The sequence below is a fragment of the Tasmannia lanceolata genome, unplaced genomic scaffold (genome assembly GCF_043159265.1).
Source record: "Tasmannia lanceolata isolate RefF3 unplaced genomic scaffold, GAP_Taslan_0.1 ptg000003l, whole genome shotgun sequence".
NCBI classification, from domain to species: domain Eukaryota; kingdom Viridiplantae; phylum Streptophyta; class Magnoliopsida; order Canellales; family Winteraceae; genus Tasmannia; species Tasmannia lanceolata.
This window is the reverse complement of record NW_027518680.1, coordinates 19,288,941-19,433,119: the sequence shown is the minus strand read 5'-3', so window position 1 is coordinate 19,433,119 and position 144,179 is coordinate 19,288,941. Positions and strand designations below refer to the sequence as shown.

The 144,179-nt window shown below is 38.8% G+C and overlaps 2 protein-coding genes and 1 pseudogene across 2 annotated transcripts; all 3 read right to left on the bottom strand.

Moving 5' to 3' along the window:
- Positions 1-34,069: 34,069 nt before the first annotated feature.
- Positions 34,070-34,662, bottom strand: LOC143866710 (DEAD-box ATP-dependent RNA helicase 35 pseudogene; annotated as a pseudogene).
- Positions 34,663-48,717: 14,055 nt separating this feature from the next.
- LOC143853428 (alpha/beta-Hydrolases superfamily protein) lies at positions 48,718-84,235 on the bottom strand. Its single transcript, XM_077363190.1, has 13 exons — positions 83,934-84,235; positions 76,422-76,492; positions 76,214-76,294; positions 54,827-54,955; positions 54,657-54,743; positions 54,383-54,436; positions 54,183-54,273; positions 53,885-53,955; positions 53,722-53,791; positions 50,787-50,839; positions 50,476-50,569; positions 50,035-50,132; positions 48,718-48,951 (listed from the first exon to the last, which is right to left on the bottom strand). The coding sequence occupies exons 1-13, from the start codon at positions 84,160-84,162 to the stop codon at positions 48,853-48,855; spliced, it is 1,227 nt and encodes a 408-aa protein (XP_077219305.1). The 5' UTR covers positions 84,163-84,235; the 3' UTR covers positions 48,718-48,852.
- A 2,476-nt stretch (positions 84,236-86,711) lies between these two features.
- Positions 86,712-122,773, bottom strand: LOC143861804 (protein tesmin/TSO1-like CXC 5). Its single transcript, XM_077372741.1, has 8 exons — positions 122,301-122,773; positions 120,232-120,339; positions 118,926-119,103; positions 91,866-92,210; positions 90,790-90,893; positions 90,570-90,664; positions 88,507-88,929; positions 86,712-87,064 (listed from the first exon to the last, which is right to left on the bottom strand). Exons 1-8 carry the CDS (start codon positions 122,411-122,413, stop codon positions 86,883-86,885), a joined length of 1,548 nt encoding a protein of 515 aa, XP_077228856.1. The 5' UTR covers positions 122,414-122,773; the 3' UTR covers positions 86,712-86,882.
- Between the last annotated feature and the right edge of the window lie 21,406 nt (positions 122,774-144,179).

Here is a 144,179-nt window from a genome sequence, read left to right as displayed (position 1 = left end):
AGGATCGGGGTCCACAATCCTCTACTATCAAAGTGGGTAAAGTTTAGTTGTGTCGATGTCAACTATAGCCTGATGTTTCTGTCAGTCTTTCTCATTGAGTCAAAGTCCAGTTCTTCGTCGAGTCCTTGTAGACCATATTGAGGCACGTCCAAAATTCATCAATGTACTTGAAATTTTTGTTGAAATAAATACTTGATTCCAGCGTTATCTGTATTCTTATGATTCACTCTTGGATCTAATATTTAAACAAATTAAGCCACCCTTCTCAGATGAGAATGCAGACAAAATTTCTCTTGAGATCTGAAAAGGTCAAACGAGAGGAAGAGTGTCGAGCATAGCCACTCAAAGAAGAAATCGAAGTTGTTGTAGTGGTATCAAAACCTGAAACTCGGGAAAGATGGATTGGCAAAACTTTATCTCCCGAGGAGCGCGAAGAATTGATAAACCTATTTAGAGGGGTTTTAGGTAGTCATGGTTGATTCTATAAAGATAAACCGAGTGAATGCCCTATTGTGATGAAAATTAAGACTCCATCAGCTTTACACATTCAGTAAAAAGGCAAAATTCGAGAGAGATATGAACATCAAGCATTAAGTGAAGCTGATGAAGGCATTGAGAGAAGACTTTCAGAAAATGAAGTCATAGATTTGATCCCCAAGAAGAACATTTGGGTTGTATCTCTTGGTGGGATTTCAAGTCATTGCACTAAAAGAGTAGGGACAATTCTCATGTCCAAAGGAAAGAGAATATCCAAAAGGAAGAAAAGTGTGAAAGAAAACAAAAGGAGAAGAGAATGTGTCCCTAAGACAACTCCTTAGGAAAAGACCTAGATGATGGAGTCAATGACTTGAATATGAGAATTGTCTTCGGCATTTGGAAACTTATAAGAGTTGTAGAATCTTGAGTACCAATTCAAGATCTCCAAGATTCGAAAGTGGAGCATTGTGGTTGAAGTCTTGCTAGAAAAACCGCTAGACTCCTGGACAAAAATATTCAAAGCCGTTGAGCCTTATTTCACAAAAAGCTTGTCCGTCAAAATACCAGGAGGCCATCGTTGGATGCCTGAGCCTTTACAGCCAAAATCCTAACATCAGAAAAACTGCTTGCAAACCTTTGAGCCGCAAAGTCAAAGCCAACATTTCTTCTAAACACATTGCAAACCAGGGGCATTTATGCACCCGAACTACGCGGACTTGATCCCCACTTCTTCAGGGGTACGTAGGCAACCTGATCAACTCAGGTTCGGTCAACCTTTTGGATAAAAGCAAAATTATTTCCTTACAATCCTTTGACGCTGAAAAGCTAAACCATTCTTTGACAAACCCCAATAAGCGAACTACGCGGACCTGATCCTCCATTTTTGGGGTACGTAGGCAATCTGGTAAGACCAGATTCGGTCGAAATCATTTGAACCTAAGAGATATCCTATCCTTTTGAACCCAAGCCTACCTAGAAAGTCCTTCTGGTAAAACAAGCAAAGGTTCAAGGCAAACAAAAGCCAAAAATAGAAAGAAAAGAAAAGAACGAAAGTCTGAAAACCCACTAGGTTGAAAACCCGAAAGGGCTGCCTAGACAAAAGTGAGAGTTAGGTACTTGCTAAGCCAACAACCAAAGGGATTGGCCTATGCAAAATAAGGGTAGCAGTTTCCTGGATTGAAAATTTTGAAAAGGCGATCCAATCAGGGGCAAGGACTTCTCATAAAGATGGAGTTCATGAGATGTAGAAGGAGTTCCTCATCTGGGAAGAATTCCAAACTACAAGTGGTCGAGTTTGGATGTAGCGATGATGTTGTCTTTCGGCCTACTGTGTTCGGCCATTTTGGATATGGGATAGCAACAACACACAACAATTGGGGTTGCGGCCCTTGTGGTACAGATAATCCAAGCAGAAGTTGAGATGAGTGGTCTGCTGGACTGAAAACCTGAAAAGACAAAAGTCATGAGAGTTGCGATTTTTTGAAGAAGAGAATTGATAAGATGAAGAAGCAGTCTTCTACATAGGGAAAGATCTCAGAATCTGAGTCGTGTCGGTGAGACTTACTTTGATACCTCTCTAAACTAGGGGCATCGAAACTGAGCAATCCGAAGGGGATAATAACCATGATAGAATTCCTGATGGAGGAAATTAGAACCTCTTGACATGGTCTTCGAGATTACTCTGAGAGCGGCTAGCCTTACCATAAAAAATAATAAAACATCGGATCTGAGAGTGAATCAAAAGTTAGTTGAGTTCTTAAAATAAATCTTGAATCTCTTCAATGTGAGTCAAGTTTGTTGAAAAATCTGAATCCTCCTTGATCAAGAACTTGGAAGTCCGTTCCTCATTCATATTCGTTTTCAAGGTCCAAAGTTATCTTGCACTAGAAAGAACAGGTGTATACCTTCTGAAATGAAAAGAAAAACTCAGAGTGGATCCTGGTTTAGGAATTAAAGAAGGGTAAGAGACATTTTGTTCAGACCCGTCAGAGACAACAAAGCCTCAATCAGTGAGCAGTTAAAGAGGGAATTCTCAGACTTAGCCATTGTGGAGACAGTCCTACCACTAAACCAAAGAAAGAACCCATACAAACTCAGATTTTTTCTACTTATCCTGGTTCTGCTTTCTTAAGACTTTTGTCATGGAAGTACATCACACTAGGGGCATCTTTTATGACCTATTAGGTCATAAAAGATACTAAGCACGCAATGATAACTGGGATAGCAATTCTCAGCAGATAGAGACAAGAGAAGCTTGAGTACATTACTTTGAGCCAAATTCCTCAATTGAAATCATCCTCAGCAAAGACAATGTTCAGAAAATTAATTTTCCCAACGGAGTCTAGAATTAGCTCTCACAGTCTCTAAAACGTAAGCAGAATGCTGTTCACTTTTTGAAAAGAGTCAATACCTGAAAAACCCGTCAAGTTACATGAATTCTGTTCTCAGCACATATCATGCACTCCCAATTATTCTTTGCAAGAGATAGCTATTTCATTGAGAGTCTGTCTCAACATCCCATTGAGAATCTGTCTCATCATTCCATTGAGAGTCTGTCTCAACATCCCATTGAGAGTTTGTCTCACCATTCCATTGAGAGTCTGTCTCATCATTCCATTGAGCGTCTGTCTCATCATTCTTACCAAATTCTCCCTGAGAACATCCGTCCCGAGCGAAGAACCAAAGTCTTCCTGAGAGCACCCACCCCGAGCGAAGAACCAAAGTCTCCCTGAGAGCACCCGCCCCGAGCGAAGAACAAAGTTCTCCCTGAAAGCATCCGCCCCGAGCGAAGAACTGAATTCTCCCTGAGAGCACCCAATCGAAGTCTCCCTAAGAGCATCCGCCCCGAGCGAAGAACCAAATTCTCCCTGAGAGCATCTGCCCCGAGCGAAGAACCAAAGTCTTCTTGAGATCACCTGCCCTAAGGAAGAACCAAATTCTCCTTGACAGCAACCGCCCCGAGCAAAGAACCAAATTCTCCCTGAGAGCATTTGCCCCGAGCATAAAATCAAATTCTCCCTCAGAGCATTCGCCCCGAGCGTAAAATCAAATTCTCCTTGAGAGCATTCGCCCCGAGCGTAGAAAGAATCAAATTCTCCTTGAGAGCATTCGCCCCGAGCGTAGAAAGAACCAAATTCTCCCTCAGAGCATCCGTCTCGAGCGTAGAACCATACTCTCCCTGAAAGCATTCGCCCCGAGCGTAGAACCAAAACTTCCCTGACCATTCGCCCCGAGCGTAGAAAGAACCAAAGTCTCTGAGAGTACAGAGTAAACAACCAAAATCATCCATTCCATTTGAAGACCCCTGAGGCAATCCTTCTGTTTGAAGACCTCTGAGGCATCCAATCTTATCCAATCCTAATGAGACCCTTGAGGCATTTGATCCTTCCAAGAGTTTAACCTCCGTAAAATTATTATTTTTATTCTTTTCTTCCTTAACCAATCTTGGGCCAGTCAAAATGTGTTGTATGTTCAGCTTTGGCATTCGCGTGACAAGCACACTCTACCAAAGGGGGGCATCTGTAGACACCCCATTTTGACCGGGCCCTAAACCTCTCTGTGAAAATGAATAACCCCATCAAATCATTGAATTGGAACCTCAAATTCCACCCTAGGGCAGCTTAGGGTCTCATCTAGGTCCCTGCAAAATTTCATTGAAATCCAAGCACGTTTGACTAGCAAACGAATCGTTGAAAGCATCGTGGTATAAAGCAGAAGGGGGTGAATTTATCCTGAAGGGGGGTGAATGTATCTTGGAAAGGTCGCGGCCTGGGGCAGAAAAGACATGATTGTGTCGTGCGCCCATCAATTTTTCCGTGCAACCACGCACCCATCCATTTTGGTAGTGCCAATATCAATACCTTGCTTTGCCTGTAAATAGTCACTTAGCCCTCATTTTTCAGGGAACTAAGGTTTCTAAACCAAATTAGAGAGGAGAGAGAGAGAGAGAGAGGAAAAATTAGGGGTTTCTTTGCAAGTTTAGAGAGCAGAGAGAGAGAGAGAGAGAGAGAGAGAGAGAGAGAGAGATCCGGCAGATCATATTCTCCGGCAAGCTTCTTTCCAGAATTCGGCTATCGTCTCGGAATCCGGTCGCACATCTCCCATTGCCGGTGATCATCGTCATCTTCTTCCCTTTTCTCATTTCCTTACATCATTCTAGAGAGATCCACGGCCAAAACCCATTTCCACCGGCTGAGCACCATTATTTCCGGCCGGATTTATCTTTCTTGAATCACCTGAGAGTTCTTTTTCTTAGTACTGTCTTATGACTATTAAAACCTGTTCTTCATACTTCTAAAACCCTAAATCTCTTATCTGAACCCTAAGCCAAGTAATTTCCTTTCTAAATCTTAGATCCACCTGTTAGAAACCCTAACTCAATATTATAGTTACTAATACTTTAGATCTGAACCTATGGCTATCACTTGAAACCCTCGATTTATTGTTTTACCCAAATTCAAACCCTAAATTCTTACTTCGAAAACTCAGATTTGGCCTAAAGGACCTCTGATCTTGAAGATTTTAAAGAAGAAGTACAAAGATCAATTAGGAAAATTGAGACATAGAGGGAGTGAGCACTTTATTCTCAAGCCAAATATCTTCCCTCCAGCAGATTCGAGCTTCGGAAATCTCCTCGACTTTGGTGGTTCGTTGAGTTCCGGCTATTAATTTGCCATCTCGGGCAACTTAAATTCGATCTTTATAACCGGTAAAAGAAATTCCAACGGAGAAGGTAAGACCTATTTCATTTTAGGATTTTCATTTTAAGGTCTTTAATTACATGATATATCTTGAGGCATATTACCTGTCTATTGTTCTGCACATAGAGTTTCTACAAATTTTGCTTGATTTCATCCATTCTATAAATGCAGATTTTGCTTGATCATAAACCAAAACCTCATTTTCCTCATTTCTTAATCTCAAGCTTAATCAAGTAAATGATTTTCAGTGGTAGAGTTGGGGGTGAAGGTAAATTTTGATAAAAAATGAATGAGAATTCTCATAAATCTGATCACTTTAATTGGTATCTTGGAATTTCTAAACAGAATTACTTCTAGAATAAGCCTTGTGGATCAGGTTATGCCATTAGCTTGGGAAAATCATGTGTTTGATGTTTTAAGGGTTTTAGAGCAACGGACTGTATAATTATCTTTCTCTTTCATTTCATTTTCCATATGTTTCTATCATTTGATCAGAGCATTAGATTATTTTGATATGATATTCATGTAGTGAGTATATGGGAATGGATAAGTTGAGTTGAAAGCTAGCATAAGTGCATTAAAATACCTGGTCTTTTATGAGCTTTACTACAAAGCTAATGGGGGGTTTAAAAATATTGCCTATCAAGGTATGGCAAGGGCATTGGTAATGGTCTTTAAGTATGTTACCATTTCAACAGAAGTGTTGGGTATGATGTTCATCCAATTAAGTCTCTTGATGATTGCCCAATTCCAGCTCAGTTTCTGTTCTAAATGAGCTTGATACTTTTTTCAGAAATTGTAGTAAACTCTTTAATAATTTTAACAGTTCCTTGTACATTGCTTTGATAGAATTATTTGAATAATGCTATGTTGATGTTATACTATATACTTCAGCCTATTTAACCCAATAGAGGAAAAAGTGAATTAATGCTATCATCAAGGTAAAAAGGGTGTGGTTTGGGATACCCTCTCTAATCAGTTTTCTTTTGAGTTCATTATGTGAATTAGAAGGATAATTGATATAGCATTCAATTTGAATTCATGTTTGCTTCAATTTACTAATATTCCATATATGGTTGAAAAGGAAGATAAATATGGTATGGCTGTGGTGACCCTTTTATTGGAATAATAAAGAGAAACTCGTTTCTGGGTTTGAAAGATAGAATTGCAATCTCTTTCGTTTTGGAATTCCCATTTCTATTGTATGCCCAGTAGCTTAAATCATATCCTTTAGAAGGAAAATATTTCGATCACTGGGTTATAGCTTAGGGCCCTCATGTCAGTTGTATATGGAGTTTTAACTTTGCACAAACTTTCATTCCTTCCACCTCCTTGAGTAATTCAGAAGAGTAGTCTGGGTTGCTCAACCACTAAGCTCGTTCAATGACAAGACTTGATGTTTGAGTTTTATTCGTTCTTGTTAGTTGTTCCTTTGAATCTGGATAATGCTCTTGGCCTTACTTTAGCTCATAATTCACATATAATTCATATCAATTTGCGAAGGGTGGGGGCTTATAATTTCCATTTTCATTGGATTGTGCACATTCTTAAAGAGTAAATTACAAGACGTGTTATGGTGGATAAACATTTTCTTGTTTAAGGAATTTTAAATGTTCAGGAAGAAGTTGATCTCAGGAGACCTTCATCTAGTCATGTTTTGTTTCAATTTTTTTTATTTTTTTTGAATGGTATGTTTTGTTTCAATTCTTTAACTATATCGCTAATGACCAGATTAGGAGAAGGATACTTAGTACTAAAGAGGTTTGTCTTAGGTAATTGTTCCAAGTGTTAGCATGTGCGTTATATGTTGGATAACCCAAATGAAAAGATCAGATTCTTGCCCTATTTTGGTTCTAGGCTATTCATAAGTCCTTGCCTCTGTTCTTCTTAGGTAATGAAATCTCTAGATCTCAGGCTTTCCCCATTTATATTACCCACGTCAAATACCATTCAGTTTTCATTATAGGGCGTATTTTAGTTTATTCCATTGGTATTTCTTTACACTTGGTTTATTTTCATTGGACATGCTGAAATACTTCTATAGAGTGGATTCACAGTTTTTGGTCTAATGCTTGAGCATCGTGTTTCTCTTTATTTTGATCCTCATTCTTTGCTTCTAGTGATGTATTCATCATTGTCGACCTTCTCTTTTTGATTGGGGTTTTCTCATCTCATGGGTTTAAAGGTAAAATTTCTCAGTATTCTTTGGTTAACCGTATCATTTTTTGCACTACATTAATCTTGGACTTGAGAAAAGAATAAATAAATAAGAATAAAAGAAAAATGGTGTTTCAGGGCGATGAAGGCGTTAGCCCAAGCCCATCATTAGGGGACTTGCTTAGTCTGAGTTGCACTCCTCTCTCTTTACTTAAAAGACTTGCCCAGTCTTAGATATGCTTACCTTAAGCCATTAGATTTTTTTTAGCTCCCTCATTTGAAGGGCAATTAAAGAGTCATCTAGAGCCCCCATTCAGGGAGACAAGCTATGTCTCGTGTAAACAAAGTCACACCCATTTAGAGAGACATGCTCTGTCTCATAGAAAAACTTACCCTCAGGGAGACAGGCTATGTCTCATGCAGAGAAAATCATATCTTATGGGAGACAAGCTATGTCTCATATAGAAAGTCATACCCTTTTGAGACAGGCTATGTCTCATTAGTAGTTTAACCCTTTAGGAGACTAGCCAAGGCTCACAAGTCGCGATCCTTATTAGTTGAAGACTGACTTGGTCTAGTAGATACTCTATCCTTTCATCATTGCAAGGGCAATGATAAGGTTACTTGGAGCCCATTTTAGAGTTTAGGAGACTTGCCTAGTCTCGCTGGAACCCTTATTTGTCATCTCTTCTATAGGAAACAGGCCACGTCTCATAACCATCAGTTGTCATTTCTCTTTTAGGAGACTAGCCTAGTCTCACCAGCATCACTCTCCCCTTTTATAGAGCTACTAGTTATGAATCTAGTCACTAGCTTTAGGAGTCTGTCATTTAGTGTTAGGAGTCAGTCCTTCAGTTTCAGAAGTCAGTCATATCATCATAGGGGTTAGGATTATGTCCAACCTTTTCATAAGTCGTGTGATTATGTCCAATCCTTGCAAGGCATAGGATTCTGTCCAACCCTTGCAGAGTCGAGATTTTGCTTTTCCTCTCACAAAGTATAGGATTCTGTCCAACCTTTGCGAGATATCAGGAGTCTGTCCTACCCTTATGATGATAGGAATCTGTCCTCTTGAGTAAAAAAGAACAAAAATACTTGAAAAACATCTGAAAAACTCCAAAAATACTTGAAAAACATTTCAAAAGTCATGAGTCATTAGGAGTGTAGTTAGGAAAGTCGGTTTACGAACTACGTTGGCTTGATTCTCTTCCACGAGGTACGTAGGCAGCTTGGGATCCTTATCCCAAGTCCAGTCAAACCTTTCAAAATAAATATTTCAAAACCCTAAAAAAATGAAAAACTCTTCAAAACTGTTTTCAAAAAGATCTTCCCCTAGAGTTAGGAGTCTGTCCTAGATGTTTGGGATGTCTTAGAGTTAGGAGTCTGTCCTGTATATGTTGATGCTTTGTATGTTTCGTGTGAGTGTCCCTAGAGTTAGGAGGCCTCGAGTCATGGTCGGTTAGACACTTAGTCGAGCCGATGGCTAGACTAGGAAGCACTTAGTTAGCCCATTGTTTTCCTTAGGACATACAACCTAGTTACACATAGGATGTAGGGCCCACCTGCATTAGTTTAGGGCTAATTTTTATTAGTTAGGGCATATAAGGAGTCCTCAAAATTACAATTCACTTGAACTTAAGCAATAGCACAAGAAGCTTTAAAAACTAGTCGAGTATAGTTGATCGAGTCTAGGATAGCGGTTCTAGATGGTTAGGCATCGTAGCTTAGAATAGGCCAACGAACTACGTTGACTCTGATTCTTCCTAAGGCCGGGATACATAGAGCAGCCGGGATGGATGGCCATCTTGGTCCGAGTCAAGTATCACATTAGAGTCTAGGGTTTGTTGTGTCGAGTCGTGTGTGGAGTCAAGTTGTGCTGTGTGTTTTGTTGTATTTTCTTAGTTTCATGTACAGACCTTATACCTTTAGTTGTAGCATGCATGTGTTTGTCCACCATAACTTAGACACCAATTAAGCATGCCACTCATAACTTAGCTATGCTTAGGTGACACTTTTATCTTTTATTTTGTGTGTGCTTGTTATTCCCATCCCTGGGTCATGCATGCTTAGGTAGATGTTATCTCGGGGATATTCGTTCCCATTTCACATGATTTTTGTCCAAAACTCTTCAAAATCAATAAATAAATGGCATAAGAAACCAGGTGCTTGCACTTGGGCGGATGAGGTGCTCTTCAGACCTTCCAAATTTGTAACCAGGCACGAACCTTTTGTATCTCTGGTTATCCATTGCAATAGAGCATAGTATGGGTTCTAGGGCCGACTTTCCTGCATGGCGACTCTTCTTTGTTTAAGGTACGTCTCGAATCCAGGCTAGTCCCCGAATCAAAAGGTATATCATTTTACATCGCCACTCTTGCTGTGAGGGGCACTCTTTCGAGAGTTCCTTGGTAGAGCTCTCCTTCACGTGTGGAGGTTTCAGAGGATCGACGTTGATCTTGTATCCACGCCACCTTCCTCGGGATTGGGGTCCACAGAGGCTAGCGAAGTTCCCCTTGTGTCGTTGCACAAAGTTGCCCATAATTCACCCTCAATTTGGCAAGATGGTATTGTAGGGATTCCCTTATTCAAGTAAGGTTAGTGGGAGAATCCCATCTAAGATGCCAAATTGGGTTTCATGGATGGTGTTTTTTTTTTCATGGTCTGATAGTTTGCTTTTCATGTGATGGATGCCATGGTTTGTTTGTTTGTTTGCTTTTCATGTGATGTATGGCATGGTTTGGTTTGCGATGTATGTTTTTTCTTTTATGCAATGAATGCCTAAATCAAACATACACAATGATGATTATAACTCCCACATTAAATAACCCTCTTAAAATATTAAGTTGATAAACGGGGTTAAGTCAAAATGACGACCTCGTGGCCTTCCATAGCCATCTAACCGTTTGCTAGTCTAGGAAATAGGACGGTCACATGCCAAAGTAGAAGCCGATCTTGTTTCTTGACTAGAGTAAACTGTTAGATTCTTACAAGGATAGGGAGAATATGCAAGATATATTGGTCACATGGCAAAGCAGAAGCCATTGTAGATTGCATAGTTTTCCCAGGCCGTGGGTATAACTTAACCAAGCAAAGGGTATTGACACCCAAAGGATGTACACACTACAATGGCTGGAGGTCGAATATAAATCGGATCTCATAGGATTAGATGAATCTACTTATTCAAAGTTGCTGAATAAGTTTCTGATGCCCATTGGAGAAATTATACATTTCTCTTGATTCACGAGATTGAGGGGCCCGTGAATGAGACGTGCAATGGGCGGTTCCATCATAGATCAAAATCTCAGATCCGAAGGACATGTCATGAAATTAACTAAAAAGGTAGTTTTGCTAATTATGCCTCTTTCCTTTTCGCGTGGATACCATGGCTTCATTCAACCCATTAGTTAAGATCCTAGACGAAAATAAGTTAACTGCTCCAAATTACCTCGACTAGAAAAGGAACCTAATGCTAGTGCCCACGGACGCTAAAGTTTATTGGGTTCTTACCACTGAGGAGCCAGAACTACCTGATCCCGATTCACATCAACCAAACCACGATAGAAAGTCTAAGTGGCTTGAGGACAGTGAGATGGAAAAGTATTACATCCTTGGCTCCATGTCCAATGTGCTGCAGTAGCATCATATTGGAATGGCAATGGCCTCGGATATAATGTTAAATATTAAAGAAATGTTTGGAGAGCAATATCGCACAGCTAGGCTATTGGCGATTAAAGGCTAATATCCACCAAGATGGTAGAGGGAACCCCAGTTAGGGACCATATACTAACGATGATGGGCTATCTAAACGAGCTCGACATCTTGGGGCCCATCATGGATGCTGAGACACAGATCAACATTGTCTTGTCTTCCCTATGTGGGTCATTCAAAGAGTTGGTTATGACTTACCACATGAATAAAATGATAATGACCCTGACAGAGCTAATGAATCAACTTTAGACAACCGACGATCAGCAAAAGAGTAATAAGAAAAGTGCATTCCTTGCGGAGGGTAATGTACCATTAGCACCTAAGCCGAAAGGTAAAGGAAAAGGAAGAGCAAAAGGTGAAGGCTATAAGAAGAACAAGCCAGTGGTAAAGAACAAGAAGAACTTTAAAAATAAGAAGTCAACTAAGGGCAACGACGGTTGCTTTCATTGTGCAAAGACTAGACATTGGAAGTGGAATGCAGGAGCTATCTAACTACCCAACAGGGCAATAAGCCTACCTCAAGCATGTAGCAAGTGTTTGTTGCTTAAACCAATATGATTGGACCTATATTTTCCTGGTGTGTTGACACAGGTGCGACCTCACACATCTACAATGTGTTGCAGGGGTTCAGGAAAATCAAAAGCTTGACTGAAGGTGAGCTCACCTTACAGGATAGAACTGAAGCAACAATTGTTGTCCAAGCTGTAGGAGATTACGTTTTGACATTCTTAAGCAGTTATCTAATATTAAAGGATTGTCTTTATGTACCTTCAATAAGAAGGAATTTAATTTCAGTTTCAAAATTATTAGATGATGGATATTCTACTAGTTTTAATAAAACTTCTGTTTTTATTAAAAAGGAAAATTCCTTAATTGTTGAAGGTACAATGAGTCATGGCCTATACTGAATAAACGCCTTAGAGAATGTGAGCAATATTGAGAATATTCCGAGTATTGATGTTCCAAACCTCAAAAGGGCAAGGGACACGGTAATTCCAACACATATTTGGAACCCTTTCCAACTTTTGAGCCATGTATCTAAGGCAAAATGACTAAAATTCCCTCCAAGGGCAAGAGTGAAAGAAGCGAAAGTGTATTGGAATTGATACATACGGATGTATGTGGTCCTCTTTCTCATCCTGCGAGAGGAGGGTTTATCTACTTCGTGACTTTCACGGATGACCATTCAAGGTATGGCTACCTGTATCTAATGCGACGTAAGTCTGAGACATTTGAAAAGTTCAAAGAGTTCAAGAATGAAGTAGAAAACCAGCTAAATAAGAAGATTAAGACACTTCGCTCCGATAGGGGACGAGAGTACCTCTCGGATGAGTTTAAAGAATACTTAAAAGAAAAAGGAATAGTTTCTCAATGGACTCCACCTGCAACACCAGAGTTAAACGGTGTGTCAAAGAGGAGAGATCGAACACTGTTAGACATGGTTCGATCTATGATGAGCTTTGCACAAGCACCTTTGTTTCTATGGGGATACACCTTAGAAACAGCACTCTACATCCTTAATCGAGTACCAACTAAATCAGTACCAAGGACTCCATATGAGATATGGACGGGCAGAAAACCCGCATTGAATCATATGAGGATATGGGGTTGTCTTGCCCATGTTAAAAAGATAGGTGTTGACAAATTGGAGGCACAAACCAATAGGTGTCTCTTATTGGATATACTAAGGAAATAAAGGGTTACATGTTTTATAACCCTGATGAGCAAAACTATTTTGTGAGCCGGAATGCCGCATTCTTAGAAGAAGAGTTCATTCAAGATGCGAGTGAAAATGATAGGATTGCCTTAGAAGAGGAACCCAAAAATCCAATAGAGAGATATGAGAAAGTTGAGCAAGTACCCCCTAAACCTATTTCAACACTCTGACGTAGTAGTAGGAAGGTCAGACACCCCGATAAACTTGTCTAGGTGAAGCAAACACATAAGATACAGATCTCCTTAAATACAAAGAGGCGATGTTAGACATCGATGCGGAAAAATTGATGGATGCTATGAAATTCGAAATGGACTCTATGTATTCCAATAAGGTTTGGACTCTCATTGATTCACCTGAGGGTATTAAACCCATTGGATGCAAATGGATCTTCAAGAGGAAGAAGGTCCCTGATGGAAAGGTGGTTACCTATATGGATAGGCTAGTTGCGAAGGCATATAGTCAAAAGGCTGGTATTGACTATGAGGAAACCTTCTCACCAGTAACCATGCTAAAGTCCATTAGGATTTCACTAGCTATCTCTGCACATTATGATTACGAAATCTAGCAAATGAACGTCAAAACCACCTTCTTAAATGGAAACATTCAGGAAGATATTTATATGGTCAAGCCGGAGGGTTTTGAGGCTGCTGAAGAGGGTAATCAAAAGGTGTGCAAGTTGCAGAGATCCATTTATGGATTGAAGCAAGCTTCCCGTAGTTGGAACCTTCGTTTTGATCAAGCAATCAAAGAGTTTGGCTTCTGTCAAAAAGTAAACGAGGCTTGTGTTTACAAGAAGGTCAGTGGGAGCGCAGTTACATTCTTGGTTCTTTATGTAGATTACATTCTACTCATTGAGTTGTAGCTTTCAAGCATGTTTGCTATGAAAGATCTAGGAGAAGCTTCATACATTCTAAGACTTAATTTTTTTTAGGGACCGTAAGAATAGGAAGCTTGTGCTATCACAAGAAACTTACATGGATAAGATATTGACAAGGTACAACATTGAAGATTGTAAGAAGGGATTAGTTCATTTAAGGCATGGAATCAGATTATCCAAGAAGATGTCTCCCAAGACACCTGAGGATAAGCAGATTATGAACAACATTCCCTATGCCTCGGCTCTGGGAAGTCTTATGTATGCTATGTTATGTACATGGCCAGATATCTGTCACTCTGTAAGTGTGGTTAGCAAATATTAGTCGGACCTAAGAATAGAGCATTGAACAGCAGGTAAACATATTTTCAAGTATCATAGGAGAATTAAATATTATTGTTTAGTAGTCGTTTTTGGTTTTACCGACACAGACTTTCAGTCTGACGTTGATAACATGAAATCATCATCTGGTTTTGTGTTCACCTTAGCAAATGGGATCAGGAAAAGAGGCGGTATGGCTATGAAAGTTTTTGGACGACCTTCGTGTCGTGCCCTCTGTTGAGAGACCCATTATGCTATACTGTGATAACATCAGAGCGATTGCTCAAGCAAAGGAACCGAGGTCTCATCAGAAGTCCAAGGATGTACTTCGAAAGTATCATGTGATACGGGAGATCATTGATAGTGGGGATGTGGTTATTGCAAAGGTTGCCTCAACAGATAATGTGACAGACCCTTTTACCAAACCCCTTAGTCAAAAGGTGTTTGACCAACATGTTAAGGGGATGGGTCTAAGATATATGCATAACTAGCTATGAGGGCAAGTGGGATACTGTTAGAGTAGGTGCCCTAAAACCCAGTATAATTTGCATCTTAATCAATAAAAGTTTCTTTTCATGACGATTAATGAGTAACTATAAGTTAAATATGTGTGACATGCTACTTATTATTGACACGTATTTGTCCTTAGGTAGCAAACTAGGAAACTCATGCTCATGGATTCACAGATCCTAGGGAGCAAGGAGATATGGGATTCTGGTTCTTTGCAGGACTTAATAGTTCCTAGTTTGGGTTGAGGTTGGACACCTGTTTCTATATACACCTAGCATCTATCTTGCCAGCATGCATGAGATGTGGAGTGACTTATCTCAATCACTCGAGTTGTGGACCTTAAGCAAGATAGAATGGGTATGACAATGTGATTGCGTACTGAACGGGATAACATTAGAATAACTTGTGGAGAGGAGATAGTTGAGCTATTTGTAGACACCCCATTTTGTTTTGTTTTAATCAACAAATAAATTAGTGTGTTAAATCCATGTGAGAACCCCCTCTATCATTGATTTATATGTTTTAGGTCATTAATATCTTGATCTGACTTTACGGATCATCAATCGGGACAAAATAAGCTAGGGTCACTTCATAGCCCGGACCCTGATTCCATTCCGAGACCCGATTTCCGTAAATCGTTAGATCAATGGCAGATCATGACCTGGGTCTAACCATCCAAAACCACCTAACCTCTCCTCTCATCCTAACCATTCAAACCTCACCTAACCTCACCTAACCTCTCCTCCCATCATAACCATCCAAACCTCACCTAACCTCACCTAACCTCACCTAACATCACCTAACCTCACCTAACCTTACCTAACCTCACCTAACCTCACCTAACCTCCTATCCCATTCTCCTATAAATACCCTCTCATCTCACCAAAGAAAAGGAGGAAAAAAAAGAGAAGAAAAAAGAACCCCTCTCTTAGAAAATTCATCCCTCTCCCTCATCTCTTCAAGGGTTCGGCCATCCTTGCCGGATCGGGTGATTTTATACGTTGGGTGATATATATCAAAAGCAGTCATTATCAAGCAAGGAATCATCTTCAAAGAATTAACATCAAAGAAAAATCAAACACAAAGTGGGTTTCCAAAGAGGTAGGCATTTATTTCAATTCTATGTAGGGTCTGTTTTCATACATATCTTTTACTTTAAAAGAAAAACCATGTTAGGAAGCATGTAGGGTCTGTTTTCCCCCTGGTTAGCCTCTGGTTAGATCCTGGTTGCACCCAGGTTCGCTGCTGGTTGCACCCAGGTTCGATACTGGTTGCACCCTGGTTCCCTGCTGGTTCGCACCCTGGTTCCCTGCTGGTTCGCACTCTGGTTCCCTACTAATTCGCACCCTGGTTCGCACCCTGGCCAGCCCCTGGTTGTACTCTGGTTCGTACCCTGGTTCACACCCTGGTTCCCTACTGGTTCGCACCCTGGTTCGATATTGGTTCGCACCCTGGTTCCCTGCTGGTTCGCACTCTGGTTAGACCCTGGTTGCACCCAGGTTCGCTGCTGGTTGCACCCAGGTTCCCTGCTGGTTGCACCCTGGTTCCCCTGCTGGTTCGCACCCTGGTTCCCTGCTGGTTCGCACCCTGGTTCCCTGCTGGTTCGCACCCTGGTGCACCCTGGTCCGCACCCTGGTTTGTACCCTGCTTCCTCCTAGTTAGACCATGGCTAGTCTCGGGTTTGCTCCTAACTTAGACCCGACTCACTTGACCCTAACCATTAACCCAATCCAACCAAGTCATATCCCAACACAATCCGAGTCGCATGTCTGAATCCATTTGGCCGAATCTCATAAGCCCGCCCACTTTGAATTCCGAAAATTCAAACCCTTGATGATTCCAATATGCTCAATTCTTTGATGCAAATTCCCAATTCCAAAATCCCATTGCTATATCAATGTTTTTGAATCTCAAGTCCAATGCTCAAATACAAACCCGATTCCTGATCCAAATACCAAACCTGTTTTCCAAAATCCAAGCAACCTCCCCAGTGGAACTACGTGTGGCTTGATCCCCATCACGGGGTACGTAGGCAATTTGGCACTCCCAAGTTCAGTCGCACCTTTCTCTATCTTTCCCATTCCCTCACACTATTCATCATCTCGATTCATCTCGTGTCTCTCGGAACCATTGGATTATGATTTCCGTCGTAAGGACCCTTAGAGCCCAATTTAGGAACACCGGTGTCGTGTCGTGTCCTAAGTTTTAGGGAGTCTTAGGTTTTAGGGAGTCCTAGAGTTAGGAGTCCAGCCTCATCACGGACGTTTGCTATGTATAGCAACCGTGCCATAGGTCTAGTTACACTAGTCACCCAATCTTTCCCTAGGACAAGCCTAGTAAACTAGGATGTAGGCAAACCTGCATTAGTCTAAGGGACCATTTGCATTTAGATGAGAATCATATAGCATCTTAGATGAAATCCTAAGATAATAAAATCCTCAACTTGAATTAAATAACTTCTCCTAAAACTGTTGAAACAGTCAATCCCGTCTAGGTCGGTGTCCTAGTTGAGTTAGGCATAAGTAGCTTAGCTTAGGTGCACCGAACTACGTCGACTCTGATCCCAGTGAGGCTTGGGTACGTAGGCAGCTTGGATGTCTGATGGCATACCACCCGCGAGTCGGCACCACAACAAATTGTGGTGTTTTGTATATTAATTTTCTTGTAAATGCTTAATCAAATCATTTAGGGCTTTCCATGAAATTAGAATTCTAGGAGAACTTTCACTTAGAATGAATCCAGACAAATTAATAAATCAAGATACACATCTAGGATTCACATTGAAATTAGATCATAGGATGCATATCACTTAGTTCGCACATTAACATAGAGTTGAATGAGCCATTTAAAATAAATTTAAAAGAGTTAGCTTTTGGAATCGAAGACCGATTATCGGACAAGAATGGTGCATGTGGTGGATAACTCCCCATACCTTCCATTCTCGTAACCAGGTAGCGAGTCTAGATTTCTGGTTAATTATGGGTCCTAGATCCCACATCTAGGTGGCGACTCTGTCAGTCTCTTTCGTGTGGAATTCGGATTGCCTTAGTGATCCCAAGTCCACAGGAAAGACAAATACGAATCAATATTAAAATGCACACGCCAATCGCGTGGGTACGAGAGACCAAGAGAGAGAGTGCGGCGGCTCGCGCCCCACGCCCCTCTCGCGGGATCATGTCCCACAGTCTGGCGACTCTGCTGGGGACCACCTAACTTCATTAAAATTTCAAAAGATAATTCATTTGAATTTAATTTAACTGGCTCATAAAAACTCTATACTTGTTAGATTAGTTTGTCTTGTTTTATTTTCTCTCATCACATTTTACTCGAACTTAATTTAACAAAACCTGAAGGCATCATAGATTGCGCGAACTTATTGCACACACTTACATCACTTGCATCTAAACCCTTGCATCTCACGTGCACACACGTCCTATTTTAGGAACCCGGAGTGTTATCTAGCATGGTTGACTGGGATTTCATCACCTGGTGCCTCTGTGCTAGAGAAACATTTCACCCTTAGCCTAGTACCTTTATGGTACGTAAACGGATCTCTTGTTCACGTACTGATACGCCGGACACTGGTACAGTATATCGAACAGGGATTCGCGCTAAGGGAACTCTTGGCCTTACCCCTAGATTAACCCACACATGCATGTAGTATACGAACACATGTGTATCACGTGTGTGAGCCTAGTTTAGGATATCCTACCTATTTGTGTCTAGATTAGGCCGTAGTCCATCTTCCAATGGCTACGATCGGTCCTTAGATACACGAACAAAGGCATGAGTCGAGATTCTCTCTCCACTCCGATAGATTAGGATTAGGGTTGATGCCTTCAGGTAACACTGATAAAATGTGAAAAAAAAAAAAAAAATTTCCCTTTGGGTTAGGATATAAATCCCATCATTTCCAAAAATCTCATAGGATTAGTCATTCATGATCTATCCGTTGAAAGCAATCTTATGCTATCTCATCTAATCTTTTGATCGTGCGTCTTTCGTTCTTCTGTCATACGATTCGATCGTATCTTCATGCCATCCCCTAACTGGCAGATGCAGAATCTCACAATCTTTCTATTATGCATTCTCATGATCTGATCATGCCTGGTCCAGATAATCCAATCTTGCTTGTACCCCTGGTCTCTTCCTCCTCTAGGGGCTACCTTTTCAAGATTATTTTGCTAAGTCCTTCAGAGTTCACTCTCAGAATCCTTGAGCTAGGGGCATTCCCCTATGCGAATCAGTCATCATTGTCCAAAATTGAAAGTATCAGCCATGATGATGTTCAGAACGAACCAGCCTTCGCCGAGCCTTCAACGCCAAACAGTTGCAGCAGTTAAAGTTTTAGTCACTTACTATTTTATGTTGAGTCAGTCATCATGGTCAGTATAATTGTTGAGTCCGGTCTTACAGTTAAAGGTCAATGCCTAGTCCAGGCAAGTTATCTTCTGTTTCCCTTTCTTATTTAGAGTTGTGAATCCTGAGCATGTTCAGGATAGGTCGTCTGATGTAATAGCTTTTCTTTAAATAAAATTTCAGTCAGTTCCAAAAAGTTCACTTGTGTCTGTTTCTTAAGTGTGCTTCTGATCTTAAAATAAGACTCCCTCCTCAAATGAGGACAAAATTGACGAAACTCCACTTGAGTCACAGCAATTACTTGAACGAGAGGAGGAGCGCCAATCCCAACCTTTCAAAGATGAAATTGAAATGATAAACACTGGCACTGAAACTTTGATTCAGTGAATGCCGATTGAAAATACATTACCCTCTAAAGAGTGTGAAGAATTGATAAAATTATTTCAAGAATAAGAAGATTGTCTAGAAAAGCTACAACCGATACCAAGGGCAAGACATAGATGGAAAGCTCAAAGAAAATGAAGAAAGTGAGAAGATATATGCTATACAAGGGGCATAGAGTGGAAACAACTTTCATATTTCTAATCAATGACCTTGGTTCTCAAATTCATAACATAAAGCCAACAAATTCAAGATGAAAAGTTCAAGAGCAAACAATGAAAAGTGATCATCAGATATCGAGAGTACGAATCCATAGATGGAGGATGTCAAAGAACAAGTTTCGCTCTATGAAAGTCAAAAGCACGTATTAGAATCTTGAAAGAAGAAGATCCATTATCTCTTACCTGGAAATGCCGTCAAACTCCGCGAAAAAAAAAAAAAAAAAGAGAAAAATAATAATAAATAAATAATCAGTACCAGAGGGACTCTAGTAACCTGGATCGATTCCCAATTTGAACATCAGAAGGCCTCCTTTGGCCGAATAAATCCCAAAATCAGAACCCAACGTCAAAAGAATACCGATTGCAAACCCTTCGAGCCTGAGTAAAATTTTCTTGAAAACCCATCAAACTCGGGGCATTCGCCCCCGAACTACGCGAGACCTGATCCCTACACTGGGGTACGTAGGCAGCTCGGTTAAACCGAATTCGGTCGATTCAAAAAAAAGAAAAGAAAAAGAAAAATCAATCGTTCCAAAAAAAAAAAAAAGAGGGACAAGTTCCAAAAGAAGAGAAGTTAATTATTCCAGAAAGAAAAGAAAAAAGAAAAATCAATTAACCTTCAAACAATTTATCTTCAAACTAGGGGCATTCGCCTTGACCTACACACGACCTGATTCCTACCTTGGGATATGTAGGCAACCTGTTCACAGGTTCGGTCGAAATCTTTGTTGAGCCTTAAGCCATTCTTTGAAAAACCCTATCCTACCTATAAAGTCCTTCCGGTGTTCAGAACTAATGAGCTAGATCCCGAGACACAATAAAAAAAAATGATGAATAAGAAAAAGAACGGAGTTTGAAGATCTGCTAGACTGAAAACCTGAAAGGGCGGTCTAGGCAAAATTTAAGATCATTCCCCTGCTAAGTTGAAAACCCAAAAGGGAGGCTTAGGCAAAAGCTAAGGGGATAGCCTGCTGGATCGAAAACCTAGAAAGGTGGTTCAGGCAAAAGTTAAGGTTAGCGCGGTCCGCCAAGTTAAAAACCCCGAAGAGGTGACTTGGTCACGGTAAGAGAATCATTACAAGAAGGCTACAGCCGGTATCAAGACTGAAGATCAACTGAAGTTCAAGCAAATTCAAGTGATATCCTCAAAACTGGGGGCATTGAAGCTAAGCAATCTTAGGGGTCGTAATTAAATTCTTGAGGCATTACTGTTTCAAGGAAGAAGTCCAGTGTTTATTATTTCAAAAAAAAAAAAAAAGCATTCCTCGAAAGGATAGACTTACCAAATAAAACGTTAACTAAGTCAGAAGCATTACTGTGTCTGTCAGTGTAGTTAGTCAATCTTTGTCATTCTAAGTTCACTCCTTCAGGGCTGCTCAATCCTTTGAGTAGTGCCTTTCATCTAAGTTTTCTCTTTAGAAAGAGTCAATCGTCGTTCCTATGTCCAAATGATGTAACTGTCTTGGTGAAGGAGGCCCGGCCTAGACAGCTCCCTGCAATTATACCTGAAAGGGTTCAAGAATCTAGTCAAACAGCTACATTTCAAAGAAGATCAACTCAGAAGAGTTCAGAAGTAGAAACATCAGAAAGCCCAGCTTCCGTAAAAAGATCATACCCCAGGAAGGCACCTTAAGCTTGGAAGAACCTCAGATGCAATGGTGGTTGAGCCAATTTCTCAGAAAGATGAACCATTCAAATTCATAATTCCCTTCCGGTTAGTTATCCTGGTCAAGAAATGTTTATCTAAACACCTGTCAAGAAGCAGATCCCGCTTTTCCATGTTAATATCCAAGAGAGTCGTTGTTCTAAATTACCAATCTCAAATGTCTTGTTCAAGGTTTCAGTTATCAAAATCCCCAGAAGACAAGACCAGCAGTCTCTTTGAGAAAAATCTTGTTGAAGTTTCATAAAAATGTTCCTAATCCATTCTTGCTAGTAATGGTTCTTCGTTCCAAAGGTTTGCCGTTTCATCATTCGTCAAAGTCCTAGTTTCCAACATCTTTGTCGGGCACGATCCATAATATCCCCGATTTCATTGAGTTCAAAAAAATAAAAAATTCATCAAATCCAATCTTACGTCAAATTCAAGTTCATGGAAAATCTCTAAATTCTTCGAGCCCGTTTGTGAACGGTACCTCTTTTCTCGAGCCCATTTGCAAATGGCCTCGTCTTCTCCTTGAGCCCGTTTGTGAACGGTGCCTCATCTCTCGAGTCCATTTGTGAATGGTTTCGTCTTCTCCTTGAGCCCATTTGTGAACGGTGCCTCATTTTCTGAGTTCATTTATGAATGGTCTCATGTCCTCCTTGAGCCCGTTTGTGGACGGTGCCTCATTTCTCAAAAAATCAAAAATTCATCAAATCCAATCCCCAATTCAAAAAATCCAATCCTACGTCAAATTCAAATTCATAAAAATCTCTAAATTTTTCATTGTTGAATTCATCAATCAAAGCTATCTTGTGTCGTCGAGCCCGTTTGTGAACGGTGCCTCATTTCTCGAGCCCATTTGTGAATGGTCTCGTCTTCCCCTTGAGCCCGTTTGCGGACGGTACATCATTTCCCAAAAATAAAAAATTCATCAAATCCAATCCCCGATTCAAACAAATCCAATCTTACGTCAAATTCAAGTTCATGAAAAATCTCATGTCCTCTTTGAGCCCTTTTGTGAAAGGTGCCTCATTTCTTGAGTCCATTTGTGAATGGTCTCGTCTTCTCCTTGAACCCGTTTGTGAACAGGTTTCTCATTCTCTGAGTCCATTTGTGAATGGTCTCATGTCCTCTTTGAGCCCGTTTGTGAACGGTGCCTCTTTTCTCGAGGCCATTTGTGAATGGTCTCATCTTCTCCTTGAGCCCATTTGCGGACGGTACCTCATTTTCCAAAAATAAAAAAAAATTATCAAATCCAAATCCTTAATTAAATAAAAAATAAAAAATCCAATCCTACGTCAAATTCAAGTTCATAAAAAATCTCTAAATTCTTCGAGCCCGTTTGTGAACGGGGCCGCCTCATTTCTCGAGTCCATTTGTGAATGGTCTCGTCTTCTTCTTGAACCCGTTTGTGAACGGTGTCTCATTTTTTGAGTCCATTTGTGAATGGTCTCATGTCCTCCTTGAGCCCGTTTGTGAATGGTGCCTCATTTCTCTAGTCCATTGGTGAATGGTCTCGTCTTCTCCTTGAACCCGTTTGTGAACGGTGTCTCATTTTCTGAGTCCATTTGTGAATGGTCTCATGTCCTCTTTGAGCCCTCTTGTGAAAGGTGCCTCATTTCTCGAGTCCATTTGTGAATGGTCTCGTCTTCTCCTTGAACCCGTTTGTGAACGGTGCCTCATTTCTCGAATCCATTTGTGAATGGTCTCGTCTTCTCCTTGAGCCCGTTTGTGAACGGTGCCTCATTTCTCGAGTCCATTTGTGAATGGTCTCGTCTTCTCCTTGAGCCCGTTTGTGAATGGTGCCCCATTTCTCGAGTCCATTTGTGAATGGTCTTGTCTTATCCTTGAGTTCGTTTGTGAATGGTGCCTCTTTTCTCGAATCCATTTGTGAATGGTATCGTCCTCCTTGAGCCCGTTTGTGAACGGTGCCTCATTTCTCGAGTCCATTTGTGAATGGTCTTGTCTTCTCCTTGAGCCCGTTTGTGAACGGTGCCTCATTTCTTGAGTCCATTTGTGAATGGTCTTGTCTTCTCCTTGAGCCCGTTTGTGAACGGTGCCTCATTTCTCGAGTCCATCTGTGAATGGTTTTCTATCCTCCTTGAGGCCGTTTGTGAACGGTGCCTCATTATCCAAGTCCATTTGGGAATGCTTCTTATCCTCGTTGAACCCGCTTGTGAGCGGCGTCTCATCTCCTTCTAAAAACTGTTTGAGAGCGATCTTTGTCCTTTCCCTTCAGAATCCATTCGAAAATGATATCTCATTCTCTAATTGCCCGTTTGTGAACGGCGCCGCATCGAGTTTTTATTATTATTCAAGTTCTAGGGTTTCATCTAAGGTTTTGCATTATGTTAAGGTGCGTTGTATCTAGAGAGTCCTTTGTCGATTAAAACTACGCAAAATGGTTCTGTCATTTTTAACTTTGGTATTCAATGACTACGTCATCTCTACCAAAGAGGGGCATCTGTAGACACCCCATTTTGTTTTGTTTTAATCAACAAATAAATTAGTGTGTTAAATCCATGTGAGAACCCCCTCTATCATTGATTTATATGTTTTAGGTCATTAATATCTTGATCTGACTTTACGGATCATCAATCGGGACAAAATAAGCTAGGGTCACTTCATAGCCCGGACCCTGATTCCATTCCGAGACCCGATTTCCGTAAATCGTTAGATCAATGGCAGATCATGACCTGGGTCTAACCATCCAAAACCACCTAACCTCTCCTCTCATCCTAACCATTCAAACCTCACCTAACCTCACCTAACCTCTCCTCCCATCATAACCATCCAAACCTCACCTAACCTCACCTAACCTCACCTAACATCACCTAACCTCACCTAACCTTACCTAACCTCACCTAACCTCACCTAACCTCCTATCCCATTCTCCTATAAATACCCTCTCATCTCACCAAAGAAAAGGAGGAAAAAAAAGAGAAGAAAAAAGAACCCCTCTCTTAGAAAATTCATCCCTCTCCCTCATCTCTTCAAGGGTTCGGCCATCCTTGCCGGATCGGGTGATTTTATACGTTGGGTGATATATATCAAAAGCAGTCATTATCAAGCAAGGAATCATCTTCAAAGAATTAACATCAAAGAAAAATCAAACACAAAGTGGGTTTCCAAAGAGGTAGGCATTTATTTCAATTCTATGTAGGGTCTGTTTTCATACATATCTTTTACTTTAAAAGAAAAACCATGTTAGGAAGCATGTAGGGTCTGTTTTCCCCCTGGTTAGCCTCTGGTTAGATCCTGGTTGCACCCAGGTTCGCTGCTGGTTGCACCCAGGTTCGATACTGGTTGCACCCTGGTTCCCTGCTGGTTCGCACCCTGGTTCCCTGCTGGTTCGCACTCTGGTTCCCTACTAATTCGCACCCTGGTTCGCACCCTGGCCAGCCCCTGGTTGTACTCTGGTTCGTACCCTGGTTCACACCCTGGTTCCCTACTGGTTCGCACCCTGGTTCGATATTGGTTCGCACCCTGGTTCCCTGCTGGTTCGCACTCTGGTTAGACCCTGGTTGCACCCAGGTTCGCTGCTGGTTGCACCCAGGTTCCCTGCTGGTTGCACCCTGGTTCCCCTGCTGGTTCGCACCCTGGTTCCCTGCTGGTTCGCACCCTGGTTCCCTGCTGGTTCGCACCCTGGTGCACCCTGGTCCGCACCCTGGTTTGTACCCTGCTTCCTCCTAGTTAGACCATGGCTAGTCTCGGGTTTGCTCCTAACTTAGACCCGACTCACTTGACCCTAACCATTAACCCAATCCAACCAAGTCATATCCCAACACAATCCGAGTCGCATGTCTGAATCCATTTGGCCGAATCTCATAAGCCCGCCCACTTTGAATTCCGAAAATTCAAACCCTTGATGATTCCAATATGCTCAATTCTTTGATGCAAATTCCCAATTCCAAAATCCCATTGCTATATCAATGTTTTTGAATCTCAAGTCCAATGCTCAAATACAAACCCGATTCCTGATCCAAATACCAAACCTGTTTTCCAAAATCCAAGCAACCTCCCCAGTGGAACTACGTGTGGCTTGATCCCCATCACGGGGTACGTAGGCAATTTGGCACTCCCAAGTTCAGTCGCACCTTTCTCTATCTTTCCCATTCCCTCACACTATTCATCATCTCGATTCATCTCGTGTCTCTCGGAACCATTGGATTATGATTTCCGTTGTAAGGACCCTTAGAGCCCAATTTAGGAACACCGGTGTCGTGTCGTGTCCTAAGTTTTAGGGAGTCTTAGGTTTTAGGGAGTCCTAGAGTTAGGAGTCCAGCCTCATCACGGACGTTTGCTATGTATAGCAACCGTGCCATAGGTCTAGTTACACTAGTCACCCAATCTTTCCCTAGGACAAGCCTAGTAAACTAGGATGTAGGCAAACCTGCATTAGTCTAAGGGACCATTTGCATTTAGATGAGAATCATATAGCATCTTAGATGAAATCCTAAGATAATAAAATCCTCAACTTGAATTAAATAACTTCTCCTAAAACTGTTGAAACAGTCAATCCCGTCTAGGTCGGTGTCCTAGTTGAGTTAGGCATAAGTAGCTTAGCTTAGGTGCACCGAACTACGTCGACTCTGATCCCAGTGAGGCTTGGGTACGTAGGCAGCTTGGATGTCTGATGGCATACCACCCGCGAGTCGGCACCACAACAAATTGTGGTGTTTTGTATATTAATTTTCTTGTAAATGCTTAATCAAATCATTTAGGGCTTTCCATGAAATTAGAATTCTAGGAGAACTTTCACTTAGAATGAATCCAGACAAATTAATAAATCAAGATACACATCTAGGATTCACATTGAAATTAGATCATAGGATGCATATCACTTAGTTCGCACATTAACATAGAGTTGAATGAGCCATTTAAAATAAATTTAAAAGAGTTAGCTTTTGGAATCGAAGACCGATTATCGGACAAGAATGGTGCATGTGGTGGATAACTCCCCATACCTTCCATTCTCGTAACCAGGTAGCGAGTCTAGATTTCTGGTTAATTATGGGTCCTAGATCCCACATCTAGGTGGCGACTCTGTCAGTCTCTTTCGTGTGGAATTCGGATTGCCTTAGTGATCCCAAGTCCACAGGAAAGACAAATACGAATCAATATTAAAATGCACACGCCAATCGCGTGGGTACGAGAGACCAAGAGAGAGAGTGCGGCGGCTCGCGCCCCACGCCCCTCTCGCGGGATCATGTCCCACACTATTCTACCAGACAGGACCCTTTACATGTCCTTTGACCTAAGGGGTCATATTGGTCTGCTGGCAAGTCTCTCATTCGTGGTCTATATAACTGTGATTCTCTTGGAGTCACTAGAAGGTAGTATTGGAGTGTTGGACAAACCTTCGAGGTCAATAGTGATACCCGACATGGAATTCTCCACCTATTTCATAGGATAACATCTATAGTTTTGGTCAAAGCAGTAGGCCTAGAAAAATACCTGGCCAGGTGGATTTGATAAAATATTTATTAAAAGGATTTCACAAAATAAGTTTTGAAATATTTTCAGCAAATGGATTTGCGGGCCAACACTGCTTGACTGAAAGGTATACCATGAGTGAGCCCAGGGCGTAGTTGATGTCCACCCCCGTAGGACTCAACTCAGTAGATGTGGACTTGGAGAAAGGACTTGCACATTTGATGTGATTATGGGTATGATGATTTGACAGTTATCTTCAGGGTTACTTCTCGATGGAGGCCACTGACTCAATGCGATTGTAGCATTGGCTACAGAGCAATAATCGCAGTGGGGCCCACTTGTGGGTTCTGCAGGATCTATCGTTGAATTCCTGTTACCATCCCACTCACTACTCGATTGACCTATTATTATCTATTAGATAGAGGTCCCGCATTTATTTGGTTGCTTACACGAACTAGTTTCGTGGCATTGGATCCATTGAAAGGATATATACAATGTATATAGTGTATATGCACTATGGGATACATTGGGAATATCAAAATGGTTAAGTATAAACCATAAGAGTATTTTAGAAATTATAGAAAAATATGGGTGGAGCTTTTAATCCCATTGGATGGGAGGAAATATGTTTATTTAATTAAAAGAATTAAATAAATAATTGTAAGTTTAACTTATAGACTGGTTTTACTAAAACAGTCATAACATACTCATCTCTGGTCAAAAATTAATCTGTAAGTACTCATTTCGAAGGATTTTTAAAGATCTACAACTTTGTAGTTTATAATTTTTTTTCTACTTCGGCCATTTACTTGTCTAAAAATGAGGTTGAAATTTTACTTACACGCTTATAGCGGGAATGTTGAAAAAGGAAACAATGCATGAGATTTTTGGGATTGTTTTTATCTAATAAAGCAACCACAATTTTTAGTTGGAAAAAACTCACTTTAGGGATTTCTAAAAGTCCAAGAATTTCTAAAAACACTCATACATTATTTGGTTTCTATTTTGAGAAAGCCAACTAGCTTGTTTCCAAATTGGAGCTTCTAATTGTGGCTAGTTTCCATATTTTGTGAGTTTTCTCTAGAAGCTTTGGGTTGTGTATATGGAAATTGAGAACTCTATAAATACAAGACAACGGAATAGAGTTTGCAAGAGCTCTTCCATAATTCCATGTGTTGGAAATTGGTAGACACATCCCAAAGTCTCTCTTCTTCTTCAATTCCATCAACTAGTTTTGTCTTTTCTAAGTCAAAGGCAAACACCCAACAAAGCTCAATTGATCTAAATACATATTCCCACATTATAATCTGATTTAGATCAGGTTATAAAGTAAACAAAAGGTTGTATACAAGATCCTTTGTGCAAAGAAAGGAATCCATCGGTTCAACTTGTGGCTTCGCATCGATTAGATCGTTGGCGGATTTTCGAGGAGTAGATCATACAGACGTTTTTTTCTCATCAGCAAAATAAGGTATATATATTTATGTTTATTAAATCACATTAAAATCAATTAATCCCTAGGAATCCTGGGTTAGAGGAAAATTTTTGTTCTACACGGTTTATTCTTCCGCAACTTGTAGCAATTTTGCTCGAAGTTTTACAACCATTCTAACAAGTTTCTTCACCATCAAAAGTTGTGGTACCTGCTGTAGACACCCCATTTTGACCGTGCCCTAAATCTCTCTTGTTTGAGCAAAACCCAACCAAATCAATCGACTAGGGTCTCAAACTTCACCCTCAGCTAGATTAGGGTTTCAACAAGATCCCTGCAAAATTTCGTCGAAATCCGAGCGCGTTTGCATAGCGAACGATTCAAGCGAGGTCGTAGTGTAAATACAGAAAAGAGGGGTGTGTTTATCCTAAGAGGGGGGCGAATTTATCCTGGAAAGGACGAATCTGGGCCGAAAAAGACGCGGATTGCGCGCGCGCGTTTATCAATTTTTATGCGCCCATCAAATAGTAGTGCCAATATCTGCACCCTATTTTGCTATAAATATCTGTTTAAGCTCATTTTTTTTTTTTAAAAGAAAAAAAATCCCTTTTAGAGAGAGAAAGCCAGTGAGAGAAAGTAGATCTGGTCGATCTTCGTCTTCTCCGATTGATCTCCGGCCAAGCTCCGACCATTGTTCTCCGTAAATCTTCTTCCATTTTCTTCTTTTCTTCACATCATATCTCAATTTCAGTTTGAGAGACCGATCCTAATCCTAACCTTTGCTCCGATAGATCTGTTTCCTCCGGTCATCTTCTCAGACAAACTTGCCTGAGTTCCGGTCTAGCTCTGATCCTTAGTTCTTCTTCATTTTCTTGTATGTGCTATTGTTTTTCTTTTCAAACCCTAATTCTAGCATCAAAGAAACCATAGATCTAGCTTTTGCAAACCTTTTATCCCTAATTCTTTCGCCTAAGACCTAGATCCCTCACCAAAACCTTAGATCCAAACCATCTTGTTGGATCTGTAGTTATTCTTTGAAGATCTACACCTAGTTCTCATTTTCCAGTTTTTTTTTAAGAGAGAGAGAGAGAAAATAGATCCGATCTTCTGCTCTTATTCGATCACAAATTCATCATCTCCGATCAGATTTCGATTGGATTCCGGTCATCTTTAACTTCTAACCATCAGATCTGCTTGCAATTAGTGGATCGCTACTCCACAGTAAAGTCAAGTTGTTTCTTCATTCTTCTTGTCAATTTCAAGCAGTGGAGTAGAAGATCAAGAACTGGAGATTCTCTTCTTGGATTTTTTTTACTTAATCAATAGCATAAGGAAAGGGATAAGGTAAGAAAAAAAAATTATTTTAATAGATATATTTTTTCTTTCACATTGTGATTAGAATTCTGCTTATTTGTGTTTTATTGTGGTGAAAAGAATTATCTAAGCTTTGTTGTTGTAGAATAAGAGATTTTAAGTGCTAATTGTAGGAAAATATTGGAGAAAATAGTATGATTCTTCTCAATTTGAAATTATTTGTGAAAAAAATTCCCTTAGGAATAATATTTGATTTTTATTTTATTTTATCAAGACTGTAAAGTCCTTGATCTATTTGTATTTTCGAAATTCATTGGTAACTAGGAGTCATTTTACGCTTAAAAGAATATTACTTATACAATAACTTGCTTGTAAAATACAAGTAGATTCACCCTTGAAACATGATAGATATTAATATTGCACATCCAGAATTAACATTAGTTCTTTCAGGTTTCCTAATTGAGTTTTCATTTGGTTTTGTCTATACATTTGGAGTTCAGGCAAATATTTGTGATCCTAAAAACTGGAAATGGTATTTATTTGACTGTTATTTTATACATACGTATGTGTGTTTGCAGATTTCACTTATCTATTTGAAAAATCAAATTTTGGATTGAGTGTATTATTTAAAAATCTAAGACATAGTTTATATTTTCCCTCAAAAGGAATTATAGGATACTAATATGGTTATGTTGAATGTTACAAGTATTTTGTTTGGATGAAATGACATGAAGGCTCATATGTAGTGTTGAAGTTTCAGAAGCTTTTGGATCAGGCCCTGTTTCTTGAACAAATTGATAGATTTTTTTTAGTCCCTGTTTTAGTTTTGTTTTGGAACAATCTTTATATCGTGATGAAATTTTTATAGTCTTTGTTTCAGCCCCTGATTTGGATTGACCCTTGTTTTGGATCTATATTTGAAAAGGAGTAATCTTTCTCTTACCCTTGGTGGATTGATATCAGCCCTATCATGCTTAATAGCCAGTCAAAATCGATTTTATTTCCTTTTGTTCTCATCGTTTTGTTTAATCTTGTATGGCTGATAATGACCTTGTTAAATCATTGCAATGATAAAATGAGTTAGGGCTGATTGAAAGAGAAAATGATGTTGGTTATATCATTACTGAGGTAGTAAAAGAAAAACTTACATTTCATCACCTTGATCAGATTTTACAAACTACTATAATCTTTTGGTCAACAGCACATACCTGTTTTGGTTAGGGTGTTATTGTCAACGTCCTGTGTTGCCACAAGAGTGATCCCTAGAATGTATGTTAATTGGAATTAAGAAAATGTGAAGTCTATATGAGGCATATTGAGAGTAGAAGTTAATGAACAATTGGAATTGGATTTAAGATAAGGTATTCTCACATAATCAGAAGAATGAACTTGGTGTAACAGGTCTTAATATGGGTGTTAGAAGGCTGAGAAGGTGGGGTTCTTAGGTGATTTTCAATTATGTTTTGATTATCATATATTGTTGGGAAGAGAGGAAAATGCCAGCCTTGGTTTTGTAGGGGCACAATCTTAAATATTTGCTCTTTTTTTTTTGTCATAACCTCATGCATTTTATAGCAACTCCCCCACACACCTGTCATAATAATAGCTTTTACTCTTTCTTGACATGGATATCCCTCATCTTGTTAGGTCTCTTATTTTGTCATCTATAATTTTTCTCATTATGGTAATATGGCTGAAGGAACTTTAAAGGAGTTGAATGGATAGTAGAACCTCGATAGCATATGTAGGGTGTTTTCACTTTTTTTTTTATAAAGCATCTCATTGATCCTACATGTCTAGATTTTAATTCATTTTTTTGTAGGGATTCTGTTTTTTATTACATACGTGCTATCTACTGAGCATATGTGTTGAACTGTATTGAATATCTCTATCTCGATCATATGGTAATAGTTGATACCTACCTTCTGTTCATTTTAATAATGGTACAATATTCTACTATGATAGGGTATGTCAATTTGAGTACAGTGAATAAATCATTAATCATTTTTTTTATTCCATATCCAATCTCAATTCAGCTTTGTCTTTATATACAATTTCAGCCCAGCTATGTCAGTATCATCATATGTGTAAATGATTTTAGTTCAGCTGAATATTGGCTATCATGTGCATGTTGTGTTTGATTTAATTTCATCTCAGTTATGTCTATAACAGCATAAGTATGTTCAGTTTTGTCTCCTTGTCCATGTATGTTCAGTTTTGTATCTATGATTGTATGTATGTTCAGGTCACGTCAATTTTATTTCAGCCATCCTCTTGGATGTTTACACCATGTAGATAATCAGCCCCTGTTTTTGCAATTTAGCCTGTGTTCTATGCGATGAAATCAGCCCTTACTGTCTTGATAATAGCAGCCCTCATTTATGTTGCAAAGGCGATGAAGGCGTTAGCCCAAGCCTATCCATAGGGGACTCTCTTAGTCCAAGTAGTCCTTCCCTCGTTTATTTAAGAAACTTGCCCAGTCTTTTAGAAGTGTACCATAAACATCTTGAGCCTGCCCTTTAAGGAGACAAGTATGTCTCAGTAGATAGTCAATGCCCTTTAAAGAGACAAGCTATGTCTCAGCAGATAGTCAATACACTTTTAGGAGACAGGCTATGTCTCATGTAAGAAAAGTGAAACTTTTTGGAGACAGGCTTTGTTTCATTAGTGAGTCAACCCATAGGAGACTACCTCTAGTCTCACAAGTTGCACCTCTACTAGTTAAAGACCAACTTGGTCTGGTAGTTGCCCATCATTTTTTTTATCATTGCAAGGACAATAATAAGGTTACTTGGAACCCTTCTAAGAGACATTCGATGTCTCATTAGGGATAGTTGTTCCCTTATAGGAGACAGGCTTTGTCTTATTGGTCATAGTTGTCCTCTCTGTTAGGAGACTTGCCTAGTCTCACCAACATCCCTATTTATCTTCTTTTCTTCTAGGAGACATACCTTGTCTCATTAGCACCTCTCTTAGAGTCACTAGTCTGAGAGCCAGTCCATTAGCATAAGAATCTCTCCTTAGCTGGAGAATCAGTCCTTCAGTTTCAGGAGTCAGTCCTATCATCATAGGGGTTAGATTTCTGTTCAACCTCTTATCAAGTCATGTGATTTTTATTCATTCTTGCAAGGTATAGGATGTTGTCCAACCCTTGCAGAGATGTGATTCCATACAGTCCTCCCCGCAAAGCATAGGATGCTGTCCAACCTTTGAAGGATATCAGGAGTTTGTTCCTCCTCTTATGATGATAGGATTCTGTCCTCTTGTGTCAAAAACAGCAAAAATACTTGGAAAACATCTGAAAAACCAAAAATCTCAAAAATCTCGAGTCTTAGGAGCGTACTAGGAAATCTGTTCCGAACTACGTTGGCTTAATCCCTTTCCACAGGGTACGTAGTGCAGCTTGGGATCCACATCTCAAGTCCAACTAAACCTTTAAAAATAAACATTTCAAACCTTCCAAAAATACAAAACCTTTTCAAAAAGATCTTCCCCTAAAGTTAGGAGTCTGTCCTAGATTTTTGGGATGTTTTAGAGTTAAAAGGCTGTCCTGATTTGTATTGATATGGTGTGTCCTGTCGCATAAGTGTCCCTAGAGTTAGGAGGCCTCGAGTTGATCGGTTAGACACTTAGTCGAACCGATAGCTAGACTAGGAAGCATATAGTCAGCCTATGGTTTTCTTTAGGATGCACAGCCTAGTTACACATAGGATGTAGGGCCCACCTGCATTAGCTTAAGGCTAATCAACTTGCATTAGTTAATGCATATAGAGAGTCCTAAAAATTACAATTCACTTGAATTTAAGCAATCGTACAAAAAGCTTTAAAAATCAGTCGAGTCTAGTGGATCGAGTCTAGGATAGCGGTTCTAGATGGTTAGGCATCGTAGTTTAGAATAGGTCATCGAACTACGTCGACTGTGATTCTTCCCGAGGCCGGGATACGTAGAGCAGCTGGGATGGACGGCCATCTTGGTCCGAGTCAAGTCTTGCATTAAAGTTTTAGGATTCTTCTTGTCCAGTCATGTATCGAATTGAATTATGTTGTATGTTTTGCTGTGTTTTCTTACTTTCATGTACAGATCCTATACTTTTTAGCTGTAGCATGCATGTGTTTGCACACCAAAACTTAGACACCAATTAGGTATGACACTCATAACCTAGCTATTCTTAGGTGACACTTATTTCATTTTTTTGTGTGCTTATTTCCATCTCCGAGGCATGCATGATTAGATAGACGTTTTCTCGGAGATATATGTTCCCATTTCATATGACTTTCGCCCAAAACTCTTCAAAATCAATAAGTAAATGGCATAAGAGATCAGGTGTTTGCACTTGGGTGGACGAGGTGCTCTTCGGACCTTCCAAATTCGTAACCAGGCACGAACCTTCTTTTTATATCTCTGATTATCCGTTGCAACAGAGCATAGTATGGGATCCAGGGCTCATTTCCTTGGATGGTGACTCTTCTTTGTTTAAGGTACGCCTCGAATTTGGGCTAGTCCCCAAATCGAGAGGTATCTCACCTTTTATCGCCACTCATGCTATGAGAGGCACTTCTTTCGAAAGTTCCTTGGTAGAGCTCTCCATTCACGTGGATGATCCTGAGACTCCGTGGGGGCACGTCCCCCGCCTCTCTCGGATCGGGGTCCACACCTGCATCTGAAGTAAAGCCAATCTCCCCGCAGCATCTTCCCGTCCGCCTAGTTTATCTCTAACTCGACGGTAATATTATGTGACCTATAAAGATACATTTGATAAAACTCAAGGGTATCATCTCTGAGAAAACTCCCTAAAAGTAGTTGAATGTAGCCATCATTAAACCACCACCATCATCTTCATCTCATCCAACAGGAATCCATCACAGAAGCAATAGGAATACGTCACAGCTAGGATGTCATTCAGGTTTTCAGATAAGATAACAAGGAGCCCCTGAACTTGAATTGGGGTGGGTTGAACAATCCCCTTACCCTTCAATTTCTTAAGAAATTGTTCAGGAAACCTCATATCCCTAAAATTCTTAATGGGTGATGGAATCTCATCCCCTTCTACTAAATTATGCCATTGTTTTCGAATCCCATCACATTGTCTTGTGGTCATATTGTGAATTGCGGTGGGGGGGGGGGGGGTTTCCAACCAATAGGGAGAGGGTCAGTGTAGGTGATTCCTTTGGCGAGTTCGCGAACATGCATTAGGGTTTTGCGATCAGAGAGGTGTTCAATCATATCTTTCTCTTGTTGGACTAGTTGTTCTATGGGGGTAATTTCGGGAAGATCACGCTTTAATTGGGAGGCTTTGACAAGGAGACTGGGTTTTGATTCGGAGAGTTTGAAGAGTTCGGGATCTTCATCGGTGCCAGGTAGGGTTGGGGAGGATATGCCCTTGCATTGGAGGATCTTCTGAGCTTCCATGGCTTGACGCTTCTTGATGGGGATGTATTCGACATAGTCTTCCTCATTTTCATCTTTAATTTGGGGTTTTGTGGGATTTGAGGAGTCCACTTTTGTTGTTTGATTGGAGTGGGGGCTAAGGAGGCGAGAGTGATTAGGGTTTTGATTGTATTGTTTTTTCTGCTGAAGGGATGGAGGAGGATAAAGTAATTAGGGTTTTTAGGGTTTGGGAAGCAAAAGTCAAGAAAAAAGGCCTTGAAGAAAAGGAGTTCTCACCGAAATCCCTGCATGGTTTTCACTGAGATAGCCGTTGAGATAGAGGACTTTAAACACCACTATGAAGTTATTATCTACAGTAATAAGCTAGAAGGAAATTCAGGCTTTTTTTATTTTTTTATTTACCACATGGAATTTTGTGGGCATTTTTTGTCGCTTCTTTCCAGCCAAAGCCTCAAAAGAACTTCAGATTTCCTTCTTTACACTCATTTATCACGAGCCAGAGATTTTTTTTTTAGCAGAAGTGAAAATCGAAATACCCGTTTTATCAGAAATATTTTTTGAGCAGAAGTGAAAATCGAACTCATGCAACAAAACAAAGTAATAATGATTCTGTTGCCATCTGTCGTAAGGTTAGCAGATTAGTGAATAAAATATTATTGTTAGATTTTTAAAAAAATTTATTTCCCACGTGGAATTTTGTGGGCTTTCTTGGTCGCTTCTTTCCTGTCAAACCCTCAAAACAAATTCTGATTTCCTTCTTTACACATTCATCACGAGTCAGAGATATTTTTTTGACCAGAAGTGAAAATCGAAATACCCGTTTTAGCCCCTTCTGCACGTCTCACTCTCTAAACTTCCAACGCATGCAACAAAAGAAAGTAATAATTATTATGTTAATGCAACAAAAGAAAGTAATAATGATTATCTTGCCAACTGTCGTAAGGTCAACAGATTAGTGAATAAAATATTATTGTTAGCTTTTTTAATTTTTTATTTCCCACGTGGAAATTTTTTAGCTTTTTTGGTCGCGTCTTTCCGATCGAACCATCAAAACAAATTCTGATTTCCTTCTTTACCCTCACTAATCACGAGTCAGAGATATTTTTTATCAGAAGTGAAAATCGAAATACCCGTTTTACCGCGTGCAACAAAAGAAAGTAATAATAATTCTGTTGCCATCTGCCGTAAGCTTAGAATATTAGTGAATAAAATATTATTGTTAACTTTTTTTTAATTTTTTTATTTCCCATGTGGAATTTTGTGGGCTTTTTTGGTCACTTCTTTCCGGTCGAAACCTCAAAACAATTTCTGATTTCCTTCTTTAACCACATTTATCACGAGTCATAGATATTTTTTTTGAGTAGAAGTGAAAATCGAAATACCCGTTTTAGCCCCTTCTACATGGCTCACTCTCTAAACTTCCAACGCATGCAACAAAAGAAAGTAATAATGATTCTGCAGCCATCTGTCATAAGGTTAGAAGATTAGTGAATAAAATATTATTGTTAGCTTTTTCTTTTCTTTTTTGTTTCCCATGTGGAATTTTGTGGCCATTTTTTGTCGCTTCTAACCGGTCGAACCCTGAAAACAATTCTGATTTCCTTCTTTACCCTCATTTATCACGATTCAGAGATATTTTTTTAGCAGAAGTTAAAATCGAAATACCCGTTTTTGCCCCTTCTACACATCTCACTATCTAAACTTTCAACGCTTGCAACAAAAGAAAATAATAATGATTTTGTTGCCATCGGTTGTAAGGTTAGGAGATTAGCAAATAAAATATTATTGTTAGCTTTTTTTGAATTATTTTACTTCCCACGTAGAATTTTGTGGGCTTTTTCGGTCGCTTCTTTATAGTTGAACCCTAAAAAAAATTCTGATTTCCTTCTTTACCCTCATTTATCACAAGTAAAAGATTTTTAGTAGGAGAAGTGAAAATTGAAATATCCATTTTATCCCCTTCTACACATCTCACTCTCTAAATTTCCATCGCGTGCAACAAAAGAAAGTAATAATGATTCATTTGCCATATGTTGTAAGGTTAGCAGATTAGTGAATAAAATATTATTGCTAGCTTTTTTTTAATTTTTTAGTTCCCATGTGGAATTTATAGGGTTTTTTTGGTCGCTTCTTTCTGGTCGAACCCTCAAAACAAATTCTGATTTCCTTCTTTAGCCTCATTTATCATGAGTCAGAGATTTTGTCGTATGGTTAGCAGAATAGAGACTAAAATATTACTGTTAGCTTTTTTTAATTTTTTTTATTTTCCGCGTGGAATTTTGAGGGCTTTTTTGGTTGTATCTTTCCATTCGAACCCTAAAAACAAATTCTGATTTCCTTCTTTACACTAATTTATCACGAGTGAGAGATTATTATTTTTGAGCTGAAGTAACAATTGAAATACCCGTTTTAGCCACGCCTACACATCTAACTCTCTAAACTTCCAACGCATGCAACAAAAGAAAGTAATAATGATTCTGTTTTCATATGTCGTAAGGTTAGCAGATTAGTAAATAAAATATTATTGTTAGCTTATTTTAATTTTTAATTTTACACGTGGAATTTTGTGTTATGGTCACTTCTTTCCAGTCGAACCCTCAAAACAAATTCTAATTTCCTTCTTTACCCTCATTTATTAGGAATCCGAGATAATTTTTTTAGCATAAGTGAAAATCGAAACACCCGTTTTAGCCCCTTCTACACCTCTCACTCTCTAAACTTGCAACGCATGCAACAAAAGAAAGTAATAATGATTATGTTGCCATCTATCGTAAGGTTAGCAGATTCGTGAATAAAATATTATTGTTAGCATTTTTTAAAGTTTTTTACTTCCCACGTTGAGCTTTTTTAGTCGCTTCGTTCCGGTCGAAACCTTAAAACAAATTTTGATTTCCTTCTTTACCCTCATTTATCACGTGTCAGAGAAATCTTTTTGGAGCAGAACTTAAAATCGAAATACCGGTTTTAGCCCCATCTACACGTCTCACTCTCTAAACTTCCAACACGTTCAACAATAGAAAGTAATAATGATTATGTTGCCATCTGTCGTAAGGTTAGGAGATTAGTGAATAAAATATTCTTGTTAACTCTTTTCTTATTTTTTTATTTCCCATGTGGAATTTTGTAGGACTTTTTGGTCGCTTCTTTCCAGTTGAACCCTCAAAAAAAATTCTGATTTTCTTTTCCCTCATTTACTACTAGTCAGAGATATTTGTTTTTTTAGCAAAAGTGAAAATCGAAATACCCGTTTTATCCCCTTCTACCCGTCTCACTCTCTAAACTTCCAACGCATGCAACAAAAGAAAGTTATAATGATTTTGTTGCCATCTGTTGAAAGGTTAGCATATTAGTGAATAAAATATTATTGTTAGCTTTTTATTAATATTTTTACTACCCACATGGACTTTTGTGGGCTTTTTTGGTCGCTTCTTTCCGGTCGAACCCTCAAAACAAATTTTGATTTCCTTCTTTACCCTCATTTATCCCGAGTTAGAGATTTTTTTTTAGCAGAACTGAAAATTGAAATACCCGTTTTTGCTACTTGTACACGTCTCACCCTCTAAACTTTCAAAGCATGCAGCAAAATAAAGTAATAATGATTCTGTTGCCATCTATCGTGTGGTTTGCAGATTAGTGGACAAAAGATTATTGTTAGCTTTTTTTAATTTTCTTATTCCCATGTGGAATTCTGTGGACTTTTTTGGTCGCTTCTTTCCGGTCGAACCCTAAAAAAAAATTATGATTTCCTTCTTTACCCTCATTTATCATGAGTCAGAGATTTTTTTTTATAGCAAAAGTGAAATCGAAATACCCGTTTTAGCCGCTTTTACACGTCTCACTCTCTAAACTTCCAACGCATGCAACGAAAGAAAGTAATAATGATTCTGTTGCCATCTGTCGTAAGGTTAGCAAATTAGTGAATAAAATATTAGTGTTAGCTTTTTAAATTTTTTAATTTTCCACGTGGAATTTTACTGACTTTTTTGGTCGCTTGTTTCCCATCGAACCCTCAAAACAAATTCTGATTTCCATATTTACCCTCATTTATCATGAGTCAGAGATATTTTTTTATAGCAGAAGTGAAAATCGAAATACCCGTTTTAGCCTCTTCTACGCGTTTCACCCTCTAAACTTCCAACGCATGCAACGAAAGAAAGTAATAAAGATTATGTTGCCATCTGTTGTAAGGTTAGCAGATTAATGAATAAAATATTACTGTTAGCTTGTTTTAATTTTTTTTATTTCTGACGTGGAATATTGTTGGCTTTTTTGGTCACTTCTTTCCGCTCGAACCCTAAAAACAAATTCTAATTTCCATCTTTATCCGAATTTAACACGAGTCAGAGATATTTTTTTTGAGGTGGGGTGACAATTGAAATACCCGTTTTAGCCCCTGCTACACATCTCACTCTCTAAACTTCCAACGCATGCAACAAAAGAAAGTAATAATGATTCTGTTTCCTTCTGTCGTAAGGCTAGCAGATTAGTGAATAAAATATTATTGATAGGTTTTTTTAATTTTTTTATTTCCCACATGGAATTTTGTGGACTTTTTTGGTCGCTTCTTTTGTCGAACCCTCAAAACAAATTCTAATTTCCTTCTCTAACCTCATTTATCACGAGTCAGAGATTTTTTTTTAGCAAAAGTGAAAATCGAAATACCCGTTTTAGCCCCTTCTACTCGTCTCACTCTTTAAACTTTGAACGCATGCCACGAAAGAAAGTACTAATGATTCTGCTGCCATCTGTCGTAAGGTTAGCAGATTAGTGAGTAAAATATTAGTGTTAGCTTTTTTAATTTTTTTATTTCCCCCGTGGAATTTTGTGGGCTTTTTTGGTCGCTTCTTTCCGGTCGAATTCTCTAAACAAATTCTGATTTACTTCTTTACCCTCATTTATCACGAGTCAAAAATATTTTTTTTCAGCAGAAGTGAAAATCGAAATACACATTTTAGCCCCTTCTACACTTCTCACTCTCTAAAGTTGCAACGCATGCAACAAAAGAAAATAATAATCATTATGTTGCCATTTGTGGTAAGGTTAGCAGATTAGTGAATAAAATATAATTGTTAGCTTTTTTTAATTTTTTTATTTCCCACATGTAATTTTGGGGGCTTTTTTGGTCGGTTCTTTTCGGTCTCCCGCTCAAAATAAATTCAAATTTCCTTCTTTAACCTCGTTTATCATGAGTCAGAGATATTTTTTTTTAGAAGAAGTGAAAAATCGAAATACCTGTTTTAGCCCCTTCTACACGTCTCACTCTCTAATCTTCCAACGCATGCAACAAAAGAAAGTAATAATGATTATGTTGCCATCTGTTGTAAGGTTAGCAGTCATCTATCGTAAGGTTAGCAGATTAGTGAATAAAATATTATTGTTAGCTTTTTTTAAATTTTTTTATTTAGCACGTGGAATTTTGTGTGCTTTTTTGGTCGCTTCTTTCCGGTAGAACCCTCAAAACAAATTTTGATTTCCTTCGTTTACCTTCATTTATCACGAGTCAGAGATATTGTTATTTAGCAGAAGTGAAAATCGAAATATCCGTTTTAGCCCCTTCTACACTTCTCACTCTCGAAACATCCTACGCGTGTAACAAAAGAAAGTTATAATGATTTTGTTGCCATCTGCTGTAAGGTTAGTAGATTAGTGAATAAAATATTATTCTTTGCTTTTTATTTAGTTTTTTTATTTCCCTTATGGAATATTGCAGGCTTTTTTGGTCGCGTCTTTCTGGTTGAACCCTCAAAACAAATTCTGATTTCCTTCTTTACCCTCATTTATCATGAGTCAAAGATTTTTTTTTTTGCAGAAGCGAAAATCAAAATACCCGTTTTCTACCCTTCTACACGTCTCACTCTCTAAACTTCCAACGCATGCAATAAATGAGAGTAATAATGATTTTGTTGCCATTTGTCGTAAGGTTAGCAGATTAGTGAATAAAATATTTTAGTTAGATTTTTTTAATTTTTTTTATTTCGGACGTGGAATTCTGTGGGCTTTTTTGGTCGCTTCTTTCCAGTCGAACCCTGAAAACAAATTCTAATTTCTTTCTTTACCCTCATTTATCACGAGTCAGAGATATTTTTTTTCGAGCAGAGGTGAAAATTGAAATATCAGTTTTAGCCCCTTCTACACGTCTCACTCTCTAAATTTCCAACCTGTATAACAAAAGAAAGTTATAATGATCCTGTTGCCATCCGTTGTAAGGTTAGCAGATTAGTGAATAAAATATTATTCTTTGCTTCTTTTTTTAAATTTTTTATTTCTCTTATGGAATTTTGCGGGCTTTTTTGGTCGCTTCTTTCGGTCGAACCCTCGAAACAAATTCTGATATCCTTCTTTACCCTCATTTATCACGAGTCAGAGATATTTTTTTTAGCAAAAGTGAAAATCGAAATACTCGTTTTATCCCCTTCTACACGTCTCACTCTCTAAACTTCCAACGCATGCAACAAAAGAAAGTAATAATGATTATGTTGCCAATCTATCGTAAGGTTAGCGGATTAGTGAATGAAATATTATTGTTAGCTTTTCTTTTCTTTTTTGTTTCCCACGTGGAATTTTGTGGGTTTTTTGGTCGCTTCTTTCCGGTCGAACCCTCAAAACAAATTCTGATTTCCTTCTTTACCCTCATTTACCCCGAGTCAGAGATATAATTTTTTTAGCAGAAGTGAAAATCAAAATACCCGTTTTAGCCCCTTTTACACCTCTCACTCTCTATACTTCCAACTCATGCAACAAAAGAAAGTAATAATGATTTTGTTGCTATCTGTCTTAAGGTTAGCAGATTGGTGAATCAAATATTATTGTTAGCTTTTTTTTAATTTTTTTATTTCCCATGTGGAATTTTGTGGACTCTTTTGGTTGCTTCTTTCCAGTCGAACCCTCAAAACAAATTCTGATTTCCTTCTTTACCCTCATTTATTACGAGTGAGGGATATCTTTTTTAGCAGAAGTGAAAACGAAATACCGTTTTAGCCCCTTCTACACCCTTCACTCTTTAAACTTGCAACGCATGCAACAAAAGACAGTAATAATGATTTTGTTGCCATCTGTCGTAAGGTTGGCAGATTAGTGAATATAATATTATTGTTAGCTTTTTTAAATTTTTTTATTTCCCACGTGAAATTTTGTGGCCTTTTTTGGTCGCTTCTTTCCAGTCGAACCTTCAAAACAAATTCTGATTTTCTTCTTTACCCTCATTTATCACGAGTCAGTGATATTTTTTTGAGCAGAAGTGAAAATCGAAATACTCGTTTTAGCCCCTTCTACACGTCTCACTCTCTAAACTTTCAACGCATGCAACAAAAGAAAGTAATAATGATTCTGTTGCCATCTGTCGTAAGGTAAAATATTTTGTGTTAGCTTTACAAACTTTATCACAACTAATGATTTTTTCACCCTACTGTCGAATAATCGCCCCTCTTTTAACATGATTTGACGTAAAAAAGCGTTAAAGTCAGTCTAGAACTCACGTACGAAGGGGTCGCGTTATTCTACAGGGGAATGAAAAAATCACCTATTGAAATCCCAAAGTGGCAACCCAAGAGGAGGGTGAATTGGGTAATTTAAAATTTTGCCCTAAATAAAAAGGTGTGTGAGATTAATCCTAGATTATTCTAACCCTTGTTCAAATATGCTTGGTGGAAAATAAAGAAAGAGATATTACCAATCACCAAACAAAAACTATGAAACAATAAAGGAGGTAGAGAGAAATACCACACAATCAAGACACAATGATTTATAGTGGTTCCGTCTATCAAGAATGACCTACTCCACTCTTTCAAGTTTGTCTCATTGGGTACTCCCCTAATGGTGAGATTCCACTATAGCCGAATCTCCAAGCCATACAATCACTTCTCCGCCTCCGTGGGAACAAACCCTCTTTGCACTGGATTCACCTTTGTTAACGGGCCGAATCATAGACCCTCGATTACAATCAAGCTTCTCCTTTCTCAAAGGCAGAAGCATAAAACCCTCTTCACAATCTTGATTCATCTTACTTACTGGGCCGAATCGAAGACCCTCTTTACAATGAAGAACGAGTATTGAAGCACTCTCTTTAACCTCTTGATAAGCTTGATACATTAACAATGAAAGCTCACAAGTCTCTCCAAGAATAGAAAACAATGAAGCCTAAGGAGATCTTCTTCAAATAGATGTGCAAGTTCAAAGCTCTTTAAAGAAATCAATGGATGTGAAGATTAAAGCTCAATTGAGATTTTCAATAAGTCCAAAAGTCTTAGAATCCATGAGAAAACATCATATTCATAGCCCACAATGATTGCTCAATGTTTGGGCGTAGTTTGGGCAAGAAAAGACAAAAAAAAGTCAAAAAAACAACTAGTCGTTATGCCCCAACGACTAGTTTTTCGCCCATCCGCGGTAGCCCACAGGAGGGCGGTCGACCGCGGTAGGGCGGTAGCCCACCACTGGTCTGCTGGAATTCCAGCAAAAAACAATTTTCACCCGGTTCTTGTAAATTTTATATCTCCCTCATTTCTTATCAGATTTTGATGTTCTTATACTCTACGGACATGAGAAAAATGAGAGCTATCTGTTAAAAATATTTTCAAAAATATTTGAAAATATTTTGAACCATTTAAATCAGTTTTAAGGTGCTGTTTTCACAATTCAAGTGTTAATGTCATTCATTTTCATTTGTAAACTTTGGTTAGCACTTGAGCTTTCGTTCTTGGGCTATGGACTTTTATTTTAATAATATTTAGGACCTTTGAAAATAATTTTATATGAAATAAAAATAGGTTTCAAGATTGGTTTTGAAAGAGGATTGAAAAAACACTTTGAAATGCAAAATCACTTGAAAAAGATCTCCAATACAATCTATACAGTTAAACTACTTAGCACCTTGATCGCATTGGCTTTAAAGGTCTTCCTTAGGCTTTTGGCTTGTAAGTGAACACTTGAGAATGCCTTGGTACGTGTGACTTTCTTTTCTTCAATCATTTTCACTTTGAATGCTTGAGATAGTCACCAACGCTTGTTCATCTTCAAGCTCCTCTTGGAATTGTGCAAGGCATGCTTGTGAGATCTTTAAGTTGAGCTTTATGCTTGGAAATCTTCCAAGGATGATGCCTCCAATATGTGCAAGCTCACTTAGTTCCTTCGTGCATATTGATCCTCAAGCCTTGTGTCGTGTTGTATTGTGTAATGGCGATATGACATATGAAGTTCATGTTTAAGGCACAACATTCCAAAGCAACACATTAGTCCATAAAGACTAATCAATTTGGGTTTGCTAGCATCAAAACAAGAAAGTAAAGGTGAATAGTTGAACCTATGGGAACCCTTGGGCTAACACCTATTTTATTACTGAATACATAATAGGTTTTTCAGCTTTATCATACAAGACATTTGATACTGACGTGACATATTTTATCAAGCTTATCGTAAGAGACACTTGGAAATTACTACAGTTTTCAGGCCACATGGTAAGAATGATACAAACCGTCCACTTGATGGGCCAAAAAGACAAATAGGTTGAGGTGCCAATATCATTTGCGTACGCATCATAGGATGATCCAATCCGTCCATTTGAAAGGCCAAAACGCATAAAGGTTGTGACCCCAAAATAATTTGCACAGGATGATCCTAATCCTATGATCTATAGGGGTTTCTATAATGGGTTCCTCTGTCAATTGGAGGACTAGGATCATCATATAGAAATAATTTTTTGGGCACAGCCTGTTGACGTTGTGGATCCTAATCCTATGATCTATAGGGGTTTCTATAATGGGTTCCTCGGTCAATTGGAGGACTAGGATCATCATATAGAAATAATTTTTTGGGCACAGCCTGTGGACGTTGTGGTCCATCAGATGGACGGTTTGGATCATGCTATAGTGTGGCCGGTAGAATACTTTTTCGAACAATTTTAATATTCTTTGTTAAATTCAAACCATTACTTTCTTTTCCTACATCCAAACACACCGCTATAGCTCCTATTTGGGTTAAAAGTTTGGAAAGGGAAAATTGTTTCTAAAAGTTCTAACCTTTTTTTTTCCACAAAAGAAATAATTAGAAACTTTTTTCCTTTGCAATTTTTTCGTTACATGGTAAGTTAGTATGCATACAGGTTACACTAAAAAGGGTATTTGATTTATTTTTAGCTACTTTTTTGCTTATTATTTCTGCATTTTTTTAACTAACGTTTTTTTGTTGTATCATATACTTTTTTTTTTTGGCCATGTCGTGCATTTTTTATTTTTTTTACACAAATTATTTAGAAAATTTTGTATCATATACTTTGTTTTGGCCGTGTCGTACTTCTTTTTTTAATACAAAAATTAATTAGAAAACTTTTTCTTTTGCATTTTTTTCATAACTTGGTAAGTGGTTATGCATACTTTTTTACTTATTGTTTCTAAATATTTTAAACTAATTTTTTTTGTATCATATTCCTTTTTTTTTGCCGTGTCGTGCATAGCACCTCAGGTCTTACTAATATCTAATATAGGAGGATGTGGTTTCAAAAAAAGGAAAATCTCTGCTTAATCCAGAATTTCTCTCTCAACCCTGGGCTCTATGAATGTCAATGTTTTGGTAAGCTCTTATCTCTACCTGGCAAATGGGTGGGTCGGGCCAGGTTTGACCCGACCGGTATGGGTCCGGGCCAAATGGGCCGGGTAAAAAATGACCCTTAAAATTTACAGGTCACTAATTGTGGACCTGGACCCCACCCGTACGGGCCGGGTCAACCCGTGGGTCACCCGGTTTTTTATTATTCTTTTGCTGTTTTTATTCCCACACTATAATAGGATGATCCAAACCGTCCATGTGATGGGCAATAACGTAAATAGGTTGAGCCCAAAAAAAAATTTCCATAGGATGATCCTAGCCCTCTGATCTATGTAGGAATCACATATTATTATTTATGGAAACCTCTATAGATCGGAGGGCTAGGATCATCCTAAGGAAATGATTTTGGGGCACAACCTATTTATGGAAACCTCTATATAACGGAGGGCTAGGATCATCCTAAGGAAATGATTTTGGGGCACAACCTATTTAAGCTATGTTCCATCACATGGACGGTTTAGATCATCTTAAGATGTGGTCTGTACAATACATTCTGAAAAATACGGGATTATAAGGGCTTACTACATATAAAAACATAAATCATTTGGGTTTTTACGGGCACCCGCGGGTCCACCTGGCCCGGCCCAGCTTTGACATGACCCGTACAGGCCGGGTCAAATTTCGAACGGGTCACTAACTAGTGACCCGTCCCCCATAAATTACGGGTGGGCCGGGTGGACCTGTGGGTCCGGGTCACTTTTTGCCAGGTCTAAGTAAACTCCCATTAAGACTTTCCCCTTTATTCACACCATGCACATTTGAGGGGCCCACTTGATGAACAATTACAGCCACTAAGGGTGGGCCCTGTGAATGTTAAGATTTTGGGATGCTCTGTGAATGTTAAGATTTTGGGATGCTTTTATCTCCCCATTTAATAGTAAACCCCCATAAATACTTTCCCATTTATTCTACCCCGCCCTAACCCATAGCTCATATTGCCACTCAGGTACTCACTAGGGAAGAAAGAAAATCAGCCAGATGGGAGATAGGGGAACATGCAATCTCTCTCACGCCCGCACACACACACAGTTAGTTCCATTGGATAATTCCCAACGGGAAATGATAAATGTGCCCCTTTTCATCACTTTGGACACCCAGCAGCAGTGTACGTGGCAATCAGCTCCTCTGTGTTGTTGATACACTGCTGTTGGGTCTCCAAAGTGATGAAAAGGGACCCATTTATCATTTCCCTTCCCTACGCCTAAGAAATTAGGGATAGAATAGGCCTATTTGGATTGCAAATGATGGAAAAACTTTTCTTAGGAATTTATTTTCTTTCCACATCTTTACGGGAAAATGATCTTAGGAATTTTTCTTTCTTTCCAAGATTTTAGAGGGTGCCGTCATAAGCTGAAGGTCCCTCTAAATAAAAAATTGAATTGGGTTTCTTCAAGTTATCTTTTCTCCCGGATAAAATAACTAGAGAATTTTAGAAATATTTATCCTATTCAAACTTTTTTAGAAAATTCTGGCAGTCCAAACATGGCCTTAGGCACTATATATATATATATATATATATATATATATATATATATATATATATATATATATATATATATATATAGAGAGAGAGAGAGAGAGAGAGAGAGAGAGAGAGAGAGATCCGCTCCCTCCTCCTACCTTCCATTAGATGTCTTAGCAACCACGTGACATGATTTGGGCCCTCATATTTTGTAATAGGTGCAGTCATTTCGCTCCTACAGAACTAGTAAATGAACTGGCAACACATTTTTCAAAACCACCATCAGAGATTCAGAGAACTCAAGTGACTTCATGTAACATGTAACTGGCTACACATTTTTCACCCTTTCATTTTATTTAAGTAGGTAAGGTCCATCTTTTCCTTTTCGTTGCCGCTCCGTGCATCTGGTCTTACTAGTAAATGACAAAAAAAAAAAAAAAAAGGGATTTGCTTGGGACTAACGCAAAAGGCATTTCCGGAGTGTCTGTTGCATGAGAGAGCAGCCACATAAGCTCACTTTCCAACAAATTATCATTATTTATGAGGTGGCTGGTCTCTTATGCAACAGACGTTCAGCAAAATGCCTTTTGCGATGGACCCTAGCAAATCCTTAATCGGAAACAAATTTGGAGCTTAGTATACCGGATTGGGTTTGGTTGAGGCCAACCCTGGTCCAACCTGAGATAGCATTCCCGCAACTCTAACCCACCCCGTTTTGCTCCTTTTTTTTTTTTTTTTCAAAATTGGGGTGGGTTGCATTCGGTTTAGCTCAAGGCAAAAACAGAAAAAACAATAACAAAAAGTAGACAATCCTAAGATGTTGAAAATCAAGATGAAATTAGAGTTGGGAACCCAACCTGCCTCTAAATCTCTTAACTCTAGCCCAACCTGTTTTGCTCCTTTTTTTTTTTTACAAATAGGCTGTGCCCCAAAAATCATCTCAGTGAACCTAACCCTCCAATCTAATACGACAACACCATATACGAATCTCTATATGGCTAAGAGTTGGGATCATACAATGGAGATGATTTTCAGTGCAACGCCTACTTACATTGGGTCGCAACAAATGAACGGTTAGGATATTCGAACAAAGTGAGCCCAAGTAAAATTTTTGTAAAAGAAAAACACTTTTTATGGCGTCAACCTTCAAAGATGTAAACCATTCATTGTTGGGGCTCACTAAGTGTTTAGGTTCAAAGAGAGAGGAGAGGGGAGAGTACTGGTTATAGGAATAATTAGGGTGGGTCCTACCTTCTTTAAAGATTTAAACAATTCAATTGTTGGGTGACACCAACTATTCGGCCCTGTTCGTTTCAGATTATGACAACCGATTGGCAGCCCTAAACCTATTATTGGACTCAAATTTACATGTAATTTTGAGTCCAATAATAGGTTTTGGACTTGCAATTGGTTTCATAATCTGAAACAAACAGGCCCTTCATGTTGGAGAGAGATGCACCAATTGTTGCTTCACAAGTCTCAACCGCCACAATCAGTAAGATGGGGATTTATGAAAAGACCGAAATATCCTTATACGTGAAAAGAATAAAATTACCTTGTCAAAAGACCAAAAAGCCCGTGATGCTTTGTGAAATGTTTTTAATAAGGTAGGTTCCACCAACTCAACTCGAACCCAGGCATTGGGTGGGGCCCACCATTTTGCCTCATGTTTTGATGCGTAGGTCCCACGATCTCCACCGAACCCATGTATAAGGTGGGGTCCACCATTTTACATCTTATGTTTCTATGGGGCGGGGCCCGTTTTTTACGCCCATGCATAGAATGGCCAAAGATTGCTAGTATATATATAAATGTTCCCATGCCCATGATTTTAAACACATTATTGACCAGCACAGGTATTTTGGTTTTTTCACTTATAAGGACATTTTAGTCTTTTTATGAGTAAGAAAAATCTACCATGGGTACATTGGTCACAAATTGATGGCATGACCTGATATGCAAAACTCACTCAAAGAGTCAAAGTTGCTGACTCTGTAAATTGTAAAACTAGACTGTTTTTGCAAATAAAGCAAAGTAGAAGTTTCTATTGCAAAAAGCCCATACAAATAATGGTACACTAATTTATATATGCATGCCAAGTGGAACATTCATGTAAAACTACATGGAGAGGCATAAAATAGAACATTCAATCATTCATAATCTCTTTTGAGGAACATGTCAAACCAGTTGCTTGCTTCTTTCACCATGAAAGATGTCATTTGATGCCCGATTCCAGGTTCCGCTATCAACTGGACAAACCGACAACTCACGTATTAAGAAAAGAAAGAGAATTGCAAAGAAAGGGAAAGGGAATGACAATCTGACTCCCATCAGTAATGTAAATTCACATGTTGTATAAATTAGAAGTCACATTTCTCAAGTTTTCGTGGTCATAACTGAGTCTGTATTCTAGGGGCATGAAGACATTTGAGTTATGCTCGACCCAAGTCATAACCATAGTCACAAATATTTGACTAGGGAATTTCTTAGGAAAGGTGTATCTAGGAATATTTTAATTTTTTTTTTCTTGTTTAAAATGCGAGGATATCTCTGCGATTTTTCAAAATCTTATGCAAAATTTGAGAATTTGTCTTTTTATTAAAAAAAAAATCACAAAATATCGAAGAAATTTGTCACTATGGCCATAATTTGAGTTGACTCAGCAAGTTCTTCAAGAACAAATCTTAACATGCATGTGTTTTCTTGATCAGGTTTCTATCTTCATGAGAACATCCACCAGCTAGTGTTGGGATGTTGGCCACATGGCCTCATCCAACAGTAAGTGGGCACACGGCCGAGAAAGGTGGAGAACAGGCTTCGTAGAGGGGAGAGCAAGAAAGGTTAGAAAAGAGATAATAAGGGGAATGTCTTCCTTGGGAAGATGGAAAGGGAGTTAGATGCGGTCTATACGGCAAAGTGGGGCCTTAGCAATAGGCTGGCATGATATGGGTTGTTGAGTTGGAGTTTATCTCTAACTCGACGGTAATATTCTATGATCTATAAAGATACACTGGATAAAACCCAAGGATATCATTGCTGAAAAAACTCCCTAAAAGCAGCCGAACATAGCCCTCATTAAACCATCATCATCATCTTCCTCTCGTCCAACAGGAATCCATCACAGAAGCAATACGAATACGTCACAGCTAGGATGTCGTTCAGGTTTTCAGACATGATTGGTTATTTTGTTTAATTGCTTGTGCAGAAGATGAGTTTTATTAACAGGAAAAGGACAGATAAATAAGTCTTTGCAACTTCATATAACAGAATATAAAAAGTACAGATAAATAAGTCTTTGCAACTTCATATGACAGATGATAAGCAGTCCTTACCTTGAAATTGTCAGGACAATTAGCCTCTCTGTAAGCCTCAATCGCTCTCAATTCTGGCACTTTCAGACCTGCAAGAGGGCAGCGGGGATCTTCTGCACCTGTACATATGAAGGGATGCAACAGGTAAAGAGAAATTAATTTAGATGAACAAACCTTTGGAAATCTACCCACTAAGAAAATGAAAAAAAAAAAAAATTTATTTTCTACAAAATTATTTGATCTCCAAAAAATGGTTAAAAAATATCTGCACCCAATATTGGCAACTTCCCATTTTCGACTGAGGGGCTAGGCAATAAAATGCTGGAGATGAAGGATCGTAACTGTGTAACATTGAGGTCGGGTTCAACCTTCATAGAATGTGGTTTATTTTTTGAAAATATGGCTAAGATATTATGTTTATTAATAATATCAATAGATTAAGTACCAGAAGCATATATATACCATTTAAAATCAGCAGAGGGCGTGGTGCAATGGCTGGAACAGTGTATGGTGAATCAAACTGGCAGGCTAGCCCAGGGGCAATCCTATCCCAAACCTGATTGGAACACCATTAAAGAATATGTTAACCCAGCTCATGGGATTCATCATGAGAATAAGCATAAATGAATATAAGAGATAGGACCAAGAAATACAATGAAATGCAATTTCTGAAATGCGGATGTATGCGGATATTCATTGAAGCTTGGTGAAGAAAGTGTCAATAAGAAAATATCAAACTTCTGCTAACTTCACTAATCACATACACCACTGACCTTTTCCACCACTTCTTTATCGATTGAACTCTTGCCTAAATCAATCCGTGCATCTGCAATAATAAAATAAAGTTGAGAATAAGTATAGTTGGTGCCTGGGAAGCAGATTTGAAAAGGAGAGAGAAGATTGATTTGTACAACTCAGCAATTTAATATTCATTTTAATATTTAAAAAAAAAATTTGAAAACTGTTCCAGCCATGGACCTCTTGGTTCCCCAGATAGAAGAGGCTAGAAGGGAGGTGGATTGGCAGTGCTCACGGTGCCGCTACCACAACTTTGGTTGGCGGCATAACAGTAGAAGATGCCCCATGCCAAGATGCTCCTCTCTTCCTCATCCAGCACATTTTGTGGAAAGGAAAGGAAGTTGTTGGGAAGTCATAATCGAGACCTTAAATCTAGTGCTTGGTTCTGCTCTCCTTGCCAATATGTAAATTTTAGGTGGCGAGATGGGTGTCGTTGGTGCCAAAGGACCAGAACTCCCTTTAAATGGGTTCCTCGCTCTACACCTACGGAGGTATCCCTTGGCTGGCCGGACTCGGGTAAAATTTCTCGCCGCCATAATCCAGTGCTTCCACTACTATCCATCTCGGGTTGGGAAGTGGATGAGCGAATGGTCTCCCTAAAAGCTTGCTTGATAGGGAAAAAGTTAACCCATCTCGAAACTCTTCAGGATCTTTGGAAATGGGCTCAAGAGTGCTGGGAAATTCCATCCCTTCATTGTCCTTCCTTGTTGTCGCAGAATGAAGTCCTTTTTATGTTCGAATCTGAATCTCAAGCCCTACAAATCCTTGCAAAAGGCTCTGTGGCCCTGGATAACCATCTGTAGTCTCTTTCCCCTTGGCCAAGGAATTTTGTTCAAGGTAAGGAAGCTCTCTTGGTTCGCTTCTTTGGCATTCCCCTGCATGCCTGGGCGGTTTCCACGGTGGAGGCTCTAGGGAGTCTTTTCGGTGAGGTAGTAGAATAAAAAATGTAAGGATATCACCGGAACTGTATGAGTTTTGTATCGGCTAAAATTTTAGCCCCCTGCTGGATCTTCCCTATCTCTGATGTTATTCTCAGAATTCACGGTCAAAACTATACTGTTGGGGTTGAAGTCACAGACGAAAATTTTTCCTCACCGGTGGAATGCCTTCCGGCGGGTTGGAGCTCCTTGACCGGCGTGCTGTTGGCTCCCGTAGGGAATTCAAATTTCAAATCTAGGAATCATATCATTCTGGGCGGGTCTTCTGAGAGATTGTCATTAATTCCTAACAAAGGTGTGATAGGACCTAAAGTTAGGCCTGCAGACGCTTCTGAATGTTTGGTGGGACCCAAGTCTGCTTCGCTGGTTGCACCTAGTAGCAACATTAATTCATCTCGCCTTCGCTCTCAAGCCAAAAATCCTCAAATTATGGGGTCTAGACTGCCGGAAAGTCTCCTTATGAAATTATCTGGAAAATCCTTGGCATTAAAGGCGGGGGCTAGAAGATTAAACAGTAGTCTGTTGAAATTCTGAAAAAAAATCTCAAATCTGGTAGGCTTGGTCCTCTATAACTATTTTGTAGCGAAGGTTTCTGCGGAGAAGGCGGATAACTTCTATAATCGCATGTTTCAGGGATGTTTTTGGTTTGGGAACTACTATAGTTTGGGGCCCACTCTAAATGGGTCGGGATTTAGGCGCTAAGCTGGTTAGTCATCCTTTCTATCAAGCCCTTTGAATTGAAGGCAGTTGGTAGGGGTCTATCTTGGGAAGACGCGAGAAGACCCTAATGATGGGACAGCTTGGTTAACGTCAATCAATTGTCCCTGCAATAGGTTTTTTTGGGATGGGTCAGTTTCAGGGACTTTCGGGCCTTTTCAAAAGGTGGTGAAGTACTTAGTTAATGAACGGATTTAATGAATTGACTGGATTGAAACGATTTAAGTGTATACAACATATTCTCGTATGTAAGAATGGAAGGTCAAGATCCTGGGCAGCAGGAATCCTCATCATGCCCAGGGGGCGCAAGAGAAATTTATTCATGGAAATCATGGTGCTAGAAAGCATCCTTCATAAGATAAAAAGGATGTCCTATGACGAGAGATTAGCCTCCATTAACAGATTTCTAGAGAATAGTAGAAATCGGAAGAGAACATGGGATGTCTCGAAGGATTTGGCTACATCTTATTTGGAGGAGGAGATTGAATCTCGAAGAAACCCAGGGTTCCTGAACAGTAATCCGGAATCGACAACTTTACCGACGTCATTTCTACGAAGTCTTCTTGACGACCTATGTAAATGCTCCCCTTAGTTTCTAGGAGGTGGCTTTGGTTACTTGTTTGGAAGTTTTTGGTTTAGTTATTTGGCTAGGGACCAAATTGTGGTGGGATATAGTAATGTCCCCAATGAGTTTGGGATGACTTTGGAAATCAGGACTTGGGTTCCCTGTATTTCCCTGGTGATGGGCAGTGTAAAGAAAAGGAAGGGGGAAAAGCGAAGGTACTCTTGGCTTGGTTAGTACATGAAGAACTAAAAAGGGAAGTGAAATAGTTATTCAGCATGTTGGCAGTGTATGGAAGTGTGGATCTACCTGTAGTGGTACCCAGAAGATTTTTCTTTTGGTTTTTTCTGGCCTAGGAGTATGCTCCTGGCCACCCTTAATTGATTCTATGTAACGCAAGTTGGGACCCCTGGCCCCCAATGTAAACTTCATAGTATCAATGAAATTGTCAATTTTCAACAATAATAATAAAACAAAGTTGAGACAATAATGTATCTTTTTTTTCTTATTTTTTTTAATTGTACTATTAATGTAGTTTTAGCCAACCCCAACTAGTTTGAGACAAAGGCCTAGTTGAGTTGAGTTTTACTATTAACGTAGTTTTGAAGTAATTATGCTTGAATAGATGCGTCTCTACTATTAAAGAGCTGAAGCCAAAGAGGGATTAATGTAGACTGACATCTGCAACCTTACCTTCAAACACAGGTTTTATGCTGTCAACTCGAGCCTGCCATTGATCATTATCTATGGCCCATCGAAATCCCTAAAAACATCATTAGTCACCATGCTTCATCAATACATTCATTCAGCACAAAATTGGAGAATCTTTCCAAAGTCATAAACATAATTTGGATACCTGAACACCAATTATAGGAACAACCACTGCATACCGGACATCTGCAAAAGCAGCAAACCATGCATGCATTCCTACATACACCAAAGTGCTAAATGAGCTCTGCAGCAATGCAGTTATAAGTATTAGGCCCCATTTGTTTAAGATTATGACAACCAATTGTGAGTGCCAAACCGATTATTGGACTAAAAAATATGTTATTTGAGTCCAATAATCGGTTTGGCACTCACAATCGGTTGTCATAATCTTCAACGAACAGGGGCTGATAAATTGAGATCATCCACCAGTGTTGACATACTACCTCCAAGTGATTCACCAGTAATTCCAATCCTACAAGGATCAATGTCGTCCCTCTGTGTAAGATAATCTGCCAATTTTATCAAGTCCCATACCTACCAGCAGTGTTAAAATCCAATTATTGACAACTCGACTGGAAGCATGTTTGACTAAAAGCAAACAAGAATAATACAATCCACTTCAGAACAGAAAGCCATCATCTACCGTATCAAATATGAAAGGCATTGTCTTGCCATTTCTCCAAGATGATACAAGAGCCTACATATTCGAGAAGCAAGTTAGAAAATGGAAAACTCATTATTATTTGAAGGCATGCCACTTGATAAATAACTTTTCAATTTGAATTTGCATCTTCATCAAATGAAAACACGAATGAGAGTAGCAACATGCGGCAATGAAAAAGAAAATGAATTCCATAATCTTTTGTGATTGAATATTTTAGTCAACTAAGGTAGGATAGTTGCATATGATAATATACTTCTCGGTATGTGTTTGTATTGGTTGCACGTTCACCATGGTAGCGAGAATCAATGGCAACAGCTACATATCCACGTGAAGCATATGCCTGGAAAAATAGAAATGTACCAATGAGACAAACCTATGCAATTTTGAACTTGGTATGAAATGAGAACTTCTAAGGTTGTTTACCTCAAGTAATGGCCGCACCCATTCCTTGGTTCTGTATGAGCTATGCAAAAATACAATAGCTGGCCTTCTTAGCTGTTTGCTCTCTGTCAAGCTCAAAATCAGCACAGGAAGGCGCCCTTGCTCACCTGCCTATATATTAATGGTAAGTCGATGCAAGAGAAGCAACATGCCGACATGAAAGAATATAGAAGAATGAAGAATCCAGTTAAACACGATCTCAGTTATGAATGACAATGCACCATATTATGGAAACATTCGTATTCTCATTGCAGGTTTTCACATCTCATGGGTGTTTCTAGACTCAATTGAGAAAGTCATTGTTTATTGGGAGGAGGCCCATACGGACAGGCCAAAAAAGCACTCTGGCACCTTGTCCCATTCGTAATAGTGTGGCACATTTGGAAGGAGAGAAACAATAATCTTCGATGATAATCATAGGCCCGTGGTAAAATTGATAACGGAAATAAAAATTAATCTAACCCACTGGACAATGAAGATTAAGGTTATGACCTCACTCTCAACTCGAGAAATCTAACAAGTTGGAGTAACGTCATTTGCTAAAGAGGTTCACGAACTTCTCCAAAATTGCAATGGAAACCATTTTCACAAGTAATGTTCTCGGAATCGAATCGTAAATTGTAATAGGGGCAAATCATAAATCATAAGATTCATTCAGATATATCTATATACTATATAGGAGAAGAGAAAAGGAAAGGATTTTCTGAATTATTTGAAAATTCTATGAGAATTATACATCACTTTTTTTTACTTTTTTTAACAAAGGCACCCATTCAACCCACATATTTTCAATCCTACCCCCTCCTTTATACTTTTTAACAAAGGCACCCATTAAAGCCACATAATTTCAATCTTACCCCCCCTCCTTTATGCTTTTTGGAGGGCCAGGATCAACCAATGGAAATGATTTTTGGGGCACAACCTATTTATGTTGTATTGTTGTGTTCCATCACATGAACGGTTTGGATCAACCTATGATGTAGTCCGTACAGTTCTTTGTCGGCCCGTGCATCGCACGCACGGGGTTTTTTACTAAGTATAAATATATATGCATATGAGAAAAGGGTTCCTACTCCCTAGAGTAGATAACTTATCTACTCCCTAGTCTTAAAATACAGTAGGAGCCACATTGTTTGCGTGATGCAAGTCATTCATTTGATGGACCCTCGCATGGATAGGCTGTGCCCAAAGAAATCAGCTCCATAGGATCATCCCCATCCTTTGATTTGTGGAGGTAAAAATGGACGGGTATAAATCTTCACAAATCTGTCCATTTTTTGCCTCCACATTTCGAAGGGTTGTGATGATCTTATGGAGCTGATTTTTTGGGCACAATCTATCCATGCGAGCAGTGGCAGAGCCAGGATTTATGCATATGGGGGGGCAAGCTTATATAGGGCTATACATAAGGGGAGCAGGCCTTCAATTTTTAAAGAGGTCTGGGCCAAATTGAGTTGGGCCTATTAAGGATTTGGCCCAACTCAACAAGGGCAACTGCCCCCTTATGCTACATGTAGCTTCGCCCCTGTATGCGAGGGCCCATCAAATGAATGCTTTGGATCACCCAAAACAATGTGCCTCCCACTGTATTTTAAGCGACGGAGATGAGAAAACAGTTCCTGCGCTCGAGTGCAGAAAACATGGTGGGCCCATATTTTTTGGGTGATCCTAAGCATTCATTTGAAAGGCCCCATCATGGATGGGGTGCGTATCAAAAATCAGCTCCATTGGATCAACCTAACCCTTCCATTTGTGGGGTGAAAAAATGGGCAGATTTATGGACAAACAATATCCCCCCCCCCCCCCCCAACCCCAACTAACACACACACACACACACACAAAAATGGACACCCTAAGATGATCCAATGGAGCTGACTTTTAGTACACACCCCATCCATGATGGGGCCTTTCAAATGAATGCTTAGGATCACCCAAAAAATGTGGGCCCACCCTTGTTTTCTGCACTCGAGCGTAGGAACTGTTTTCTATATATATATATATATATATATAGAGGGAAAATTATTAAAAAAATGCAAAGTTTTGTCTAAATTGTGAATAAAGGGTAGTGATTTGAAATTTATAAAAAAAGTGTTGTCAGGTGAGAGAAGATGGCTTTTAGGACAAATATACCCCTCCTACCTCTTTTTTCTCTCCACCTTTTTGCACATATCCCTATGCACTCATTACCTTCTCACCTACGACCTTCTTCCTCAAGACTTTTCTAACGTGGAAAACTCCATGGAAGGGTTTTGAAGGTTGCCATTTACAACAGGGTTTCGTATTCACGAGGGTTTATTCATGATAAACTTATCGAAGTAGTGTTACAAAATGCAAAGAAAATGAATTTTCAGCTTAAAACTGAATTTTGTTGTTTTCCCCATTTTCAAGATAAATCCATTTTCTTTGCATTTTTGGATTCTAAAACATCAAAACCAAGCTTCAATTTATGGTTGCCTGCATGACACTAAGATCACAATGTATATCCTTATTATCCTTGCAATTATTACTCAATTTGAAAATAAAAATCCTTGGAATTATCCCTATTCTACTGGCTTCCGTCGGAAGTCCGAACAAAACTTCAGACTTCCGAATGGAAGCCAGTATACGTAACCAAATTACTGGTTCCATTCGGAAGTCTGAAGGTTTGTTCAGACTTCCGAGTTGGAGTTCCGAACAAACGTTCGGACTTCCGACGGAAGGCAGTCGGACTTTGTAGTTCGGTAATTGTCATATGTTAGTACATCCTTTCATTATTTTTTTTGTAATTTTACTACTTTGCTTCCATTTTTTCGTAATTTTTCATTTAAAACTTAGCACTTCTGCCACAAATCCGTAATGATTACTATTTTTTGCTATTATGTTTTTGCTAGCCACCTTTGCACCCATATTACTTCTGCCACAAATCCGTGCATAAAAGGATGGGCCACAAGCCGAGAAGTGGCCTTGGCAAAGGTGGCTAGCAAATTCCTATACAAAAAAAAGGGAAATGTTATCCACACTACTGTATTTTGATGAGGGCACTCCTCACTTAATTAAAAGTACGGTATGCCTCCCCCCCCCCCCAACATAGGATGATCCAAACCATCCATTAGATAGGCCACAGCCTAAATAGGTTGTGTCCTAAAAATCATTTCCATAGGTTGATCCTAACCCTTCGATCTATAGAGAGTTAGGACCAACCCTCTAACAATCTGATCAGACGGTTAGGATCAACCTATGGAAATGCTTTTTGGGGCACAACCTATTTAGGTTGTGGCCCATCTAATGGACAGTTTGGATCATACTATGGTGCAGACCATACCGTACTTTTAATAAAGTGAGGAGTGTCCTCAACAAAATACGATACTGCGGATAACATTTTCCAAAAAAAATCTTAAAAAATACGGCAAAAATCGGGGTGACCCGCGAGTCGACCAGGCCCGTATGGGTCGGGCGTGGGAACCACATTTCCTACCCGGAACCACCTTTTATACCTCGGAACCACTAGGGAACCACATTTTATACCCCGGAACCATTGAGGAACCACATTTTATACCCCGGAACCACTATGGAACCACATTTTCTACCCCGGAACCAATAGGGAAACACATTTTATACCTAGGAACCACTAGGGAACCACATTTTACACCCCAGATCCACTAGGGAACCACATTTTCTACCCCTGGAACGGGTACGGGGTACGATGGTAGTCCGGTATGCGGTACGGGAACGGGTACGGGGTACGATGGTAGCCCGGTATGCGGTACGATGAGGGTATGTATATATATATATATATATATATATATATATATATATATATGAGAAAATGGTTTCTACACACGTGTAGATAAGTTATCTACACACTAACTTAAAATACAATGGAGGGCATATTGTTTGGGTGATCCAAACCATTCATTTGATTGGCCTTCAATGGAGGGCATAGATATATATAATTTCATATGTTTTTACAAGAATGTCATTCCATAGTACACACTACACACATTTAATACACAAAATATAAAAACCTCGTGTATGTCATACATATTTTTTCAAAAAGAAAGTTATCGTTGGAATATATGAATATCCTTCCATAGTCCATACTATATCCATTTAATAAAAAAATAAAAAAACCTCATGCATGCCCTACATATTTTTTTCAAAATAAAGCTTTAGTTGCAATTCAACCCAAAATATATAAAATTTATAGCTCTCTACATCTCTCTTCTAGTCTATATGCATCTCTCTCTTTCTCTCCCGCGGGTCGCCGCGATTCGTCATTTTTGGCGATCCGGGTCGTTAGTGAACCATGTTTCGGATCGTGCGACCCCGGATCTCGGATCGGAGGGCAGATGGTGAATCCGGTAACTATGCCCGGAACCACTAGGGAAACACATTTTATACCTCGAAACCACTAGGGAACCACATTATATACCCCGGAAACACTAGTGAACCACATCTTATACCCTGGAACCACTAGGGAACCACATCTTATACCTTGGAACCACTAGGGAACCACATCTGATACCCCGGAACCAATAGGGAACCACTTCTTATACCCCAGAACCACTAGCGAACCACATCTTATACCTCGGAACCATTAAGGAACCACATCTTATACCCCGGAACCACTAAGGAACCACATCTTATACCCCGTAACAACTAGGGAACCACATTTTATACCTCGGAACCACTAGGAACCACATGTTATACCCCAGAACCACTAGGGAACCCCATGTTATACCCCGGAACCACTAGGGAACCACATTTTATACCTCGGAACCACTAGAAAACCACATTTTATACCACGGAACCACTAGGGAACCACATTTTCTACCCCGAAACCACTAGGGAACCACATTTTATACCTCGGAACCACTAGCGAACCACATTTTATACCCCGGAACTACTAGGGAACCACATTTTATACCCCGGAACCACTAGGGAACCACATCTTATACTAAGGAACGGCTAGGGAACCACATGTTATACCTCGGAACCACTAGGGAACCACATCTTATACCCCGGAACCAATAGGGAACCACTTCTTATACCCCAAAACCACTAGGGAACCACATTTTATACCTCGGAACCACTAGGGAACATCTTATACCCCGGAACCACTAGGGAACCACATCTTATACCCCGGAACCACTAGGGAACCACATTTTTTACCCCGGAATCACTAAGGAACCACTTAGAAACCACATTTTATACCTCGGAACCACTAGGGAACCACATTTTCTACCCCGGAACCACTAGGGAACCACATTTTATACCTCAGAACCACTAGGGAACCAAATTTTATACCCCGGAACCACTAGGGAACCACATTTTATACCTCAGAACCACTAGGGAACGACATTTTATACCCTAGAACCACTACCGAACCACATTTTATGCCTCAAAACCACATGGTTTTCTACCCCGGAACCAGTAGGGAACCACATTTTATACCCCGGAACCACTAGGGAACCACATTTTATACCTCGGAACTACTAGGGAACCACATCTTATACCCCGGAACCACTAGAGAACTACATTTTATACCTCAGAACCACTGGGGAACCACATCTTATACACCGAAACCACTAGGGAATCACATCTTATACCCCGGAAACACTAGGGAACCACATTTTCTACGCTGGAACCACTAGGGAACCACATTTTATACTCCGGAACCACTAGGGACACATTTTATACCCCGGAACTACTAGCGAACCACATTTTATACCCCGGAACCACTAGGGAACCACATTTTATACCTCGGAACCACTAGGGAACCACATTTTATACCACGGAACCACTAGGGAACCACATTTTATACCTCGGAACCACTAGGGAACCACATTTTATACCACGGAACCACTAGGGAACCACATTTTATACCTCGGAACCACTAGGGAACCACATTTTATACCTGGGAACCATTACGGAACCACATTTTATACGTCGGAACCACTACGGAACGACATTTTCTACCTCGGAACCACTAGGGAACCACATTCTATACTCCGGAACCACTATGGAACCACATTTTATAACTCGGAAGCAGGAACCACATTTTATACCTCGGAACCACTAAGGAACCACATTTTATACCCCAGAACTACTAGGGAACCACATTTTCTACCCCGGAACCACTAGGGAACCACATTTTATACCCCGGAACCACTAGGGAACCATATTTTATACCCCGGAACCACTAGAGAACCACATTTTCTACCCCGGAACCACTAGGGAACCACATTTATACCCCGGAACCACTACGTAACCACATTTTATACCTCGAAATCACTAGGGAACCACATTTTCTACTCCTGAACCACTACGGAACCACATTTTATAACCCAGAACCACTACGGAACCACATTTTCTACCCCGGAACCACTAGGGAACCACATTTTCTACGTCGGAACCACTAGGGAACCACATTGTATACCCCGGAACCACTAAGAAACCACATTTTCTACTCCAGAACCACTAGGGAACCACATTTTATACTCCGGAACCATTAGAGAACCACATTTTCTACCCCGGAACCACTAGGGAACCACATTTTATACTCCGGAACCACTAGGGAACCACATTTTGTACCTCGGAAACCACTAGGGAACCACATTTTCTACTCTGGAACCACTAGGAAACAACATTTTATACCCCAGAACCATTAGGGAACCACATTTTATACCCCGGAACCACTAGGGAACCACATTTTATACACAACAACCACTAGTGAACCACATTTTATACCCCGGAACCACTAGGGAACCACATTTTATACCCCGGAACCACTAGGGAACCACATTTTATACCCCGGAACCACTACGGAACTACATTTTATACCTCAGAACCACTAGGGAACCACATTTTATACCCCGGAACCACTACGGAACCACATTTTATACCCCAGAACCACTAGGTTCTAACATGTAACCAAACATGATTGTATACATAGAGAGAGGGAGAGAGGGAGAGATAAACATGGCAACCAAATAAAGTCTCATAAACAGGGTGAAAAAACCAAAGCACAAAAAACATGAAAACATGAAGAGAAGATATTAAACTTAACCGAAGCTATGTTTATCACCCAAATAAGCAATGGAGATTTTTTTCCAAACTACAGTGGCAATGGAGCTTTATCACGTTGGCGATGGGCTTTTTTCCAAAACGACAATGGCAATGGAGCTTTATCACGTTGCAAATGGAGTTTTTTTTTTCAACACTACAATGGTAATGGAGCTTGGAAACGTTGGCAATGGAGTTTTTTTCCCAAACTACAATGGCAATGGCAAGCTTCAAAAGCCTTCCATGAAGTCTTCAGGAAGAAGAAGGTGGTAGGTAAATGGCAACCTTCAAAACCCTCTCATGGAGTTTTCCACGTTAGAAAAGCCTTGAGGAAGAAGAAGGTGGTAGGTGAGAAGGTAATAAGTGCATAGGGATAGGTGAAAAAGGTGGAGGGAAAAAAGAGGTAGGAGGGGTATATTTGTCCTAAAAGCCATCTTCTATCACCTGACAACACCCTTTTTATAATTTTCAAATCACTAACCTTTATTCACAATTTAGACAAAACTTTGCATTTTTTAACAATTCACAATATATATATATATATATATATATATATATATATATATATATATTAAAGAAATAAGCAAATCAGAGAATTATAAATAGCCAATTATTCATATTTTACTCAAATCCATTTAATTTAAATAGAAACTACGATGAATAGTTATTCAATATTATAATACGAATTGTTTGGAAACAAAGTTGTCACATACTGATCATCTATTTCCTATTCAACATGAGAATATTGGATAACAATCTTAAAAATAATAAATGAACAAGATCATATCAATTACCAAAGTCTCAAACATCAAATGACAAATAATAATCCTTACTATTCTAAAAGACTAGACCATGTATTTTCGTCAACCATCTTTTCTTCAAATTCCCCATGTGTCCCACCACATGTGCCTTTCACCCACCTTAGATTTACATTTTTTTCACTAAAAGCCATCCCTTTTGTCCATTACCGAACCTATTTTGGTCTTTTCCTCCTCAAAATTACCCTTGCAGAAACATCCAGGAAGTCACCGTTGCATCTACCAATGCATGCTTTGCTCTTCTCTCATCAAACTCCACGTCGCCCAAATGTCAGACATATATCTTCCACAACCGACTTGCTTTTCTTCCATAAACTCCTATTTGTCTTGACTTTTGATTTCTACTCATGCTCTTCCGCCATATACGAACCTTAAACAGAGCGAGAAGAAGTTTGCAGAGGGTATGTGGAGCTTAGTTTCTCGTCTTGCTGCCACAAAGCTGAACGTCGACGATAACATTTGTTTATCGGATGAGCTTCTTCAATCTTCACGAAGAGGTTATGGCTGATTTCTTATTTTATTTACTCTGTGAGGTTTTGTGGCTTTTTTCTTGATTGTTTTCTATGGGTTCTTTAAGGTTGGTTGGTAGTTTTTATCTATTCTTTTGCTGATTTTTTCTTACTTTTGTTTCATGGAATTTTCGTTTATTAATTTCTTTTATGCCTGAGTTTTCTGTGTTCATTTTGGACCGCATCTCTCTCTCTCTCTCTCTCTCTCTCTCTCTCTCAACTTGCTTTTCTGCCATAGCTGTAAGCCTCATAATGAGAAGTTCATGGGTTCAATCCCAGCTTCCCACCATACTGTTGAAGGGGTGTAAACTTCATGCAAAGTTCAAGTTTGTTTCCATTTTTTTAGATGTTCCGATTTTTCTTTCACAGGGCTGAATCTCATGAAATTCTGCTTTGTGATTCAGCATCCATGATGTGCTTTCGTGTTAGGTGCACACGCTAGGGGTGGCCAGAACCGAACCAGACCCGAAGAACACCGAACCGAACCCGAACTGTTTAAAAATACTTTGGGTTCGGTTCGGTTCCACTAATGAAGAACCGAACTTATTCGGTTCGGTTCCAGGTCTAATGTTCTTGGTTCGATTCTGGAACCAAAGAACCGAACTTTTGAATATATATATATATATATATATATATATATATAGATTTCGTCATGTCAGAAGATCGACAATTAGTGGGGCAGATTGCCTAGCCCGATCAAGAGTTTCTTGCCCCAGGTTTTACCATCTCCCCCCTGATTCTCTTATTTTAATGAAGAATAAAAACCGAGAATAAATCCTAGGGGAACATGATTTCATAAAAATATAATTGTGGAGTAAATCCATTTCGGAACAATTATTAAGTTCAGGGTACCTCGTCTCTTGAAAAAGAGAGAGAGAGAGAGAGAGAAAGTGTGGGGAAAGATAGATTTCACAACATCCCAAACCAATATCAAACCCTAGATTAACATATATCCATGCATACATGAATAGAAAATCAAGTAATAACGAAATTAAAAATAGTCAAAATATTCACTTCAAATAACTAATAATTTAATAACCATAGGATTAAAGTAGAGGATTGTTCAGTGGTGAGCATTAATCCTGGAGATTATGATTGAAGTGGGTTGATGTCAGCTTAATTGATCTCTCGACTCATTTGCTTGCTTTTTGTTTTGGTGAATCGATCTCGATGGTCAATGTGTGTTTTGCTTGCATAGTAGTTTTATAGTTTCTGTGTGAACCAAGCAGAAATTAGGATTTTTCTGCCACTGAAATGGAGAGTGTGCTAGATCTTGCCTGAATTTTATCATCTTTCTGCCTTCTTGCTTTAGCAAGTGCAGATTAGAGATCTTGATGCATATGAAGAGAACCCAGTCCTGACAGCATAGCAGGATGGACATGTTGAGTTACTAACTGATTCTTTCTTAGTGTCGCATTGTTCCATTAGTTTTCTTTTAAATGACCATTTGGACATCATCTGAATATTTTGATTCTTGATCTCAGATTGGCAAAGGCTTTCGTGTAGTTGTGACCATGGTTTAAAATTTCGACCGAAATCCAAAATTTCAGATACCAGTGGGGACCGAAACCGGTATTTCCTGAAATCCCATTTTTCGGCAAATACCAAATTTCAATCGAAATTTCGGAAAGTTTTTAGGACATTTTTTTTTTTTTTAAATTGTTACAAAATTTCAGAATTTCGGTTTTCCCAGGGACCGAAACGGTACCGAAACCGGTATTTTAAACCATGGTTGTGACCATATTGCCGACCCTTATAATCAACAAAAGACAATAGCAAACAGTGTTCTGTTCAGATAAGTTGTGTTTTGTCATGAACAATCATTTCATTGGGTGCTTGGACCACAATGGCAGATGCTGGCAGGATGGCTACTAACCTTACTGCTTCAAGGTATACCATTAAGCGTGTTTAGCATATGAAGTGGGGATCTAAGCTGCGGGCATTTCACTCTGATATTCTATTATATTTGCCTTTGACTGTAGGATACTTTTCAGGTGTTTATTCTCTACCGCAGTTGGTGTCTGTAAAGACCCGGCCCCACACGGGCCTAGAAAGTTAATAACCTTAATTAAATCTGGACCGTAGATCCCCAGACCAAAAATCACAGTGTATTTTCGTTTTTTTAAGTATAATCTATTTTTTGGGCATCAAATCTTGTTCGTTCGACATGATTTTGGTCCCGGTAGATGGGTATTTCGGATACCTATCCAACGGACCCAAGATTTAGCGATTTGGACGTGATTTGAGCAAGTTATGACCATTTTTCTGTCAGGATTAGGCATAGTTGCGAGTTTTGTCTTATTAGGCAACTTTTGGGTTTTTATTTTTAGTTAAAAACTTTAGTTTAGTTGTTAAATTTGATAAGTACACCCATAGGGAGTTTAATAAAGATGGACTCTTGCTAATTGTGGAAAACTTGGATTAAGAAACTAACCTTTAATATTAAATCTAATTGGGAAATCCACTTTAAGCACAAAACTCATTAGCTATTAAAAACCCAAAACATAGGCTTTTGCTACCCTACTTGTGCACGTCCAAAAACCGAGAGAGAAAGAGAGAGAAGAGAGATAAAACAAGAAAAGGAAAAGGATAAGAGGGATTGATCTTCAAACCCTATTCTTGTTTCGAGTAAGTGCCTAAAATCTTTCTATATGTGTTTTTGCTTGTGATTCATGGTGTTTGATTTTTTATTTCCTTAAATCTCTTTCGAATTAGGGTTCAAAGCTGTTTTTCTTCGAATCAAGATTTTCTTTTGATCTTTATATGTAAAAGATGATTTTCTTGGAAGACAATTCATGTGCATGATCCGTAGTATATATATATATATAGAGGAAACTGTTGGTGCGCTTAAGCTCACCAAGCTTATGGTGCGCTTAAGCGCCCAATCACATGGGGGCCCACTTTGTTAGGATGATCCAAAGCATTCATTTGAAAGGCCCTTACATAGATGGGGGGTGTACCAAAAATCAGCTCCATAGAATCATCCTAACTCATCCATTTGTGGAGGTCAAAATGGACAGACCTTGTTTGTCCACAAATCTGCCCATTTTTTTCCTCCACAAATGGAGGGTTAGGATGATCCTATGGAGCTGATTTTTGGTACACCCCCTATCTACGATAGGGCCTTGCAAATGAATGGTTTGGATCACTACAGAAAATGTGGGACCCATGTGATTAGGCGCTTAAGCGCACCATAAGCTTGGTGAGCTTAAGCGCACCAACAGTTTCCTCATATATATATATATATATGTGAGGAATATGTTCGTGCGCTTGAGCATTGGAACCAAATGGTGCGCTTGAGTGCACCATTCACATGGGTCCCACAATTTCTGTGAGGATCCAAACCATTCATTTGCAAGGCCCTATCATAGATAGGGTGTGTACCAAAAATCAGCTCCATTGAATCATCCTAACCCCTCCAAAAGTGGAGGGCAAAAATGGGCAGATTTGTGGTCTGTCCATTTTGACCTCCACAAATGGATGGGTTAGGATGATCCTATGGAGCTGATTTTTTGTACACACCCTATCTATGTAAGGCCCTTTCTAGTGAATGCTTTGGATCATCCTAACAATGTGGGCCTCATTGGTTTGAGAGCTCAAGCTCACCATAAGGTTCCAACGCTCAAGCTCACAATCCTTTTCCTCTATATATATATATATATATATATATATATATATATATATATATATATATGTGTGTGTGTGTGTGTGTGTGTGTGTGTGTGTGTGATTTTTTTATAAAGATCAGATCAAGTGAGTCGTATATTAAGCCCTATGGCTGTTTTTCCATAAAATCAGCATGCCTATAATTTATTATCATGTAGAAAAGATATTCTTTTAAAATCAAATTCATATATATATATATATATGATATAAATATAATAGAAGTTTCGGTTTTCTAATTATTTCTTCATGCGCATGCTGTGTGTGTGTGTGTGTGTATATATATATATATACACTTAAGAATTGTTTCCTAGATATATCAAAGCATGTGTGTGATTTGAATATGAAATAGCAACTGTTTTTCTTCCAAACAGTGTGATTTATTTGATGTAAAAAAAACCATGTACTTCAAAAATCAGCCCATAGGTGATATGCTTGATAAATCATATAATTATTTTTCTTTCGGAGAAAGACCTAGTGTTTGTATAAATTGTTTGTACTTGTCTTTTTGTTAAAAACAACCCCTAACATGATTTTTACCCAAGTACATATATACACATAAGATATATATATATATATATATCTTATGCAAATAATTAAGAATCTGATTAGTATATGAATTACACATAGGTATTAATACCCGTGAGTGTATCTTTTGGATGCATGACACTGAAATCTTTGGGAATAGAATTTAAAGAACAAAACCTAAAATGTTATGACCCTCCAACTATCCTAGGGTCAGAGTTAAAGTATAATTTAACAGAAACTTAGTGTGCACATGATTTTTGTTTCAGATTTGGTAGCACATTCGACTCTGTCCTCTGACAATAAGGATTTCTCACTCTCTCACACCACAAGTAATTAAGGTAGGTGACGGTAACCTAAACTTGTACTCTTGAGCAATGATTGATTTATATGCATGCAATGAAATTCTTAGTAGAGATAGAATTATTCATGATAATGATGTAGTTAAGATGATTGTTCCTTATTAATATGCATCGTGCTCTCATGTTTTATTATATTAGTAGCATGCAAATGTTGAAAAATGATGAAATGCCAGTAGCTTGCAAAAGATGAAATGTTTATGATTCCTTGTTAAAGGAAAAAGGAAAATGTGGGAAGCAATAAAATTGCTAAAAATGTCTTCAAGATATTGGAAAGAAAAAAAGAAGGATATGGATGATATGCCGGTAAAACAGATAAGAGACAAAGACATTGGGAAAATAATTTGGTGGATTGGGCGGAGGTATGAGTCATCCAAGAATAATGAAATTCCGAGCCGGCATTTGGTTTTAGCACACCCCCTTGGCGGTAAATGCATCCTCTTAGACCATGATGTCAAGAGGCGGAGTGACTATTAAGCACGTCGTAAAAAGTCCCTCATGCCCACTACCTGTAGACGAGGGTAGTGGAACGTATTGGGGGCGAGACAACAAGCTAAGGGAGCTTGATTGTCTTGGGTGAGTCGTCTCATGCATTAATAATGATAATAACAAAATATAAATTTCTCACCTGTAAAACGTTATTGTGTTGCTAGAATAGTGGTTCCAAATTTATTTATGCCATAGCATGTCTCTTATTACTGTTAATGATTTCTTTAGAAATAAATTATGTTATATGTTCACTTATGGAATTAAGTTGTATGCCTTTAAATTCAAGAGTTGTTTAATTGTATTTGTTTAGGTACCGAATGAGTCTACATAGTTCTTTGAACTAACACAAAAAATTCCCCACAGGTTTTGCTACAAATGATGACATTGAGACAAATGCTAATGAGGAAATCGAGAATAAAAATGGGGTGTGCAAGAGCGAGGATAGAGTAATTGGTGTGGCCATGTGGCCTTGGCGGCTATTAGTCTTATTCTTATTTTGTTTCTGTTTTTTGTTATTATGTCAAACCCTCTTATTAGACTCTTTAGTAAAAGTAAACTTTTAATTGAATTTTTGTTGGCTTTTGTTAACGGTCCGGGTTTAGAGTTACATCTGAAAATCCGGGTCGTTACAGTGTCAATTTTTTGGATGATGGATACATCCATTGTGAAGGTAGAAGTTCAACCTTATATTATTTTATGTTTCAAAATGAAGGTTAAACTAATCAAATATGACCATAGGATTCAAGATCATATTTGATCACTCTTTAGCACCTTTTGAGTATGAACATAGGATTTAACCTTCACTGAAGTCCTATTGTCATATTTGATTATTTGGGCATGCTGTAGCTGTTTTTGCTCCACTAGACCTTACTACTCAAGTTCTAATAAACTATTGTCAAATATATAGCACATTAGTCATTATCTTTCCACTTTTTACAATTGCTAATTGTGATTCCTACAATAGATATTCTTATATGCTTATTTTTTGTAGCGTAATTTATGTTGGGCTTGTTTAGACAAACACAAAGTTGATTTTTAGTGTGGCTTTTCCTAATCACAGTTTTTTTTTCACTGATGTACACTCGTTAATAATCTTGATTACGTCATGATATTCCCACCAAGTTCTAATAAACTATTGTCAAATATATCGCACATTAGTCATTATCTTTCCACTTTTCTCAGTTGCTAATTGTGATTCCTACAATAGGTATTCTTATATGGTTGTTTTTTGTAGCGTAATTTATGTTGGGCTTGTTTAGACAAACACAAAATTGATTTTTAGTGTGGCTTTTCCTAATCACTGTTTTTTTTTCACTGATGTACACGCATTAATAATCTTGATTACGTCGTAATATACCCACCAAATTCAAGATTCTATATTGCATATTCAAGAAGCCTCCAACCAATTGTAAGAAGGTAAACTACTAATAAGGGTTCAGATTTATTATTTGTCTCAAATTGCAAAGCTCTATCTAATTGTTGGAATGTTACTTATCAATTCCAATTGAAAAGCTCTAACTAATGTATTGCCCATTAATCTTAGAAGAAACCTAAAAAACCAAATCGACATTTTATCCCTTCTTGCGCTGCTTGATAACATGCCTTTCCAATGAATCTTTCACATAAAAACCAAAAAGCTTAAAAGCATGGTCTTCTGATGCATATAATAGTGCCCTGCTTTTTTTTTTTTTTTAGAACCACTTGGATGTCCAAAACTGATTGTTGGACTGAAGAGGTAATTTTGGGTTCAATAATAAGTTTTGGGCTCACAATTGGCTCTCAAAATCCAAAGCCAACCGGGCCACAGGAGAGTGATGTGGCTATCAAGTTTGATTCACTTGATATAGGTTTGCGTTCTCTTCCATGTGGATCACAGTAGCCTTATTAAACATTGGGGAGCCCTTCACATTGGCCCTGGTTCCTTTATTGGTCATTGGGCCTCCAATGTGGACACTGTAGCTTTCTTATTAATTGGACCTTAAATGAGATTTTTCTCTTCTATGTAATTTTGAAATTTTGTATTTGTCAGCATCTACTCTTAAGAGATTCCATATTCTAACTGGAACTGCCTTTCTCACTTTATAATTTTGGTTCTCAAGGTGCTGTTTACGAGCCTCTTATTTTTCAATGACTTGTGCGGGGTGGGAGATCCGGAAAATTGAACGAGTTAGTACCATTTCCCTAGATTTTGGACCTTTGTAAGTAACTGAACAAAGCAGGAGATGGTACTCATCTATAAAAGCTTTGTACAGTTGATGTCCATGTTCATGTTCATGTGGACATGTTGAATGCTTCTTTTTTTGGCCATTACATATGCTATACCAAGGGGGCATCTGTGGGAAGATGTGGGAATTAGTACAGGAATACTGACGGTAAGGAAAAATAATTTTAATAAACTTATCATGTAGAGTTTACTTTTAGATGCTTTGTTTTCTTGGTCTCACTAATTACTTTTCTCAGGTCATGAAAGTAGACCTAGAGGAGGTTCTCTTAGGGAGCGTATATGCTTCTATATGGCCAGGTAATATCACCATTATACTTTTCGCATTTCCAAAATATCCATTTCGTATTTTCATAGAAGAGCAAACATTGAACAAGCCAAATTTCAGAGAGTTTATGCTTTATGCAGAGTTCTATTTACATCTCAAGGTTTATTTTTCTTCTGAAAGTCGCATAAAGCCACAGCTTGAGGAATTAGGAAGGGCATGATTTTCTTTGACTCCCCATTCAACATATGGGGAGATCAGCTAATGAAATAGCAGATGAATTGGCAAAAGAAGTTGCAGAGAAGGCGGAAGTAGAGTTTTTCAAGGATTCATTGGGCTAATGTTAGTAGCCTTGGGGGGAAGCTTTTCTCCCCTTGATGTACCTTAGCTTTAGTTTGGAATAAATTTGTCACTTTTAAAAAATAATGACTTATAAATTATGTAGTGCATTTTAGGCTGTTAATCACGGATCTTTGCTAAGTCATATGTTGTAGACTTGCAGTGTAGTTGCCCTTGAGTGGCTTTCGTTATTGAATCTTAGTCGATAAGATGTCGATAAGATTATTGAAAAACATGTATTTTATCTATGGTTATTTGGGTTCCAACAATGTTTCTTATGGTCTATTTCTTACAGCAATTTACATGATCCAGTCTACGAAATGAATGTAATCGTTGATGCCATGGAGTTGTTACAGCTTAAAAGATGCTTGATGGAATAAGCATGTTCTTTCCAAGGGTATCTTGAACAGCCATATCTGATTTTCTTACAACAGTAGATTATGTCTAGGTAATGTTTTGTTGAAATATGAAAATATGGTGCATCTTACTAAATGGCGTGGCTTACATCAGGGCAGTTGACAGAATTAGTTGGTCCTTCATCTTATGGTAAAACACAAGTAGTTTGAATTCATATGGCACCTTCGCAAGGATTCGTCTACTTCGTGGAGAATTTAATTTTAACTTGCTTCACGAAAGCCATCATAAAAAGGTCATTTGATATATTTGGATTTAACAAGAACCAGTTCTCTATTAGTGACCATTGATACTTGTTTGGTAGATAGGATTAGTACATATATGTATGATTTTCTTCTTTTTAATGTTTAAAACTTCTCTATTTGTTATCCTATCATCGGTAGTCGCACGTGCAAGGCGCGTGCACTTCTACTAGTCATAAAAAAAGGGGTAAGTCATTGATGTTGTCATGATTATATAAACATGAAGTTTTCATATACTTTAGAGAGTTTAATTGATAGTTACAAGTTTTCCTTAATGGGTTTTGGGTTTTAATCCTGCTTTGATCATGTTTTGATCAAACTCGTTGTCATGTTATCTCTTTCTGTTTCTATTAACCACAATTCAATTGGTATGTCTGTGACTGCTCAATTCTCTTGCAAGTTTCTTATTTAGTGAATTAGTAATAGAATTACACCCATCAAGCAATTTCCATTGTAGATATTGAATTCATTGTTCCTTCGAATTATCTATGGGCTCTTAGGCATCAAAATTTGGATATTTATTGAAAATGCAATTTTGTAACTAGTTTTCCCTATGGTTATTTCAGCCAATTTTGTATCTCTCTTTTTTTTAGTAACTTTTGCTATTGTTCAAAAAAAATCTTCAACATTGCTTGACTCTTACAGAAGAATGCCCAATTTAGACATAAAGCACCTCTTTAAATATAAGTTAAGGAATTTTCTTTTCTTTTTGCTTTTTTCTTTTAATGGTGGCAAATCTCATTAAAAAAAGCACCTTTTAAAAAATATGACACTTTCCATGGCCAACGGGAAAAAATGAAAAATCAGGGTCTTGGGGACTAGTTCTGCTCTCTTTGTGCTTACTATAATTTTAAATGGAGCGTAGGTGTCGATGGTGCCATCAGGAAAAAAAAAAAAAAAAAAAAGGCATCACCATCTGCAGTCTGCCGTCCGGTGGGTGAGATCCAGATTCGAAAAAGTAAAAAAGACCAGAGGTGGAGGTATGAGGATTGGCTCTGCCCACCCTGCAACTATGTTAATTTTAAACGACGAATCAGATGTCTTTTATGTCATCTGGGTAAAAAGGAGAAAGACTCGTGCTCTGCTCCACCCCCCACCACCTCAGGGGTTGGAGGTTCGGTATCTCAGGATATTGACCCTTGGCCTGACTTCGGAGTAATCTCCCCCTCTTCGGGGGAAGATGGGCCACTATCCCTTGCTATTTCTAGAAAGGAGGTGAAAACGAGAATGGACTCCCTCAAGGCTTGCTTGGTGGACAAAAGGAAGGATCTGTCTGGATCCCTTCAGGACCTTTGGTTGCGGGCCAAAAGTTCCTGGAATATCCCCATCCTCCCTTGTCCCTGCTTGCTTTCTAAGGATGAAATCCTCTTTATATTTAACTCGGGGAGGTGGCCTCAAGGGTTTTGACCTTAGGGGCTGCAGCTTGGGGAGATTTTTTATCTTCTCTCTCCCATTGGTCCCCATATTACATTCAGGGGTCTGAGATCTTATGGGTTAAGTTCTTTGGCACTCCATTACATGTGTGAGCTACATCAACGGTTGAAGCCTTGGGAAACCTCTTTGGGCAGGTAATGGATGTGAAAATGGAAGGAATCCATAACCAGTGTATGAGTTTTGTATCAGCCAAAATCAAGGCCCCGAGATGGAAGCTGACCTCTTCCTCTGTGAAACTATGGGTTTCCGAGCATTGCTACACAGTTGGAGTCTCAATTCAGGATTCCACAGGACTCCAACTGCTCACTTGGGATAGTCCGAGCAAGCCCTCCCCCTTGTCGGAGTTTCCCCCAGTGAGTAGGCCGCCGGTGATCTCCCTTGAGAACCAGATAAGGTCTTCCGAGGTTATGAGGGGCCCACCATCAGAATTCAAATTCCAAATTTTCAGAGGTTTGCGGTGGAAAATCGCTAGGCCCCGTTCCCAAGCCTACCCCGAAAGGGCATCTGGGCCCCAACCTAAGCTTTTCAAAACATGGTTTTGGTTTACCTTGGAACAAAGGATTGAGTGTAGACTTATCTAAGGTCAGCGCTAATTTAGACTCAAGAAATATGGCCCGGATTTCTAAAAGTCTCCTCTGCCCCCCTCTCTAAACACGTGGCTCGTTCGATTTAGGGGTAGGTGTTCCGAGTTGTTTTTCCCCTGACATGATCTAAGTTTTCTGGAGGCTTTCCTTGTGGCCATCATAAAGAAGACGTATGTTGGTGCACTACGGATACCATTGAAGAATGAAAAGATCTGTCTGATTTAGAAGGTGTACAATTAGTTGTCTTTCCTTGCGTGGGAAGTTAAAAAGTCTCCGTGTTTTTTGTTTTGGCGGATTTATTAATGTGCAATCCCTCAAAGGCAATGATGTTTGCAGGTTGAGAAGTGTGAAGGATACCTGCTCTTTTAGGATTGGAGGGTGGTTTAAGTGTAGTAGGGATAACCTCATAACCCGAAGGAAGATAATGAAGCTTTTGGGAATTGCCACTTCGGCGCATTTAATGTTGCCCTATGATAGCGGGAGTTTTTCACAAATTTGGTTAATTGGCCCTCCCTCAATATCCAGTCCGAGGTGGTCCTCGTTTTGGTTCATTATTTCCTTTGCTTTCTCTGGGTTTGGGGTCTTGGACCTACGATGGAAAACCAGAGCGGTTCGTCTTCCTCTTGTCCTGCTTCTTCAAGATTGCTTCTAAGCAAAAAGAGAAAGTTGCCGATGGACCACTTTGAGATGGAGACCTCCTTAAAACTTCTGAAAAAGATGGCATACCTGGAGGAATTTGCATCTAAACACTTGCCCACTCATAGAGAAGTTACTCGGGATTTCTTAAAACGGCATTGGAAGTTATTTAAGGAGGAGGCTAATAGGACGCCAGAAGTGCTCTTTAGTCTAACTGGTTTGCGTAACATTAAAGAATCCCATTCTCCTATGCACAAGCATCCCTTATTCATCAAACTGTTGGAGGAAGAGCAAGCCTCAAGGCGCCTTCGGTGGGAGGAGGGTAAGAAGATGGGGATTCAAAAATTAGAGGCAATGATTTCCAGAAAGAGAGCATCAGAAGAGAAAGCTCCATCTGATGACAAGCTCTAGGCCTTGAGACTTGATGAGGAGGTCTTCGCTTCTGAGGTTGTGGGTCTTATTCTGGAGTTAAAGAAATCCTCTGTCTAGCTTGTCTCTTCGGGGTTCTGATGGAGAGTGATGCTTCAGATTTTTTGAGGTGGGGCCCGATGGAACAGAGATAGTTTATTTTGGATTTGGTGGTAGCCCTCACGACTGTAAATTGCTAGGGACTCTGGTCCCATTTTTTTGGTGAATTTGAAAGTACTCCAAGGGGGAGAATCAATTGACAGAGTCCCATTATGGCTTGAGTGACCACGGTCTTTCGCCTAATGAGGCATTTCTCCTAGAAGTTTTTTTTAGTTTTTTTGTCCAGGAGCTTTAGTAATCCAATCAGAGGATTGAATTGATGCATAGTAGAAGTTGATGGTCGTGAAGATCAGTGAAGAAGGGGCGTTGAAGTGGGCGAGAGGCTGATCAATACAATGCTGAATTCTCTATTTATATGCTACCTTTTATCTCCTTGGTTCAGAAGTATGCTTCTGGCCATCTTTATTGATATTATGTAATACTAGATGGGACTCCTTGTCCCGTGTGTATAATTAAGGGTATCAATGAAACTTACTGTCAATTTTCAAAAAAAAAAATCTAATTAAAAAAAGGAGGACTGAGAAAGTCAACCCAGGAATTACAAAGAGACTGAAAAGAAAAGAACAACACCACAAAGAAACAAAGCCCTATCACGGGGAGTAAGAAATCAAACAACTCAATATCCTGCTTATGTACTCCCTCCCTAGCAAGCTTATCGGCGATCCCATTGGCAGATCTTCTTACATGCAAGAAAGTGAGAGAGAAGCCTTCGCATTTATCTTTAATCTCATCAAAAAAGTGACCAAACCTCCAAGGTCGAATCAAAGATCCCTTGAGCCACCTAATGACATTGAGCAAGTCCCCTTCAACTATTGTTTGGGCAGACTATCTCTATATGAAAACATGACTCCTTAATATATTGCCCTCACCTCTCCTTCGTTGGCGTCTGCTATTCCAGTAGGTCCTGAGAAAGCTCAAATAACCTCCCCCAAAGAGTTCTTGAGAACGCGCCCCCAATGCCAGCTGGCCCCAGGTTACCAAAACTAGAGCCGTCGAAATTTAACTTCAGCATCCCATTGGGGGGAGGCTGCCAAGTTAGGGAATTTTCTTTCTCCGAGTTACAGCTTATTAGATAATTTTCTTTCTAAAATTCGAGTTACAGGTATCTTCAAAGGCCTAGTAATCTTTTAAAAGAGTTTGGATGTTTTGGTAATTTTTCCACTAACAATTTCTTTTATTTTTCTGGACAAATCCATACCTCCTTCAGCAACAGTAATTAATTATTTTTTTAAAGAAATAATTTGTCATCACTAACATTATTCAAATATCATTAGAATGAAAAATAACACAACAGCTTACCTCAGTAATCAAGTAAAGATTCTCCTCTTTCAGTCTGTCATTGAGACCTGACACATTCTTCTTTGGGCATGACTCCATTGCCTGTGCAAATATCACAAAAGTCAATCCAAGCCCCAGAATCATCAATAACAACCATAAAGAACAAAAATCACCAAAAAAATCAATAAAAGTCTCCGACGAAATTCAAGGTCAATTCAAAGTTTCAAACCTCTCTGGAGGCTGGACCTCCCTGATACATCGGATTTGTAACAGGAGTTGCCGACTCCACAGAAAGAGGGGCTGGAAAAAAAAATGAAACATAAGATAAAACTTTCCAAGCAATGAATAAATCAACCAAAAATGAAACCATGCTACATTTTCAAATCAGAGAAAAAAAAGGAAAGTACCAAAAAAGAAATTTCTATAGTTTATCAACTTCAGTACTAAACTATTCTAACTTTCGAAGTCAAAAATAAATAATATTTCATAATGCCACTCGTTTACATGCTCCTGTCCCATACCAGGCCGGGTCCCACCTAGTCCATACATAGGCGGGCCCCACTCAGGACCGTAACACAATTAGGCCAGTGGTTTTTCCCTTCACCCCAGAGGGTTTTCCACGTAAAATTTTCTGGTGTCAATTGTCAATTTACTTTTCGCTTCCATATTTGTATCCCATTTAAAATTCATAGCTTCGATTCGGGAAAACTTTATCCGGGCCTGTAATTTCGCAATAGTAACCCTTTTTTCCCAACATTGCCAATTCTAATAAAGGGGCTTGAATGAAAGAAGCAAATCAAATAATGCAATCCAAAATGATACAGTGATCTCAAGGGTTTCTGAACATGCCCATCTCCCTTAGCTTCTGGGTTTCTGAACTTCATTTCCCATCTTACTTTTCAACATTTAAAGATGATAAAAGAACATTAAAACTTAGAACATGCAGAAGACCGGCTTTAAAATTCCATAATTTTTGCATCTGATAGTAAATCCTAAATCCCATTAGATCTATAAAATTCAGAAACCGAGACCAGTTGTGATTGATAAATCGTGTAAGTTGGCATTACCAATCGACTGTGGCAACACCACAAGTATGTTCATTAGCACACTCAGCAGAGCAACAAGCATTCAAACGATTAAAATAAAACAAACATGTGCAATTCTAATCGTGCCCTATATCAGTAACATTCTACAGAGAGCACTAAGGGGATAGGAACTTATTATAGGATGTTATCATCAAGGATTTTGCCTAGAGACCATAGAGAAATAACGAAATTCAGGGATTCGATCTGCTATGTTCTCTCATCAATTAAAGAAAATTGAAAGAAAGGCTAGCTCCATGGCTTATAAGTTGCTTTTCTCCATCTATCGACTGCTTTTTCTTTTCATACAAAATCAAAATCGATGAGAAGAGTAGAGGAGAGAGAGGAAAAAAATTGGTGGAAGAAGAAACCCTCATATTCACAGGGAATGGGATTAGGTGAAATTGTTGGTGGGATTTCCTAAAATATAGAAATTATAATGAATATGTAGAGTTGCTTCAAGTCGCGTAATCGCTTTCCTTAAGACAAATTTCGCCCCACCAATTGTGTCCAAAGGGGATCTGCGAATTGCCTCCAATATACAATGAAGCCTTGGAGGAATGTCCTACAAATGTTTGATGACACTTTGCACAAGTGGAATCAAACGCAAAATGCCTTTCAAGAACTTAAAGCCTTTGAGAAAAACAAAAAATTGTTTCCGCACTAGTTAATGAACAAAACAACTTGATAAAAACAAGAGAGTAGGAGATTGCTAGAGAAAGAAAGAAAAGGACAACAATAACTAAATTTCAGGAGTTTGAAAAGACAGATTTTGCTCTTTTTATAGAGCATTAGATGTCTATTCATTAAGGGAAACATTCCTTTAAGACATCTCTTAGATTGGTTTGAATGATCACCATTTGATCACATCCCTTTGTGATTTAAGTGGTTTGGATCATGCACAAGGTGTCCCTTATGTTTGAAATTATCAATGACTGTTGGGAAGCAAAAGACATGAAGAAAGGTCGAAAAACGGAAGTGAAAAGCCATGTACATTTCTTCCCAGCGGATAGTTTTTCAAACAGTTGCGGTCGCCCGCCGGCATGTGCCTGTTCATTTTATTTTCACGATCCAAAGAACCGCGGTCGACCTCCGACACCTCCCTGGAAATTAATTAAGATTCCAGTAATCTATCCGCGGTCGCCCGGGATACCCCGGTCGACCGGCCCTGTCTTAAAATTGTTTTTATAATTTAAATAAAACTTGTGAAAACTGACTTGATTTTCTCAATATCATTTTGTAAAATCTTAATCCCCCACCATTTTCAAAATGAAAATAATTTTCTCGTTAGGCTTGGAAACCTTATGCATAAATGAAGGTATCTCACGATTTGAACCTTCACTTAGTGTAAACACATCAAAGTCAATCAGAATTGCATAGTAGACGTATCTTTGAACTAGCTATTCTATTTGATTAACCAGACAGATCTACACACACAAGATTTCATCTCTATAGGCAATTTTTAAGAGCCGACACATGTATTGGCCTTGTGTCTATATTTAGGTTTCATGAGCGCTCCAGAGACTAGCCAAGTCTCATAGGAAGCGGCACCACTCCCACACACACATAGGTAGACTTATCAAGAGTGTCCCTGTACCTAAAACACTCCAACACCCTGTTATAAGTCTATTAAGAGCCAATTTGCTCATCCTTACCCTTTTAAATATTACAGGTACCAAGCACTTTACCTTGGACTCATTGAACTCAAGACTTGATGTTTATTCAAGCATTGAGTCGAGGTTCCATCATTGGTGACTATTGGTTAATGGCTTTAACCCCATCCCTACTGATGTTTTACACACCATATCTCTTGCAACAGCTTTAGTCAGAGGATCAGCTAAATTTTGGCTCGATCTCACATAATCAGTAGTTACAACCCCATTGGTTAGTAACTCTCTTATAGTACTATGTCTAAGTCCTATATGTCTGGACTTACCATTATAAACATGATTATATGCCCTAGATAGTGTGGCCTGACTATCACAATGGACATAAATCGATGGCATTGGTTTAAGCCATAACGGAATTTCCAATAATGAATTCCTAAACCATTCTGCCTCTTTACAACATGCAGCCAAAGCTATAAACTTTGCCTCCATATTAGAAGTAGTAATGCATGTTTGCTTTTTAGAAGCCCAGGAGATAGCTCCTCCACCAAGAGTGAAAATCCACCCACTGGTTGATGTATGGTCTACCCGTTAGGTTATCCAACTGGCATCAGTGTATATCCTTCTATCACTGTTGGATACCCACTATAATATAAACCATAATCCATAGTCCTCTTCAAGTATTTTAAATACTCTACATATTGCATTCCAATGTGCAAAACCAGGACTACTGGTAAATCTGCTAAGTTTACCTACTACAAATGCTATGTCTGGTCTCGTACATGTCATAGCGTACATGAGACTGCCAATGGCACTAGAATACTCTAGTTGGGAAATAATCCTATCATTATTAGGATATAGCCTCCCACTAAGATCAATAGGTGTTGAAACAGGTGAACACTCAAAATGATTAAACCTTTTGAGCACATTTTCTATGTAGTGAGATTGGGTTAGAATCAAACTATTGTTATTTCTTATGATTCTTATTCCCAAGATTACATCTGCTTCACCCATGTCTTTCATATCAAAATTTTGAGACAAAAATGATTTAGTATTTTGAATATATTCAATATCTGTACTAAATATTAACATGTCATCAACATATAGACATATTATAACACCTATATTACTGTCAAACTTACTATAGATACATTTATCTGACTCACGTATTCTATAGCCATTTGACACTAAAACTTTATCAAATCTTTCATGCCATTGCTTACGGGCTTGTTTAAGCCTATACAAAGATTTGATCAGTTTACAAACCTTATGCTCTTGTCCTAACAATATGAAACCTTCTTGTTGTTCCATGTGTACTTCTTCATCCAATTCACCGTTCAAGAATGCAGTTCTAACATCCATTTGGTGAATATGAAGTTTGTATATGGAAGCAAGAGCTATCAAGACTCTAATGGTAGTAATTCTACCCACTGGTGCATAACTGTCAAAATAATCAATACCGAATTTTTTTGTAAACTCTTTGGGAACTAATCTTGCCTTAAACTTCTCTATTGATCCATCTACTCTCATCTTCTTCTTGAAGATCCACTTACAACCTATTGGTTTTGACCTAGGTGGTAGGTTAACCAAAATCCAAGTTTTATTTTCCATGATTGAATCCATTTCGTCATTAATTGCTTCCTTCCAAAAGGTTTTAGGATCACTTTCTATATTTAGGTCTAACATGATCGAAGTTTTGAGTTTTTCTCTTGTTCCATCGACTAGAAAGGTAACAAAGTCAGGACCAAAACTCTTTTCTTTTCGATCTCTTTTACTTCTTATTTCACTAGTTTCACTTCTCTTTGAAGTTCTAGAGGAGGTTCCATGGAAGTACTAGACTCAACTTCCTTTGGACTAGAAGTAAATCTATTTTCATAAAAAATAGCATCTCTTGACTCAACTATATTGTTTACATTAAGATAGTCATTGGGTTCTATCAATAGAAACCTATAGGCCTAACTGTGAATGGCATATCGTAAAAACATACATTCAATACCCTTCTCTCCTAACTTTCTTAATTTAGGCTTAAGGAATTTAACTATAGCCCTACAACCTCAAACTTTAAGGTAATTTAAATTTGGTTTTCTTTTCTTCCAAAACTCATAAGGTGTTATATTAGATTTCTTACTTGAAACTCTATTCAAGATATGACAAGCCGTAAGCAAAGCTTCTCCCCAAAAACTTTTGTTTAGACCAGAGTTTACAAGCATTGCATTTACCATTTTTGTTAAAGTCCTATTCTTTCTTTCAGCCACTCCATTTTGTTGTGGAGTATAAGGGGCAGTAGTTTCATGAATAATACCTTCAGATTCACAAAAATCAGGAAAGTAATATTCACCACCCCTATCGGATCTTAAGCATTTAATCTTTTGATCCACATTGGTTTTCTACTTCAATTTTATACACTTTAAACTTTTCTAAAACTTCATTTTTGTGACTAAGGAGATATACATAACAGTACTTTGAATAATCATCAATGAAAGTGACAAAGTACTTTTTGCCTCCTCTAGTGGGAACACTATGTATATCACATACATCACTATAAACAAGATCTAACAAGTTATTATTTTTATAAACTTTAGGAAATGACTTTGTAACGATCTTAGTTCGTATGCATATCTTGCATTTGTCTACCAAGTCATGTTGATACTTAGGAATTAATTTTAATTTAACCATATCATCCATTTTCCTAGTATTAACATGTCTTAAGCGACTATGCCATAAAGATAAAGAAGAATCAACAACGTAAGCAAGCACATTCACTTTATTGATATTCAATTTGAACATTCCCTCATACATGTATCCCTTCCCAACAAAAGTACCACATTTAGAAAGAATAAATTTGTCAGATTCAAATACAAGTTTGAGACCATTCTCATTAAGAATGCTTCCAAATACTAAATTTTTTCTAACTTCTGGTACATGATAGACATCGGTTAGAGTGAGACATTTTCCAGATGTGAATTCTAATTCCACCTTTCCTCTTCCTTTTGACTTCTGTTGTCGACGAATTGCCCATGTAGAGCACACTTGCATCTTCAACCAATTCATATGATGAAAACAAATTCTTGTCTTTACAGACATACCTCGTCGCGCCCGAGTCAATCCACCAATCATTGCCATCTTCAAGGACATTTGCTTCTGAAATTATGGCCACAAACTTTTCTTTGTCCATTGGTGCACCCGACTTCTTATCCTTAAGAAGTCGACACTCACTCTTGTAATGGCCTGGTTTGCCACAATTGAAACAAGCCCCTTTCCTTTTCTTATTCTTATTGAACTTCTTTTCAGGATTCTTGTTTCTCTTCCGATTGCCTTTTCCTTGTTGGTTCGATTTTTGACATTTTTCACCAAATTGATTTTAGAGGATAGAGGTTCATGCTCTTCTTTGTCATCTCTTATCCTTGACTTTTCCTCAATCTTGAGGATTTGAGTCAAATCCTCAAGAGACATTTCCTCTTTCTTGTGCTTGAGACTTTTTCTAAAGTCTTCCCAAGTTGGTGGAAGTTTGTCAATTATCGAATGAACAATTAAAGAATCATCAAGAAGAATACCTTATAAATGTATTTGACTTACTATATGTTGAATTTCATGCAACTGATCAATTACAGACCTATCATCAACCATACGGAAATTCAAGAACCAACTTACAGTAAACTTCTTGCTACTTGCATCTTCCACCATGTACTTTGCTTCAAGTGCAGTCCAAATCTCACTTGCTGATCCCATGCTTTGGTATATGTCGAAAAGTGAATCCGACATAGCGTTGAGAATGTGCCCTTTACAAATGTAGTCATCTTGTTCCCATTTCAGCCTTGCACGAGCCTGCGCTAGAGTCTCATTTTCTACCGCCACCGGCCTTGGAGTTGTGAGAACACGAACAACTTTGAGCGAAGTGAGGATGAAGTGCAACTTCTTCTGCCACCGCTTGAAGTTCCCTTTGTCAAAGCGCTCAAGTTTGACGAAGTCTTGAGTCATTTGACGAAGTCTTGAGTCATTTGACGAACCAAAAACAACGCCATTGAAGCACTCAGAAACCACTAGAAAATTTGTCTTAAGATTGTTGGTGGGATTTCCTAAAATATAGAAATTATAATGAATCTGTAGAGTTGCTTCAAGTCGCGTAATCGCTTTCCTTAAGACAAATTTCGCCCAACCAGTTGTGTCCAAAGGGGATCTGCGAATTGCCTCCAAGATACAATGAAGCCTTGTAGGAATGTCCTACAAATGTTTAATGACACTTTGCACAAGTGGAATGAAACCCAAAATGCCTTTTAAGAACTTTAAGCTTTTGAGAAAAACACAAAACTGTTTCTGCAGAAAACAGTCTTTTGTGCACAATTTAATGAACAAAACAACTTGATAAAAACAAGAGATTAGGAGATTGCCAGAGAGAGAGAGAGAGAGAGAGAGAGAAAAGTACAGCAATAACTGAATTTCAGTAGTTTGAAAAGATAGATTTCTGCTCTTTTTATAGAGCATTAGATGTCTATTCATTAAGGGAAACATCCCTTTAAGACATCTCTTGGATTGGTTTGAATGATCACCATTTGATCACATCCCTTTGTGATTTAAGTGGTTTGGATCATGCACAAGGTGTCCCTTATGTTTGAAATTATCCATGACTGTTGGAAAGCAATAGACATGAAGAAAGGTTGAAAAAGGAAAGTGAAAAGCCATGTACATTTCTTCCCGATGGATAGTTTTTCAAACGGTCGCGGTCGACCGGGCTACCGCGGTCGCCCACCGGCATGCGCATGTTCATTTTATTTTTCACGATCCAAAGAACCGCGGTCGACCTCCAACACCTCCCTGGAAATTAATTAAGATTCCAGTAATCTATCCGCGGTCGCCCAGATACCCCGATCGACCGGCCTGTCTTAAAATTGTTTTTATAATTTAAATAAAACTTGTGAAAACTCACTTGATTTTCTCAATATCATTTTGTAAAATCTCTAACAGAAACTACCGAAATTTCAATATCTGAGAGGGGGAAAAAAACACTGAGAGAGAGAATTTCATTTCAAGATGGATTTCTAAGCAATGATTTACCTTCTCCCGATCTTCGACTGAGCAAAACATTGATAAAATCTGATCGGAGCTTCGTGATGTTAAGGGCTTCCATTTCCTCCCTTTGAAGAGACTCGCTTTTTCCCCTTATTCGAAACTGGTATTTATAGGTGGAGATTTTAAAAGGCAGTGGCCGCACGTGACTGAATGAACCAGAGCACGTGAGGACTATGACTAAGACATTCAACTGCGAGTGTGTAGCGGAGATCATGTTTTCCTGTCAAAGTGTGAGAAGCTCCGAAACGGAAGATCATGTTTTTCCCTACTTACCCCTTGTTTTTAATAATGACACTCCTCTTTTGTTTTTCTAGATTTTATATTGTGTGTTTGAAGCCTAGTATTTTAAAAATAAATAAAAAAATACAGTGGGGCCCACTACATAGGATGATCCAAACCGTTCCCTAAATATGCTGTATCTCGTAAATCATTTCCATAGGACGATCGCATAACTGTCCGATCTATAGGGGCTGAGTATTGTTCAAAAAGTACGGGGCTCCACTTTATAGGATGATTAGAACCGTTCATTTGTTGGGCTAACTCGGATCTATAGAGGTTTTTATAATATTGTGGGCCCCTACAGATCAGAGGGTTAGGATCATCCTATGTAAATGATATACTGGATACAGCATTTTAAGTTTTAACATTGTGGCCCATCAATGAACAGTTTGGATCATCTACTTTTTGAAAAATACACTTCACACTCACACATCATATAAAATCTCGTGTTGGGATTTGCTAGAGTTCATCGTAGAATATGGGCTGTTGGATGAGACAACAGCCACACTGGCTCACTTTTCAGCAGATTTTGTCTTCATTCATGATGGCGGCTTATGTCACATGCAACAGCCCATCCGCGAAATGCCTTCTGCCATGGACGCTACCAAATCTCCTATACTTACAAATCTTATAACGATAAGGAGTTTAAATATATATTTTCTAAAATAAGTATTCCATGGGAATTCATGGTTGCCAACACATAGCCAAAAGAAAGCATATATAATTCTCCATGTTATGAACACTGACACTTATTTTCATATTTAAGAGCTGATAGAAATGTCATTAAACTCAACGTTGATAGTTGCGCCCTTGGCAACCAAGCATGGGAGGCATTGGTGGCGTTTTTAAGAACTATTTGGATGGCTGATATCATCCTATGCTTTTGCCGGCTTATCGGAATCATTGATTCTACCGAAGCCGAGGTTAATGCCCTCTACAAGCGTTGACTGTTTTCTTCAACCAAACGGAGAGGCGGTTGGAAGTGGAAAGTGACTCCTCCAATGCTATGTTGTGGGTGAAGGTCATAGCACTAGTCCGTGGGGAATCGCCAACCTACTTGATGAGATAAAAGATCTATGTCTTTTTGGTGATTGTTCTTTTTCTCTCATTCTAGAAGAGCCAACGATTTGGCTGATCGGCTTGCCAAATCGGGAGGTTTTAGAGAACCTGTATATGGGGCATTCTCTCCCCCCATCAGTGCATTTGTAATCTTCTTTGTTTTAATTTTGAGAGATTTGGTTTCTTTATAAAAAAAAGTAACATATTTGTTTCTTTACTGTCTTAAGTACTAGCCAACACGTGAAAACCCTAGAGTGATGGAACGTGTTAGGGTAGGCCTGCAGGTCACTTAGGATTGTAACATTCCACCACACTCCTTAACTGTTCCTTTTGTGACTAAAACATGAGACGTGTTCACTTGATACCAAAGGTTTGGTACCTAACTAAGATTCCAAAAGCACTAGAACCAATGAAATGCATTAGATTAAGCTCTCAAGTCACATAGGATCATAAAATTGCACCATTCTCCGCAACCAACTTTCTCAGTAGCCCACTCTGTGACCTTTCAATTGTTATTTTCAGTAGCCATTTCACGAACTGTCCCTTCCATCAACAACCCCACTCTACAACGGGTCCCCTTTTCACAAGTCACCCCTTTCATCAAAAGCCCCATTCTATATTTCTATAATGGCTCTCACTCTGGATGTTCTATGTAGCCCCTTTACAAGGTGTCTCTTCTGTGACTCGAATACGAGATTAGTGTTTGGTTTGATATCAAACATTAGGTACCTAACAACTATAGGATTCATTTCATAGAAGAGTGGCAAAATTTACAGCTGGCTGCCAACCCTCCTCCTTTGTTAGGTACCTAACAAATACATCAAAAATCCCCTGAACTAGTTCGGCGTGTTAGGTTAAGCCCTTAAACCACATAAGATCGTAATATACTATCTTTCCTTTTTTTTCTATTCTACTGAGAGAGAGAGAGAGAGAGAGAGAGAGAGAGAGAGAGCCAAATGCTACTATAAAAAAAAATTCCATGGAATATCTGTTTACACAACGGGCTAGTGAGAGATGGATTTGAGAGGCGTGATGAGTGAAGACGGCATCATATGGAGCTAGAAATCAGAGAAAACAAACAAACTCTGGTGTAGAATATTGTTTTTTCCCCTGTTTTCCAGCTCTATCATAGCCTTTCCTCCCTCACCACGCACTCAAAAATCTTCATCATCTGTGACCATCTCACACTAGATACATCAGGATTTCATGAATTTGTTTTTCATGGTTGCCAAACATGTCCTTCAGAGGGGGAAAAAACCCAAACATTTATCAAAGATATGAAGAACAATGCATGATATGAGGGGCAGGTCAATGGTCAAGGGCGCGTTTGGGAATAATGGAGAGGTAAAAAATACAGACGCGCGCTCACACACCGGAACAGAGAGATCAGAACCAGAACAAGAGGATGTGAAGGAACTATATATATAAATAAATTAATGATGAGAAGAAAAATTGGATCCGATCGCGATCAATTCTTCGACCACAATCGGTTTTTAGAATGGCAAACATTCGCATACTGATTACAGCAATGGCTGCCTCTTAATTTTACAGTGATGCAGCAACATGCTTCTAAAACTCTTTCTACATCTCTACATTCTAAATCGGTGGTTTAAATTCCCCATTTTCAACTGGGTGTTGAGCCTTCGGAGGCAGAGAATTAGAAGTAGCAGTGACGTTTATAGCCGGATGTATCACTAGGGCAGCCGGAGTGCCATTACCAACAGCTTCTGAATGACTCGCTGGTTCAGTTTTTGCAGCCATCAAAGAGTAGTTCTCTTCTGTAATAGAGCATCAATGATGGAAAATAAAGCAATCAGAGAACTTGTAGACAGTTAATGTAGTTATATCTAAGGAAAAGAAAATGCTGAATACGAAAAGCGATCTCCAAGTGTTAGAAACAGACGGAAGTAACCCGAAAGGGCAAATTACCATGCCTTTTCTGCTAATGTGGTTGACTAAAAAAAGAAGAAATAGAGGCTTTCGGATATTTATGTCGAGGTGTGGATATGAACAAGCCAACACAATGATGAAAGCCATTCCACAGAAGCAGATGATAACGGATTTTTCAAGTTTGGGTGGACCTCAATAACAAAGGGCATATCACTTTCAGGAATGGCTTAAATCTGCCAAACAAATGAAACTCGCAAGACAAGAAACATAACTAGTTCTATTTTGGTAGCGAAGCTGAGATCAAGTAAAAATACATCAGAAGTTCAAAACTATTAAATGCCAAGCATTAGACAAACTTTATTTGAAGTTCTTTCCTAATAGCCATTAAATGTATGCCTAATCAGGGAAATTTTTCAAAAGGAAATGGAGTTTCCAAGTAACATAGAATTTCTCTTTCTGTTAAAACAGATATGAGGGCAAGAGATTCATGTGGGTCGATTGGCGTGAATGTGAATGTGAATTAATGCATGGGAACATTCTTTTGGAAAAGAAGTCCATAAACTGTTCAAAGCTTTCAGAGATTGTACCTTGATTACATTTTAGCCATTTCAAGGAACAACATGATCAGATCATGGGACAGCGTTGGTTTGCTTGGACTGCCATTCAGGAGATTTAAATGATTTTTTATTTTTTTTTGAAAAATATGAGATTTAAATGAATAATCTCAAGAAAAATAATTGGGAGACAGCCACCATCCACATGGCAGTTAAATGGTGATCTGGAGTGTAGATTGTGCCACCACAAGTCCGTTCCATCATCACCATACAACTACAATCAGAAGCATCCTCACCCTTGATCAGGCCTAAATAAAACAGCCATCCTTTATGGCTTTTCAACAAAAGTTAGGCCATTGATTGTTTCATGTCCCGATCAGGCACACATGGTCCTCGTTTGGCATGGCACCAAGGCTCACTGTACCTGGTACTAACCCACCAGATCAACCGCCCAGATCACCAAACACTTGCCTCATGGATGGAAAGAAGAATCATCCATAAAAGATAAGGATGGTAATAGTTCCCAGCAAGGTTTTAGATGTCGGTTTCATCCACAACTGAAATCAAAATTTCCACCGAAATTTCGGTGTAAATCTTAAAATTTCAGTGGAACTTGTTAAATTTTGGGTGTCGGCCCCGGCTGAAATCTGAAATTTCGGTGGAAATTTCAGTATTTCGGCCGAAATTTAAAACCATGGTTCCTAGAGCAGAATCCGAATATCAATTTAAAGTTTGAAAATGAAGAATCTATAATAGGAATGAAACTTGAGAGCTACCTTTTATTCTTCCGTAGGTGATGATCTTCTGAAGACAGTCCCAGAACTTTGTTAAGACACATCTCTCTTGCTCTGGATAGATCTCGGACATGCTCTGGCCATATGGTAAGCGTGAAGGTGTCCCATGGCCATGATTTGCAGCCCCAGATGGGGATGCTGATGTAAATATGCTGTCTTTCTCATCGCACATTAGTGCAAGCGTTCCAGGAGACATCGGCCTTCCTATCTCCACATCAGCTGTCTCCGTTCCAGACTCATCTGTGCCCATTTTATTAGCTTGGTTCACATTGGAACGGTCATCACATGCTGCTTTTCGAACCTCTAACTCTTTCAGGCAATCATCCCCATCTTGAGTTGAGGCAGCAAGAGAAATTTCCATCTGATCTTCTCTCCCTGTTTGCTTATCCTCTGTGCCTTTTTTCTCTGGAAAATGGTATCGCATCAGTCAAGAGACAATCAGGGATTACATCAAATCAACTTGCTCCAGTTAAGAATTCAAAATGATCGAACTCAACCAAGCACATGGAAAACCGGCGGATGGTCAACTTCATTGAGATTAAGATTAAGTTGAAGAAGGCTCGAGTGAGTACTCAAAAAAAATGAATAAACACTTGAACCAACTCAACTCAATCCCTAAAAACTAACAATTATATAAAGAACTAAAACAATAGACCGCAACATAAGCTTCAAAAATCAAACTCAATCAAATTCTCAGCTTAAGTTTCAACCATCATCGAGGTCCATTAGGTTTTTAAATTTCAGGACACTGGATACAATGTCACCAACATAATAAATTGGATAAGTTTATATAGGGTTATGTCAATACATAATCTAGATTCATTCACGCCACTTAGTTAAATGGTTGAACAGTGTCCTGCAGACTACCTTGTGGTAGTTCGAATTTTATGGATGAATATCTGTAAATAGGTATAAAGTAGATAATAAGAATGTCGTCGGTGAAAAACATCACTTTTCTGCTAGCTCAAATAAGTATATAAAGGTATTGGTACCTAACTGACTTGGACAGAGACCAAACACCTCATGTTAAATTGGAGGTCTTCGGCATGGAATTTCTTACGAAGACAACATGCCAACATATAATACGTTCATAAATATAGATGCACTAGTTCAATAATCAATAAAAAGTGACCATTTATCCAATTTTAATATATTTTATTTCCAACATTATCCTTAATTAGTCAAATGGGTCAATAATAAATCTTTGAGGACCCCAGAGATCGATATGTTCCAAGGAAAGCCCTGTCAAAGGATCGCAACAACAATCGGTAATCTTAATGTTTAAAAGTCAAAATCAAGTCAGATATCAGTTTTATGAATTTTAGTCAAAGAAACTTTGGCAACTCGGCTCAGACAATGGAGACTCAAGGGAGAAAATCGTGACAAAAAAATGAACAAAAGAGCAAGGGACCAATGTTTCTGGGATTTAGTGCAAAGATAGGTGTTAGGAAAACAAAACTTGAGAGTTTGGAGTTTGGAGTTTGGAAGAAAAAAAAAAACTAGGTCTACAATTTAAGTTTTCAGTGTGTTGGTTAATGGGGTGAACAAAGATTTTAAGATCCATAAAAATAGATTAGAGTTAGGTTTAGGGAGAAGAAAAAGGATAACGAAGGTGGCGAGAAGTAATTCTTTTGGATAATTTGGACAGCAAAGGATGATTTCGAGTGGTTGGGAAGATGGGCGATTTTGAAAGTATTCAAAATTTACAACAACCAAAAAAAGACCTTGAAGCAAAACAATTGCACGGAAACCAGAAAATATAGTTACATTGTTCACTTTTGTAAGCAGACAAATTTATGATTGAATAAGCAACTCGACCATCAGCTCGGTTAATTTAGTATTAAGATTTAAAAAAAAAAGCAAAAGTTTTTTGCACTCAGTGCTCGGATCCTTATAAACCAAGCAATTCGACGAAGCACAATCTTTTTACATATTGTTCTAAGTATTTATGAATATTATTCAGATTTGGATCCTAAAAAATTATATAGTGTGTAAATTGAAATACTCCATATACTTGCAAATATGTTGTTTCATTGAAAATATACCTGCAAATGTCTTGGCAGCCTCCCCTGATACTACCACCAAAAGTTTGCAAAGGTCCTTCACATGCTCTGGTTGCACGATGTCTGCTAACAGAGACCTTAGCAATTGAAAAATACCATTAATTTTTTTAAAGAGCAGTTGAAACATAGCTTCAAAGAAGTTCTAACTAAAAGAACAAATTAAATATTCCAGAGAATATAATATCAGAAAACATATTAACACCTGTACGTGAATTTTGAAGATCCTAGTACAGCAGGATTAACAACGCGGGCTACAGCAATGGAAGATAATGAAGTGGAAGGTGCAGTTGCCTTTATATGATTTGCCTGGTAAACACAAGACAAAGTGAGTGCCAGCTAAATCCAAAACATGTGCCCAAGGTGCAGTAACAAAACTCAGAACCAGAGTTGGATTGGAAAACCAGAAAATCTGAGATCTTTTTTTTATTTTTTTGAGCAAGCCTGAGATCAATTGGCGGCCATTTAAAACAAAAATTTGAAGAATCTACACCAGTTCAATATAGAAAAATGCACAAGCAAGTACATATAAGGTTTGATTTCATTAATCTACATAGGGAGACCATCCACTTTGTGTGTGCCCAGTAGTAACTGTAGCAATATGAAATGGACTGGGGCACTAAATAGGAGAAAGAAAAATAGCAGGGGTTGTTAAGCATTTTCTCTCCAAAAAATATGGGCCCTGTGAAACAACCAGTTACTCCAAAAGCTTAAGCTGTTGGAGATGGAGTTATTTAATTTTTTATACTTAACACTCCCCCTCACGTGTGGCCTCTCTTTTTAGGGTTGGCCTACACGTGGCCCCTCTTTTTTCCGGTTGACCATTACAAGTGGATTTTTAATATCAAGGAGGTTTGAACCGAGGACCTTTGCTCCCATACCATGTGAAACAACCAATTACTCCAAAAGCTTAAGCTGTTGGAGATGGAGTTATTTAATCTTTTATACTTTAACAGGCCGAAAGGAATGGATATCCATTAAATGAAACAACTACCGGAAACTACTTCTAGATTTATGTTTACCAATTCTCTTCTTTTTAATCAGAAACAAAGAATGAATAGGTTTAAAATAAGTTTCAAAGTTCAAACATTGTAGACATAAATAAATGATTTGGACGATATGTTAAAAATACCAACAAAATAACACCATGACCAAGTAAAACAATTTTCAAAGTATTCCTATTCAATTACTTAATAAGTAGCAACCATTAATTCTATACATCTATCAAGTAAACAGCAAATATTTCCTTTGTGATAGAAATCAGGACGAAGTAGAAAATACCTGCGGGAAATGTCCAGGCCTGTGAATGGTTGGATCCTTGAATGTCGTCCCGAAGAACATTTCCTGGTTTTTTCTTTTCTTGTTTGCTGGTGGGGAGGCATAACCAGAGGATCCAATAGCCCCAGTAATGGCAGCATTAGCAGCCTGTTGGATATAGGTCATGGCATTTCCGTGGCCTCCGTGGAAGAGGGCGCGCCTCTCATCACTGCCTTCAAAGTTCTTGCAGTCCATGCATTTACAATTTTCAGAGCAAAGAATGTTGGCTTGAAAGCACTCACAGTATTTCTTGAGGCACCCAGACTTCTTGCAGTGACATCCCTTGTTGTGCTTGAGTTCTGCCTCCTCCTAGATTCATTTCAACCACGTGCACATTAATTTAACAATATAAGAACAATTAATTTACGATAATCCGCCATAAACAAGACATTTTGATCTGACAATAGTAATCAAAATCTACCACTCTAATTAATAAGATGTTGATCCTTTACAAGATCCAATAACATTCAACTGAGTTACATCAAATAAAATCGAAAAAATCTACTAAAGAAAATACTTATGGTAACCTTCAGATTTCAAAAAGAACTATATCGCAAGGGGGATTCTTTCACTTCAGAGACAAGAAACTTCAATTTAACTGTTGCTACTCTGAATTGAAACTTCAACTTAACTGTTACTCCTCTGAATTGAAACTTCAATTATCTGAGACAATCATTGACTCACAACAGTCAACTTGGCTTTGGCCATAACAAGTCAATAAAAGAACTAGATTGAGTCACCCAAGTAAATAAGAAAAAAAATCACCACATCAACAAATGACTCGCCCAAATCACGTCAGCCTTACCTTGGGAGACTTCAAATGCAAATATCAATTTTTGAATATTGGTCATTATCCGATGATAAAGCATTTCAGCAATTTATAAATTACAAAAAGGATCAAGGCTTATTGTAAGCATTTTGATCCATCTTCTAGAGCTTCTTGTTCCTATGTATGATAAGTGGCTTGTAACTTAAAAGCATTCACAGATCTAGGGTGTTTAGGAATTATATAATTATTTAAAAAATTCAAAATAAATCTTACGATCCAGGAATGCTCTGTATCAATGCCAATCAGCTGGTAGGCAAACACGAGCCAAGCACTTGGCTCACCCAAGTATCCGTGCAAGGTCAACACAGTGACAACTACTACCATACATACTAGAAAGTCATAAAACTCGGTCCTTATTTTCCAAATTGAGAACTTTATGTTAGGACATTAAAGCGAAATAAAGAAATTTATTTGGAAACAAAAACATGACATGGAAAAGATGAAATGACAACATAACCAAATAGAGCACAAAAAATGGCAGAATAGAAAATAAGTTGCATAAGTTCATGCGGCAACAGAACTTCAAAAATATCCTTGTTCGCAACAAATTTCACATGCATGAAAATTGAAAAGAGAATCACACATAAAATGCATTGAGATCAAATTTCCCTCTTGCGAGAGGAGGTTTTTCTTAATTTTTGGTGAGGATATACACTTCCGAATCTAATGGCCGTTAATTACATTTCTTGAAGAAAGAAAATACCTCAGATTATCCATCAAGACATTCCCTATCTAAATACAACTTTTGGTTAATTATTCTCCAGAAAGAGGGACTTTTGAAAGATCTGATTTTTGTGAACAAATCCACTCGGACGTAATTTCTTTGTCCTGGAAGGGACTTTCTCCATTTCCCTTTGGGAACTGTCATCTTTATCATCCTTCTCCCGGAGGAGAAAGGTTTTCTCCCTTTAGGGAGTCTCTGGGAAGAGATCCTAAAGGGATCTTTAGAGATGTCAGAATATATAGAATGCCTAAGGGCGTAGTTGTCTTTGTACTTTTGTCCCTTTAATATAAAAGTGCGGGGGCGGTCTCTCCAACTCACTCTCTTCTTCTCATTCTTTTTCTCAACATGGTATCAGAGCCCTAGGGTTTTGATTCCCTATGGACCACCATAGCACCCCCCCCCCTCCTCTTCTCTCCTTCTTCTACCCCCACGCCCCTCCCTCTCTCCTCTAACCCAACCTCCAACCCCCCTGCCCCTCTCCCTCGCCCCCTTCGCATTCCAACCACATCCTCCCCTTCGGCGAAAAGGGAGTGCAATGTTACCGTTGCAAGGAATATGGCCACACCAACCGGGATTGTCCGAAGCGAGCTGAAAAAGCGGACAATGGTGCTAAGAATATTGTGGTGGTGGTGGTAACGGATTAGCAGAGCGAAGAGGTTGGAGGCATTCTCATAGTCTTCTTAGGTAATCACACTTCTCATAATGAATGGATTCTAGATTCAGGGGAGGGGGCGTCAAAACCTAACCCTAACCTCTAATGTCCTAAATCCTTTCTACCCATCTCTTACCTTTGTTCGCGGCTTCGATTTCCTCTCCCATGTCCATCTCTCTTTGTTCTTTTCACCTTTTCGGAGCCGCGATATGATGCTTCCTCTTATCTAGTTGTTTCCTTCCTTCCCATCATCACTTCTTATTTGTCAATTGTTGTGGGTGTTACCTTTTTTTATCTTCTTTGCTTTATGGATCCACCCGTCATTGAGGATCCTTCCACTGGCCCGACCAATGGGGTCTGTGCCACAAACCCACACTCAGCTATTTAATCTTCTAGTTTCTCTTCTCCTGTGGAGGGTTCATTCCCACAGATGACCACTGCTAAACTGGATGGGACCAGTTACTTGTCGCGGAAAGTTGCTGTTGAGACATATCTTCTTGCTGGGGGCAAGGTTAGCCTTATTCGCCACGATTCTCCCTCTTCTACTGATCCCACTTATGCTCGTTGGTAGCAGGAGGAAGCACTGATTCGCACGCTTCTTTGACAGAGTATGACTCTGTCTATTGCTTCCATGATGATGCTTCTTCTCACATCATACTGCGCACTATTGTATTCTGGGGTTGACAACCTCACTCGCATCTGTGCCAAGTATTCTGAGTGGATGCGCTTCCACCCTGGTGATATGTTTCTCGCTGCCCATTATGGGCAGTTCGTTTCCCTCTCTAGCAGCTTGATGTCTTCATGCCTCTCACCTCTGATATCACGGTTCTTCGCCGCCAGCGGAACCGGCTCCGAGTTGCCCATTATCTTGAAAGCCTGGGTCCTGAGTCCATCCATCTTCGTCAGCAGATCATTGGCTCAGGATCTATTACCTCCCTCATGGAGGTTTATTCTCGTGTCCAGCAGTGTCTCAACGATTGCTCACCGGTTGTTGTCTCAGCGATTCTTCACTAGTTGTTCCGTCCGATAGATCTGTTTTGGCAACCTATGATGGTGTTAGTCGCTTTGTTTGTGATGGTGGTACTTTAGCTGTGGCAGAGGACGCGGCCGTGGAGGTGGCCGTGTTGGTGGTGGGCGTGGCCGCTCATATTGTACTCAATGTCAGAGAGAGGGCCACCATATTGACACCTGTTACACTCTTCATCCCAAGCTTCATCAGACTCGCTCAGCGCACCTCACTACAACTGGTTCTTCCGAGGCTCCCCCGTCCTCCACTACTGCTATTGTGCCGGCTAATGATTCATTCACTTTATCACGCGCTGACTATGAGGAGCTTCAACGCCTTCTCTTGAGTGCCCGACCTCCTACTGCGGGCTTTGCCCAGCCAGGTAGTTCACCCACTACCCTCCTCTCTAGCTTTGGGTCCTGGATTATTGATTCGGAAGCCTCAAGACACTTGACTGGTAACTCTTCTCGTCTTACCTCTTTTAGATCTTTTCACTCTGATTCTCAGTCCATTACCCTTGCGGATGGGTCCACTACTCCCATCACCGAGGTTGGTACTATTTGTCCCCATCCTAGTCTTCTATTATCTTCAGTTGTATGCGTCCCTTTAGTTTGTGTAAGCCCAAGGGTACCCATGGGTTAATCATTCACCTTACCTTCTTGTTTTGATGCTAGCAAACCAAATTGATTAGCATTTATGGACTAATGTGTTGCTTTGAGGTGTTGTGTTATATACAGGATTTTCATATCATAATCGTCATTGCACAACTCTTCTCAACACATGGTTTGTGGATCAAGGAGCAAAGGAACCAAGAGCTTGCACCTACATTGGAGTCATCCTCATTTGAAGATGATCAAGTCAAGAAGCTCAACATGAAGATCTCGCAAGCTCCCTAAGCAAGTGTCAAGAAGGAGCTTGGAGTTGAACATGCCATGGTGACACCTCATGGACCTTAACATGCATTGAAAATTGGAGGAAAAGTCACAAGAGCCAAACAAAGTCAAGAAGTTCACTCACAAGCCGAAGAAGTCCTAGAAAGTGCAAAGGAGCAAACACATTCCAAGAAGACTCATGGTATTCATTTTTAGAATGTATTTGGAATCCTCTTGATTTTATGTCTAAATGCACTTTCAAAAGGTTTTCAAATGGTTTTCATATTTAACTTTTTACATCTTTGAAAATCATACACACACCCAAAAATGTGTTTGAAAACCTATGATTTAAGCCCAAGACCATGGCCCAAAAGCCCCTAATCTTTAAAGTTAAAAATGGAATTTTACACGGGGCCGGTCGACTGGGCTAGGCCAGGCGACCGCGGGATGGAACTTGAAAGTACATGATTTTCTGTTAATCCAGAAAACATCCAGATTGGGCTTGGCGGACGACCGCAATGGGTCGGTCGACCGCGGATAGGTTTTTGAGCCAAATTTTTGAGCTAACAGGTTAGCCTCGTAGGACGACCTCCATGGGTCCGGTCGACCGCGACGGTAAGAAATTTGAAAATATAAAAGGGCGCCCGTTAGGGGCGGTCGACCGCAACAGTCGGGCAAGCTAGCCATTGGGCGTTTTTTGCTTGACTTTTTCAAGCCAGTTATTTACAGTTTTACCCCAAACGGTCATATTTTCAAATACACTATATATACATGATTAAAACCTATTTTGAATATTTGAGAAAGATCAAATCCCATTTCTCTTTGAGATTCAACATTTTATTTCAAAAGGGTGATCTTCCATTTCCATATCTTATCAAGAGGCACTCCATAGGGCTTTACATTTGTATTTTCTTGGAGTGATTGTGAGCTATACAAAGTTATAATCCGCCTATTAAGAGGCATTGAGTGTTTTTCATTTTCTTTTGTTCTTCATTGAGGGTCTTCTCTTCAGCCCGGTAAGAATTGTAAAGACGAGGGTCTCCTCTTCGGCCCGTGAAGAAAGGTGAAGATAAGGGTCTCCTCTTCGGCCCGTGAAGAAAGGTGAAGACAAGGGTGTCCGATTCGGCCAATGAAGAAAGGTGAATCAAGTGCGAGGGTGTGTCACATCGCCAAGGCTTCGTGCAGAAAGGGTTTGTTCCCTTTGGAGATGAAGAAGTCGGGTGTACGGCTTCAACATTTTAGTGGAGATCCCAAGGAGGTAAACTTGGAAGAGTGGAGTAGGTCTTATGATAGACCGAACCACTATAAATCTTGTGCTCCTTGTGGATGTCTATTCTCTCTCTCTCTCTCTCTCTCTCTCTCTCTCTTGCACGTGTGATGATTGGTAATCTCTAACCGTACTTATGTTTATGCTTTAATTGAACAAGGGTTAGTAGATGCACTTGAGTTAAATATTATAAACCCTAATTGAATTATGATATCCATTTGAAAAAGGGTTAGTAAATGTGCATGATTAGAATGTCTAAACCTTGGCTTCTATTGATAAATCTATTTGGACAAGGGTTAGATTAATTAGTGCTTAATTAGAAGATTAATTTTTAATCTTCCCTTAATTAAGCCTACAATTTCTAATTGACCAATTCACCCCCCCTCTTGGGTTGTCACACCTGTATTTCAGTTTGCTTTCTGTTAGTCAGCTTACTAAATGCCTCAATTACTCCGTCTCATTTTATCCTTCTTACTGCCTTTTTCAGGACGATTGGATCCGGTCGTGAGGTGGATGGGCTCTATCGTCTCGACTGTTGACAGTCGACCACTGCCCTACATAGTTTTGTGGACGCTTATCACTGGCACTGTCATCTTGCCCACCCTTCACTTCAGCGGCTTCAGCAAACACATAATGTTCCTAACTCTATTTCTTTTTTCAATGCGAGTCATGTGAACTCGGAAAACACCATCGTGTATCTTTTCCATTCCGAGTCGTTAGTAGAGTCTCTAAACCTTTTCAGTTAGTTCATTCAGATGTATGGGGGCCCTCTAGGGTCGTGTCTTCTTCTGGTTTTACGTACTTTATTATTTTTTATTGATAACTATTCGCGTATGACATGGTTGTTTTTACTTAAAGACTGTTTTGAGGTCTTCTCTGTTTTTCGTACTTTTCATGCTGAAATTAAGAATCAATATAATTGCAATCTCAAATGTCTACGCACAGATAATGCTCGAGTATTTTTCTGGACCACATGGTTTTCAGGATTATCTTTCCACTCATGGCATTATTCTTCATCAATCCTCCTATGCCTACACCTTTCAACATAATGGTGTTGCTGAGAGAAAACTATGTTACTTGAGGTGGCTCGCACTTTGCCTTTTCAAATGCGGGTGCCTAAACCCTATTGAAGTGATGCCATTCTTACGGCCTGCTTCCTGGCCAATCGTCTCCCCTCGTATGTTCTTCGTGGTGACTCGCCCTTTATGGTGTTACATCCTCAGCTGGATCATTTTCCTCTCACCCCTCGCGTATTTAGCTGTGTTTGCTTTGTTCAATATCTAGGCCCTGGTTGCGATAAGCGTGACCCTCGCTCAGAGCATTTTGTCTTCCTAGGTTACTCTCATACCCAAAAGGGATAACGTTGCTACAGTCCTCGTCTCCGTAGTTGGTTTGTGTCTGTCGATGTTACCTTTTAGAGCCCAAGCCATTCTTCACTCAAGCATCTGAGCCTCGTACCTTTGTCCTTGAGTAGGTGATTTCCGTTCCTCTTCTGGTTCTTCCTGACTCAGTTGTGGTACCTCATATGCCACCATCTGTGCCTGTGGCTACGCCGACCTCGAAGACCAAGAAGTGAGTTATTTATACCAAGCATTCTTCTTATGGCTAGATCCAATCTCCTGGTCCCTGCAGAAAGGAAAAAGAATTTCACGTTCTTCCTTTCGGGAAGGGAGGATTAGGGAAATCCTATGGATTGCTGCTTTCTCCAGACCTCCTGTGGCTACGCCGACCTCGGATCCTCCTATTCCATCTTCGGCACCACCTATTCACCCAGCTACTACGAAGCAATATCAGCGACGTCGGCGCAACGGTGATCCCACACCACCTCCTCTCAAGCCGTCACCTTCTCAGCCGGAGATCCCGACCTCTACCTCTCAGGTATCCACTCTACCTTCCTCTGTTGTGCTTTCTGATTCTCCCATTGCTCCGCGCACTCGTTCTCATTCTACTATGCATCGTATCTCTCACTTTGCTTCCTATGATAATCTAAACCCTACCTTTAAAAGTTTTGTTTCTTGTCTTCTATCTCTTTACCACAGTCTGTGGCTGAGGCTCTTGCTCACCCTGAATGGCGTGCCGCCATGGACCTAGAGATAGGTGCCCTTCACACGAATCAAACCTGGGACCTGGTTCCTCTACCTTCTGGTGCTCAACCGGTTGGCTGTAGATGGGTGTTCTCCATTAAATATTTGCCAATGGTACTGTTGAGCGCTTGAAAGAGCGCCTCGTTGCTAAAGGTATACTCTGACTATTGGTGTTGATTACAACGAGACATTCTCTCCCATTGCAAAGATACATTCAGTTCTTGTACTCCTTTCTCCGGCAGTTAACCATGGCTAGGCCCTTCATCAGTTAGATGTGAAGAATGCCTTTCTTCGTGGCGACCTCACTGAGGAGGTGTATATGGAGCAACCTCCAGGGTATGTTGCTCAGGGGGAGATGTCATCCTCTGTGTGTTGCTAGCGAAAATCTCTCTATGGTCTAAAGCGATCTCCATGCGCATGGTTTGGGATGTTCAGCGAGGGTGTCATGCGTTTTGGCATGAAACAATGGGTCGTAGATCATTCGCTTTTCAGTCATCAATCTTCAGCCGGTTGCATATTGTTGATTGTGTATGTTGATGACATTATCATCACGGGCAGTAATTCAAGTTGCATACAGATATTGAAAACCTTATAGAAAGAATTTTCTACCAAGGATTTGAGTCATCTCAGGTACTTTCTTGGGATAGAGGTAGCATATTATTCTCGAGGCCTCTCTCTATCACAAAGGAAGTACGTTTTTGGTTTATTAGATGAGACAGGAAACCTTGGTGTGAAGCCGGCATCTTTCCCATGGATCCTAATGTGAAGCTTGTTCCATAAGAGGGGGACTTGCTGGAAGACCCTGACAGATATAGGAGACTGGTTGGTAAACTCATATCTTACAGTTACTCACCCAGACATATCGTACATTGTAGGGGTAGTTAGTCAGTACATGAGCTCTCCACGTACTTCTCACTAGGCTGCAGTAGCCCAGATTCTCAGTACCTAAAAGGTGCTCTAGGAAGGAGTCAGTTGTTTAAAGGCATGGTCATATGAGAATTGAAGGCTTTTCTGATGCGGATTGGGCTGGATCTCCAGCAGATAAGAGATCAACCACTGGGTATTGTACCTTTGGAGGAGGTAACCTGGTGTCGTGGAGAAGCAAGAAGCAAAATGTCATAGCCAAGTCCAGTGCTGAAGCCGAATATAGAGCAATGGCGCACATAAGTACAGAACTTATTTGGCTGCGTTCACTTTTGTCTGAGATTGGTATTGTTCCTTCTTCGCCACCGCAGTTGTATTGTGATAACAAGGCAGCAATACATATTGCTATCAATCCAGTCTTGCATGAGCGCACAAAACACATTGAGGTGGACTGCCATTTTATTCGTCAAAGAATCCAGAAGGGAGAATTATATACTGTGTTTACTCGTTCCGTGGATCAGCTGGCTGATATGTTCACATGGTCATTAAGCAAGGCCAAATTGAGTGATATTGTAACAAGCTAGGAACGTATGATATATACATTCTAGCTTGAGGGGGAGTGTTAAAATGTATAGAATGCTTAAGGGCAAAGTTGTCTTTGTACTTTTATCCCTTTAATAAAAATACATACGTGAGGGGGAGATCTCTCCAACTCACTCTCTTCTTCTCATTCTTTTTCTCAACAAGAGAGTCGAAGGAGATTCTAAAGGGATTTTCTTTCGTCTTCCTTTTGGGGAACCTTCATCCTTATCATCTTTCTCATGGAGGAGAAGGTCTCCTCCCTTTAGGGATACTCTGGGAAGAGATCCTAAAAGGACCTTTCTAGAGTTTCTGGAAAGAAATTCTAAAGGGATTTTCTTTCGTCTTCCTTTTGGGGAGCCTTCATCTTTATCATCTTTCTCCTGGAGAAGAAAGGACTTCTCCCTTTAAGGAGTCTAAGGGAAGAGAACCTAAAGGGACCTTTAGAGTCTCTAGAAAGATATTCTAAAGGGATTTTCTTTCGTGTTTCTTTTAGGGAACCTTCATCTTTATCATCTTTCTGCTGGAGGAGAAAGGCCTTCTCCCTTTAGGGAGTCACTGGGAAGAGATCCTAAATAGACCTTTAGAAAGTCTCTAGAAGAGATTCTAAAGGGATTTTCTCCTTTCACCCAAAGGAGAAAGGTCTTCTTACTTATCTCCTCTCTGTAACCTTTTTGAAGAAGTCTGCAAAAAGAGAGGGAGAAAAGAAAGAGAAACTGTAAGCGCCAGAAATCTGTTCTCACCTTTCTCTCTTCTCCTTCGTATTTTCTCCTTTCGCGTAGCTTTTCTCTCTAAAAGATCCGATCCAGATCATTTTCCAAAGGATCTTTCCTCTATTTATAGAGGTTCCTTAGAGTGGTTCGCTACGGCCAACTCACCATTTATCTTTAATTTCCACAATCTCCACTTTCTTTCTTTTTGGAGCCGTTGAGTGTCACCTCATCCATATCTTGGTTCCACAATTTCAACTTCCCTCTTTTATCGGAAGTTAACTCCCTTTTTAAAACGTGGATGACTCATTTATTCATTCGCGAGACTTCTTTTTCCCATAAATTTAGGAATTTCTTCTCTCTTACTTGTTGACTTTTTTGTCTTTTCCATTAAAGTACCACGCTTTTTTCTGCTCATTTTACTAAGGGATTTCACGTTTATCCCCCCTTTTTTGTAAAATTTCGAGTTCAACAAATGCCCCCTCAAGTCTTAGAAGTTGAAGAGTTCTTAAGCTTGCAAGACTTGATTTTGACAAAGGGGTGTTTCAATAATTTTTGTTGGCTCATGGGTATTTAGGTTATTTTTGCCCGATATATGGGTTATTTTTTCTGCTAAAGCCTTAATTGTGCTCCCCCTCGTGCCGTTCTACATAGCTCAGTCGATCCTTATCAATAGCATTGTCGTCTCAGCCACCATTCCCTTCAAAAGCTTCAGCAATCACCCTTTATTTCTAGACATGTTCCTTCCAGTGCAAGTCAAGTGAACTAGAGAAGTACTGTCGTGTGTCCTTTCCATCCTGAGTTGCTAGAGAGTCTCTACCCCTTTTGCATTGGTGCACTCGGTTGTATGGGGTCCCTCACGGACCACGTCTCTCCTTAGTTATCGTTATTTTGTCATATTTGTCGATGATTTTTACCGTATGGCATGGCTATTTCTTCTCAAACACCGCTCTGAGGTGTTCACTACTTTCCATACCTTCCATGCTGAGATTAATAACCAATATAATTACACTCTCAAATGCTTGCACACCGATAATGCTATGGAGTACTTCTCTTCTGACTTTCGCGATTTCTTATCCACTCATGGCATTATCCATCAGTCCTCTTGTGCCTATACCTCTCAGCAAAATGGTGTAACCGAGAGGAAACTCCGATACTTACTTGATATGGCCCGCAATCTCCTCTTTCAAATGCGGGTTCCTAAAACCTATTGGAGTGATGCCATCATTACATCATGTTTCCTGGCTAATCGGTTCCAATCTTCTGTCATAGATAGTACATCCCCTTTCTCGGTCCTACATCCTCAGGGAGAATCATTTCCCATCATTTCACGAGTCTTTGGTTGTGCCAGCTTTGTCCACAACCTCTCCCCTGGCCCGGATAAATTGGATCCTCAGGCATAGAGATGTATCTTTCTAGGCTACTCCCGTACCCAGAAAGGTTATAGATGTTACAGTCCTCGGTTGCGCCGGCTATTTGTTTCCGCCGACGTCACCTTCTTTGAGTCCATCCCCTACTTTACGACTCCCACTGAGTGTACTTCCGTGGTGCCAGACTCACGGGTCCCTCTTCCTTTACATGTTCTCCCTAACCCCGTTGAGTCCACTTCCTACCCATTGCAGGTGACCCCGGCTCCTCCTCCATCTCCTATGCAGGTTTATCGTCGTCAGAGACCTGATGTACATCACCCTCCACCGGAGGCATCCCGTTCTCAGCCAAAGATACCAACTCCTCCCTCTCAAATAGCTATTCTTCCCTCTACTGATGCTCCTGTAGATTCTCCTATTACTTCTCGTACTCATTTCCGTACCACTGCACATCCCATTTCATATGTTGTTTCTTATGATCGTCTTACACCTACGTTTCGCAGCTTTGTGTCTTCTGTTTCTTTGCCACAGTTTGTGCCCGAGGCCCTTGCCCAGCCAAGTTGGCGTGCTGCTATGGATCTTGGGATGGCCGCTCTCCACGCTAATCATACTAGTGATTTAGTCCGTCTACCTCCTGCTACACATCCTGTGAGTTGTCGTTGGGTCTTTGCCATCAAATACTTGCCAGATGGGACAGTTGAGCACCTTAAGGCGCGCTTGGTTGCCAAGGGATACACACAGACATTCGGAGTTGACTACACAAAGACATTCTCCCTAGTTGGAAAAATCCACTCCGTTCGAGTGTTTATTTCCCTTTCCGTCAACCGAGGATGGCACTCATATCAGCTTGATGTCAAAAATGCCTTTCTGCATGGAGACCTAACTGAGGAGGTTTATATGGAGCAACCTCCTGGGTATGTTACTCAGGGGGAGATGTCCTCCTCAGTTTGCCAGCTTCGCAAGTCCCTCTATAGTCTCAAACAATCTCATAGAGCATGGTTTGGGAGATTCAGTGATGCTATAATAAGTTTTGGCATGAAACAATGTGTAGTTGATCATTCAGTCTTTAGTCATCAGTTTGAGGCTGGGCATATTCTTCTCATAGTCTATGTGGACATCATCATTATAGGGAGTGACTCAGTAGGCATACAAAAATTGAGGGCCTTCTTGCAAAAAGAATTTCCCACCAAAGATCTAGGTCGCCTAAGATATTTTCTGGGGATTGAGGTAGCTTACTCTCGCAATGGATTTTCCCTTTCGCAAAGGAAGTACATTCTAGACCTATTGGATGAGACCGGCTCTTTTGAGTATGAAACTAGTAGTTATTCCTATGGACCCGAATACAAAGCTATCTGGAGACGAGGGACAGTTGTTAGATGATCCGGGCAGGTACAAGCTTTTGGTGGGAAAGTTTATATACCTCACAGTGACTCACCCAGATATTTCATTTGCAACATGGGTAGTTAGCCAGTTCATGAGTGCACCACGTACCTCTCGCTGGGCAATTGTGATTCAGATTCTTCGCTACTTGAAAAGCACGTCAAGTAAAGGCCTGCTATTCAATAGACATGGACATGAGAAATTGGAAGGATAATGTGATGCAGACTCGACAAGATCCCCAGCAGATATGAGATCCACCCTGGGTATTGTACCTTTGTTGGGGGAAATTTAGTTTGAAGGACGTAGTATCCAAATCTAGTGCAAAAGCTGAATATCAAGCCATGTCACATATTAGTGGAGGGCTCACCTGGTTGTGCTCCCTCCTATTTGAGATTGGGTTCCCTTCCTCATCTTCAGCTCTCCTACATTGTGATAATAAGGCCGCTATTCACATTGCTACCAACCCAGTTTTCCATGAGCGAACCAATCATTTTTGAAGTGGATTGTCACTTCATTCATCAAAGGATTCAGATGGGTGAGATTAGCGCCACTTTCACTCGATCAGTGAACCAATTAGCCGATGTATTTACTAAGTCATTGAGTAAAGCAAAATTGGGTGATATTTGTAACAAGCTAAGAATATATGATATATACATTCAAGATTGGGGGGTGTTAGATGATGTATGTGTGCAAAAGGGCATTTTGGTCTTTGTACTTCGTCCTTTTTATATAAATACATTGGTGAGGGGGAGCATTGCTCTCTAAATCACTCTCTTTCTCTCATTCTCCTCTCTTCTCTTAACTTCTAACATATATCTTGGTCCCTCTCGAACAAGGGAAATCACGGCTACAAATTTAATCACATGCCAACATAGTTCATCCAAGAGTAGGAATAAGGAGGTATTTTCAAATGGATTATCAGAAGGAATAGCCTAGCCTGGAAATAGTGCCTTTGCAACTAAGCAAGCATTCATAAACTACAAAGCTAACATACCTTCTGGGCAAAAATGCGATTGACAATGTTTCTTCACCAAACACAAGCATATTATGTTTTTACTCCAAATCAGACTTCAATCCAACTTTATCTAATCTTTAACAACTATTTTGAATGTAACTACCAATTTTAAATACCGAGCAGCTGACATCTTTAGTTTCTGGGTTAGAACTCAGGAAGCATCGACTTTCCTACTTGAAATCAAATAACAAACCATCCCAAACTACTAAAGCTCTTAATGCCAGTAGGACATCTTCGGCAATATTTTCCTGCTTCAGCTTCTGATTTCCTTAAAATCCTTTCTTCTAATGATTTTATCCAACTTCGGACTTGGGAGGACATAAAAGATACAGATTATAAGTTCCTAAAATCCCTTAAATCCACTCCAAAATTTCTGGGGAAATATCCATTAAATTTTGGAACAAGAAATGTAAAGAAGATTTTAAACTTCGTGCAATCTGACAGGTTGCGACTCAGCTACTGATGTCAGCAGGTGCAAGGCTGATGTCAACAATCTGTGCTCATTTGGCCCCAAAAATTCAGCTCCCTCGTCTCCTTTTTCATACCAAAGTCCTGATAATTCTTGAGGCTGAAGATGGCATGTTTGCATCATATAGGTACTAGAAAACCCATTTTCCTACACAATACCTACCTTTCTCGGTTCCCAGTTACGGCATCAGTTTCATGAATATGAGTAACCGCAGTAGCGATTTTGTAAAATGAGATGATCCCACATCCATTTCTCATTCTGGCAGCTATGGGCGGGAGACGGACATCTTTAAAGCAGCAATGACAGGGTTTGGAAAACAACAGTATGTTCATACCACCATACCAGTAGTAAGCCCTTAGTTTCTACATTTTTTATATGTAGATACTGTTTAAAATTCCTTGCATCAATCTTTGATTTACCTGAATAGACTCAGTTTTACCTTGGTCAATTTCTTGCTCCATTCAGAGTTTGCCCTACCAAGTCAATGAAAAACTTCTATGACTTGCCCGAGCTAATCAAAGTACTACCGAATCAATCAGACTCACCTGAGTAGACTCCATTTTATCTTGGTCAAATTCTCATCCGAGTCCGAGTTTTTAAACAATGCATTGATCATTTTTTGCAGAGGGGTGGAACAATGGAACTTGAAATTATTCATCCTTTCATTCCATGTAGTTATTCAACACATTCTCACATGTTGGCAGAAACCATGGGTCTTAGATTTATAGTATCACATGTTTGATACCATCTAGCTGAATGTATTCTGTTCTTTGGGGTTAAGATTGAAAAGAGGAAAAAAGACAAGAAGATTACATGTCGCAGAACTGTTAAACTCCACTGTCACAATCTGTATCTCCTCGTTAACTGGTAGAAAGATTCAAGACAAGAAAAAAGTGAGAAATTGAAGCAAGGTAAGAGGAGAAAGGAAGAGATGAGAAAAAACGAAGGAAGAGGGGAAAGTGTTTGTGAGGATGGAGAAACTCATACCACGATCCTTTTGCTATTGAAGTAGCTGTAAAAACCCAAAGATCACCTTTAGTCACTAAGTGTCTTAAGTGGAAAAACACATAATGAGAAGGAAATCCCCATAGTGCCCTTGTACATATAAACCACTAAAAAGTAAAAAACCCCAAAAAAATGAAAAGTAACATGAAATAAGGTTGTACAATTACGGACCATAGGCCTCATTAATCATCACAAACTACCCCTCAAGTTGATGCATAGATGTCACACATACCCAACTTGCTCAATATGTCATGAAAGGTTACACGAACTGTCGCACTGTAAAGATATCAGCCAATTAGAAGGTATCCGTATATCTAACAAATGAAGTGGCAATGATATTGGATGTCACCTGGTCTCGAACAAAATGACAATCAACTTCAATGTACTTTGTCCTTTCGTGAAACACTGGATTAGATCCAATGTCAATGACCGCCTAATTGTCGCGATGGAGCTTCATTGTAGCAGAAACATCAAGTTCCATCTCAGTCAGGAGGGAGTGAAGTCACATCGACTCGCTACAATCAAGAGCCCATCTTTATTCGGCTTCGTGAAACACTGGATTAGATCCAATATCAATGACTGCCTGATTGTCGCGATGGAGCTTCATTGTAGCAGAAACCTCAAGTTCCATCTCAGTCAAGAGGGAGCGAAGTCACATCAACTTGCTACAATCAAGAGCCATGGATCTTTATTCAGCTTCAGATGGTAATAGAGCCACCAACAATTGTTTCTTACTCTTCTAAGTGACTGTTCTCACAAATGTACAATACCCACTAGTTGATTTCCTATCATTTGTGGCTCCTTCCCGATCAGCATCACAAATCCCATATCCAGATAGCTACGATTCTTGTATAATAGGCCTTTTCTTAGTCACCCTTTGAGATATTGCACAATGCGGAGAGCGGTGTCCCAATGATGGAGGCAAGGGGAATAAATGGATTGACTGCTCATACTCACAGCATAGACAATGTCAGGATGTGTGATGGTTAACTACATCAGCTTACCAACCAAACGCTGATATTTGGAAGGATCATGGAGAGGAGTTGTAATTTTACTAAAGAGTTAGTGATTCACTTCAATGGTGTTATCAGCTAGTAATGTGAACACCCGAAATTTTGATGCCCAAAATACCCTTACACCAAATTTCGTTTACCCTTGAAAGGGGAGGGCGTTTTTGTCCTTAGAATCCTATTAGGGTTAGGACTCTTAATTGAAAACTATAAATACATCATTTAGGGTTCTGCAGAACATAACTCCAACCCTAATCGTTTCTGCAGTCATAGAAGAGAGAGAGAGAGAGAGAGAGAGAGAAGCGAATCGAAGGAGACGAAGATCGAGGCCAAGAAATCGGAGGCGCGAATCGAGGTAAGAATTTAAACCCACGTTTATAATTCTTAGGTGTAATTAAAGAAAACTAAAACAAGAAATCGAAGAATTGAAAATAAGATTAAGATGTCGGGATGATATACGATAATCTAAGGGATGAATCAATAGATCCCTAAGAGATTAAGAACGTGTATAGAACCCTAAGAATTGAGTTTTGGACTTATGCCCTAAAAGCTTAGATTAATTTTCGTAATTAGATCTGAGGATTTGAGAGCATGAAATTGGATTAGATGGATTCCTCTCCTCGATACGAATCTAACGGATCCGACCACGGGCGAATCGGAGTTAAAACGAGAAAGTTATGGTCCGTTGAAGTTTTAGAAAAATCGGGGACGAATCTGGAATTATCACAGAAAAACCAGTCTGTGTCTTCGGGTGTCCGAACACAGGAACCCGAGAGTGGGTTTTCTCACGAAAATCTCAGAGGCGTCCGAAGGGGTGTTCGGGCGTCTGAAGGTCAGGTTCGGGCGTCCGAACGCAGGAATTTGTGAAAACTTTGGAAATTCATAACTTCTTCGTTTCTTGTCCGTTTTCGACGATCTTATACGCTACGGACATGCCGAAAACGAGTTATTTCTGTTAAAATAGTTTCAAGAAGTTTTGGAAACTTTATAATAATAATAATTCCAAAAATAGTAAAAAGAACCATAGGACTGATATTAATAATGGAACTCATGGTGAATGTTCATACTATTGATTGTAGGTAATCAAGGTGTTCTGTGAAAAGGATTTCGAACTTCAATCGAGGTGAGTAATAAGAGACTATACTGATGGGTTATCCTAAACCTTTTTGACAATATTCTTATTGTTCACATGCTTTACTGTTTGAAAAACAATTCAAATTATTGATTATTGCAATTGAATGTTGAAAACCATGATACCTTATAGATTGAGACTGTACACCCATTATGAACCTTTTTGAACCACATGCTTTTAAATACCTAACCTTCTAAATATCGAATCAGTTTTTCTTGAGATGCTAGTTTATTTCTGGACCCTTAGCCAATGGGGGAATGCATAAAACCTTTGGCACTTAGATACCACGAGCCAGTGTAATTACTGTCATATAGTAGACAGATATCGAATCAATAAATATAGCACTATCGATGTCTCAAGAAACTCTGACCTATCGAATTTGACACCCATATCGAATATTGAAATTGAATGATGCCTTATTTATGAAAATTGATGCCCATTGAACTACCAATCACTGTTATCATCGAATGCCTTGCCGTCTTTTGATTAGTTTTGCTTCTGATGCCATATCTATTAGTGTAGTTTCTTATTACATCACATGAGCACGTTTAGCTCACCCTTATTTAACAATTTCAGATCATGAGGCGTGATTCCAGCTTGACGTTGGAGCAGCGAGGGAGGATTATCTGAAGATTTCATTATTTGCTTTATTAGGTTACTAGTGAGTATTAGAGAGTTTTAGACTCATTTACTTTATTTTCTTTAGCAAGGGGATGAGAGAAATTGAATTTGAATTGTAGTGGATTTATTTATTTTGAGGTTTAATGGTTATTTGGATTTAGTTTGTTGAGCATGGTTCTGTTTATTGCTAGCCTTGCATGCTTGTGAAGGGAACTTTCCAGGTATGTGGCGTTGTCGCACCCCTAAGCCTTGTGATTGTAAATTAATATGTTTGTGAGTGGCTTGGGGCGTGACAAGTTTTACCCCTAGTAAGCATGTCTCTGTGAGAAGATCTAAAACATAATTGCATTGGGAGATGAAAATACCTTGTTTGGAACGAGCAACTTCAATCCTAAGAAAGTATTTAAGCAATCCCATATCCTTGATATCAAAAGAGCGTTTAAAATTTTATTAAAGGCACCCTAATTTTAATAAAATATGTTAGACTAAACTAACTTTAATTAGTATATTACTTTAAGTAGTGGTTTAAGGATAGTTTGGGCATTGTAAAAGTTAATGGAGAAAGTAACTTAGACCTTTGAAGGTCTCCAAAAGTTAGTCGTATCCCAAAATCTCCTAAATTATAGTCGTACCCCAACTTTCCCAAAAAATTTGGTCGTATCCCATCCTCCCCTAAAAATTAGTTGCCCACTCCAAATTGGAGTGGGTACGGCAATTAATTCTTTCCCCCTTGGGCATCTCTTGTGGGCCCTCAAAATCAGCTATATATATATATATATATATATATACTTTTCTCATATATATATAAAAGGATTAGAAACATATCTAATTCTATATAAGAAGAAAGAATATAGGAGGAAAATATGGGAACACACTAAGATTAAGGAGATTTACATGTCTCCACAAATTTTTGGTCGTGCACGACTCCCAAAAAGGGACATGCGCACGATTTGCCTCTCCCATCTTCTCTTAGTTGTCATGTGGGCCCACTTTCAAATCTTGCACATAGAGTTTTATATGTATAAACTTTCTATTCACACTAGAATTAGTAAAAAGAGAGATAATTTAGGAGAGAATAAAGTTGGAAACAAATAAAGACTTAGTGGGAAAGAATCCCACCGAAATTGGGAAACACACACACTATATACATATTGGGACGCCCATCTCTCTCTCCTCAATTTTCAGACGTTTGAGAAAGAGAGTGAGAGAGAGAGGTACGGCCAAGGGTGGGAGGGAAAAAAAGAAAGAAGAGAAAGAAAGAAAGAGAAGGAGAAGAGAAAAGATCTAGGGTCATCGTGTTCATCTGGGTAAGTTCCGAAACGAAGCCTTTTTCGTATGTTTCTTCGCAAACTAGTATAGGAATAGCTCTAAGAACAAAATTTTATAAAATTGATGCTGAAATTCAGTTTTTGACACCGATTTATACATGTATAAAATCAAAAACGAAAATTGATAAAGACACCACAAAGATTTGTCCTATTCAAAATTTGAATAAACTAGAATAAAGATTTAAGGGGAAACAACTTAAAATTTAATATAATTGCTGTAAAACTGAATAGCTTGTAGATCTGGAGACAAAAACGAGGATTTATAATTGCACCAAGTTAGTTCGTCTTATTCGGAAATTTATGGAATTAATATTTGGACTTTATAACACACAAAAAGATCATGTTATATTGCTGGAATACATCTGGAATAATGGAAAATAATGAAATCTTATTTTTGATAGTGGCACATAGAGCTTTCGTCCTATTCAAAAACCAAGTAAAACATAACGAAAGCTTTACTACTAATGAAATACAATTATAAAACGTTGCTGGAAATCAGAGTAAGGAACTGATGTGATAGTAACCATGTTTTTGATAACTGCACAAGATAGGTTTGTCCTATTTGAAATTATTTAGTTTTAACACTAAAACTTTATATAAAACATTATAGATATATTTTTCTAACTGGAAAACTCAGAAAATAACAGAAATTGATGAATTTTCATTTTTGATAACGGCACAAAGTGCCTTCGTCTTATCTAGAATAAGTAGAAATTTAATAAAGATACTTTTAAGAGTTATTTATAGAGGTAAATGCTTGCTGGAAATCAGATTGATATCAGAGTTTTTGATAGACTCATTTTATAACGGCACCAAAAAGTGTCGTCTTATTTGGGGAAAAATTTTGAATCTGTTATAAAAGTTTTTATAAAAGCGTAAGGCAAGGGTTAATCGTGTCAAAATCTGAAGAAAACTAAGTGTGTTTTGGTCAAAGCTATTTTTGATAACCGCACAACGGACTTTTGTCTTTTCTAAAAATTTAAGGAAAATAACTAAAAATCAGCAATAAATACTATGGAAAATAAAATGTTAAATCAACAGTTAGAAATTAAAAGTTTCAGTTTGATAGCGAAACAAGAAGGTAGGAAATGATAGAAAGCTCGGTTAAGAAAGAGTTTGGACCGAGTGAAGAAAAGAACACACGAAACATATTAAAAGAAAGTAAACTAATGAACATCTATGACACTGTGTGTATGTGATTGTTCAGGTTGAATAATTGTGCTTCTCGCTTAAGGATCGCAGATTCTCGAACACTAAGTATCAAGGCAAGTATCGGTTTACTCGCTTAATAATGATTATGAAGATAATGTGATTTGTTACTCTCATTTCATAGAATTTTCTATAGGATTCATTTTGTTACTCTAGTTCTCATAATAATGGAATGTATAGTTGATCATGAGTAGTTAGAAATATTTATTGTTGATATGCTATATAAGTTCAAGTAGAATGATGCATGAAATTTGGATAATAATTTCTTGAAATAAATGCAAGGATCGAATATTCAGAATGGTGGTAAAAGAAAAGTCTTGTTAAAAGCAATTTGCATGCCATACTTAGGATTTGAAAATAATGGGAGGGAGGACTAAGGAGAACCCTTGGATCCAACCTTGGGCGAAAAGCTAAAAGTCGACCAGTCCGAGAGCGTACGGCAGCTGATAGGCGATGCATTTTGGTGGAATCTTTAAGACGACCCGATAGAAATCCTAAAGTGGATCACATTTTAATGGGGAATGGAGAGTCCTTGATGGTCAATGATCACTGGCCAGGCTAAAAAGCCACCGCTATATATGAGAAGAAAATCAATGAGGATCGCCGCATGATCATTGGGGAAAAAGGAGAGAAAATTTTGATTCTGTGCCATGCATTTGCATTTTTAATTTCATTGCTAAATATTTTGTTGTTGAATAATAAGAAAAATGCAAAAAGTTCCATGTTCCCTTATTATTCCATTATGGTAGGAATTACTGTGGTAAGTTCATGTTACTCATTTTTATTATTTTGGGAGTTGTCTTTACTTTGCTCTAACCCACCTACATTAGAGGGAATGTAGGTGTTGAAGAAGGAGCCTTTGCCAACGAGAACATTTGATGAAACCAATGCAGGATTGGGAAGAGTCGGTGTCAAGAGCTTGGAATGACATAGTTGTCATGACCGAGAGTCATTATTAGAGGAATTTGATTTCTTTTTGTCAATTGGGTTTAAAGACTTTAGTTTAGTTGATTTTAAAGTCTTATGGTTTGAAATATTTAATTTCATTGTTTAGGTAGCAAAGTTATTTTATTGATAAGATAAACCGTTAAAGAAGTGCTTTGATTGGATTTAATTTTTATTATATCGCTCCCGCTTATGATGATTTGTGGTTAAAAAAAATTATGTGGTTTTTCGTAGCGAGCTCAGGCAATGGAAGTCGGGTCGTTACATTGACATTTTAAATCTCTTCACAACAGTTGTAAGTAAGCACAATATCATCAACATAAACAATCAAGATGGTGGCAGCTCTAGATGTCTTCCTGATAAAAACAAAATGATCACAAGTGTTGCGTTTAAAACCAGTACTCAGAAAGTACAATGTTAGACAGTCAAAACAAGTTAGTGGTGATTATTTCAGCCTATAAATGCCCTTTCTAAGTCTATACATGTTTTCAGTCCCCCTGATGATGAAATCATGTGGGTTGCGCCATATAGACCTCTTCCCGGAGATCACCATGAAGAAAAGCATTCTTCATGTAAAGTTGATGCAAGTCTCATGAGTATATGGCAGCGACAGAAAGAAGGATTCAATTCAGCTTGAGTTAAGCTTTTCCATGGGAGAAAACGTCTCGTGACAGTCAATGCCACTCAGCTGGGTGAAGCCTTTTTCTACCATAAGGTTCTTTTATCTCTCAACACTCCCATCTGTTTTATATTTTATTGTATACACCCATTTTGACCCAACCACATGCTTACCTTAAGGAAGTTCAACAAGATCCCAAGTTTTCTACCTCTCAAGAGCTTCCATATCATTTAACATACCCTACTTCTACTTAGGTTGAGCCAGATCATATGCAAGGTCAGTGGGAATAGAAACAGAGGAAACAGAGGTGGGGTATGCACTATAGGCTGGAGACAATGCGTGATAGGAAACAAAATTATTAATTGGATGGTGAGTACAGGATCTCTTTACAAAAAGCAGTTGGTAAGTCACGGGTAGGGGAATGCATGGTGAATCATATAATTGGAATAGTTCTTTGGACCGATTTTTGTTGATATTGAGACTTCCGTCTAGTATATAGACCTACATAGATTTGTTAGAAGAGAATCAAATGGAGAATTATAAACAACAATTGGAAGAGGTATGGGAGGTTCCAAGGACTCAACTTTGTCACCTGTGGAAGAGAAATAAGGGGCATCCACAAAGAAGGTGATGTCATTAGATACAAATCGATTTCATGAATCGGGACAAAAGCACATGTATCCTTGATGTAAACTTGAGTAGCACAAGAAGACACATTTAACTGAGGATCCAACTTGTTTCATGTTGGACTAAGGACATGCACAAGATAGACATATCCTAAGATCTTGGGTGGAAGAGAAAAAGGTGAACTGTTAGGTTTAAGAAATTAATATGGATAGTTTCCTTCCTCGATGAGAGTAGGCATCCAATTGATCATGTAGGAGGCATTTAAAACTGCTTCATCAAAATAGACTTTCAAAAACTACGTCCCAACAAGTAAGGATAAAATAACTTCTAGTAGGTGGCGATCTTTCGCTTAGCTAAACCATTTTGTTGTGGTTTGTAAGCACAAAAAAGTTGAGTATCTATACCATTTTCAAGGAAGTACTCCTCTTGTCTATGATACATGTAAGCATGTCCTTGATCTGAGCAAAAAATTCAAGCATCTGCGTCAAACTAGGTTTACACCATTTTGTGAAATAATTTGACAATGTGTTACTTCATCGCGACGCTTCATCATATGTACCCAAGTAGCTCTAGACAATCATCAATAAAAGATATAAAATAACGAAAACATAAGGCATAGCTCATTGGGGTCGGACCCACACACCAGAATGAATCAATTAAAAAGGTTGAGAACTTTTATTTAAATTAGGAGAATATGTAGTCCTACAATGTTTCAAGAATTGACAAACTGAACAATTAAACTTTGACTCAACTTTTGATGTAAATTTATTCAAAAACAACAATTTCAAATACGTCAGAGATATATGCCAAGACAACAATGCCATAGATACGCTTGACTGGACAAATCCACGGATGTTGAATGATGAGTCGTAGGACATGTAGTCTTTGTAACCAGCAAGGACAGCCTGTTATCCTCACGATCACCATCAATGACCTTCTTCGTTTCCAGATCTTGAAAGATACAATAAAAAGGAATGGTCATACTGCAATTTAATTGTTTTGGGAGACTACTAACAGATATCAGATTTGAAGGAAAAGTAGGAACACGAATAACAGATGGAAAAGATAACTTAGAAGACACTTGATAAGCTCTCTTTCCAACAGTTTTAGAAATGGATCCATCGGCAAGATTAAAATCACCAAACATGGGGGAAAAAGATAGAGAAGCATTATGCATGCCTGTCACAGAACTAGTGGCTCATGAATTAATGATCCAGGAGGATGAGGTCGTTGGATGTGTGGAATATGATTACCAGTCATTCGCAATTGTGCGTGGTGTATCCTTTGTAGATTGTGTGCTAAGAGAAATTTTGAGGATAGCAAGTTGTTAGCTAAGTTCCTTGATAGTCTGATCCCTCGGATCGATCATCAAGCTTCCTTTGGTTGTATGCTGACAACTAACATGCCTCCACTCAATGGTGGCAGTGTTGGCATGTGCTGATCTCATCTTTGGGTGAAGATGGGGTGTAAATCCCAGCACATATCGTGAGTGTATCACTTCTTTCCATAGTGCGTAGAGTCGTACACTCCACCTTATCTCTATAACCAAACAATAGCATGCCATGGATTGCCTTCTCCTATGGCTATGGTTGTCTCCACCACCTTTATTGGTCTTGGTTTCAAAAAGGGCCGAGCATTCCATGTTCGACACAGAATTGGCTCCCACAAGGATGTTTTTTCTGCTAGCCTCTGCTCAGATGTAATTATAGATGGCTTCCAGAGAAAGTAGGCTGTGCTAGCCTCTGCAGTTCAAATTATGGATGCAAACATGAAAGAAACTCAAAGATTCATCTTGTTCTGTATGTTTCCACATATCCTCAGGAGTGGGAGCAAGAAGTTGATAGTCATCAAGTTCCTTCGACTTTTACTGAAGAATTCCAAAATAATCCTCAATGGACATGGTTCCTTGCGGTATATTTGTGATCTCTGTATACAGATGATAAATCTGAGGTAGATCTTCACGCTGAGAATATGTCCGGGCAACTATATCCCATATGTCCTTCGTTTTTTTCAGAAATAGAAGGCTTCTACTGATAATTTTCTTAAAAAAAAAAAACCAAAAAAGAAGGCTTCTAATGATGGTCAGCTCCATCGAATGAAAGAGCTAGGCCATCACCGTAAGATTGTCACTCTCCCAATCATCATGGAATGAATAATCTTCGTAGGGTTCTTTAACCTTTCCAGTTATATAACCCAATTTTCTTCGGCTACAATAAACATTCTAAGCCAATTGGGACCATTCCATGTAGCTCTCTCTATTAAATCCAACTGAGGCAATCATTTGTCCTGCGTAATCATTATGAGTATTTCCCAAAAATTGGATTTATCTAACCTCAACCCCTTTACACGATCCCTTATCCATAATCATGACTATTTCTCATGGATGTGATTCCAGGTTATTTAACCTCAACCCCTTTACATGATCCCTCATCCATAGTTATTGCGCAAAGATATCAGAAATAAATATCAGGGATAATCAATCCTATATAAGCTAGAAGACACCTTTTACTATTAAAGGCAAACCCCACTTGATGTCCATCACTGCCATACCATTCAAGAGAGAGAAAAATTCCAAAAGATAGAGTTTCAAGGTTCGGATCTATATATGGATCAAAACATGCTCTGACACCATGTCATAATCTACCTCGTTAATGGGTTATTAAATAGTGGAAAGATTCAAGACAAGAAGGTGAGAAAATGAAGCAAGGTAAGAGAAGGATGAGAAAGTGAGAAAGAGGAGAAACAAAGGCGGGGAGAAAGTGTTCATGAGGTTGGAGAAACCACTCACAATCCTTTTGTTATTGATGTATGTGGGAAAATCCAAAGAGGGCCCACTAGTCACTTAAGTGACTTTAGTGAAAAAACATATATAATGAGGGAAATCCCCATACTAGCCCTGTACATATAACAGCCACTAAAACTCCCCATTAAAAATAACATGAAATAAGGTTGTACAATGGTAGGCCAAGGGCCCCACTAATCCCCCTACATTCACTAATTAATTAAAATGAACTCCCTCAATTGCATAGCTGATTCATTACTATGGTAAACAGCATGGAAAAAAGCGTCGACTTAATTTGTTGCACAATTTAAAGAAAAAACAAGACGGCAAGGCAAATTTCAATCCTCTCTAACCTCTCTTCCTCAACAGATAGTTGATGCAGCTCAAAATGAACTATTGAAAGTTGAAAGAATACAGAGGTAGAGACAAATCATCAACAAGTAATGCATTTAGTTATTGGTTATGAATTGGTTGGAAGTCAAAAGAACACCAGAAATAAGAAAGTTATTGTTGAGACATTACGTGAGTTATTGGTAAAACAATGTAAAGTTTTAGATGCCTTGTGATTCTTGTGGAAACAAAAAAGCTTTGGGGATTCATGCCATCGGACTCCCACTAGAAACCAATGCCATAACATAACCTAACTCAGGTAACCAGTCAAAAGGTCCAGCATAAGAGCATAAGATGAACAAGCAAACTAGGAAGGCCAACTAGAGACAAAAAAAGGACCATATTAAAGCCTAAATGAAACTTAAAGTTTATGACTGAGTAGACACCTTAGTGAGACCTCCAATCCCTCCTACACAAACAGGGTTCTATGGATTGCATGAAATACATAGGAAATCAAGGACTAAAGGCACATCACATTTCAGTTGGTGCAAAAAACGTTATGCATACAAATATTTCTAATAACATAACCTAACACTAAACATGTGGAGTTCGCAATCGTAAACAAAGAAAGAATGCATCATATAGTTTCATTCAATGCATTCAGTCTGAAAAAGGGTAATAGCAATCCAGACATTACCAGATTCTTCTCTAGTAAATACCATGTCACTACCTACATGATCACGCAGAGTTATACCAGAAAATTTCATATTTCAGCTCCTACCACATTTAGTCATAAATTTAGAATGGCATCGTGTCACCATGTATAGGGAAGGAAGTGGGCCACGTTCAGGCCAAACTTTCATCAAAAATGAACTGATGAAAGGTTGGCCTGGCCCGATTACAAGCTTTAGTGGCCGTTTGGATATCAGTATTTTAAAATCTTGGATTTCCTCAAAATCCTGGATGGGAAACGAGAGAAGAAGGAGACCGTCCGTCGTTTTCTAATTTCTCGCCCCTCTTTTCGTCGAGCGAGAGTATAGGAGATAGTCCTGTGTTTCCAGGTTTTAGAAATCTCAGGATGGAGGAGAGATTTCTAAAACCTGGATTTCTTACTTAAAATCCAGGATAATGGATTGTAAAATCCAGAATTTTACACCGCTTTCAAACTAAAACCTGGATTATAAAATCCACGTAACCAAAGTCCAAACAGCCCCTTAGGGTCTGGTGTAGACTTGTGTCGCCCCACAATACTTGCCCAAGTAAATCTGCGGGGTTGAAGAATTAGCATGGACCTATTATTAACAGCTTGAAAATAATAATAGAAAGTAGAAAGGGGACATTATAGGATGACAAGGAAAAGGGACAACAAACTCGTGCCAAAGTCTTAAATCAAGAATAAGCACAATGTTGGGGACTATCAATAGTAATATGACACCTAACTCAAAAGCCACAACTGGGTGTATTTAACAAACACTCCTATCGATTCAAAGCTTACAAACTGTGTAAGAAACCACTCTCATTACAGCATTAAAAACCTAGGAGATATTGTCAATTTTATAACAGGATGTTCCAAATCTCAAAAGAATCCAAATGCATACCCTACTATCCCGAGCTGCATGTGGACTGCCAGCTATCTTCGGCCTGAAGGCATTTGGATTGCGCTCTAGCGTGGCTTCAACAGCTCTGTGTCTGGCAGCTTCATTATCGACATTATTATAACAGTTCACACAATTGCATCCATCGCAGTAAACTCCAGATGCAAAGCACTCACAATACCTGACCACAAATTGATGGTATTAGCTTCAGCTATGTAACAAGAATGAAATATTCAGTGAGGGCCTCTCTGAAGAATAAGAAAAGAAGAGAGAAAAGAAAAAACAAGGGTGCTGCTATGGAGACCAAGAGTGGAACCTAACAAATCCCCACATGCCGCATGGCATGGGAGTGTAGTTTTGCCATTTTCATGGATAAAAAAAGCCAAAAATCAAGGGAAAGATTGCTAATGTGTTGAGAGGATATTTGTCCGGTTCCACTCTCGGTCCCAACTCGGTTACCATATTAGTATTCAAAAAACAATGTTTAGAAGAAAACAAAGCACTGCAGTCTGATCTGCAAGTATAGCAAGCTACTGCTTTGATCAAGAGATGACAACTCACACTCTGGGCATCAATTTTGATATCACCTAATAATACAAAAAAATCAGACATATTTACAGCACCCATACAATTAAATTCATTCATTCGATAAGCAGTCGTGGGTCCCATACATTCCTGATCCACGATGCAGAATGCATACAGCACTCCACCAAGAAGGGAGTCCATGCAGATAAATATAGCATTTAGAGAAGGAAAAGGTCAACAAAACAGCGAAAAGGGAATGCCCCTCTATTTAGGTTATTATGAAGCACGGTCATAAATATCTCCGATATTTTAGAAAAATATGGCAATATTTTGCAAGTTTTTGATAAACGACAAAATCACAAAAAATTCTCAAGATTGATGTGACAAGTTGCTTATTGACTCACAAGTCACAACAGCTTTTAATTGACTTGGTAAGGTCATTACCGAGTCAACTTGGGCAATCCCTATTTAAGCGAACACATAGCTATCTTAATTATGTAATGCCATGCATTATCTCAAGAAGAGAAACAAAATAGCAAACTGCAAGTTTTGAGCAGATCCCCACAATCCACAAGCCAACCAAAATGATTTACAATAAAAATACAAATACATTTGTCTAATAAACATACCAAACTGAAAGCATATGGCATATGATCATTCTTTGATGCCCTTGGAACTATGCAATAATAAAACTATACATAGAAATTTAAAAAGCAAATGCAATCCATGGGGGTTTTCCCAAAACGAATTTTAGAATAAACATCCAGAGCAGTGGCGCACTTACAACTTCAAGCATCGAGAGTTTTTGCAGTTGCATTGTTTTTGTTTTTTCGGAGTACCATCCTTTATGTCAAAGATAGGCCGTGGTTGTGATCTTGGAGACTCTGGCTTTCTGAAGAAAGACATTTGGTCGTTAAACTTTGACACCACAAAAAATCTAGATGGACAATATTGAGCTTGCCACCATGAGTAATATTTTTTCTGTGCACGATGATAGGCAACAATGCTTATCAAGATTAGAACACACCTAAACTTCACATGGAAAAATACAATAGCAAACGAATTAAAGAAATTGGTATCCACTGTATATCCTCTAAAGTCAAGCGGAAGACGCTTTATTCGAAAAGAAAAGGATTTACTGTAGAAAAACATTAATTTTTCTATCAAGACACTAATCTGAGGCAATTACCATATTTTTTCAGCAAATCCAACATTTTTTTCTTGAACCTTTAGGCAAACTGCTCAAATATATATAGTAAATGTGCATAGCATATTTAACTAAAACATTGTCCCCAAACTCATTGCTAGAACGACTCACCAAATCAGCTCTACTCTATCAACACGTGTGGGTAACTTGTTTTTTATAAAAGTAAGAAAAACTTGAAAAACAAAAGGAAAAAAATATTACTGCGTCATATGCCTTTCAAAATTGAAAGACTCATCAAACAGTCAGAAAGTTTCTAGTCTTGAAATCAAGCACAAGTTGAGTTTCCTGAATAATTTCATATGAACTGGTTGAAAGGTTTTCAATGAATTCTTAATGTCAGGCATCAGTAGAACATAAAACACCATGTGAAAGAAAAAACATATTGAAAAATACCAGTGATCATTGACTCATTGTACATGCACCAAATTTGAGGCCCGCACACTCTCTTGATCCAAAAAAACAAGGAAAAGAAAAAAGGAAAAGATTCAAATTTTAAAAATTTTAATAAAAATTTGATGCGAGAACAATACCATCAATTCACAGAAGAACCCATAGTCCATGCACTATTTATTGAACCATGGGAGAAAATTTAAATTTTAAAAGTTTAAATTCTTACTAAAACTCGGCCATCATCCGATCTCCCCCAATTTCTCCCATTTTCAAATTAAGAAAAAAAAGTAATTTCTAGCCAAATTTGAAATTTCCAGCCAATAATCTCTTTCTACTAAAATTAAAAATCACATCAAATGTAACCCAGTTTTAATTCAGTCCCACGCCCAACATCACTTTCTTAATGCAATAAGAATCTCACAATCCATAACAAAATAAAAGGAAAAGCCCAATCGATCTAGAAACACTGCAAAACCAAACAAGAAAAACAAAATAAAAAAATAAAAAGGAAAAATAAATAAAAAAGAAGAAAAAAACATCAAATTTGAAATTTCTAGCTTATAATCTCTCTCTACTGAAATTAAAAATCACATCACATGTAACCCAGTTACAACAAGAAACTCACAATCCATAACAAAATAAAAGAAAAGGAAAAGCCCATCGATCTACAAAAACTGCAAAACCAAACAAGATTAGATAAAAACCCCAATCCATAGAACCGAAAAAATAATAATAATAAAAATAAATAAAAAAAAAAAAAAAAAACATCAAATTTGAAATTTCCAGCTTATAATCTCTTTCTAATAAAATTAAAAATCACATCAAATGTAACCCAATTTTAATTCAGTCTTAATGCAACAACATTCGTAATCCATTAAAAAAAATACACTAAATCGATCTACAAACACTGCAAAACCAAACAAAATAGATAAAAAAAACCCCAATCCACAGAGTCGAAAAAAAATATAAATAATAAAAAAGAAGAACAAAAACATCAAATTTGAAATTTCAAGCTTATAATCTCTTTCTACTAAAATTAAAAACTCACATCAAATGTAACCCAGTTTTAATTCACTCTTAATGCAACAAGATTCAAAACAAAATAAAAAAATAAAACTCAATCGATCTACAAACACTACAAAAACAAACAAAATAGATAAAAACCCCCAATCCACAGCGCCAAAATAATCAAATCAAATAAATAAAAAGAAGAAACAAAACATCAAATAAAAAATAAAAATTCTACAAAAACTCACACGACTATTGGCAATGAAGGACGAAGAGGCGGCTCCGAAACAACAGCCGCCGTGAAATCCAGCTGGCGAGCGAGCTTCTTCGGCTGTAAATCTGATTGAAGCCCTAACTCCATAGAATTTAGCAGAATACCAAACAAAAAAAGGGAAGAAGAACAAAAACAAAAATAAATAAAGAAACGAATTTTCTATCACGAGATTTCACAATCCAAGCCCTAGCCAAAGCTCCATATGATCATCTTCTATGATGAAAAAATCAAGAACTGTTCGGATCGGAGGTCGGAAAATCGAAAAATTCAGGCTAATGTTTGCCGGAAAACTTGGCCGGAAAAACAAATCCGGTAGGGTTGATCCGTACGGAGAGAGAGGATTTTTTTATTTTATTTTTTTGCGGGGAAAGTGTTGAGGATTTTGAAGAAATTGAAAGGAAAAGGAGAAGGAAAGAAGAAGGGAACGAACCTTCTGTCTTTTCTCTCTCTCTCCCTCTTCAGTTTTGAAATTGAATTGTATTATTGGACGGTCAGATAGAAGTCTGTGATTAGATCGGACGGTAGAAAGAGTTTGAAATGATCGAAGGGATGAAATTCATAGGTGATGTGATTGAATGGATTTTTAACCGTCGATAAAAAAAAGAAGGGTTTTTGAAAGTAGAAGCGAGAGTTTTGTATTTTTGTGATTTGTTTATTAAAAATTTTGCCCGCTAAAAAGGTCTTATAAGGAAAGTGATATGTTCGTCCCCTTTTCTTCCCAGATCCACCTCATCTAGTGTATTATAGCAACTCTTTTTAGGCTCCAAGGGTGTGGACCTGGGAATGAAGGGGGGCAAGTATATCATTCTCTTTCTTCTATTTCATTACTTTTTTGACAAAGTGAGGGCAAGAGTCTTTGTTTTTTAAAAAGTACGTGTTGGAAGAATAGACGGTTGGGATTTTGCTGATTTTTTCACTCACAAAGGAATATTATTATCTTAAATGAGAATAATTAATTTTTGTAACTTACTAGAAGAGCCCTCCTTACTAGAATTGGATTTTGATGAGGGCACTCCTTCCTTTATTAAAAGAATGGTTGGCCCGCACCATAGGATGATCCAAACCGTCCATTAGATGGGCCACAGCGTGGCCCAAAAATCATTTCCATAGGTTGATCCTAACCCTCCGATCTCAACCCTCTAACATTCAGATCGGAGGGTTAGGATCAACCTATGGATATAATTTTTGGCCGTCCAGAGCCTAAGGCTGTGGCCGATCTAATGGACGGTTTGGATCATCCTATGGTGCAGGCCATACCGTACTATTAGTAAAGATAGGAGTGCCCTCATCAAAATACTGTATTGCTGATAACATTTCCCTCAGTAAATTGACAAAAAATGGAAATAGAATATAATGAAAAAGAGATTGAACTCTCTAATTAGTCTAAGCCAAAATGAACAAACAGGAGGAATTATCCGATATATTATTTTCTTGGGCTCCATTCGACATAAAACGGGCTTAAAACAAATTGAAAAACACTTCCAAAACAGAATTTGTATTGGAAAATTATCGACGAATTGGTTATTTCCGCATTCCATGTCTTCTTGCGGACGGGTTTCATCTTTATTTTCCAAACGAAATCTCGTTTCGTTCTGATAGCAGCCCTCAAACAAAATTTTACTCATTTTTCTACTTACAAATGGGCATAATTTTTAACATTGGGATTTGCTGAGGATTATTAATATCATAGGGGATTAATTAATTTTTGCGACTTACTAGAATCGGATTTTCCTGAATATATTTTGGGTTTGGGGGAAATAGGCAAAACATTCAATAAATTGACAAAAATAGAAACAGCAGACAGAAAAAGGGGAGAGGTATTTTCCTAGTTTAAATATCCAACATTAATAAGGAAATAGCTAATAAAATGTCAATTTTACCCTCCTTCCTAAAAGATGGTTATTGGGCCCACTCTTGCCTCATGTACAATTGTACATGGTGTCAGGATCAGACCAACAAATCTGAACAACAATAATAAGCCCAACCAAATGCCGTTGAGAACTCGTTGATCAAATAAATGTGAGTCGTCGATCCTTTATTTTACGCATAGGATTTCCATTTGAGATGGGAACAAGGCCATGTGGGTCAGTAGGCTTGATTTCACATAGATGCTTATGCAGGAGCATCCCCTGGTAAATTATATATCAGAAGCTCATTAGCATAGTTTTTCTCGGTAAATGATTGCCCCCCTCGCCCCTCACGGTTTCTGTGAGAATGGTTCACTGCTTGAGGATAAATTCACCCCCTTTAACATTTTTCTTTGGATTGGGGGGAAGGAATTTTATCCGTAGAGGGGGAAAATATCATTTCCCTTTTTCTTTTGTATCATTAGTGGTAAGCTCATTACTGGTGATCATTAAAAAAAAATTAAAAAAATTGCTCCATTCGAGTCCCCAATAGCCCTCTTTAGCGGAAAAAGTTAGCCCCCGTCGGGTAAGTTCTTTTTTTGTCCTTTCCTTTTCTCACATCTATTGCCAGCCTCAAGAGACTTGTTTACACCCATTTTGGGTTTAATCGGTCATGTATGACTGAATTAACAAGTGACCGTCCGTGTGGACCAAGTCAACGGAATTTCATGCCACGGTGGCACTTAATGGACGTAGAGGAGAACGTGTATGAACCAGAATGAAATCCCAAGTACGAATGGCAACCCAAGAAGTTCAAAAACTTTGCCAAAAATATTGCGGAATTAAAACTAAATGGCAAATTAAAAATTAAGCACACAAATGAAAACAAACAACAAATGCCCAAAAAGATAGAGAGAGACAGAAAGAGTGCACCCGAGATTTATAGTGGCTCAGTCATGACCAAAGACCTACTCTACCAAGACTTCTTGCTGATTTCACAACGGATTCTCATAACGGAGGGGAATCAACATGTAGACACTCAATTTTGTCAAGGTAGAACTAATGATAGGTTGTCACGAGGAAGAGTCTTATAATGAGTCCTAGAGCACCTGTCACCTATTGTCTTTCTCTCAATCTCTCTCTAGGTTATGAAACTAGAAAAATTTCTCAAAATGAACTTTACCCCAGAGGTGTGACAAAAGCCCGTCTTTACACGTCCTCCCGTCTTTTACGGCACAGCCAAAAAGCCCGTTTTCACATGGCATTTCAACTAAGAAGTTAACTTTGAGTCAAAAACATCCGTTTTTACCCACAAACATATCACGTTCCGAAAACCAGCGATATTAGACTGTTGGAATCTCCTCGCAACAAGGAATCCAACGGATCTGACCGCATGCGATTCGGAGTCCAATCAGAGGAGTTATGGTCTGCCGAAACCCCCCAAAAACATGTCAAAAGAGACAAAAAATCACCTTTTTCTAAAATGATGTCAAGTCAAATTTCACACTCTGCGAAATTGGAAAAGTCTAATTTCGCACTCTGGGAAGATTTGGCCCGAACCCCTATAAGTATGGGTAAGAGTAAAACCCTAATTTCTCACCTTTGCAAAATAATTGTAAGCTTCAAGAACCATTGAATACAGAGGACTACGTTAATGCAAGAATTCTAGGCTAATTAAAACATCCATTCAATCCTCTATTGTTGTTTGGGTTACCGACCAGTTAACTCATCTATTAATCTAGTTCAACATATCATTATAGGAGGCTATTTTTCAATAATAGAACCGTTGTTCTACTGAAATCTGGGCAAACCCGAAGCCCCTTCGTCAAAATAGCGTCGTTGTTCTGCTAAGTTTTAGAGAACGTGAGGCCTTATTGTCCAATAGCGCCGTTGTTCTGTAGAAATCTCGGCAAACCCGAAGCCCCCCTCATCCAAATAGTATCGTTGTTCTGCCGAATTTTTGGAGAATCTAAGGCTCTATTGTCCAACTAGCGTCGTTACGCCGCCAGTTTCTAAGCAAGCATCGTCGCTCCTCTAGTAAATTTACATTTATTTTCTTGCTTTCTCCACTTCTATTATAAAACTCGGTGCAGGGTAATTATGGGATTTAGGGCCCCTTTTGCCCTAGGTCATGTAACATAAACCTCTCTCCTCTCTTAAAATAGGGCTACGTTCCCTCTGCTTATCCCACGACCCTGTCTCCAGTCCTACCATAGACAAAGAGACAGAGACGAGAGCCCTGGTGCTTCACGGTGTTGGACAAACGGAGGGAATCATAAACCCAGAGTTTTTTTTTTCCTTCAGTACTGTCTTTTACGTTAGATTTAGTTAACCTGATTGTGGTCAACTGTGAGATCTTTCGGGACTCATATTATAGCATACAACTTCAATCAGGATAATAATCGCTTATTTTCTTTCTTTTGTAAATTCATTTAATTTACATTCTAGAATTAAGCCTAATCTAAATAAATGATAAAAAGATAAGTTATCCTGATTAAATTCTTCAAAAATTGCCAAATCAAGTCAAGAGATCGGTTTTATCCCGGCAAGAGGGGTGCCTAACACCTTCCCAGAATGTAACCATAACCCTTGCCTAGATATCTGTAAGGACTATGCCTTAACAAACAGAGCAAAATTACAAGTTCTAGACCCAGAGCAAAAGAACCCCTTTGGTTACTACTCCTTCAATGAAATTGGGATCTTTATCCACGTCTCATCAGAAGAGCAGGCACAGGTCCTAGGGCCTAACCTAGGTGGCAACTCTGAGTTTCTCATTCTTGTGAAATCCGGACCTTGATCCTGAGTTCACAAGAAACGCAGATCAACAAACACTCCCAGAAAACCCGACATGGTGATCCCCCGCCGCCTCGAGTGCACGTGAAAAAACCGGCTCCCTCACAACCAAATTACAAAGAAGGTGGGCTCGTCTCACAAGACTCGCCAACCCAGAGAAAGCTCCACGTCTCCAACACTAGCTCTTGAGAAGGCTCCACGAGTCTCCTTACACTCGTCCTATGGAGATGGCTATTGCGCTCCACCACACTTGCCATACAATGACTGAATCAAGAAAGAAAAACAAATCCCTTCAAAGAGGGTTACAACGTATGTAGATAGGATGTACAAATCAAGCCTAAGTTCAATTCTTGCTCAATGGATGTGAGAGGCACTAATCAAGGTTTTAATCACACTTTAAGATGTTCCAAATACGTTTCAGAGTGTCTTAGATAGATTGGAATGAAGGGAAAAACACACACACACACAGTAGACAAAAAAAATAGTCATTTTAGGGGCATTTTGGTAATACTTTCAAAGCCCCACAAACTAGCCGTTTTATCTCCAATGGATAGAATTCTGATCGTTGGCAGTCGACTAGACTCGACCAGTTAGCTGGCCCATAGAGTCTGGCGGCTATATATAGCCACTCTAGTCGATTGGGGTGACTAGTCAGCTGGCCCAAACCTGGACCGAAACTGTTTTTCAAACAGAACCTTATCGGCAGTCGTTTGACCCGAAATGAAAAACACTTTGTTTGAAAAACAGACCAAATGGGCAATCGACTGGAGATGTCCAGTCGACTGGCCCTGCCAATTTTGCACATTTTAAGGCCAAATGATATTCAATTTTGGGGTGTGTTCTATAGGTCTTGCCCCACTTAGTTTATCATGTTAAGGGACTATTTTAGCCTGTGTTTAGTACCTCAAACGACCTTAACAAGAATGGACAAATGCATTCAAATTTGGACTTCAACTTGATCTTCACTTTATCTTCAAGACTTCAAGTCCACCATGCTTCTTGGATCTTCCTAGCTTTGGGGCACACCAAAATCACTCCTACTTAGCTTCAATTCCTTGATCCAAGCTTCTTTGATTGCATACTAATGAGATCTACAACTTAGACAACCAAAAGCACGTTAGTGATACAAAATCACTTTTGTATGGAATCATCAAAACAAGAAGGTAATGCCAAGGTGGGAACCATTGGGCTTACACAGAAATGATAGAGGTGGACAATTATTGAAGTCCCCATAAGAGCATGTTCATATTCATAGAGACAAACGGTCAAATCGGACCGAATCAGCATGGTGCTATCTGTTTGGGCTGACTCAAGGATGTGGCATGGTTGTTGCCAATCGTGTGAAGTGGAAGATAACCACCTCAACTATGAAGGACGTGAAAATAAGGTAAAACATTATGGGTAGTCACCAAAACGTTTCCCTCCAAGAAGAACGTGGGGTAATGAGGAGCGGTTACCCAAATAAAACTATATAAGGAGGCATCTATCTCTAAGGAATAAGTCTAATAACCAAATCCAAACATGTATTAGCATTTCTATCTTTACTTTTCCATCACTTGTACCCTTTACTTTCCGTAGTTGTAGCTTGTATTCGGATTAAGGAAGCAATGAATTCATCTTCTCAGGTGAGTCGGTCTCTTTAGTTCGATTTATCCCTCGCACTGGCCCTTGGTCAGTGTAGTTTTGTCGAGTAGCTAGAGTCTGACAATCTGTCGACCCTGGGTGTCCCCCATGCCCAGCATGTGTAGACCCATCCTTTCTTTCTCTTTTAACCTCTAACAACGTGCTCTTCACCCAAAAAGTCCTTTCCATCCATGCAAAGGCAGTGGAACCAAAGGAAGAAGTGTCGTTCTCCTCTTCTTCTTAATTGCCTGAAACCCAATCCCAGGGGATGGAAAGTTTCAGTCTTCGACCCCCCCTCGAATTGAGTTTCCAGTTTCTTGCCTTGAGAGAGGTTGGCGCGCCCGCACCTACACACACCTTAGCTCACACACCCAAACCAAAAATGGTGGAACACCCAAGACTCAAAACAGAACTCCTATAATGATATTGTGAACTAGATTAATAGATGAGTTAACTAGTCAGTAACCCAAACAACAATAGACGATTGAGTGGATGTTTTACTTAGCCTAGAATTCTTGCCTTAACGTAGTCTTCTGTGATTAAATTTTTCTTGAAGCTTACAATTATTTTGCAAAGGTGAGACCACTAAGATTGAGAACGATTATTATTTTCATCCTCATAAACCCTTCATTTATTGCTAGTAGCCATAAAAGGTGAGGGCTTTTTTTTGCTGCTATCGAGGCTTTATTTCACCATCCCTCTCCATTTTTGGTCTTTCAATTAGATGCATAGGGAGCTCCAACCAATCATTTCCCGCCATTAGAGAGAGAGAGAGAGAGGGTTGTTCTATCTTGAGGATTCATGAAGAAGAATCGAAACCCTAACAAAAGGGAGTAAAATAAGGGAAGATTTGTAAAGTACTAGAGAAGGGAATGAGGTGAAGAATGGGTTGTAGAGAGAGAGGGATGCACATTTTTTTTGATAATCGGTTATGGATAACCTGCTATTAACTGTGACTCAACGTTTTGTCGTAATAAGGGTGCTGAAGGGGCGAATGCATACCAAAAGGAGGCAAATTTATCAGCGCCCAGCAGATAGCTTAGTCATTTGTTATGTTTTCATGGGAATGAGGTGAAGAATGGGTTGTAGAGAGAGAGAGAGGGACGCACATTTCTTCTGATAATTGGCTTTGGATAACTTGCTATGAACGATTTAACAGAGATTCAACGTTTTGCGGTAATAAGGGCACTAAAGGGGGCTAATACGTACCAAAAGGGGGTGAATTTATCAACGCCCAGCAGATATCTTAGTCATTTGTTCCTTTTTCATGTATTTTCTAATCATTTCCATAATTAGGTGCAGTTTAGGAATTTGACCCTTATAATGAGCTGTCATATTAAGCCATGTTTACCTCTTTTATTTAGTAGCTTTTATTCATTTCTTTGAATTTGGAAGGAAGATTGATTTGGATGAGAAAACTATGGAGAATTTTTTGCTTTAGCAAGAGAATTCGTGTTGTAAGTCCACCAGGTGAGTGTTTAAAGCTTGAAACTCAAGCTTTTTCTTGCTAAATTTGTATCACAGGTCCATGTGACATCATGGATTTTATTGAATTCTTGCTCAGAGTATCACAACGCCAAAATTCCAGTCCTTCAGTCTGTAATACAAGCATAAGACACAAGCAGATCTGCTCACTGTTCATGTAAAGTTATTGTTGTAAATTGATATTGCATGAGTATTTTTTATTATTGTTTCGTGTGTGTGCACTCTTGAGCTAGATTATGTTGTTTCTGTAAGTAGACTTCTGAGCTATCTTCCTCTCATTTTTGTAAGATAATCTGAATGAGATATGAGTAAAATGTGGAAAATGAAAGCAAGCTGTGGATTCAATTTTTTCGCTGATGGAATTCACGTGTATTGAATTCCAAATCTAATGACATTGAAAATTGCTCTTAGATCTGGAGTTCAATCCCTGATCTGAAGTTTAATCCCTTTCCATCTTCATTTAGAATATGCATTCTTTCAATTTCAGTATCCTTCAATGAGTTAAAAACCTTTAACCTGAAAACCGAGCTCATTGCACTTCGTTATATCAAAAATCTGCTATAAGTGTTAGTAAACTTCTTGCTACAAGACTGATTGGATGCCTCTTTTGGAAAACTAGTTTCAGATTTGTCTTTGTAATTCCAGTGTTTGAACTCTCAAATAAAATTCAATTATAAACTTTAGATTTGCAACTCTTGTTGATTGTCAGTTCATTCTGTTGGAGAAAATTCTAGTTGAGATTAATGTTGGTGGCGATGTAGAAGACAATGATGCTTCGAGGTGCGTTACAATTCGTTGCTTTCCTTAAAACAATATTTGCCCCCACCATTCGAGTGATGTGCTACGGGGGATCCGTGAGTTTGCCTCCAAGATACAATGAAGCCTGATTGATAAAATCTATTGATAATTGTTGACGCTTTGCACAGGTGGAACAGTCCCAAAATGCCTACGGATTTTGCAAGTCATAGAGAAATCTAGTTTCTATTTCTGCAGAATAACAAAACCGGAAGGTATTGGAAAAAATAAAACAACAAGAGGCTTAGAGAGAGGGGAAAGCTTTGGATCTCTTATATTTTAAGAGAAATTTGTAAATCCGACAATAAAACACAAGTTGCAACTTTCTAGTATATTTATAGACCATATAATGACTTTTCACTTTGAAAAGCACTCCTTCAAGGAACCTTATCACAGCGGGCTACTTATTTAACCATTAGATCACACCAGATCGCCAATCTACGATTCCGATGACACTCAATCGGCTCTTGACAGTTGGGACATGAGGACGATGCGCTGTGCAAAGTGCCACTAGCACCCTGCCCACTACCGACGCTGCATGTGCAGATGGTGCGTTGCACTGTCCCGTTGTCCCACGTTTTGCTAAAACCCACATGTGAAACAAAAGCAAGAGAAAAAAATGGAAGGAAGTATATTAACGCAAGAAATTATATGGTGAATGGGTGTATAAACACGTAAAGGTGGTACGATTGAAGTACCACCCTTGATATTTGATCCAACAACATCTTCTTAAAAAGTGAGGTGTTGTTGGATCAAATATCAAGGATGCGGTGATGAGTACGTGTTTATACGCCCATTCATCATATAATTTCTCATATTAACCCCGTTGGAAAAGTTGCCTTATTCCACACCACCGTGGGTTGGTTGTGGTGCAAATGGAAAATAGAAAGGTTGTTTTTAAGGTTGTTTGGAAAACCTATGATATTAAATACAAGATAACGACATTTTTTTCTTGCCGGTGATAGCCACGTTTGTGTGTTAGCTGATAATGGGAGCTAAGAAAGAACAGAGCGAGAGAGAGAAGGAAAGAGAAGAAGAGAAAGAGAGAAGGAGAGAGGGTGTCTTCTCAGGGCTTTTTTCTTGGGTTACTCTCATTATTGTCTTTGGTTGAGAAACAAGGAAATGGTTGCAGGTTTGTGGGAAGAGATTTAATCCATTGTAGTCCTTTTATATTGTTTTTCTCATAGTGAAGATCGTGTTCTAACCTGTGGATGTAGGCAAGTGGCTGAACCACATAAAATCTCGGTGTTCATCTTGGGACTTATGTTTACTTTATCTTTTCCATTTATTTGTGCACGATCAGTTCAGATTTGCCTGGCTGATTTTCTCAAGAAATCCCTCTCCATTTTTTCGAGTTTTCATTGTGGGACTAAAAGTCCTCTCTTCCCAAAACTCCTATTCACCTTTTTCAAATGGCCCCTTTTTCAAAACAAAAGGCTTTTTAATTAAAAATTATTTTTCAAAATCCTTTTTTATTTTGAAAATATCCAATACATTCTACCAGAAACGTGGATTTGGAAACCTTTCCTTTTACTTCATTTTATGAAAATGAGATTATGGAATTCATCTTCATTAAAAGCCTCGTGAAAATAGAACTTTTTGCTTGAATCATATGTTAATTTCCTGAAGTTTGTTCATTTTTTTTGTGATAACGTTATCTGAGATATTGCTAAAATCAACATGCTACAATCAACTAAAATCAAAGTTTACTTGGAAAAGATTTCGATTCACTAGCAGTTGCGGCTTTCTTCCTCTACAAATCACGGTTTAATATCTAGGGAACATGGCCTTTGCTGCCTATTTAAAGTTGTCAGCTTAAACTGTCAGAGAAGGCATTATTTAATCTTCTATACTTTAACGCCCCCCCAAACATGTGGCCCCTCTTTTAGGGTTGGCCTACAAGTGCCACATGTAGCCCCTCTTTTGGGTTTTCCATTCCATGTGGATTTTTAATATCATGTAGTTTCGAACTCAAGGAGTTTTGAACCCAGGCAATTATTTGCTTTGATACCATGTGAAACAACCAATTACTCCAAAAGTTTAAGTTGTTGGAAAAGGTGTTATTTAATCTTTTATACTTAAATAGTAAGATAGTTAACCATTGAGTTTCAAGTGATCCTAATTTGGCTTTGAAACTGGATTCATCATACGGAGGACTTTGGACTATATCAGTTGTTTAAAATCCAGGGCATTAGTACAGATAGCCTGTGGACCCCGATCCGAGATAGGCGGTGAGGGAACGGGTCCCTAACACCCTCTGGATCATCCACGTGTGAAGGAGAGCTCTACCAAGGAACTCTTGAAACGGTTGCCACCCTCATAGCATAGCACGAGTGGCGATGTAAAAAGAAAGAGATATGTCTCGATCCGGAGCCGAGGCTCGAAATCAAGACATACCTGAAATAAACTCAGAGTCGACATCCATGGATATGCCATGGAACCCTAAAATCAAATCCCCTGTGCAATGGATAACCAAAAATATATATTGTTTCGTGGCTGGTTACGAATGGAGAAGGTCTGAGAGCATCCCCAATTCGTCCGAGTGCAAGCACTTGGTCTCTTATGCCATTTTCATTAACTCCAAAGAAGTTTGGGTAAAAATCATAGGAAATGGGAACAATCCTCAGGAGTCGTCTACCTAAGCATGCATTTCCTGAGAATATAAATAATAAACACACATAAAATAAAATGAAAGATGTGTCACCTAAGCATAGCTAGGTTATGAGTGACATGCCTAATGGGTGTCTAAGTTCTTCTGTGCAAACACATGCAAGCTATAGCTAAAGGTATAGGATCAGTACAAGAAAGTAAGAAAATACATCAAAAAAAAAAATACAATAACTATACAACAAATCCTAAGACTCTAAATTATTAGCCCGAGTCTTCGGATGGTCTGGTATTCATCCAAAGAAGCATACGTATCCCCGCCTCCACGAGAATCAATGCAACGTAGTTCTTCGCTCCTATTCTAAGCTAGGATGCCTAAGACACCTAGACCTCTATCCTAGACTCGATCTAAAAGACCGGACTAGTTATTAAAGTTTCTTGTATGATTATTCAAATTCCAGTGAATTGTGGATTTTAGGACACCCTATATGCCCTTAACTAAATGCAGCTTAGCCCTAAGCTAATGCAGGTGATTCCTACAACCTATGTGTAACTAGGCTGTATTTCCTAAGGAAAACCAAGGATGGACTAGCGTATCCTACTCTAGTTATCACTCGGCGATGTGGATCGCCGACTGACCGGACGGAGACGCTTCTATAACTCTAGGACAGACCCCTAACTCTAAAACAAGCACACAACAAACAATCAATCAAAAAACCTATCAAAAGAAAAACCTAACTCTAAAACTCTCTATCTAGGAGAAACTCCTAACTCTAGAGGAAGATCTTTTGAAAACAGGGTTTTAAAGGTTTTCGAAGAAGGTTTAAAATATTATTTACAAAAAAGTTTGGCTGGACTTGGGATATGGATCCCAAGCTGCACTACGTACCTCGGAAGAGGATCAAGCCAACGTAGTTCGAAACGAACTCTCCTAATTGCTAATTCTAAAACACTCAACACTTTAGGCTTTCTTAGGGTTTTTCAAATATTTTTGATGTTTTGAATTTCTAATGTTTTTGGATTTTAAAATATTCCAATGCTTTTGGATTCTTAAATATTTTCACCCTTCAAGGGAATATGCAAGCATAACCATAAACTAGGGCAAAGCCCTAAATCAAAAGGGGAAACCCTGAACAAACAACAAGCGTCTCAAACAGACGAACCACAGCACCTAAAGAAGTGCCCCAAGAACAGAGAAAACGAATCTAAGATCTCAAACAAGCAACGCTCTAATAAGACTGAGTTAGTCTCTAATCAAAGTGGAATAATGACAACTCTAAAGGAGAAACTCCTAACTAATAACACTAAAGATGGGTGCAAATGAGTCAGGGACTCTTTAATAACACCACGAAAAGATGAATGAGTCAAAGACTCTCCGATAAAACTGCTAAGCAAGATAACCGAGTCAAAGACTCCCTACTAAAAACAAATGAGTGAGAGACTCTCTAATAACCACCTAAAGATAACTGAGTCAAAGACTCTCTAATAATACCGTCGAAAGAACTAACGAGTCAAAGACTCCCTAGTAATACCACAAAAAAACGAATGAGTCAAAGACTCCCTAATAAAACTGCTAAAAGGACAAATGAGTCAAGGACTCTCTAATAATACCACGTAAAAGACGAATGAGTCAAATACACTCTAATAAAGCCACTAAAAAGACAACGAGTCAAAGACTCTCTAATGAAACTACTAAAAGGATGAACGAGTCAAAGACTCGCTCCAAAAGAAGGGGGACCTTTAACATGCGGCTGAATAAGCCTCCTAAAAGAGAAACTCACTATCGAGACAAAGCCTGTCCCCCTAAGAAGGTACCACTTTCCAGCGAGACAGACCTTGTCTTCTCAAAGATGCAACTAAATTCTAATGACAAAGTGTGTGTCTCCTATGGGTTAATTTTCTATAAAACTAAAAAGGAGCTCCCTAAGGGATAGATTCTAAAAATGACAAGGCATGTCTCCGAAAGAGAATCACCTTAATGAGACCAAGGGTGTCTCCTAATGGGGGGGCAGATAACTCTTCTCATTGCCCTTGCAATGAGGAAGAGATGAAATACCATTCTAATGGTGTCTAAAAGACTAAGTAAGTCTACTTAGCAAAGGAGGGGTATGCTGCTTAGACTGAGCAAGTCCCTTAAGGATGAGCTTGGGCTAGCGCCTTCATCGCCCCAATGAAAGAGAAGGAATCCCAGAAAATCACTGGAGTCTAAAACCTCCCAGCAAGGCACACCTACAATAATCCTGAAGACACATCTATCAAAAGATCGCGGTGAAAATCACTGGCCGGCCGATCGGCTCCTTTTCTCTGCAATCTCTCTCCCTCTCCCTCTGTTTTTTTTAGAAAATCAAAATGAGATCGTCCCTTTCTTCCTTAATCTCTGAAAATCTCAGATCCAAATCTGAGATTTCCCCTTCAAATCTCCTCCTTCTCCCCTCTCCCTCTCGAAATTTCCTTCACGAAAATGAATCCTCCTTTTCTACGAAAAAATGATATATTTGCCTCCCTTTTTCCGTGGACAACCCCCTTTTCAGATGCTTCACCCTCCTTCTGGTCTGCATTGCGCTCACTCCCTTGGCTCGTTCACTGAGCAAACGCGCTCGGATCTCGATGAAATTTTACGGAGACCTATGGGAGACCTTAAGCTACCCTAGGGTTCAATTTGGGACCCCAGCTCACTGATTTGACGAGGCTTCACACAAACGCTACGAATTTGGGTCCGGTCAAAATGGGGTGTCTACAGATGCCCCTCTTTGGCAGAGCGTGCTTGTCACGCAAATGGCAAAGCTGAACAGACGACACATTTTGACTGACCTGAAAACAAAACAAAGCAAATTTTTGGGTTTTTTGTTCTAAGAACAATATTCACAAGGGTAAGACTACCAATAATAGGGAGATAGCCTCTCACCGACTCTTAACTCGGCAACTAGGATATCTCAAAGTGATAGCCTCTCTCTAACGCTCATGACTCAACTATTTAAACTAGCTAGCAAAGACGAACGAACAGTAATAAAACACAATCTCACACATTTTTTTTATCAAGCTAAGCCAAAGTAAACATAACAATTGCTCAAAGAGCACCAACCAAACAAACAAACAAATCATTCCAATCGCTCAAAGAGTTTTCATTTTTTTTTAAATTTTTTTTAGAAACCACGTTGCAATTTGTCTAAGACAAGTATAACTCCAAACACTCAAAGAGTTTTTCCTTTTTAGAAATCTGCAAAAAATAAGTCAAAGACCACTATAGTGAAACTCGTCCAAAACAAGTTCAAAACTAGACACTCAAAGAGCTTTTCTTTTTTTATATATCATGCGGATCAGTCTAAAACTTGACCAATTATTAAGGTACTCGAATATTCGAGCTAAACTCAAACATCTAATACCGAGGCGAAACTAAGTCTCAAGCCTGACGATAGATATACAGATCATTGCTGAAAATAAATCTGTTTAACTATCCGAGTAACTCTGACTCCTCTCTTTAAAGGTAGCGAATCACTCCGGATCACGCAATTCTGTTAAACAGTTCCACATAAACCCAAATTCATATGTCCTGCTAAACAGCCCCATATAAACCTCTTCACAGATACGCATGACTCCTAACACGTTAGGAAGCTGCACATTGCGGAACGATGATTAGGTAAGTCACTACTTGACATTACATTACTAATCATCGGGGTACTAAATACCCAGGCGAAGGAAAGAAAGATCAATCTGCGTAACGCTGGATCGGAAATTTTCCCCTATTAAAACCTTTCAAAAAAAGACCAAACCGTGTAACACAGGTTCGGTAATTTCCATTTCTGTCAAAACCTTTCAAAAAGACCAAACCGTGTAACACAAGTTCGGTAATTTTCATTTCTGTTAAATCTTTCAAAAGGACCAAACCTTGTTACACAAGTTCGGTAATTTATCATTTCTGTTAAAATCTTTCAAAATGACCAAACCGCGTAACGCAGGTTTGATAATTTCCAACTCTGTTAAAATCTTTCAAAAAAAGGCCAAACCGCGTAACGCAGGTTTGATAACTTCCAACTCTGTTAAAATCTTTCAAAAAGACCAAACCGCGTAACGCAGGTTTGATAATTTCAATTTCTGTTAAAACCTTTCAAAAAAGACCAAACCGTGTAACACAGGTTCAGTAATTTCAATTTCTGTTAAAACCTTTCAAAAAAAAACCAAACCATGTAACACAGGTTCGGTAATTTCCAATTCTGTTAAAATCTTTGAAAAGGACGAAACCGTGTTACACAAGTTTGGTAATTTCTAATTCTGTTAAAATCTTTCAAAAAGATCAAACCGTGTTACACAAGTTTGGTAATTTCTAATTCTGTTAAAAAATTTTAAAAGGACCAAACCGTGTAACACATGTTTGGTAATTTCCATTTCTGTTAAAAAAATTTCAAAAAAACCAAACCGTGTAACACAGGTTCGGTAATTTCCATTTCCGTTAAAATCTTTCAAAAATATCAAACTGTGTTACACAAGTTCGGTAATTTATCTCGTCGATCAGTCTAAAACTTACTCGACCATTTATTAGGGTACTCGAATATTTGAGCTAAACTCAAACTTCTAATACCGAGGCGAAACTAAGTCTCAAGCCTGGCGATAGATATACAGATCATTGCTGAAAATAAATCTGTTTAACTATCCGAGTAATTCTGACTCCTCTTTTCCAAGGTAGCGAATCACTCCGGATCACGCGGTTCTGTTAAACAGTTCCACGTAAACCCCAAATTCGTATGTCCTGCTAAACAGTCTCATACAAACCTCCTCGCAGATACGCATGACTCCTAACACGTTAGGAAGCTACACATTGCGGAACGATGATTAGGTAAGTCACTACTTGACATTACACTACTAATCATCAGGGTACTAAATACCCAGGAGAAGGAAGAAAAGACCAATCCGCGTAACGCTAGATCAGAAATATTTTCCTTATTGCAACCCTCAAAATGATCGAAGAAAATTCCAAACCGTGTAACACAGGTTCAGCGAGTTCCTTCATTAAAAATCTTTCAAAATGACCAAACCGTGTAACTCAGGTTCGGTAATTTTCATCTATTAAAAACACTCAAAGAGTTTTTGTCATTGAATTAAAACTTTGTCAAAGCAAACAAAAACCAAACACTCAAAGAGTACAAATAAGATAAGTACACAGTAATCACTCAAAGAGCTCTTTTTTTTAAGCTGTATTAAAAAAAATTTGTCAAAACAAGTGCAAACTAAAGGCTTTTTTTTGTAATGATGGAAGAAAAGATCAAACTGTGTAACACAGAATATATTAATTTCTTCCTTTATTGAAAACTTTCTAAAACCATGGAAGAAAAACCAAACCGTGGAACACGGAACTATCAATTTCTATCCTTATTAAAAACCTTCAAAAGGAATGAAGAATCTACCATCTTTAATCGATTTCACTACTGGCCAGTCATCTCTTACCGAGAATAACTACGAGCGCATGATCTTTGCTGAAAGCAAAACTCAAGTAGATTGATGAGATTTTCAGGTGCTGACTCTCTTTAACAGGTGAAAAGCATTCTGATGAGGTTTGAAGGATTGCAGGAGTAGATTCTATACTCCGCTGGGAATTGAAGTTTCTAAAACTGACTCCAAAAGAAACAATGTGATCAAGGAATTCAACTCAAAGAGTATGTTCAAGTTTCTCTGGTTTCTATTTGCTAAGAATAGATATCCCAGTTGTCATTGTGTAATATCTTTTATGACGCAAGTCATAAAAGATGCCCCTAATATAATGTGCTTCCATGACAAGGTCTTAAGAAAGCAGAACCAAGGTAAGTAAGAAAATTTTGAGTTTGCATGGGTTCTTTCTTTGGCATAGTGGTAAAACCAACTCCACAAAGGCTGAACGTAGGAATTCTTCATTTTGCTCAGTGCTTGAGGCTTCGATGTTTCAGGCAGGTCTGAATAACAAATCTCTTGCCCTTCTTTGATTCCTAAACCAATGTCTACTTTAGATTTTTCTTTACATTTCGGAAGGTGTACACCCATTCTCTTCAGTGCCAAACACTTTTGATTCTAAAAGAAAACAATGATAAACAAGGAACAGACTCCTGAGGACTCTTCCAAAGAAGACTTTACAATATTCAAGAGACTTGACTAAATTTTGATTCACCCTTAGATAAAATGTGTTATTTTTAAATGGTAAGGTCATCCACTCTCAGAGTAGTCTCAAAAACTATGTCAAGATGACCTAATTTCCTCTATCGGGATCTCCGTCATGGTTATACCCCCTTCAGATTGCTCAGTTTCAATGCCCCTAGTTTAAAAAGATATCGAAGTAAATCTCACTGACATTACTCGGATTCCGGGATTCTGCCCTGCGTAGAGGTTGCTTCTCCGTCTCTTCGATTTCTCTTTTAGAAAGAAGTCAAAACTAATGTCTTCCAAGTTTTCAGTCTAAAAGACCACTAATCTCAACCTTTGCTTTCCAAGCTTTCAGTCTAAAAGACTACTTATCTCAACTTTTGCTTTCCAAGCTTTCAGTCTAAAAGACTACCTATCTAGACTTTTGTTTTCCAAGCTTTCAGTCTAAAAGACTATTCATCTCAACTTTTGCTTTCCAAGCTTTCAGTCTAAAAGACTACTTATCTCAACTTTTGGTTGCATTACTTGCATTCAAACTTTGGAATTCTTCGCTACTGAGGAACTCTTTCTGCTTCCATTCAACTCAACTTTTCATGGGAAGTCTTTGCCTCTGACTAGATTGCATCTTCAAGTTTTCAATCCAGCAGACCGCTACCCTTACTTTACATAAGCCAATCTCTTTGGTTATTGACTTAGCAAGAAAATGACTTTATCTAGGCCGCGCTTTCGGGTTTTCAACCTAGTGGGTCTTCAGATTCTCGTTCTTTTTTCTGTTTTTCTTTTCATTCGCCTCGAACCTTTGCTTGTTTCACCAGAAGGACTTTCTAGGTGGGTTTGGGTTCGAAAGGGTTGAATACCTAAAGTTCTAAGGATTTGGACCGAATCTGGTCTAGCCAGACTGCCTACGTACCCAAAAAATGGAGGATCAGATCCGCGTAGTTCGCTTTGGGGTTTTTCAAAGAATGGTTTAGCATTTAGCTTCAAAATTTTGAAAAGGAATTTTATCCCAAGGTTTGACCGAACTTGAATTAATCAAGTTGCCTACGTACCCCTGAAGAAATGGGGATCAGGTCCGACGTAGTTCGGGTGCATAAATGCCCCGGGTTTATAATGTGTTTGAAAAGAAATGGTTTAATTTTACTTTTTGGCCCAAAGGGTTTTGTGGTACCCGATCCCGCGAGAGGGGTGGGGCGCGAGCCATCGCGCCTTCTCTCTCTTGGTCTCTCGTATCCACGCGATTGGCGTGTGTTTTTTAATTGTTGATTTGAATCCATCTTTCCTGTGAACTTGGGATCACTAAGGCAATCCGAATTCCACACGAAAGAGACTGACAGAGTCGCCACCTAGATGTGGGATCTAGGACCCATAATTAACCAGAAATCTAGACTCGCTACCTGGTTACGAGAATGGAAGGTATGGGGAGTTATCCGCCACATGCACCATTCCTGCCCGATAATCGGTCTTCGATTCCAAAAGCTAACTCCTTTAAATTTATTTTAAATGGCTCATTCAACTCTATGTTAATGTGCGAACTAAGTGACATGCATCCTATGATCTAATTTCAATGTGAATCCTAGATGTGTATCTTGATTTATTAATTTGTCTGGATTCATTCTAAGTGAAAGTTCTCCTAGAATTCTAATTTCACGGAAAGTCCTAAGTGATTTGATTAAGCATTTACAAGAAAATTAATATACAAAACACCACAATTTGTTGTGGTGCCGACTCGCGGGTGGTATGCCGTCAGACATCCAAGCTGCCTACGTACCCAAGCCTCACTGGGATCAGAGTCGACGTAGTTCGGTGCACCTAAGCTAAGCTACTTATGCCTAACTCAACTAGGACACCGACTTAGACGGATTTGACTGTTTCAACAGTTTTAAAAGTAGTTATTTAATTCAAGTTGAGGATTTTATTATCTTAGGATTTCATCTAAGATGCTGTATGATTCTTACCTAAATGCAAGTTGTTCCTTAGACTAATGCAGGTTTGCCTACATTCTAGTTTACTAGGCTTGTCTTAAGGAAAGATTGGGTGACTAGTGTAACTAGACCTATGGTACGGTTGCTATTCATAGCAAGCGTCCGTGATGAGGCTGGACTCCTAACTCTAGGACTCCCTAAAACTTAGGACACGACACAACACTAGTGTTCCTAAATTGGGCTCTAATGGTTCTTAGATTGGAAACCATAATCCAATGGTTCCGGAAGACTCGAGACAAATCAATTCAAATTCTTGAAGTTAATTAATTTCAGATTTCCTGGATTTTCGATTTATGGACACTTGAGGATTACCAATGGTTCTAGGGTTCACCAATTTCGGCCCAGAATAGCATCCAAGGAAGGGAATCGTGCGTTCTTTCCTTGCGCAATTTAATACTTAGGTTATAACATCTTATTGCCTGGCATATCTCAGGATTTCCGTGGACAGTAACCTCGGAGCCAACAACATGCTATAGCTTAAGTATTCAAATTGTCAAAGATCGGTTGCAATTGGGATACGATTATGGATGCACTGACCATTTTTCCAGGGAATTCTAATGATCCTAAGATTTCTGTTTCAATGGATTAAGGAGTTAATGTGTGACAGAGATTTAAGGTTCTTTAGAAATATTCAGATGATTTTCAATTAATTTCGGATTTTCAATGAATTTTATCAATTTTAAACATATGAGTGATTTTACAAGTGAAATTGTAGCAAACGAATTCGAAATGAGTTGAAATTTCTACAGCAGCAAGATATGATGAAATGTAGCTTACGGAAAGAGTTTTACAGATTTTTACATTAAGCTCATATTTAATTTCGATTTAACAATTGATTGACCAGATTGCACAAATAACACAGAAACCACTAGAAATATGAATCTAAATTCAATGAAATTTCTACATTAATAAGATATAAGTAAAAATAACATACTGAGAAATTTTCATGAATTTTGAAAACCATTTACTATCAGTTTCAAATTTTTTAATTTTCAGACCAGATTATGAATTAACCCTACATCCCATATGAAAACAGATCCAAATCACTTGAAACTTTTACAGTAACTAGAAATGTGAGATTGAAGACTACTGTAAAAATTTTAAGAATTTTAGTTGTTATCTGATGTCAGTAACAATTCCTCCAAAAGCTGGTAAATTTCAAAGAAAGCATAAAATAATATACCAAACAAATTCTCAAAATTCTCAAAATTTCATGGTAGAATGTACTGGTATCATATTAGTTTCCCACGAAATTTCATTAATTTTGGAATTCATTTAGTATATATTTTATTTTCGAAACACTCATGGAGATCATGATTTTGAGCATACATATTTAATTTTCAACTAAATCCAATTAAATACTAAAAATCATGCAAATATACCAAATAATTCTAGAAAAATCTAAAAATTAAGTACCTACCTGTGATCGAAATCCTCGCCGAATCCGAGAGCCGAAAAATTCGAAAATCGCACCGCCGCTTGATCCGCTTCCGCTTTCTTTCTCTTTTTCTTTGTTTTATTTTCTTTTATATATTTTTTTTTTATATGGAACAAGGGAGAGAGATGGGGAGAAACAAATAAGGAGAGAAATTAGATAATGATAGTGTGAGAGTGAGAGAGTGAGAGATATTGAGGGAGAGAAAGAGAAAACTATCCAAAAACAATGTGTTTTTTTTTTTTCCTCTTTTCTTCCTCTCATCACCTCTCTTTATATAGTGAAAAACTTAGTGGAGAGGTGGAAATAAAAAATGAGAATGGTGGGTGTGGTGGAGAATAATGGAATATATAATGGTAATGGTGGGAATGGTGGTGGGAATAATGGAATATATAATGGTAATGGTGGGAATGGTGGTGGGAATAATGGAATATATAATGGTAATGGTGGGAATGGTGGTGGGGATAATGGAATATATAATGGTAATGGTGGGAATGGTGGTGGGGATAATGGAATATATAATGGTAATGGAGATAATGGTGGTGGGGATAATGGAATATATAATGGTAATGGAGATAATGGTGTTATTTTAAAGGGAAAAATGAAGTTAGTGGAAATGGTAGAGAAAGTTAAGTCATGCTAATGGTGAGTCCCACTTTGTGGGTTCCGCACAAGCGGGCCCCACATCAGCGGGCCCTACACAAGCGGGTCCCACATCAGCGGGTCCCACACAAACGGGTCCCACATCAGCAGGTCCCACACAAACGGGTCCCACACTAGCAGGTCCCACACCAGCGGGTCCCACACAAACGGGTCCCACACCAGCGGGTCCCACATTCTCTTTTGCTCGGATTCTCATGAATAACCCTTCTCAATACTCAACGGAAAAAAAAATCAGAACATTGCAGGAATGACCAGAAAGATTTGAGAAAGCGTAAGGGATGAACACGGGAATGGAAAATACTGAAAAATTGACAGCGAAACCCTAATTTCTTTGTTGATCAAAGCAGAGCAAAATGGGGGTGTCTACAGATGCCCCTCTTTGGTAAAGATGACGTAGTCATCAAATACCAAAGTTAAAATGACAGAACCATTTTGCGTAGCTTTAATCGACAAAAGACTCTACACAAAACGGAACTTAGACGCAAACATTTACTACCTAATGCAAGACCCTAAACGAA

Coding starts and splice junctions, on each gene's coding strand:
- LOC143853428 (XM_077363190.1), bottom strand. CDS start 84,162: ATGATCTCCGCTACACACTCGCAGTTGAATGTCTTAGTCATAGTCCTC. Junction 76,295..76,421: donor GAGGTCCAGCCTCCAGAGAG/GTTTGAAACTTT, acceptor ATATTTGCACAG/GCAATGGAGTCATGCCCAAA. Junction 53,956..54,182: donor TACTGGTGAATCACTTGGAG/GTAGTATGTCAA, acceptor TGGTGTATGTAG/GAATGCATGCATGGTTTGCT.
- LOC143861804 (XM_077372741.1), bottom strand. CDS start 122,413: ATGGAGTTAGGGCTTCAATCAGATTTACAGCCGAAGAAGCTCGCTCGC. Junction 120,340..122,300: donor CCTTCATTGCCAATAGTCGT/GTGAGTTTTTGT, acceptor GTCTTTCTTCAG/AAAGCCAGAGTCTCCAAGAT. Junction 119,104..120,231: donor AACTCTCGATGCTTGAAGTT/GTAAGTGCGCCA, acceptor ATTTGTGGTCAG/GTATTGTGAGTGCTTTGCAT.